This window comes from Amborella trichopoda, chromosome 13 (genome assembly GCF_054954075.1).
Source record: "Amborella trichopoda isolate Santa Cruz 75 chromosome 13, AtrichopodaSantaCruz75HAP2 v2.0, whole genome shotgun sequence".
NCBI classification, from domain to species: Eukaryota; Viridiplantae; Streptophyta; class Magnoliopsida; order Amborellales; family Amborellaceae; genus Amborella; species Amborella trichopoda.
Genome location: NC_142348.1, coordinates 44,358,923 through 44,485,966, shown reverse-complemented (window position 1 = coordinate 44,485,966; position 127,044 = coordinate 44,358,923). Strand labels below are relative to the sequence as shown.

Below are 127,044 nucleotides of genomic sequence, written 5' to 3'. Positions count from 1 at the left end.
TGATCTCTTGATATCAAAAGTAAATGGTTATATTGTATATATTTTCCATGCATTGACCCTTGTTTTAAAGGATTTTAGAACTCGAAACGCATCTTCAATCACTTGAAATATTTTTTGGACTCTTACGTGAGTTTGGAGTTTCAAAAATAGGTATACATTTGATGATCTGTGAAGAATTGAAATGAATAGTCTAGAGCAAAAAATAGATCATTTTTAAGACTTTAAATTGAAGGGGAGGAAGGGAGTCCTAGAAAGAGAACCACACCCCTGAATTACTGTAAATATAGCTAGTGTCTTCTCTATAGCGCGAGCTTTTTATCAAGTACAATACGTGGCATGTGATTAACATTCTATGTAGAATTGGCCTTGTTATAAGGCTATGTTATTAGCAGTTGACACATATACAAATGCTAATTCTAAAATCGGCTTTTCGAACATGATGTGGTCACGTATAATTTGAATCAAGGATGTTAGATTTATGTGAATTAAATTAGATATTTTTGTGGGGAGTAGATAAAACAATATTAAAAAAGGTTTGAGTTTCTAAAGTACTAGACATGAGTATTGTCTCCATAGTGTTAAGATATTCAAAACTTTATTTTTTATCCTCAAACAAAACAGTCTAGCCATCGAATAAAAAAACCTTAAAAACTAAAATTAAAACATTTAAAGAAGGCAAAGTGTGGTTTGAAAATCTATGTTCAAATGTATTATGAAATTAAAAATTTAAAAAATGGTGTAGGTCGAGCGAATCTATAAACACTTGAAAATTAATAATTTATAGAACTTGTTACATGATGTACTATTTTTAATATTTGAAAATCTTTTATTTATTTATTTATTTATTTACTTATATTGAAACATCTCGATGCCTTGATGATCAATTGGAAGGTTTTCCGATTTTGAAATACTCTTTTCCATTGGATTTCTTGGGTGCACCTTACTTCTGCATAAGCTTTTTCCTTGCCTTTGTGCTTTTATATTTATATAACCATGGAGCCACCTGCTCGGCTGCTCATTCCAAATGCATTAGGGATACCACATGGACGAAATTGACGGCTAAGATTCATGCCATCTCATTTGGAAAGCAACATGCATGAGAAGAATTAAAAAATGATTATACTCTCCCACAAGAGCAAAATGTACATATGCTCCTTCATGCAAAACCTACTTGGGACTGTTCTTGAGACCCCAAATTTTCTGTTTGTTATCTACTTAACCTAGGCTCTATCCTGAATAAAAATTGCTTAGTAAATCCTTGAATGCATGCAAAAAAAATAATGCCCTAAAATTGTACACGGATCAGATATTCAGATCTTAACTTAATACGTTTGCTTATTTATTTATTTTCGTCAATTATTTATCCAGTGTTTTAAAGCAGATCGCAAAATTTAAGATTGAAATAAGCGAGTGTTTTGATTGAGAGGTAAATGTACAATATGCTCCCAAGGGCACATGCGCTTAAATAATTTTTGCTTTCTTAATGCTGTTTACTTCCAGGCCGTATGCATGGGCCAAGTTGACTTAACTATCATTTTCTCTTGAAAAATATAAATATTTTTATTTTATTTCAAAAAAATTTACCTCCTTTTTCTAAAATTGGCACTTCATAATGGTGAATCATGCCTTTGCTAAATGACCACCTTAACTCTATTTTTTTCTCTCTCACACCTTCTCACTTCAAATTTCGTTCTATTAAAAGGGGAAGGGATGGCCCAAAAAGACACGGTTGGAAGTATTGAGAAAATATATAGAGATTTATAGCTTTATTGATAGAGCATAAAAATGGATCATGATTTATATAACTAACCTCAAATAATTGAAAAAAAAGAAAAAAAAGAAGAGGCTCTCTTTTATGATGATAAAGTCCTTGACGAATCAACACTTCAAAATATACATGAGAAGCCTCATTCAATAGAAATGTTTGGGAGGAGTTTTTGGTCAAATATGAAAAGCCTTCAAATTTGATCATTTCCTCCTTAATCTCTGTATCTTCCTGATTTATTATTTATAAGACGCCTTTTTATGTCTCCAGGTACATCATTTTTAAGTGTTTTAGGGTTTGTTAGTGAATTGACAACAATATTACATGCTAATATCAGTTTTTTTTTTTTTTATCTGGTTGTGATGTTATTGTAAACTTGGTACTGATTGTTTAATCAAATTATATATGCATAAAGACCGATAAAATGCTCATACCCTAAACAACCAAATTAAGGTTCCCCTCAAAAATTAATTACAAGGGGTTGTTTTGATGCTAAAAAATCCTCAATCTTGACCTCCAGATGTATAGAAATGAGAAAATTGGTTTTTAAGTCTTAGAAATAGAGTATTTTTTGGAACTTCAATTTTTACTATTTTTAAGTTTTTATAGATATGCTCGATCTACATCATTTAAATTTTTAAAAATTTTATAAATTTTCAAACCATCCCGAACATTTTTAATACTAAAATAACAACTTTCGACATATTTTGAAGGTGTGCTTTACTTTGATTGTTCAGGGCCTCACACAAACTGCACCCTTATTTGAAAAGGTGTAAAATGATCTTAAGGAAAATCTCTTTTGTTCCATTCTCACAAATATGTGAAGATCTCTCTCCCCCTCTCTCTCATTGTATAGTTTAGAAGGCATGGAGCAAATCTAGCTTTAGTTCACAGACACACATGTACATAATTGCCTCGTACGATCAAGGAATCGATCACTCCATTCTGGTTTTACATATACATAGGAAAATAACCGAGTCTATAAGAGAATCAGCAGTTTCGCACTGTAAAACGATGATTCTTTGTAATAAAACGGCAATCCAAATTGTCGATTTACTTTTTCATACCGATTTTTTTGCCATTTCACTATTTTTTCACTTGTTTTTTTAGGGATTCATTGTTTTTTAACAGAGTAAAACAACGACTCGAATCGTCAATTCATCGATAGGGACCGGTTTTTGGGGCACCCAATATGTGTAACCGATATGTTTTTCAAATCACTAGTTATTTCTAGAGAAATTATTAGAAATATATCTTAATTTTCATTTAATTGGAAAAAAAACTTCAACTTTCATAAACTTCGTCTTTTTTTTTCTTGAATTTTGGTTTTTTTTTTTTAACAAAATAGTCTTCATGGTATTCGTATTACTATAATGACTAAGCATTATGGTACTTTAAGTACCGTAATGACCAGATAAGCATTACAATACTCTAAGTATTGTAATAACCAAGCTAAACATTACGATACGTTAAAAATCTTATTGCTTATCAGTAGTTTTCCAATAGTATTTCAGGACTCAAGGTGTTTTTAAGTCCATAATGATGCGGCTAAGCATTTTTTAAATTCTCGAAACCTCATTGCCCCAAATTTTTTAGCAAAAAAATATTCAATACAAAGCTGTGTTCTTGTTAGGGTTGCTAAGTGCTTGCTTAATGTAAAGGATGAGAGAGAGAGAGTATTGGGTAGTTCATACACAGACTAGTTTTTATTTTTCAATATAGTAACTTTTTACTGTTTATAGAAATTCTAAGAAGAGAGAATAATGTTTATTTGTTAATTACTTTGGGGTACGGCATTATTATAAAAAAGAAAAAGTCTATATCATATGTCAATCATATACTATCGAAGTAAAGCACAACCCCAAAACCTAAAAAAAAAAAAAAAGTTATTAGAAAACACTTGAATTAATCATCTCAATCTCAAACATATAGAAATTGTAAAAACAAAAAATAATAAATAAAATAAAAACTTTCACGTCATGCATTTTCTATACTATCTGTTTTGAAAATTTTTAAGAGTTTGTAGACATGGCAGATCTATATCATTTTTAGCATTTTAAAATAGGTTAACAATAGATAGTCATGACATCATAAAGCCATCCGCCATTTAAACAACATCTTTCCGCATAGTTTTAATGTGCGTCTTCCCAAATTATCAACTTAATTCCAGTAATATAAAGTTTACACCTTATACAAACGTCACCCTCTAGCATAAAACTTATGTACTTCTCCTTATCCAACTGTCCATTCTGAATGGATGGTTAATATTGCCCAATAATGTCACGTCTTTACACTATTTTATTTTTAATTTTTTTCTATAAATTATTTTGACACAAAATTTTGGAGGTCCAATCCTCTATTAAACTCGCACTAGCGAAAAATATAAAAAAAAAATAATTCCGATAAAATAAAATAGCCAAAATACCCTTGAAAATTTCAAGGGATATTTTGGTCATTATATTTTATCAAAAAATTATTTTTAATATTTTTTATAGGTGCGCCCCAATGAGAAAATGGCACGTACCAAATTTCATATTCATACAATTTGTATAACAAAAACTAAAAATAAAATACTTTGAGATGTTGAATCTAACATCAAACAGTGAGTGGCTCTTTTGATCAAAATTTAACGGCTGGATGGTAGGGGAAGCATAGATCTTCGATGCTGTAGGGGAAGTATAGAAACCTTTCCCCTATCAAAATAAAAAGGTCTCCACATATTATCAACTAACTTCTCACTAATAAAATAGTGTCCTTATCCATAAAATTTTTACATTTTTAGAGTTAAATTTTTATATTTAATTAAAAGAAAATTGTTTCATGCAACATGGACCACATTTCTACATTTGCAGTCCCCAAGGTATAAAGCATCGATCTTAAAGATGGATGCAAATAGGCAGTCCATCTAAAAACAATTGAAACTAACTGTCCAAATGTTTTGTTAATAGAATTATTATTTTTCAAAATTTATTTATTTATTCATATTCATGATCTCCACGATAAAGATTACTTGTCCTTAAAAATTAAGTCCAAACATCCATTTCAAAAAGGGAAAGGTTTATATGGAGCCGAGGCTCTAAACAATCAAATTTGAGCCTACCTCAAAAATTTCACTAGAAGTTGTTTTGATGCCCAAATATCCTTAAATTGATCATCTCGACATCAAGATACATCGACATGAGAAAAAAAATGGATTTCAAGTTTTGTAAATAGTGTATTTTATAACGTATTTTTAGACCGTCAATTTTCAAGATTTTCAAATTTTTATAGATCTATCAATCTACACTATTTTTTAATCTTTGAACTTTATAAATAAAGATAAAAATATAATTTAAGGCTATCGCTAATATTTCCAGTATTGAAATCATATTTCTCGATACTATTTGAAGGTAGGCTCTAATTTGATTGTTTAGAGCCTAAGCTCTATACAAACCGCACCCTTTCAAAAAACGATTTTGAAAAGGTGACTCATTTCCACATGGACTCATAGAAACTGTGCTCAATTAAAAAGAGATAAAGAGTAATTTAGCCCACAGCAAAAACTAAAAAAAGTCAAATAGTGTTGTTACCGGTCCTCTTTGAACCCCTATTGCCAACAGCTCCCCATCAGAGGAAGTTATTTTACATCATGAAATAGCTTTTTCCAATCTCAAGTTTCACAATATTTTTCTAATTCCAAATCCTTCCCAAATTTTACTCTCATCCTTTCTATTATACCCACTTAAAGTGATTTCCATTTTTACTACTAATTATAAAATTTAAAGCTATAAAAATAGTGTAGATCTACATACACTTACAAAAAAAATTCAAAAAATGAACCTTCTATATGATGTGTTACAATATTTACTTTTAGGACTTCTCTTTTTTTATATTCATTCATCTTGAGCTCAAGATGATCGATTAGATAGTCATTACAATAAAATCTTTTGCCATGAGCTTCTAATATGCGCCTGCATTTGTGCTTCAAGAATGATGCCTTGTATAAACTTTGTCCTGGAGAACTCTAAGCAACTCGAGAACTTTTTCTTGGCTATAGCTCTGATAGGTAGAGCACCTCGTTTACACATGTGCCAATGCTTTTTCAAGAGAGTCCATCATGCAATTAAGGGAATTGATTTGAATGATCGATATCTTACTCCATTGATTATAAAAAACAGGATAACAATAGCCTGACAAATATTAGATTTTGTCTTATTTTATTTGGTTTGGGTACTCAATATAACTAATCATTGATTTGATAATTGATAAGGTGAATACCCAATCCATTCAATGTTAGGATTAATGAGTATGGGGACCTCGAAAGTGTTGATATGTGTATGGACATGGGGCCTTTAAATGTGCAATATTTCTCGCTCTTATAATTTAATGTTTATCACTAAAAAGGGAAAGTATGGCACCCACTTTTCAGGATTACAGGGCCATGTTTTTTTAGAGATTTCAAGAGAAAGCCGAACGTTGGAGAATGACCCCTCTATCCCTCTTTAAGCAGGCTTTCACGGCTATAGAGCGATATACAGAAATTTATAGAATTCTCACAGTTCTGGTAAAAGCATGATCTTTGCTATCGATAGTTTAAAGACACTGCCCTTAATCCTAGGAGTGGGTCCATCTCTTCCCTTAAGTTTTTTCAACATTAGTATCAAGGGTCCATCTCTTCCCTCAAGTTTGTTCAACATTGGTATCAGAGCACGTTGTGGAAGCGTGGTGGGCTCATAACCTATAGGTCCCAAAAAAAAATTTGGCATTTAATATCTTTTTTTTTTTTTTTCTGAGTTTAATGTACAGTAACTTTGATATTGTTCTTTGTCATTCACGTATATCTTGCTGTAATTTTTTTTTTCTAACCTTCAATTTAATAGTCTGAATTTATTTATTTTTTATAATTTTCTCTCTCTTAATTTATTGCTCTTCATTTGAGATTCAGTGTTTGTTTTTATTGGTATTGTTGGTTCTGGAATATTTTCTCTCCATAAATTCTTTTGCCATATTTTCTCTCTCTAGATTGCGTTTGGTTTATGTGATCATAGGGTACTCGGATGAGTCATCTGTTAGAGAAAAATTAAAAAGATAGAGACGCTAGAACAATCATCAAAAGAATAGGAAGAGAGAAAAATAAGTTTAAGCTTGTTGTAGAAGAATTATATTAACTTAGCATATGCCTCAATATTAGGATCGCTCTCTACGCCTCAATATTAGGTTCTCTCTCTAGAGTAGAAAAAGTTGTGTAATTATTTTCTCTCAGATCATGTTGCTGATACAAGTTGCTGATACAGTACATACTTGAGCCCACAGAAAATAAGGCAAATAATTCTTCTCTCTATTTTCTAATAAAATTATTAATGATAATAATAATAATAGTAAGTTATAAAGACTGTAAAAAAAAAAAAAAAGTTCTTCTACTCTACGCAAGGTAGCTGAGTATCTAAATTTACGTATTGTTATATATTTTTTTACTAACCGTGGACTGCTGAAAATCGGGTGGCTGGCATCTTCTTTCTTTCATCTTTTTGTTGCTGAAAATTAGTGCATATCATTATTATTATTGAATCTGATTATGCACACTCCAATTCTATTAGAGTAAAGGCTTACATATCAATTGCATATAATTATTATTATTATTATTTTGTGACCTATAATTTAGGGATTTTCGACATATTTTATTTACATAATAATTGTCACTGCATTGCATAGTTATCCTATGCTTTGGTCTCTTTAAGTTAGAAAATTTCATGATCTTGATTTTGTGAATTGTCCTTTTTTTTTTTTGTGATTATGCAATGCCATATTTTTTGTTGAAAAATATCAAATATCATTGTAGACTCTCTATATTGTGCCAAGACATATTCACATATTTATGAAAATTATTCTTATGCAAGAATTGGCATAAAAGTAGTTGTTACCTTACTTTATTAATTTTTTGTTGCATCACAGTAGTGTGAACATAAACTATTCGAGAAATTTTTTTTTTGAAGTTGCAGCTCACTGAGAGTCGACAAACTTGTTGATTTAGCTAGCAGACAGCCTTTTCTTAAACACAATTAAATTTGTTTAACTTTTAGGTATTATCTAAAAAATTTAAAATGGCATCTAAGCTAGTCATGTCAGAATTATCCAAACTTAAAAAACTCAATGGAACCAATTTTTGTATGTGGAAAAAAAAAAATGGATATATTCTTTTTCAAGATAGGGTAGATTATGTCTTAGAAACAGAACCACCAGTTTTAGAGCCTAATGCCAATGGTCAAGCCAGAAGGAGACTTAAAAAATGGTTAGAAGATGACAAAATAGCTAAGAATACTATATTGAGCTTTATGAAAGATGATTTAATTAGAGTCTTTGAGGATTATACCACAGCTCAAAGTATGATAGGCGCCCTATCTGAAAAGTATGAGACCACTTCTGAGACCCATGTACAATTGTTGTTAGAAAAATACAATTCTTGCAGAATGAAAGAAACGGACTTAGTGACTGAGCATGTCAATAAAATGATAGTGCTCGCAAAGGACCTTGCTGCAGTTAGGAATCCAGTCCCCGATCGCATGCAAGTGTCCATTGTCCTTAACAGTCTCCCTCGATCTTGGGAGAATGTTGTAATTGCATTGAACCATTCTGCACAAGGGATAACCATGTTAAATCTTCTCATGCATCTTAGTATTGAAGCTGAGAAAAGAATGAGGAAGAAATCAAATGAGCTCCACTTTGCTCAAAGTTTCATCTTCTCAGATCCTCAAGAAACCTTTTAATTATCAGAAAAATACTAGGTATAAGTAAATGAGGAGAAATTTTAAAAATCAAAAGAATAAGGTTGAAAAGACTTGTTTTTATTCTAAGGAAATGGCACATCAAGTTTAATTGTTCTAAATTGAAAAATAAAAATATGAACCAAAATAACAACCTTGTTCGAAATCAAATTAAGATAAAGGACTTGATCTCCGTAGTCCTAGAATCAATAGTTGCTGATCATGACTTGAGAAATTGGTGCGTCGACTCAACCTCTACTCGACATGTCTCAAGGACCAAGGATGGATTCACAGAATTGAAAGAGATTACAGCCGGTAACCAGCGGATTTATATAAGAATTGAAACCTACTACGATGTACTAAGTGTTGGTACTTTCAAGCTGTGTTTACCAGGCGGAATAAATCTCTTATTGACTGATACATTGTATGCGCCTAATAGGAGGCGTAATTTGATTTTTGTCCCAAGGCTAGATGACAAGGGTTATGAAATAATGTTCAAGTCTGGTCGGGTTACCATTGGGAAGCATTCTAGAGCTTTGGTGTACGATACTAAAGTGAACAATTTGTACCGACTGAATATTAATGAAAATTCATCCTTTTTTTGTTATATTGATGTTTCTTTTGATGCTTTTATGTGTCTGGATGATTCATATTTATGGCACTTAAGATTATGACATATAAATAAAGACAAAAGGAATCAAATGATTAAAAGATGATTGCTCCCCAATTTAGGAGAAATTGTGTTCGAAACATGTGAGCCATGTATTTCTGGTAAATTAACTAATAAGCATTTCCCTAAAGGGAAAAGGTTTAGTGAACTACTTAGTATTGTTCACTCTGATATATGTGGCCTATTAAATGTGAAAACACATAGAGGTATGGAATATTTCATAACATTTATAAATGATTATTCACATTATGAATATCTATACCTAATTAGTAAGAAATCAAATGCATTAGAAATATTTAAAGAATATAAAGCTGAGGTAGAAAATCAGTTAGGTAGACATATTAAAATTCTTCGAACAGATAGCGGAGGTGAATATTACTCCGCCTTATTTTTTGAATTTTGTAAGGAGCATGGTATAATTCACCAAACAACTATGTCATATACACTACAACTAAATGGTGTAGCTGAAAGGAGAAATAGAACTCTAATGGACATGGTTAGGTCCATGATGAGCCATTCAAATTTATCACCTCATTTTTTAGGTGAAGCTCTCAACACTGTAATATATATCATTAATCGTGTTCCCACTAAATCTATAAACTTGACCCAATATGAATTATGGACAGGTAAGAAACCTGACCTTACTATCTTGAAAGTTTGGGGTTCTTGGGCACATGTGCTTATACCACCACAAAATAGAGATAAATTACAAAGTAAACTATAAAATGCTCTTTTATAAACTATTCAGAAAATTTTAAATGGTATAGATTCTATAACCATGATACTAGATCATTAATAGAGAGTCGTGATGCTCATTTCTTAGAAAATATAGATGATGAAAATATTTTAAATAAGCCTATTGACTTACAAGAAATTGATAAATATATGGGCCTGGAAGACCCTGTTTCTCATACTCCCTCTACATTTGGTTAGAATGATTCAATTGAATCAAGTATACCAGATAGGCCTAAAAGAACTAAAGCCCCACCTACGACTTTAGAAGAATTTTATGTATTTATGAATGAAGATAATTACTCTTCAATGAGTGATGATACAATAGATGAACCTCGTAGCTACAGTGAAGCTATTAGTTCACATGACTCAGCTAAGTGGACTCAAGCCATGGATGATGAACTTGATTCTATTAAAAGAAATCAAGTCTGACAGTTCGTTGAGCTCCCTAAAGATAGAAAAGCCATCAGTTACAAATGGGTCCTAAGGAAAAAACTTAATGCAAATGGATCCATTAATAAATATAAAGCTAGGTTGGTAGCTAAAGGATTTTACCCAAAGGGAGGGTACAGATTATATAGAAACTTATTCTCCAATAGAAAAATTTTCATTTATTAGGATCATCCTTGCATTAGTTGCATATTATGATCTAGAATTATTTCAGATGGATGTCAAAATAGCTTTCTTAAATGGTGAATTAAAAGAAGATATATATATTAAACAACTAGAAGGATATATAATTAAAGGCCCAGAAGACAAAGTATATAAACTTAAGAAATCTTTATATGATCTAAAACAGTCTTTTAGGCAATGGTACTTTACTTTTCATAATGCAATCACTGAAATTGGTTATATAGCCAATAGGTTAGACCATTATGTATATATTTAGAACAGTGGGAGCAATTTTGTTATATTGTCACTATATGTGGATGGTATTTTGATAGCCGGTAATGATATTGACATGATTAACCATATCAAATCATGGCTACGTTCTCATTTTGAGATGAAAGATATAGGAGAAGCCTCATATGTATTGGATATTAAGATAACAAGAGCTAGAAGTTCAAGACTTTTGTGTTTTAAAGAGATTTAAGATGGAAAATTGCAAGCCCATAGATACACATGTTTATAAAAGCTTAAAATTATCAAAGAAAATGTGTCCATTAAATGATAGTGACAAAGCTGAAATTGAAAGAATTCTATATGCTCAAGCTGTAAGATGCATAAATTATACCATATTGTGTACAAAACCTGATTTGAGTCATGCATATGGTCTTGTAAGTAGATTTTAGAATAATCTTGGGATGGCTCATTGACAAGCTGTAAAAAAGATACTCAGATATATTCAAAAAACTAAAAATTACAAGTTGTGCTTCCAAGCTGACAACTTAGAGGTTACTGGGTACTCTGATGCAGATTTTGTAGGAAACCCAGATGATAGAAAATTAACCTCAAGAATTGTATTCCTCTTTGGTGGTGGATGTGTTTCTTGGTCTAGTAAGAAACAAGGTTGTGTAACTCGGTATACTATAAAAGCCGAGTATATTGCTTGTAGCATTGCTACAACTTATGCCGTCTGGATTAAACACTTCATAAATGATTTGAAATTGGATATAGCCGACGAACCTGTTAAAGTTATTTATGATAATCAAGCTGTTATTTCATCAATTCGAAATGAAGCTTCTAGTTCCAAGGGTAAGCACATTGAAATTGATTATCATTATATTTCTGATATTATTGGAAAGAATGAAATAATTGTAAGTTATTTGCCATCTTTAGATATGATTGCTGTAACAAAGAGATTGAGTGCAGAAATATTATCAAAGCATGTAGTTTTGATGGGACTTAAAAATATTTAAATCAGGAACTCCTAAATGGGATATTTTTTTAATGTCGTGGTTATGAGAGGAAAAACCGCATTAGCGTGAAAAACCATGACATGACTTTAGATATTTTTTGTTATGAGATGTATAACCGCACTTGCGTGAAAACCTCAAGACAAAAATATGTACATAAATGTTAAATTCATTAAGTGGTAAAGACTTTATGATATTTCAATATATCTGGCCTTCATGACCGAGTGGGAGATGTTGGTACGTATGTGTAGCCATGGGGCCTTGCAGTATTTCTCTCTTATAATTTAATGCTTATCACTAAAAAAAGGAGGCTTCTTAGAGAGAGAAAGTGTTGTTATTTAACGGTTAGAAAGTAACCACCCACTTCCCAGGATTACAGAGCCCCGTTTTCTCAAAAATTTCAGGAGGAAACTGAACGTTGGAGAACAACCTCCTCCATCCCTCTTTAAGAAGGGTTTTATAATCATGAAGAGGTACACAGAAATTTACAGAATTCTTACAGTTCTGGTAAAAGCATGATCTTTACGATCGATAATCAAAAGACACTCTTAATCCTAAGAGTAAATCCATCTTTTCCCTCAAGTTTTTTCAGCATTGGTATCAAGGGTCCATCTCTTCCCTCAAGTTTTTTCACCAAAAAGAACGACCTCTTTTTGTATTATGAACTTGGAGGTGTATGAAGTACCATACTTGACTCTTACAAAGGAACGATAGACTCCATTGGGGTTGATCCAAGCCAAAAGCAAACCTACGTTAGCATGGATTAGTAGAGAATAAAGACCCTACCCGTTTTAAAAATAGTTAGTGGCTTTCGATGCATCAGTTGGAATAGAAACCTAGGTTGTAGCAAGAAGGTGCTACCACCACAATCGCAACCCCATTACAAAACATCTGAACTCCTAAACATATATTGGTCAATTCTAAGTAATTACACAGCGAGGGTGTCCGGTGTAAACCGAAATCTAGGAGAAATGTATTCAATAAGGGCCCATTTGGTTCCCTCGATTCATATTTCTGGAAGTCACATTTCAAGAAAAACCGTAAAAAGATCATAAACGGGCCATAAGCAAAGCTGATCGCTTGAGATAATGTTAAATTTTCCCGAAATTAACTGCCCTCTTGGCATACAAAACCATATAAAAATTCCAGAGCAAAACTCACAAATATGTTGAGCAATGCAGTGAAGTATATGACCCGTTCCGTGAAACACCTGAACACTACATCTCTTTAAAGCATATTATGCTAAGCCACAAATAGTTGATAGCCTTAAAAGTTGTGGTCTTCTCACCTCTTTTTTTCTTGTTTTGGTTAATTGTCTTAGCCCTTGGAAACTTAAAATAGGAGGCCCAAATAACAGACAAAACCATGGTTTTGCAAGTATGTTGCAGCAATTACCTCTCTCTCTCTCTCTCTCTCTCTCTCTCTCTCGGAAGTTGGCAAAAAATACATCTCTATTTGATTATTGTAACTCATAAAGCAATGGGGTCTTCAACCAAAGCACCACAACACGCTCTCCCCACACCTTGATAACAATAATTTATCTCAAGATGGCAGAATAGTGAAGACTTGCACATCTTCCATGCTTGAACTTCTTACTGAATATTGAAATGTCCAACCATGGCAGGCGCCTGCATGGACCCCGTTTCGGTTGACGGCAAAAACTGCTCCAACAAAGCTTGGGAATTTGCGAGCAATCCGTGAGATTGCATCAGCAGCTGCAAGCTTTGGGTCCATGCCCAGCCTCATGCTCTCCACAACTTGATAACTGCAAGTTCGAAAAAGAAATTCATCTCCTACTAAAATGAGTCTCTCTCTCTCTCTCTCTCTCTCTCTCTCTCTCGTCGTTAACCTTGTCACCAATCTCTCTCTATGATATTTTGCACCCTCTCTCTCTCTCTCTCATACACACGCACACAAAGATTACCATGGAAGGAAGCGCATCATGATGTCACCATCCCCAGTTGCACCACAAGCTCCGACTTCATCATCAGCATACGCTGCAGATCCTGCAATTGGCCCATCACCCACCCTGAAAGCAAACCATCCTTTATTTATTTATCTATTTTTGTTCGAAATTTCTATGTTTCTAAACCAAAGCCTTCGAAACTGAGTAACTCCTTGACAAAGGTCTTGCATTAATTCTGTGTTTGCCTATTAGGGAAGTCCACTATGATCCATACGATCACAGAAAAAGCATGGCTGTAATAGCTATTATCATCCACTTAATGGGGTGTGTGTGTGTATGTGTGTGTGTGAGAGAGAGAGAGAGAGAGAGATATGACCTTATCCATGTAGTACATTCCATTCACCGTCCATCACTTGCTTGGACGGTGATAATACCTTCCATGATCATATGGATCATAGTATACTTTTTCAAGTTGCATGCTATTGATGGCAGAAAATAAAAGCCCACACTTAAATGCTTATAAAAAACACTAGATCTATCTAATATGCTCAAACAAGGAGGAGAACCCAATGGGTGGATAAGAATTAGTTAGAATATCGATAAAGCCTAAATAGAAGGATTTCGACTGAAAGAACCAGTGATAATTCAAGCTCAAGCATCTTTATTTAGAGAAAGAAGGAACAATGGATAGAAAATGGATTTCAGGAGATCTCAGCGAACAATTTTGAGTCACAAAGGACAAACTTCAAGAAAGATATCCATAGAGCTAGTAAATCAACTGCTCTGCTAAATCACGCAGGGCTCAGCTTTGTGTTTAGAAAGATTTAGCACCTGTCAGTGAAAAGGAACAAGTCTATCGAAACAAATAACGTATAAATTAAAATGAGGTTGAGAATCTCATCCCTACTTCCTCAATGGGTGCCCTGTCAGTATTTGATTTGTATCTCTTGATAGTTGATACTGATAAATCAAGTATATGCTATACATCATGATATAAATCCTTTACCTTGAATGAAGTGCTTTATACGACCATTGGAAACAAACAGATGGAAGCTTACATATGATGAAATAAAATTGGGTGATGGAATTCATATATTCTCATGACTATGCAGTTGTAACATCACTCAGTTACTAAATCTTATCAATTTCATAGATTTTATTTTTTTAAAAAAAAACCCACAAATCAATCTATGCACAAAATGTAATATACCAGTCGCATACCCATTGCATTTCTATATTACAAAATAAATAGTATGAAACAAAAGGACTCTAGCATTGTATTGAACACTTTGAAAAGGATGAGGAACTAGGCATCTCTCAATAACAAGAGTTGCAGTCAAATTTCCTGGTAGTCATGACATGAAATCGAGGGTTTACATATCAGGGCATAGAAATCTTACAAATTCTTCATATTCTTCTTGTGCTTCCTTCCTTAAAAAATCTGGAAAGCAATATACACAAAGAAAGGACATAGGAACTCCAGAACTCACCTACCAGGGATCTTGAAAGTTGCTCCATTTGTTGATGTACCAACAGCAATGTGTCCTTCCTATAAGAAAATCACATCCTTTAGGTAAGAAAATTGCAGACATTCATGAATGGTACTCAAAGCTAAAAGGAAACATATTTTTGACCTTATATGGTCCATTGCTAAAAACATCATCGTATTTTTCCGCTGGGATTAGCTGTGGTTAAGTGTTAAGTTCAATCTAGGACCAGGTGGAGTGAAAATGGTTTTTTTTTTTCCCTTTTATATATATATATATATATATATATATATAGGAAAATCTTCCTGTTAGTCAGTGGGCTATCAGAAAGATATAAAGCCCAACGGCCCAGATTGAATCTGGGCCGATCTGACGGTCACAACTTCATTTCGTGTTTGAATTTTATTTTATTTTCTACAAATCCAAAACTTTAAATTTTAGACGTGTGTTCTCAAAAATAGTAGAATCTAATAAAAATATCAAAAAAATATTTTACACGAATTAAATTGACCAAAATACCCGTAAAATGTTTCAAGAGTATTTTGGTCAATATTTTTTTTACAAATTATTTTTAAAATATTTTTATTAGGTACACCTTGATGAGAAGAACACATGCCTAAAATTTCAAGGGATTTGGATTTGTAGAAAAATATTAAAATTCAAATACGAAATGAGGTCGTGACTGTCAAATCGGCCCAGATTCAATCTGGGCCATTGGGCTCATATCTTCCTGTTAGCCCACTGGTTAACAGTAGTATCTTCCATATATATATATATATATATGGAGAAAGAGAGAGAGAGAGAGAGAGAGAGAAAGAGAGAGAGAGAGAAGAGAGAGAGATTACAACAGATAGGGGTTACATGCCATGGTTAACCGCATAAGTTGCTATAACTTTAAACCAGGGCCAGAAACATATACACATTTTTTTTTTTTTTTTTGCCAAGTAAACTTCCCAGTGCTTATGCAGAGGGAAAGCCAACTTGACTTCAAAATAAATAACCAAATAAGCGTTACATGCCATGGTTAACCCCATAAGAGTTAGTTGCTATAACTTTAAACCAGGGGCAGAAACATATACACAGTTTTTTTTTTTTGGCCAAGTAAACTTCCCAGTGCTTATGCAGAGGGAAAGCCCAACTTGACTCCAAAATAAATAACCAAATTACGCTACTTACTTTATCAATTGCAGTCATGGAGATGGTATCATGGTTACGGGGGCCCACAGGAACAGATCTCGAAGACACAGTTCTTAATGGATCACTTACTCCACAGTTCCCTTCCCCTAAGTGTAATCCCTTAGGATCATCTCTCAAACCAGATGCTGCACTAATTGGACTATAAGGGCCACAACCTTTGATAGGGAAGACATTCTCACGGAAGTTGGGTTGACAAGAATTTTCCCTCCATTTCATCCATTTATCCATAGAGTCTGTTGAACTCAGGTTCATAGGTCCTGAAAGGCCCATGGCAATGGCAAATTCAGAGGCTTTCTCCCCCACAAGTAGAGTGTGTTCGGTGTGTTTGATAACTAATTGTGCAGCTTTGATGCCATCTTTGACATATCTCATTGCTGCAACAGCACCAACCTCCATTGTTGTCTACCATTTTCCTTAAAGTAGAGAACACTTTAGAGAGTAGACATCAATTAAAATGAAAGTAAAGAATGAGTTTTGGGCTTTAGGGGTGTACCCCATCCATGACCATTGCATCGATTGTGGTTTCTCCATTCTCATCTGGGCTCCCACCAGGCCCAACTATTCACACCTCAAACCACATTCTTTTGCATTAGGAGAATTTCAGATAAATACCATATTCTATTCATCAGCAGGAAAGGAGGGACAAAAAAAATCTCATTCTAGACGATCCCATTATCAACTCATGGTAGCGAAGAAAAATAAAAATTATATTCAAGTTGCTTGTTGTATTGCAATTTATTTCATGATGAGTAGGTAAAAAAACCTAACGTTGAGTTCAAAACTCAAATTATACTCAAGTTGCTTCCTGTATTGCATTTCATTTCATGATAAGTAGGTAAAAAAACCTGAAGTTGAGTTCAAAACTCAAACGAAATTGGTGCTTGTGATCTGTAGTCAATAGGCAGCCAAACCCGTATGGAGCTCAAGAAGCTCACTGTCAAAGTTTAAAAGTACATTGAATTCCAATTCTTTCCTCAGTTGATGTTGTATTAGAAATTTCATGGATTATTTCATCTCTTAGGAATTGCATTCCAAACCTCTAAACAAGAGCTTTGATATTTTAGAACTGGACACGGTTTCTATGAGTCCATGTAGAAATGAGTCACCTCTTAAAAATATATTTTTGAGATGGATTTTTGGACCTAATTTTTAAGGACATGTAATCTCTAACATGGAGATCATGAATATGAAAAAATAAATAAATTTTGAAAATAAAAAATAATAATTTTAGTAAGAAAGCATTTGGACCATTGGTTTCAATTGTTTTTAGATGGACCTCCTATTTGCATCCATATTTAAGATGGATGCTTTGTAGCTCTGGTCCCCGCCACATGAAACAATTTTCCCTTGGAATTTTGATTGATTAGTTTTAAATTTTGTCATTTATGAGTGACCTTGTGTTTTCATCTATAACTTGGTTAATAATAATGAAGCAGAAGTCTTCCTTTACGTTGATTCATAGCTTCCAAATTACTGATATGCCATGCCTCACCATTGAAATCGTCATTTCCTCATCAGATAATGACTGTAACTAGAATACAAATACAGGCTATCCAAAAATTTGAAAGGAAAAAAAAAAAAAAAGGCATGCTTGTCCATTATTACCCAAAAATAGAGGAAGATTCATTTTCAGGACAGAAATCGATAAAATATTATCCAATTAATTTGGATTACATAGTACATTAGAACAAAATGGAGGCATAGTTCATGAATTACAAGTTCTCAGACCAGAAAAACCAAGAAGTGAAATCCAGGATTAATTACACGAAATTAATGATAATGAACACTTGTCAAATCCAGAGGTTTTCATCCTAAACAAGTGAAGAAATCCATGGATGAAAGAAGATGACATCGATGGCTTCTAGTAGCACAAAACCTATGGAGATGAAAGAAATAAATAGCAACAATGAAATAAAAATACCACAATCACAGATGACCATACAGTCCATTATATTATGGTATGAATTTGGTACCAACATATTAAATTGAGTTCGAATGTTTTGAGTATGATGTTCTTTCCACATTTATAAGCCCAAAATTATGAGCTTTTTCATTTTTATAAAGCAATTGGACAAAACAAAAGAATCATAGTACTAAAACCTTAGCTTCTTTATATTAGGAAAGCAAAAATTCATTACCAGTGCCATCACATCTAAGCTCCTCACAAGCTGAGCACCCCACTACAACTGCATCTAAAGCAGAGAGCCCCCTATCAACTGCCTTCCAAGCTGCTCTAACTGCCTCTTTAAAGGGCCATGTGCTCACCACCATTGGGAAGTCCCCCAAAACCCCACCTTTTTGCACCACAGTCTGATAAATAATTTGAACCCCATAGGGCAATGAAATACATCAGAGAAGAAAAGCAGGGAAGTAATATGTGAAGTAAAAGAAATTGGCAAAGCAAAAGGAAAAAGACTAAAAAGGTGGTCTCTTTTTTTTTTTCCAAATAAATCTTAGAGGACTGGTGATTTCACTAGGATAGAGAGACCCAAGAGGAAGATGGGCTCTTTCATTTCTACTATTGGTACTCAGAGAGTGAAAAAATCAGAAATAAGAGTAAGAATGGTGCAAATAACTGTTCAAACTTCAAAGAGTGTACTTTCAACAAGAACATGAAAAACCCAAATGGAAAAATTGGGAAACAGTTAGTAGGTTAGCTAGTGTTGGAGAAATCTGCTAGTTGCTACTCTAAATTCTCCAATAAGTTATGAAAGACTATAAATTTGGACAAAAAAGTGAAAACCCAAAAGGAGAGACAGAGAGAGAGAGAGAGAGAGAGAGAATCCTCACCAATAAAATCAGGAAAAAAGTGATTGAGGGGTTTCTTCGAGCCATGGGGAAGCTGACTTCCCAAACTTCTCGTCCTGCAAAGTAACGGCGTTTTGATTAAAGAGAAGATAAAATGATCGAAACTACCCTAACCTTTCAGTAAATCCCTTGGCCATCTAAAGGAATTTCTTTTGATTTCATGAAAAGATAAGGACATTCCATTGCCATACTTCTCCAATAAGCAGTAACCCCATAACATGGCACTGGTGTCTCTCTCCTTCCTGAATTTTTCTCTCTCTAGGCTTTCCTTTTGACTGTAAGTTCGGTCACTCTCTTTCTAACCCAAGTTTCCCTTCCTCTCACTACAACTCTTTCCCCATGAAAGCCACTACATGATACTATTTTATCTCGGTTGTAATCTCTCTCTCTCTCACAAAAGTTTTCCTTCTCTCACTATAACTCTTTGCCCCATCCAACCCACCCTTGGATCGAACCGGTAAAGTCTCAGCAAAATCCTCATATCAACCCCCAAAAAACCTTCAAAACAATCAAATCAATCCCCAAAATCTCAAAAATAGAGAGAACTCGTAGCACTAATCTAACTTGCCCAAAAAAGGATAGATAAAGAGAGATTGTTAGAACTGAAAGGTGGGATTTTGGGTTGGTTAGATTATCATAGAGTGCTTTAATGGAGGAATATGGGAATGGGTTTTGGTATTGGGTGGCTGCTGGTTCAGTGCAGGCGGCCATGGGAGTTGTTGCTTACAGAAGGGGGTGTGGGGATGGCCTGATGTCTTTCAAAGCTTTTGGGATTGCTTCTCTATTTGTGGGTGCAGGGGCCAGCGCCATTGGTGGTCTCCTGCATGCTTCTGGGATTAATGAGGTACCCCATCTCTCTCTCTCTTCTCTTTCAGCGCCGAAAGCTCTTCTCTTCAATCCCACCCATCTTACCTGAGAATTTGCGTGCAATGTTGTGCTATGAAAATATGCATTTCTCTCTCCTCTCTCTTATTCTCAGTTATGTTTGTGTTCTTTTGTATTCTCCTTATATATGAGTAATGGTCTTAGGACCCTCCCCACGCATACAGGACCCTCCCCCACGCATGCGTGACCCTCACTCCACTCGTGCGTGTAGGATCCGGATTTTTTCATATGAGTAATGATACAAGATTTTTTCCCACTTATGTATATAAGATTTTAAAATATCACCATTAAAATTGACACACATCTTTAAAAAAAATTATCACATATATATAGGAATTGATTTTTCTATAAATCCATCAAATTTAATGATGATCGTTTAGAGTCCTCTACACATAGGTAGGAAAAAGTCTTATAGGATCATTTTTCCTTTTATATTTACAAATGAAAAATAGGTGAATATCGGACTTGTTCTTCCTTTTCCAATTTTTTTTTTTTTTTTTTTCATTATCTTTTCATATTTGCAAATGGAGAATAGGTGAAAGATGTGAAGGAAGTGCGTCAAAGCCTACGGAGAAGATTGGGTTTTCCTCCAAGGAACCTTTAGCTTTCACTTATTTATGTAAACTATTGCTTCATTTGAGTCATCTTTCAAGGATAAAAAAATAGTTTGAAAAGTTAGGTGTAGTCATTTCAAGAATATTTGGTCACTCAATTTTCAAATCTTGCTTCATTGAGTCATGTTTGATTGAAAAAAAAAATAGAAGGTTGGAAAAGTTAAAGGAAATTTTGGGAATTTTCAAGTGATCCCCACTCATTGGATTTACACAATTCTCAATTCTTGCTGGGGTCATGTTATTTGTGAAAATTTTGGAAGAGTAGAAGAAAATTGTGGGCATTTTAAGTGATCCACATTTCTTAGATTACTCAGTTCTCAATTATTGGGAGAGAGAAGGCCATTATATGGTTATTAAGTCACATAGCATATATGGGTGGGGTTTGTATAGAGCCGAGGCTCTAAACAATCAAAGTAAAGCGCTCCTTCAAATAGTATCGAGAAATGTGGTTTTAATGCTGGAAATCTTTCTGATAGCTTTAAAATATATTTTCATCTTTAGTTATAAAATTTAAATATTAAAAAATAATATAAATCGAGTAGATCTATGAATACTTAAAAATATTGAAACTTGACGGTCTAAAAATACGTTACAAGATGCACTATTTCAAAAACTTGAAATCTTTTTTTTTCTCATGTTCATTCATCTTGATGTCCAGATGATACTTTTTTATGATATTTAGATATCAAAACAACGAACTTTTTGAGGTGGGCTCTATTTTGATTGTTTAGAGCCTCAGCTCTATATAAACTTTTCCTTTATATATATAGTTTGTAGAAGTTGAAGAAAATATAGGGCATTTAAGTCAGTCTCATTTGTTAGATTATTCAAGTCTGGCGAGTAGGAGTGAAGGGCACTGTTTCAAAATAAAAATAAAAAAATGGTAACGTATGAACTTTATTAAGTGGAAGATGCATCTCAAAAATCTATTAGAAAAAAGTTATTTCATATGGAAAACCTTCAAAACCTTCAAATTGATCATCTCCATCTCTAGATACATGGATATTATATAATAAAATATAGAGTATATTTTAACACTGTTTATTTTCAATATTTTTACATGTTTATAGATTTTTTTTATCTGCATTACTTTTGAAATTTTAACTTTTATAGTTAGCGTTGAAAATAGATTTTGAGGTTATTATAAGGGTTTTCGACTGAAACTATACATCTTCCGACAAGCTTTAAAGGTGCATCTTGCTTGAGTTGTTTAAGATGGACACCTTATATAAACTACACCCTACGGTTAAAGGCAATATCTATATTGTTCTTCCCATGGCCCATTGTACCCTCTCCTCTCCTTTCCTTTTAATTTAAATTATTACATATCGGTTTGTTTCAAAAAAGATAATTACGTAATTAAGGGTGTGGTTTGTATTAAGTTGAGACCCTAAACAATCAAAGTAAAACGCAGCTTGACAAAATATGTCAGAAATTTTTATGACGGCTTGAAAATTTAGTGTCATCTCTAATTATAAAATTTAAAATTTTAAAAATAATATAAATTAATTAAATCTATGAGCACTTGAAAATCTTAAAAATTGACGATACGGATTATACATTGCAAGATGCATTATTTCAAACACTTGAAACTTACATTTGGTACAAACAAAGTCTTCCCAAGCTAAATGGGATGTCTATGTTGTGAGATATCTCCATGCAAAATCTAAGGAAAACATTTCTTGGATTTTAACTGGAGTTAATGGTACTCATAGAGCCAAGTGGCCCGGCCCAGCACAAAGAAACTAAGTCCTGGGTCATTAAATGTGACCTGAGGGCGGGAGAGCCGGGCCTAGGGCAGAACCGCGATGGGCCTTCCCTTTTCTTTTTTTTCTTTTCCTTTTTTTTAAATTCTATCTAACCCTGGCCTGTTGCCAAACCTATTAGATGCCCAATTTAAAAGGTAACACTTGACTCTTAAGGTGACTGATTTTTTTCTACCAAAGAGTCTTATTTTATGCTTTCCCAAAAAGTGTTTTTTTCCACAGTTGCTCAAAAATTCTTTTTTATTTTTTTTGTTATACATTTTAGTCATCTAGTCTAATGTGGAAAAGAAGATCTTAAAATTTCATATCAAGAAAATTTGTGTATATGGATTTTTCACTTGAGGGAGCAATCATATGATGTACTCCCACGAGTACATTGTAGCATCACCAAACAGGTGATGCCTAAATTTTATAGGAAGAAGATAGATTAATATAAAATTTGAGAGAAATGAAGTCATTTGACTCGAAATCAAAGTTTATTCAAATGAAGGGATTTTACTCAAAATTAAAATTTATGCCAATGAAATCATTTTACTCCAAATCAGATTTTATATTTCCAACGGGAATACATGGGGTAACAGCCTGTGAAGTTTGTGTGAGAGCATTATGAATGTATAGATCATAGAAGAAAATAAATTTCAGATTTCGGCATCTTGACTTCCATGCCCAATATGGATAGAGGATCCTTTCCGTCTGAACTACCTGAAAAAGAAAAAAAAAAAAAACATATGTTCATCTTGCTTGTAAACACAAACACTGGAAAAAAATTTGAGCATGTATCGCCAGAAAATAACCTAACGAAGAAGTTACTATACATGTAACCACCCATCTCTCTCTTATTATGAGGGTTCTCATATGGACAAGAGACATGATGCCCCTGCAGGAGCATACCGTTCATTTGCCCCCCTCGGTAGTATATTTTGGACCTCGAATTTGAGAACGTAGTCTTTTGAGCCTTATGACCAACTTAAAAAAACAAAGAACTTAAAAAAAAATTAAAAATATAAAAAAAATTCAATCTCGATGTGCTAAACAAAAATTATCTTCCCAAAGTTGAACAGGGGCAGTCTAATTTTTGGACATGATCAAATTGTTGAGGTACCCAAATTTCATTTTTCCAAAAATGGTCTAAATGATTCTTAAATGGTTTTTTTTCTAAAAATAATCATCTCGCGATTCTTAAATGGATACCAAAATTTCAGCTCCAAAAAAAAAATCCTCCCAAGTAGCTCTTTTGTCAGAGGGTGTTAATATATAGTAATGCCTATACACACTCTGATATCAACTTTTAATTTTGGGGACGTAGTCTTTTGAACCTTATGACCAACTTAAAAAACAAAGAACTTAAAAAAAAAATTAAAAATAAGAAAGAACATTCAATCTCGATGTGCTAAAAAAAAAAAATTATCTTCCCAAAGTTGAACAGGGGCAGTCTAATTTTTGGACATGATCAAAGTGTTGAGGTACCCAAACTTCATTTTTCTAAAAACGGTCTAAGTGATTTTTAAATGTTTTTTTCTTTTCTAAAAATAATCATCTCATGATTCTCAAATGGGTACCAAAATTTCAGCTCGAAAAAAAAATTCGTCCCAAATAGCTTGGAGGGTGTTAATATACAGTAATGCCTATACACTCTCTAATATCAACTTTTAGGACTCTTCAAGTTGGCCGACAGAAAGAACCACCAAAAGATTATATGCTCCTGTAGAAGGATATCTTAGAACTCAAATATATATATTTTTTACCAAAACTAATCTTATATGCTCCTGTAGAAGGATTTCTTAGAACTCAAATTTTTTGTTTTATTTTTTTACTAAAACCATTCATTTGATAATTCTAAAAGGTTTTTACTAAAACCAATCATTTGGTAATTCTAAAAAGGAAAGGTTTCTATACTGCTATCCATTTAGATCTAGTGAACCACTTAACTTTTGATCTATATCTAAAGCCTCGGGGTATTTTTCTTTTAGTTCTTTCTGCAAATTATATGAATACAAAATTCGATACGTACCATCATCTCAATAAGACGCACCTAAAAATAATAGTAAAAAATATTTTTTATAACAATGATCAAAATACCCTTAATACTTTAGTCATTTATTTTATTAGAAATATTTTTTATAGTTTTTTTACATGTGCAAGTTTAAGGGAGAAGTGGACGCCCAAAATTTGATGTCAAAATAGTTTGTATAAAATAATGTAGAGACGTGATATTGTAATTGAGGTCATCTCAGCTATCCATTCACGGTTGGATAGGGAGAAATATATAAGCTTTATGCAAAAGGGGAAGCAGAAAGCTTGCCCATTCTAAAGTGGATCCCAAATATCTTATCCAAAGCATTAAATCTTTGGAGTAGTTGTATAGCTCTCTCTCTCTCTCTCTCTCTCTCTCTGTATGATAGAACCCTGTTCGCACTCCAGTTCAGAAAAAAAAGGAAAATGATTCAATATCAAACGTTAAAAAAAATCATAAAAATTGAAAGAAAGATAATGCAGCAACTTTTTAAACCAAACTCCCCCAAGGGCAGAATGAAACCCACAACACATTCTTTCACTCATGAAAAATTTAGCAAGCATAAAATCACTAACATTTTGAATGAAAGCATTCGACCTCTACAATTGAGAAATTCTCAGGGTTGTGTTGATTTTACCAGCTCAGGTAGGAACATAAGACTCCAGCATCAACTGTGTGCTTGTAGGATCCGTAATATCGACGATCAGATATGTGAATTTCCAGTTCTTGTCAACTTTGTCTTTGAACATCTCCGCATAAACCCTGCCACATCCATGAGGGCTGCGGATGTGGAATTGCACCTGCAAAATAAGTAGCCTGTTTGAGAGAGCAACAGAGATTTTCTCTCAAATTTTAAAAATGAATTTCCAAGATGGTAGCCAACCAGATTGCCGATATATAGTAAAATAGGTGGCATTGAGAGTATTTCGAAACTTATAAGCATTGTCTCCCAATCAATGGTTTAATACAAGGACTGAGGTTGAGTCTGCCAACGATTTGGGGAATCCGAAAAAGAAAATTAATAAAATTTTGGGAACCAGCCGCACTTAGTGGGTTCCCATAGAATCAAAAAATTAACAGTAAAATTTTGGGAACCGGCCGCATTTAGTAGATTCCCATAAAATCAATGCTCTCTCTCTCTCACACAGATGTTCTTGAAGTCATACAAATATGAAAGGGTGCGCTTTATAGAGCCGAGGCTCTAAACAATCAAAGTAAAGCGCACATTCAAATAGTGTCGAAAAAGGTGGTTTTAATACTGAAAATCTTTGTGATAGTCATAAAATATATCTTCATCTTTAATTATAAAATTCAAAGCTTCAAAAATAGTGTAGATTGAACAGATCCATGAAAACTTGAAAATCTTGAAAATTGATGGTCCAAAAATATGTTAGAAGATGCACTATATAAAGTTTTTCCAATTTTGATATCGAGGTGATCAATTTGAGGATATTTGGGCATCAAAACAACCTCTTCTAGTGAAACTTTTGAGGTGGGACCTAATTTGATTGTTTAGAACCTCGGCTCTATATAAATTTTTTCCAATATATCTATATATATATATATATATATATATATATATATATATATATATATATATAAGGTTGCAACTTTAAAATATAGAATCACATATGCACCTCAAAAATCTATCGGAGATGTTTTAATTTTGAAAAACCCTCTAATTGATCATCTTGACATTGAGGTGTAAGAATATGAAGAAAAAAAAAGTTCTTGAATCCAAAAAATAGTACATCTTGCAACACATTGTCTAGACCGTCCACTTTCAAGATTTTCATATATTTATAGATCTACTTGATTTTAACCATTTTTGGAATTTATATTTTTCTAATTAGATATGAAAATAGATTTTACGATAATCCTAAGAATTTTTTACGACAAAATTACATGTCATGATAAGATTTGGAGGTGCACCTTAATTGGATTGTTTAAGGTTGCAACCTTATAGAAACCACACCCATATATATATATATATATATATATATATATATATATATATATATATATATATATGGAAAATGATCCTGTGAGCCAGTGGATTCACAAGAAAAAATGAACCCAATGGCCCGAATTGAATCTGGGCCGATCTAACGACCACAGATGTCTGGTAGTGTTTGAATTTTAATTTTTTTTCTACAAACCCAAATCACGTGAAATTTTAGGCGTGCGTTCTTTTCATCAAGCCATGCCTAATAAAAATATAAAAAAAAATAATCCGCAAAAGAAACATTGACTAAAATACCCCCCAAAGCTTTACAAGGGTATTCTGGTCAATATTTTTCATGTAAAATATTTTCTTGATATTTTTCGAAAATTCACTTATTTTTTATGAACACATGCCTAAAATTTCAAGTGATTTGGATTTGTAGAAAAAAAATTAAAGTTCAAACACTATCAGGCATCCGTGATCGTCATATCGGCCCAGATTCAATCTGAGCCGTTGGGCTCATTTTTTCTTGGGAGCCCACTGGCTCACAGGATCATTTTTCCTATATATATATATATATATAGAAAGATAGAAAGAGAGATTGCTGCAATATTAGCTTTGAAGGAAGAAAAACTAAGAGGGGACCTTCCGTCACCATCTCAAAATGCGAAGGGAGGTCCCATCTCTCTCTCTCTCTCTCTCTCTCTCTCTCTCTGCTTTTCCCTTCCCAAGTACAAAAAACATTGGGATTTGGATAAGAAATCACCTCAATCCTCTCAACCCCATCTTCATCAGTCCAGATCCTGTTGGGTATACGCTGGCGAGCAGCTCGGTTCCTGCTTTCCTGACCATAGCCAGTTATCGGAGAACCAATTCTCGCTCGAACCTGGTCAAGCCCAATAGGAAAGGATTAAAGGAATATCAACTTCCAGAAAATATACACGGACATACACATACTTATGCACATGCATACCTACATCTATACATGAACTATATAAGCAGATGTGTGCATGCAAATATGCATATGCATACATGCACACACAGATTTTCTAGCCTTAATAATCCAAAGGCCAATAGGTTAAGGTTAAAAGGGAGTGTTAATGGTGAAGTTATGGAAAATATCCTTAAAAACATTAATGTTTTATTTGGAAGTTTGTACACAGAGATAATAGGGGGATATTTGAAAATTCAGTAAAAAGCAGGGTGTTTATTTATAACACAGTAAATGGCACAAATAAGGTAGTTCTGATGGTTCCATGTAGTTCTGATGGTTCCATGCCAGCCTAGATTTAAATAAAAGTTTCTATAAATAATTATAATATTTATGTCGTGGAGATAGCTCTTTGAAACATCTTTTTTCATGTCCACCAAAAAAATGGGTATCGATCATGGTTCAAGAACCCAACACACACATTCAACCAGTTTTAGAATACTTGGAATGAGTTTATGGATTCACCATGTAACATGGTCAACTTGGCTGGGTGCATGAAACCTCAACAAGATTTGCTTATAAATTCATTGCCTTTTTTATTTTTTTTCAAAATCGTTACTAATAAAATGAAGTGCATACCTATTTAGTCCCATATTCAAAATTCTATTTTTAGGCCTTTTTTTATTAGAAAACACCACCTTTTGTAACAGTTTTAAATTGATTTTTAATTATTATAGAAAGTACTCGATAATATCTACAATATACAGGCGTTTGTTGTATATAAGCAAAAAATTCTTTGATAGAGTTCTGTATCATACAACCCCAGCCATCCCTTGTTGACATCAGACAGCTGGGGTGGTGTAATGGGACTGTGAAAAACAATTTGCCGATTGCGCATATGTCCTATATACAATGTACATTGGTGTACTTGTATTGAACAATCACTCGAGATACCTCTATTTTCCTCTTGAACCTCGTCCTTCTAGTGTGAACCTTTTATCAGGTAGTGATTTCATTTTCTTTATTGATTTCATACACTATTAATAATATATAATAAGCTAACAACCTATGAAATTTTCAAGCAAGAATAAAATGACAAAGAATATGATGATATTGAAAATGATGGTAATATTGAAAATGATGGTAATAGTATAAGAAGAAGAATTAATAAATACTTCCTTTTTTTAAACTAAGAATTAATAAATACTTTAGACCTTGTCTACAAAAGAAATGATTGCTGAAAATTAAATATATCAAATAAATAACTTCGTGACTAAGAAAATTATCACTAGAATATATCATCCTTATTTATCACTACAATATCCACGTTGTATTCCACCATCAAATACTCTATACATATACAAACCAAGTCATTCAAGCCAAGTGAGATCAAGATTACCATGTTCAGCAGACAAATACGTACAAGGTGGATGTATTGCTTGTAAAGATGTTGTTAATGCCCCATCTCACTTAAAGCTAATGATTTTTGGTCGGATGATACATGTACAGACTTTTGAAACGCACGCGTCCACACGAATTCTTTAGAAAGAAAAGTCATTACGAACCTGGCTATCATTCTTAATCCTTTCCAAAGCCTTCCCAAAAACCTTGTACCTGGATCACAAACCAATTAACAACAAATCTAAATAAGGAAAAAATTTATATAAGGTTGCAAGCTTAAGATGTAGAACTACAAATGCACCTCAAAAATCCATCGAAAAAAATTATTTTAGTGTTTAAAAACCCTCTAATTGAACATCTCAATATCGAGATGTATGATTATGAAAGAAAAAATGATTTTGAGTCCCAGAAATAGTGCGTCTTACAATACATTATCCAGACCATCCATTTTTTAAATTTTCATATGTTTATAGGTCTATTTGATTTTAACCATTTTTGGAGTTCAAAATTTTATAATTAGATATGAAAATAGATTTTGAGATAATCCTAAGAATATTTTAAATCAAAATTATATGTTATGATCAAATTTGAAGGTGCACCTTAATTGGATTGTTTAAGGTTGCAACCTTATGGAAACCACACCCATCTAATAATGAAAACTAATGAAAAAATGTATAATAATGGTTTCTTTTACATCTTTTATCATAGTTTTTAGCTCTATGGTTACAATTTCCCATTTAGATTATAGTATCAAAAGTGTCAAACCTTTTAGCTCAGTATTTACAACATTCTCTCACATTGTAAACCCACAAGAGACTAATGACATCATGCCCAACATATAAATTTATGTCCATTCACTCCATGGAACAAATTCATAGCTCACACTGCCAACCTGACCTAGATTATGGTAACAATTCAAAAATAACAAAATCAAGTTCGGGGAAAAATTAAAACAAACAATGCTCCATTATGACAAACAATGCTCACAAGAAAGAAAAAATATTTTGACAGTCATTTTGATATAGACACAAAAACCACATTATGTCAGACAATTAACAAACTTCTCCTCAAATCAATGAAAGAGAGAGAGGGGCAATCAACTTCTGCTCCAGCCCCACCTGGCAAACATCTCTCTTCCATTCTAGTGGAGCTAGCGAATAAATTTATTTTTTTTATTTTCTCAAAATAAGTCAGGTAATTAACCGACTGTTCAAGATAATATGCAAACGTCACTTCAGAAAGAGATGAGTATGCCATTTTTTGACAACATATGGTGGCTTTTAACATTTCCCAAAACAAATTTCTCTTGAAACCCATAATTTTTTTTGAGAAACATTAACTTTCTAGAAACCCATAATTATTTCAATTTTTTCATAATCATTTCAGAATTGGTTCTACTTGTACTCCCCTTATTTCCAAAACTAGAATTCCCCATGTTATCACCATATATAGAAAAAGAGAACCAGATTTTATCCTTTCAACAGTCACTACACAACACATTCTTGTTTCCTAAGGATGAGGGAGAAAGGGAGGGGGGAGGGGGGAGGGGGGAGGGGGGTGGGTGGGAGAGAGAGAGTGTGTGTATGAAAATAGTCTCACTCTTTTGGTTCAAAAATGAGCTCCGTACACACAACATATGCTGCAGCTGCTGCAATGCCGAGCCCTGCAAGTATGAAGATACCGTATGAAGCACCCTCTACAAATGTCACGGGTTTCTCAGGAATATTATAAGTGGGGGCATCATCAAACGGCTCATCTATTGCAGATATATCTTTCCTCTTGCCCTGCAGAGTACAGCAGAGAGGCTAATGGTTATAAAGCAAGCATTTTTCAATTAAAGTTGGACATAGGAATGAAAACTTAATATTCTAGGTATAGATCACTTGGAAATCCCTCAACAAAGACATCGAAACCAAAAAGATAAAAGCAAAGAATATCTTTGCATTCTGAAGTTTGCACCATACCAAGCTAAATGGTTTAACCATTAAGTATACAATAGTTCATTCGAGCATCGAAAAACAAATTGGGTTATCACTGACCATTGAAATGGTAAGTGATGGAGTGAGAGTTGAGACCTTCCACTCGGATCATGACTCAGTCTGAAGAATCCAACACTCCCCATAACCTTCCATCATTTCGACAGATGGTGATGACCCAATGGACTATGATTTATACACAGTCCAAGGATTATAGTATACTTTCTCTTAATGTATAATACATGCACTTCGATCAAAACTTTCGCGCTCGCTCTTGACATTATGTAGAAATCTAGACACTTTGGTTCTACTTCTCAAATAACCTGATGCCTCGAGCATCATCAAGCCTAAGCATATTTAAACTTATAGTAAATTCTAGAACTGTTTAGCCTGCTCTCGAATCTTTCACCTATTCCAAGCCTAAAAAATCTTTAAGCCTTCCCAAGCACAACTAGACAAGACAATGTCAAGCTTCCACACACAATTGCAACCTTGCCTCAGATGGCAGATACAGAAACATGACACCTTGTCAAAAGTGGAATGACATATACAAGAGTAAACATCCCATTTCAAGCGGCTTAAGGAATTAGAGGTGTGCATGATCCACTCATGATGGACATAGTTATTTTGTTCCATATTGACATTCAACTGTTCAAAGCTCCCTTCCCTCCAGCCCCTCCGGCATTATCAAGCCCAAGCATATTCAGGGAACTTATACTAAATTCTAGAACTATTTAGCCTGCTGTTGATTCTTTAACCTCTTCTAAGCCTGGAAAACTCTCAAGCCTTCCAAAGCGTGACTAAACAAGACAACATCACACTTCCAGTCTCAATTGGATCCTTGTCACAGATGACAGATACAGAAACAAAAGATAGCATACAAGAATAAACATCCCATCTCAACCATCTTAAGGAATTGGCAATGCACGTGATTCACTCCTGATAGACATATTTATGATTCAACTGTGTCCCTCCCTTTGATGAGAAAGCTGACCAAATGTGTAAAGTTATTGACAACAATATTTGGGGGTGAAGCCAACGAGAGAATGTGAACAAAGAGCTGGCTCATGGCATTAACAGTAGCTGAAAAAATAAATAGAGCAGTAATGACTAGAACGGTAAAGACACAGTGTTGAAGTCAAATTCAAATTCAAGATGGAGGAGCCATGATTTTTACCCCTTCTTGTCTAGATGACTCTGTAGCTGAGCTCGATGACAGTGTTCTTGCAAAGTATGGAACTATCATTTTATCTTTAGAGAATTTATCAAGGCAGTTTGAGGCATGTAATCCAGTGACAAGTTGTCTGCAGTGCCCTTGCAGAAATGATGAGATTCCTGCAAATGCATATTTGAATTCAATAAAATTATTGTTTGGCCAACGCATCATGTGAATAATGCACTAAAAGAAAGAAATTGAGATAAGATTACCAATTACAGTACAGGTATAATTTAAAGTATGCATTCTCAGGGAGAATCCATGCATCAATATACTTGACTACCTTCGTGTCTAGTCATTATAATATACATATTTGTACGTAGGTAAATGAAGACAAAAAAAGACAAGCATAACAAAGATTGAGTGATCTAATACTCAAGCATGCATTCTTAGGGAGAACCATGCATCAATATACTTGACTACCTTTGTGTCTAGTCATTATAATATATATATTTGTATGTAGGTAAATGAAGACAAAAAAAGACTAGCATAACCAAGATTGAGTGATTTAATACTCAAGGTGTTATTCCCAATCTGCAGTTTCTGATTCCTTGTCAACTTTATTAATCATTTTAACCCATTAAAAAAATAAAATGGATTTAAAGACCCCAAAATAATGAAAAAAAGTCATGTTTCTAATGCAATCATATTAGATTGACATCACAGATACATTCTTGAGAGAAGCAAAGCGGAGACACAAGCAGGTATAAGCAGGCAAAGATGCAACAAACACTCAGCAAGCATCAGGAGCAACAGATATATGAAAAACAATAAACACAAACTAAAGAAACTGAAATCAAAAAACCAATTGGAGTTAAGGTCATCCCCATGGTGGTACTGATATTTGAAACAAAAGCAGCATGTGTTGCATACAATGACTTAGAAAATTTGCATGACACAGTATTTATAACAAGGGAAAATTATAAATACCCCCACAAAATAAACTTTGCACACATCCTACCATCCAATAATTTTAATATCACACAATAAACCCAAACACTGTTTGTTCTTACATTTAACCCCCTAGTCAAAAAGTAAAAAAATTTAGACTGAATGGCCTTTTTATTCTCTCTACCCACCCTCTCTTTATCTCTACAAGCTGGAAATCTAACACTTTTTAATTCTCTCCTCTCTCTCTCTCTCTATGCACGTGGAGGATTTTTTATTCTCTCTCTCTCTCTCTCTCTCTCTCTCTCTCTCTCTCTCTCTCTCTCTCGCTCTCTCTCTCTCTCTGCACGTGGAGGATTAGGAAAGGCAGCCGCCTCATTTCCTAATAGCACAGGTGGTTTCCCGGCAGCCAAGATCACCGAGCACCATTTCTGGCCAACTGGCTGGTTTTCTTTCTCTTCGGCTTTCCTGCCCGGCTAGAAGAATAATAGCACTGGTTTTTCGGTGGCCAAGATCCCTACTCTTGGGGCATCGCGCACCATTTCCGGCCAACCAGCTGGTTTTCTCTCTCTTCGGCATACATTCCCAGCCAGAAGAATAATAGCACGGGTGGTTTTCCGGCGGCCAAGATCCCTACTCTTGAGGCACTGAGCACCATTTCTGGCCAACCAGCTGGTTTCCTCGCGACAACCATATCCAGCCAACCAGCGTCCCAAGGCCCCCATTTGGCGGAAACAAACTGAAAATTTTTGAGGTGTGCTGTTTGCTTCTAATTAAGGACCAGTAATATTCAACGTCTGATAATGGGATTCAGCTAAATCGAGGCCAAAAGACCTGGAGGGAAGCCACTATAATTCTAGAGAGTGAAAGGGGGATGTACATTAGCAGGAGGCAGAAATGTTGCTTGTAGTGAGAGGAAATTAATGGAGGATAGTGGGTGTCACCATTTTATTGAAATTGACCTCTTAAGTAATAGACTCGCTGGAAAAATCCCGAGGTTTGAGAGAGAGGGCAGGTAGAGAGAGAGAGAGAGAGGGTTAGTAGAGAGAGAAAGATTTAAGTGAGGGTGGGTGGAGAGAGAGAGAGAGGGTAGAGAGAGAAAAAGAGATGGCGGGTAGAGAGAGAATAAGAGAGGGCAGGTAGAGAGAGTGAGAGAGGGTGGGTAAAGGGGGTAGAGAGAGAGAGGCAGGTAAAAAGAGAGAAAGAAAGGGTGGGTAAAAGAATAAAAGGGTAATTTAATCTAAATTTTTTTGACTTTTTTACTGCAGGAACAAATATAAGAAAAAATAGTGTTGGAGTTTAAGGTGTGATACTAAAAGTATTTGAGGGTAGGATATGTGCAAAGTTTATTTTGGAGGGGTATTTATAATTTTCCCTTTACATAATAAGTTTAATGCCTCCCCAGGTATATAATACATATTGAAAGTTCAAATCTAAGTATTTCTCTCTCACACACACATGCACACGCATGCACAAACATAGAGTATTCCTAAAATTAGCATTCAGATGAGGGAGTAAACATGCAATATAATAGCATAAGGCCACAATGTTTTGCTCTCTAACGAAGCTTGGAAACTTTTTCCAACTTGCGCCTTTGTTTTGTAATGGTGACATGTTGTAGGGAACATTAAATGAAATCAATTGCTCATAAAAAAGATTAATTTATTTTCTTTTTACCTGCCATTACCTTTTTATTGAAGATAAATTCAATCATTCGTACAAAGAAAAAAAACCCATTGATAAGGAACAAAAGAAGGAACTTTTGAGAAGCTAAGAGGACTACTGACCATTACCCCTTGTTGCATCCTGCATTGATGGAAAGAGGATATTAGAATTGCATGTGTTTGCTGGGGGCTCCCCAAGGGGAAGGGAAACAAAATATGACCTGGAACATTGCAAATACTGCGCAGGAGCTCAAAATTTGGTACCTCAAGAACTAGTCATTTTTGCAAATGACTATCTAACCCTTTGTCCAGTGTTTGAAACACCAGAACAAGGGTAGCGAGTAAAATGCATCACATATACAAACTATATTTCACTAAAATACCCTCAATTGTGGGTGTTTCATATACTGGACAGGGGACAAGATATTGAAGAAGAAAGGACGTATCCATGCAGCTTTTGATGTTGAAAATACCTTAGGAATTTTTTGAGATTCCAGGTTTCCGGAGCACCTGCTTAATTTATGCATGTGTTCCAGGCATTCTTTTAGGTTTTTCCCCCAAAAAGGATGCAATTTATAAGGAGCAGTGACATTCACCTTGTGCAGCTTTTCAGCATGATATGTCATAAATTTGTTTGAGTAGTTTCCATTTGCCCCCTAAAATTGCCATCATCATAGAAACCATCAAATTAAAACAAGTTCTGGCAACTATAGAAAAGGAAATCAGTATTCAACATATATCAACATAAAAATAAAGGAAATGTTTTTATAAGAATGCTTTATTCAATAAGCAGTTGAGAAAGGAATATACATTGGGAAAAACATAGTAAACAACAATGGCAAAAGAGAGAAACGAATTGATGCTGGAGGTTAAATTATTAGAACAAAGCGTAAAGCTAGGGGTGGCAATGGGTCGTGTCGGGTCCACGATTGGACCCGACCAAAAAATAAAAAACATATATTTAAATATGGAAAAAGTTTATATAAGGTTGCAACCTTAAAATGTAGAATTATGGATGCACCACAAAAATCTATCGGAAAAGGTTTTCTAATGTTGAAAAACCCTCTAATTGATCATCTCGACAACGAGATGTATGACTATGAAAAAAAAAAGATTTTGAGTCCCAAAAATAGTGCATCTTGCAACGCATTATCTAGACCGTCAATTTTCAAGATTTTCATTTGTTTTTTTTTTTTTGAGAAAGGTTAACATTGTATTACTATGGGAGTTTACATGAGATAAGACTGAGAGCACACCCTCCCATGATGACTAACAGTAAAAAATACATTAAAGCATTAGTCTTCCAAGATCAGTAAAGGCATATAAGAAGCACCCATCCTACAAGATATACCATGAGATATACAAAAAACTGCGCAGTGACTTGCTCAAAAAAGAGAGGTGGTATACTGTACTGTAGAGATCCTGAACAAAAAAGGAGTTAGACCCAGTCTAAAGGTCAGTACAGCTTAGGTCCTGAACAAAAAAGGAGTTGGACCTAGCCAGGGAGTCCAAACACAAACTAGCTCCCTCCTTCGCCAGTAGTATGCAGCCATAAGACGCTGGTATCCCTGCATAAATATGAAATTTCATCAAAGATTGAGGACAATGCCAAGGAGGGGGGGACAAGCCTCTAGCCCAGGACATTGTGCTAGAAGTGTCTCCTTCCACTATCAGTGAGGAGCCCCATGAAAGTTTAAAGTTTCTCAAGCCCAGTGGGAGATCCATGGCTTCTGTATATTGGGAATCGAAAGTCCCTAGATGGGCCGAAAGAGAGAAGATGACTAAGCCCTGGCTATCTCTGAACACACCCCTTGCACCTGAGGGACCCAGGTTGCCTAAAGAACAGCCATCAAAATTCAGCTTGATGCTGCCCACTGGTGGGGGTCTCCTCCTGCTGATTCTTGGGGGTTTGGGAGGTCTATGGTAGAGAATGTTTTGCCAATGAGGGAAGAAAATGTTCCTGGGATTGCCCGAAAAGGCTTTATGATGAGAAGCCCAGAAAGTGGTTAACGAGACTATCTTGTGAAAAGGGGCCGACAGTTGGAGCTGATCACCATTGAAAATCCTATTGTTCCTTTCCAGCCATAGAGACCAGATAACTTCCCAGCCAAAGGCCATTGAGAATCGAAGTTGTAGGTGATGAGGGCTTTGACAGTGGGTGGGGTAACCCATTGGAGGCCAAAGAGTTGGAGTAAAAGAGACCACAGTTGGCCGGAATAGTCGCAGAGAATGAACAGATGACAGTTGGATTCCTCCTCACTGAGGCAAAGTTTACAACTATTTGGTAAGGAGAGACCTCTCCTTTGAAGTTGGTCGACTGTAAGGGCTCTATGGGAGCATGCGATCCAACAAAAGAACTGGATCTTTGGTGCAGCTATGGTGTGACCACATTTCGACAAGATCGAGGTGGGGTTGAGGGCAAAGGTTGGAGGTTGAATGAGGGCTTTGTAGAAAGAGGTTACAGAAAAAAGGCCTGAAGGGGATAGGCTCCAAACCAAAGAGTCGCTGCCGGAATAGGGGAGGAAGTGGGAGGATAAGGTACCCAGTAGACGAAGGAAATGAGTGCACTCATCCTCAGAAAAGGTTATGCGGAATAAAGGGCACTAAGATCTTCTGCCATCAACAATAGGCAGTTCATCAGCAACAATGGAGTTGTCATCAGAGGAGAGGTAAAAAAGGTAAGGGAAGGCCTTGCACAAAGGTGAAGTACCCAACCAGAGGTCCTTCCAGAATTCGACTCTGTTGCCAACTCTAGCGTGGAATCTAATGCGTCTTCTGAACAAAGGTGAGAAGAAGCTAGAGATAGCCATACACCAGACGCCCTCTGTTTTTGGATGGTCTCTAGTACCCAAATATCCTCGTGGATTCTGTATTTTTTGTGCAAAATTTGAGCCCAGAGAGCAGGCACCACCACCATTTATCTAAAAGAGTTGTGTTATGCTTTCTGAGGATTCGAATCCCTAAGCCCCCTTGCTTTCTTGGTAGGCATGTGTTATCCCAGGCTACCAGATGAAATTTAGTCTTATCTGCTTGGCCAGACCAAAGGAAGTTCCACATAAGTTGTTCTATGCGGTTGGCCACCGGTGCCGGCATCTGGAAAAGGGACATAAGATAAACTGAGGTATTTGCCAAGGTGGCCTTAATCAGGGCAACTCTACCCGTAGGTGAGAGGTACCTGCCTTTCCAGGTAGAAAGGCGTCTCTCAATTTTGTCGAGGACCTGGGACCAAAGCCTTTTTTTGGGTTTCCCAAGTCCCTGAGGGAGACCCAGGTAAGTGGAGGGGAGATCTTCCACTTTGCATTCCCAGTCTGGACTAAGGGCAGTCACCTGGTCAGGAGACAGGGCGACTCCCATCATTTTAGATTTGCTCATACTGACTTTGAACCTAGTAGCTGTCGAGAAGCACTTAAGAAAAAGTTTGAGGGTGTTGATTTCCTCTCGTGTGGCATCAAGAAAAACCAGGGTGTCGCCTGCGTATTGCAGATGTGACATGAGGGGACCCTGGTTGCTGGTGGTGAAGCCAGATAAAAGGCCGAACTGATAGAGGCGAGTGAGGGATCTTGAGAACACTTCCGCAGCTACAGCAAGGAGGAAGGGAGATAAGGGGACGAAGTCCCCAGTGAGCCGGGAAGAACCCTTTCGGTGATCCGTTAAGGATAATGGATAAATGGGGGTTGGAGTAACATCCCCTCATCCACCTCCTCCAACGATCTCTGAAGCCCATCCGTGACATGGTTTCCTCCAACATAGCCCAGTCTACGTGATCGTAGGCTTTCTCCCAATGTATTTTGAAGATTAAACCTGGTTTCTTAGCTAGGTGTCTGGAGTGGAGACACTCATTGGCTACCAAGACCCCATCCCCCCATCCAAAATCTGCCTCTCTTGGATAAAAGCATATTGGGAAGGAGAGATGGTTCTTCCAGCCAAAGGAGTTCAAACCTAAAAGGTTTAGGGCCTCTTAGGATGGCATTAGTATTAAGGAGAATGGAGTATTAAGGAGAATGGAGCAGTGGTCAGAGATGGGTTTGGGTAGTGATAAGGCTTGAGACTACGGGAAATGAAGATCCCAATCAGTAGAGAAGGGGAAACGGTCAAGTTTAGAGAGGGAGGGGCTCGAAGAGTGGTTAAACCACGTGAATAGGCTGCCTTGGAAAGGAATGTCCATGAGGGCGTTCCCGTTAATAAAGTCCGAAAAATCCCTCATGTCCCGAGAAATGGAGGATGAGGTGTTACATTCATGGGACCATCTTGAAATCTCCTCCTAGGCACCAGGTAGGGTGAGGGAGAGCTGCAACGTGGTCCAATTCAGCCCAAAAACTCTGTATGAGGGAGGAAGAATTTGGGCCATAAACGGCCGAGAATTTCCAAGAAGAACCATTAGACACGGTGGAGAGGAGGATGGTAACCGAGAAGTCTCCCACATGAGAGGAGATGAGATTGTGTTCTTGTGGGTTCCATATGACCCAAATTCCTCCTTACGCTCCCTCGGCTGTTAGAGCCACCCACTGGGAAGGACTAAAACCCCAAATAAGGCAGACGGTCTGCTGATTAGGTTCAGGTTGTTTGGTTTCTATAAGGGCCAGAACCGAGGGGGAGTACTTGAGAGAAAGGTTTCGGACCGCATGCTTCTTTGACTGGTGACCCAGTCCCCTAATGTTCCAGGTCACTATCTTCATAGAGAGGATGATGGGGGTGGGGATAAGGCCAGTCTGGATGACCTCTTGGGGAAGAAGATGGGAAGAAAGCAGGGGAGTCACGGGAAGGCTTGTCCTGGAAAGGGGGGGAGGGGAAAAGGCTAAGAAGTTCTCTATGACCTTTGGGTCATACCTTGAGTCTGTTGTGCGCGTCTGCGGTAATGAACTTGTGGCTTGGACCTTTTGGGCCATCATGGTGAAAACCCATGATGTTGTACATCTCTTTCATCTTGTCTTCGATGTTAGAGTTCCTGGCGACAGCTTCCTCATCGTTGCTATGGCTAGGACCTTCAACGACAGGTGGGGTAAAGGGATTAGGCTAACTAGTGTGACCGGAGAAAACCCCGAATAGTTGTGGCTGACTCAGGGCTAAAAGAAGGATAGAGGTCAAGGGGTAAGGGGGGGAGAGGTTCGGGAGGTGGGCCAGGTGCTGAAACGGCTCAGACACCTGAGAGGTAGAAAGCACAAGGGGACTCCTCGAGAGAGGATGGGGGAAGTTCAAATCAACAGGGGGAGAGTCCAGAAGAGGAAAGGGCTCCTGATAAGGGTAGGGGGGATAGACAGGCAAGCTGAAAGCCTGTTGGGTGTCAGAGTGGAAAGGCACAAGGATGGGCAGAGTAGGGGAGGGGAGGTAAGCGAGGTAAATGGTAGGTCTGGACGGAGGAAAGGGTGGCGATAAGGGTGGAATGGTAAGAGAGCCAGGTGAAGTGAAGGGAGTTTACTCTGGTGAAACGAACAAGGAGGAGGGTGTAAGAGAGGAGAGGGGCCAGCATGAAAGAGAGGGAGTCAGAATCCGGGGGAGTGGGGTCCCAAGTTTGGGCGGTCGCTAAGCCTTGGGGGAGGAGATTACGATCCATAGGGGGGAGATGCGAAAGATCCACAGGAAAGTGGAGAGGCGGAGAGCAGTCAAGAAGGCAAAGAGGAAGGTAAGTTAAAGAAATGGGGGGGAGATGAGGGTGCAGCGACGCGGGGAGCGGCTGGTTAGAGGAGGAAGAGAGGTGTCATGGTGACCAAGGGGGATCCTCAGCAACCTCGTGCAAGGGAGGAAAAGGGCTACAGGAGCCAAGATAAGAGAGGGAAGGGCAGAGGAGCAGGGGGAGCAACAGCAAAAAAATAGGGTTAGGGGAGGAAACAGGCGGGGACAGGTAGTCGGTGGAGGGAGAGAAAGAGGGCTCCTCGGGTGACAGGTGAGCAGGGGGAGGGCTCGAGGAGGACAGGTGGCAGGGCGCGTTAGTCGAGGGTGAGGCAGGCTGCAGGTGGACGGGAGGTTGTCGAGGTGGAAGGGAGAGAGGCGGGGAGGGTAGGTGAACGACGGCAGGCGGAGTCGAGCTTGTCAGAGGGTTGGGTGGATCATCGTATGACGCGTGTACAGGGATGGGAACGGCTGCCACGTGTGGAACAAAGGCAGGGGAGAGGGGTGGCTTGTCAGGAGGACACAAGGCGGGAGAAAGGAAGGCGGGATCTTTCGAAAAGGACCGCCCCAGGTCAGGCTTGGGACCCGAGGAAAGAGGCAAAAGGTCCAAACAGGCCTCTTTTTTGGGTCGACGAAAGTTGGCTAGGGGGGCAGAAGTAGGCGGGTCGCGGGCCTGCACAGTACGGAGCGGGTCAATGGGGACCCTCCCTTGAGAAGACTTGGACATCGGAGGTGGCTGGGCCGGAGAAAGGGCCAGCAGAAGAGGCTGAGCTGCTATGAGGCTACCATTGACAGGCAACCTTGGAGGAGGCATTCGGCGTCTACTGGATGAGTGGGTTTTCTTTGAGACTAGAATCTAGGAATCAGTGTCAGTGACCTTAGGTTTGGTAAGGGTAGCAAGGTGAAGGAAAGCAGGGGATGGAGGGGAGGCCAGAGACCAGTAGGTGGAGATAGGGAAGTAAAGGTCGGAGGCTTCGAGCCATAAGGTTTTGGGAATCAAAAGGGGGTCAAGAACTTCCACTAGGGTTCTGATAGAGAGCCCAAGGGAAGGGACTCAATCGAGATCCAATGGATCGATATGAAGGAGCCGCAAGCAGTAGAAAGGCGACGAAAAGTGTCTAGTGTACAAACCTGGAGAGGGATGTGGTTGAAAGTTAACCACACTCTTTGTTTCCTAAAAGAACCCTCCAACGGCGACCAAGGGCAGAGGCGGCAACCGGCTCCATGAAAGGAGAAAGATTTTTGACCTTGAAGAGCTAGTTGGGCAATGCTTGAAGAGGGGAAGGAAAAGAGGATTTCTCCCTTTGCTAGGCAGCTGCAAGTAATGTTAGGTTCCCTCCATAATATTTTTGCAGCACTTTCAATGCCTCTGATGTTATGGCGGGCAGGGAGGAAGCTGCCAATCAGAGAGGAGAGCAGTTTGGGCGTAGCTTTATCGACCTCGCCCTGGATGATAGAGATGCAGAAAGTGAGGAAAGGGGACAAGGCGGAACTGCAATTCTTGTGCTCAGGAAGCAGGGGGGATCGGACTGAGTGGGGGAAGAAACAGGCTGAGAGGAGGCTACGACCTAGGCAAAAGAGGAAGAAAGGGGGGGACGGGAGGAAAACTGCAAAGGGGAGAACAAAGGTCGCAGCTTGAGGCGGAGAGAAGGAGAGCGCGGCGAGGTCCTGGGGTAGAGCTTGTAGGTATCGTTCCAACAGGTAAGAAGGTGAGAGATGAGAGAGAGCGAGCAAGAGACGCTAGAGGAGACTCTCATGCTTTATGTTATACTTATAGATCTCGATTTTAACCATTTTTAGAGTTTAAAATTTTATAATTAAATATAAAAATAGATTTTGAGGTAATCCTAATAATTTTTTACACCAAAATTACATGTTACGATAAAATTTGGAGGTGCGCCTTAATTGGATTGTTTAAGGTTGCAACCTTATAGAAACCATACCCTTTAAATATTATATTATATTAAATATATGCATGTACTATTTGAATATTATAACTAAAAATATATACTCATGTATATTTAGATATTTTTTAAATATTATATACTAAATATTATTTAAATATTAACATTGTTCAGATCAGATCGAGTAGGGTCCACATGGAACCAGACTCGAATAGTGTCCGGGTCCAAGATTTGGACCTAGACCCGACCTGACGGGTCCAATTTTTTGACCCATACCCGGACCCAGGTCGGGTCCGGGTCCATTGCCACCCCTAGGTAAAGCACAGGCCATTCATTAAAATAGCTATTTAGTTAATGTCTACAAGATAACAATCCTTCAATACAAAAGGCTGAATGTTTGAGTAGAAAAAATATTCTCCCAACAAAAAGCAATTATTTAAGTGCACTTCGAACAACTGAAGATTCTTGAATAAGCCAAAAGCTTCCACAAGTTACGGTATTTACAATTCAGTGGTCTAAAAATGTATAATCTTAGATAACCCTATCAAATCTCAACTTCGAATACAATGAAATCACAGACATGTCACCTTTAAATACTAAACTAATACACTTAACAAATTGGAAATCAGACTACCACACACCCACTATATTCCTCTCAAAGTTTGAAATAGAAGAAGTGTTCAGCAATCTGATAAAAGGAAGAAAAGAGGGGCGAGGGGTGGTGCAAGAAGCATGGGGACACTCCCTTTCTTTCAAGATGAATGGACTTACACTTAAGAGTTCATCAATTAATAACTTCAGTGCTGATAGCTCAGTGTTGCTCCAAAAACTCAGTACATAAATAAATATTATATGTCCAAAACCAAAAGTAAGACACACTTGTGCTCTCTATTCTACAGAGACGCACTTTAGGTCCTTCCCAAAGAATGAGTTGACTGCAATTTCGATAAAATCTTCCTCGGAAAAGAAAGCAGCATTGTGCTTTGAAGTGTTTGAACAACCCATTCAAAAAAACTAAGGTGAATATCGCCTTAACAATAGAGCTTTTATTTGAACGTTGGGAAACACAATTTAACATAAGAAATTGTCCTGACCTAGAAAGAATAAGAACAATAGTGCTTATGTTATTGCTATAGAGAGATACACCCCACGCATGAGCATAAGTTAGAACTAGTGTTTTGTAACTCGTTGTGTCTAACTTAGACTTGAGAGTACTAACCTTAGCAATCAACCGAATCTCACTGGTTCCAAGGCTCCTTTGTTAGATTTTTTAGTACTCTGTCAAATCGGACTTGGCTCCACTTGGTCTGATACACTAATTCACACTTAGCCCTGCCAGGTTCCAAGCTCGAGTCCCAGTCGAAAAAAAAAACTTGATACAACCTAAGATATAGAACACATAAGTAATAATGTCCATTGTAAATATTACCAGCGAAATGATAAATCCCAGCATGGAAATCCATGAGGGACCATTAATTTTGAATGTGAACTCAAGCACACTACCGAAGGATGAAGGATGAAGGCCTCAAGAATGTGTATGGCGATTCCCAAGGCAAGTTTGTTTTTCGAGTGACAATGCTACAAATAAAAAGGTTCTCACAACCAAGCTCGTGTATAACATTTTCTCGAAGGTTTTCCAGTCTCCCCTCACTAAAATAAATGCCCGTTGAGGTAAAATGGGCTAAAACAGGAAAGTGAAATATTTGGGTCCAACAGTAAACAACAATACTTTTAAATCTATATTGCAGAGCAAAAGCTCCATTACAACAGCAACACTAAAGAACTCTCTCAATGTATGCATGATCTAAGTGAACTTTCATTCAAAATGAATGTGCTTATGATCTCTAAAGTGTAACTATACTTGGCACTAGGTATTTGAATTCCTTAGGAAGTTGTTCCACAAAAACCTATATTTTTTTAGAATGTTAATTGATGCATTGACTATAAGGAGAGTACAAAAAGTCGGCCACCCACAATGCGGGTGTTTGAAAGAAGAAACCCTAACAGGAACAAAACTATACAAACATTACACGCTGACCATAAGGTCAAAAGGAAAACAAACAAAACGAGGAGATAGCTCTTAGAGGCTGGTCACAGAATTCCCAGAGGGATGGAGCCTTGGGCCCTTGCTTAGCGAGGGAACCTTCAAGGGAGTTTACCTCCCTCCAAGTATGCCTCCAGACAGTTTGAAGTTCAGTGCATCGGTGGGAAATCTCGTCAAAAATGTGATCAAAAGCTGATCTAGAAGCCCAAGTACTGACATTTGTAGAGTCTCCTTCAATGATCAAAATATTACCCCATTCGCTATTGAAGTATTTGAGGCCAACAAGTAAGGCCACTTATAATGCGCATACAAATCCTTAAAATTAACATTAGTGTTTATGAAATATAGCTTAAGAATGTCAATTAGTTTCCTTTTATAGTCAGCACAAAAACACCTAGTCAGCAATATATGACATTACTACACTATGAAAGCAATAAAACCATGCCAATAATACTGAAAGAGAAAGATTAACAAAAATTATCAAGAAACATTCACCAATGAAAGGAGTACACCTAAGAAACACTCAAACCTAATCAAACGATATATTAAAATAAACTAGAACACGTTCTATAAAACAATCTATAAAGATGTCATTTTGTTTTCATTTGCATTTAGTAGTTATTGCACAAAACTGCACTAAAACATGAGCATGTTGAACAACTGAAAAGTGAATTCATTCAATGGTGCCCTATGCGATAGCTATGTGCACACGAATCTTGTATTATCCTCCTTGAATGGGTTCACAGTGTCGGTATAGTGTCTTGCCTCAACAATGGCATTATGGCTTATTAGGCCACTTGACCCAAACCCTGAACTGAACCAGCTCTTTCTAACTAAGTTCTGAAACCTCCCCGCTCCATACTTGAGAAGTTGCAGTTTGGGTAATCCCATCTTTTTCAGATTTCAAACCTGAAGAATTCAAGAGAAGAGATTGTAATAATAATAATAATAGCAACCTTAACTTTAACATAGAGAATAAAAATGCCCAGATTCTCCTGTTAATCCTAATGATCTATAAAACAGAGAGAACCCAAACCAATTTTCCCAAAAATACACTGCCTCAATTACAGAAAGCTAGAAAGAAGAAAGATTGTAGGTAGAGAGAGACCAACCGGAGTTTATTTTTTTTATATACAAAATAGAGACTGATTTCCTCACATCGTTTTCAAACAATTTCAGAAGATTGAGCAATGTGTCTTGCAAATTCAAGAGGATTCAGAAACTATTCGAAGCAAGAAAAAAATGGAAAAGATAAAAAATGGGGAATAAATAACAATAAAACACGAATCAAATGACAATTAAAAATAAACATTGCACACATCCTACTCCCCAATAATGTTAATATCACACACTAAACCCCAACACTGTTTGTTTTTATATTTAACCCCCTAATCAAACAGTCAAAAAAAATTAGACTAAATGGCCGTTTTATTCTCTCTACCCGCCCTCTCTTTCTCTCTCTACGAGCTGGAAATCTAACACTTTATTCTTCACTCCTCTCTATGTACACACGTGGAGGATATTTTACTCTCTCTCTCTCTCTCTCTCTCTCTCTCTCTCTCTCTCTCTCTGCACGAGGAGGATTAGGAAAGGCAGCCGCCTCATTTCCTAATAGCACGGGTGGTTTCCCAGCAGCCAAGATCACCGAGCACCATTTCTGGCCAACCGGCTGGTTTTCTCGCTCTTCGGCTTTCCTGCCCGGCCAGAAGAACAATAGCACGGGTGGTTTTTTGGCAGCCTAGATCCCTACTCTTGGGGCATCGAGCACCATTTTCGACCAACCAGCTGGTTTTCTCTCTCTTTGGCTTACATTCCCGGCCAGAAGAATAGTAGCACGGGTGGTTTTCAAGCAGCCAAGATCCCTACCCTTGAGGCACCGAGCACCATTTCTGGCCAAGCAGCTGGTTTCTTGGCGACAACCATTTCCAGCCAACCAGCTTCCCGAGGCCCCCATTTGGCAGAAACAAACTGAAAATTATTGAGGTGTGCTGTTTGCTTCTAAATGAGGACTAGTAATTTTCAAGCTCTGAAAATGGGATTCTGCTAAATCGAGGCCAAAAGACCTGGAGTGAAGCCACTATAATTCTAGAGAGTGAAAGGGGGATGTACATTAGCAGGAGGCAGAAATGTTGATTGTGGTGAGAGGAAATTAATGAAGAGTAGTGGGTGTCGGCATTTTATTGAAATTGACCTCTCAGGTAATAGACTCGCTGGAAAAATCCTGAGGTTTGAGAGAGAGGGTAGGTAGAGAAAGAGAGGGTTAGTAGAGAGAGAAAGATTAAGAGAGGGTGGATGGAGAGAGAGGACAGGTAGAGAGGGTAGAGAGAGAAAGAGAGAGGGTGGGTAGAGAGAAAGAGTGAGAGAGGGCAGGTAGAGAGAGTGAGAGAGAGTGTGGGTAAAGAGGGTAGAGCGAGAGGTAGGTAGAAAGAGAGAAAGAAAGGGTGGGTAGAGAGGATAAAAGGGTAATTTAGTCTAAAATTTTCCGACTTTTTGACTGCGGGAGCAAATATAAGAAAAAATAGTGTTGACGTTTAGGGTGTGATAATAAAAGTATTCGAGGGTAGGATGTATGCAAAGTTTATTTTGGGGGGGCATTTATAATTTTCCCTTTACATAATAAGTTTAATGCCTCCCCAGGTATATAATAAATACTAAAAATTCAAACCTAAGTATTTCTCTATCACACACATGCACACACATGCGCACGATCACACGCATGCACAAACATAGAGTATTCCTAAAATTAGCATTCAGATGAGGGAGAAAACAGGTAATATAATAGCATAAGGCCACAATGTTCTACTCTCTAACAAAACTTGGAAACTTATTCCAACTTGCGCCTTTGTTTTGTAATGGTGACATGCTGTAGGGAACATTAAATGAAATCAATTGCTCATAAGAAAGATTAATTTATTTTCTTTTTACCTGCCATTACCTTTTTATTGAAGATAAATTCAATCATTTGTACAAAGAAAGAAAAACCATCGACAATGAACAAAAGAATGAACTTTTGAGAAGCTAAGAGGACTACTGACCATTACCCCTTGTTGCATCCTGCATTGATGGAAAGAGGATATTAGCAAATACTGTGCAGGAGCTCAAAATTTGGTACCTCAAGAATTAGTCATTTTTTAAAATGACTATCTAACCCTCTGTCCGTGTTTGAAACACCAGATGAACAAGGGTAGAGAGTAAAATGCATCACATATACAAACTGCATTTCAATAAAATACCCTCAATTGTGGGTGTTTCATATACTGGACAGGGTACAAGATATTGAAGAAGAAAGGACATATCCATGCAGCTTTTGATGTTGAAAATACCTTAGGAATTTTTGAGCTTCCAAGTTTCCGGAGCACCTGCGTAATTTATGCATGTGTTCCAGGCATTCTTTCAGTTTTTTCCCCAAAAAAGGATGCAATTTATAAGGAGCAGTGACATTCACCTTGTGCAGCTTTTCAGCATGATATGTCATAAATTTGTTTGAGTAGTTTCCATTTGCCCCCTAAAATTGCCATCATCATAGAAACCATCAAATTAAAACAAGCTCTGGCAACTATAGAAAAGGAAATAAGTACTCATCATATATCAACATAGAAATAAATGAAATGTTTTTTATAAGAATGCTTAATTCAATAAGCAGTTGAGAAAGGAATATACATTGGGAAAAACATAGTCAACAACAATGGCAAAAGAGAGAAACGAATTGATGCTGGAGGTTAAAGTATTACAACAAAGCGTAAAGCTAGGGGTGGCAATGGGTCGTGTCAGGTCCGCGATTGGACCCGACCTAAAAATAAAAAATATATATTTAAATATGGAAAAAGTTTATAAAAGGTTGCAACCTTAAAATGTAGAATTACGGATGCACCACAAAAATCTATCGGAAAAGGTTTTTTAATGTTGAAAAACCCTCTAATTGATCATCTCAACAACGGAATTTATGAATATGAAAAAAAAACAAAAATTGACTACCCAAAAATAGTACATCTTACAACACATTAACCAGACCGTCAATTTTCAAGATTTTCATATATTTATAGATGTACGTGATTTTAACCATTTTTAGAGTTTAAAATTTTATAATTAAATATAAAATTAGATTTTGAGGTAATCCTAATAATGTTTTACCCCAAAATTACATGTTACGATAAAATTTGGAGGTGCGCCTTAATTGGATTGTTTAAGGTTGCAACCTTATAGAAACCACACCCTATAAATATTATATTATATTACATATATGCATGTACTATTTGAATATTATAACTAAAAATATATACTCATATGTATTAGATATTTTTTAAATATTATATACTAAATATTATTTAAATATTAACATTGTTCAGGTAAGATCGAGTAGGGTCCACATGGAACCAGACTCGAATAGTGTCCGGGTCCAAGATTTGGACCTAGACCCGACCTGACAGGTCCAATTTTTTGACCCATACCCGGATCCAGGTCGGCTCCAGGACCATTGCCACCCCTAGGTAAAGCACAGGCCATTCATTAAAATAGCTATTTAGTTAATGTCTACAAGATAACAATCATTCAATACAAAAGGCTGAATGTTTGAGTAGAAAAAATATTCTCCCAACAAAATGAAATTATTTAAGTGCACTTCGAACAACCGAAGATTCTTGAATAAGCCAAAAGCTTCCACAAGTTACAGTATTAACAATTCAGTGGTCTAAAAATGTATAATATTAGATAACCCTATCAAATCTCAACTTCGAATACAATGAAATCACTGACATGTCTCCATTAAATACTAAACTAATACACGAATAAATTGGAAATCAGACTACCACACACCAACTATATTCCTCTCAAAGTTTGAAATAGAAGAAGTGAGCAGCAATCTGATAAAACGAAGAAAGAGGGGGGCGAGGGGGGGGGCAAGAAGCATGGGGACACTCCCTTTCTTTCAAGATGAATGGACTTACTATTAAGACTTCATCAATTAATAACTTCAGTGTTGATAGCTCAGTGTTGCTCCAAAAACTGAGTACATAAATAAATATTATATGTCCAAAACCAAAAGTAAGACACTTGTGATCTCTATTCTACAGAGACGCACTTTAGGTCCTTCCCAAAGAATGAGTTGACTGCAATTTTGATAAAAATCTTCCTAGGAAAAGAAAGCAGCATTTTGCTTTGAAGTGTTTGAACAACCCATTCAAAAAAACTAAGGTGAATATCGCCTTAACAATATAGCTTTTATTTGAACGTTGGGAAACACAATTTAACATAAGAAATTGTCCTGACCTAGCAAGAATAAGAATAATAGTGCTTATCTTATTGCTATAGAGAAATACACCCCACACATGGGCATAAGTTACAACTAGTGTTTTGTAACTCGCTGTGTCTGACTTAGACTTGAGAGTACTAACCTTAGCAATCAACTGAGTCTCACTAGTTCCAAGGATCCTTTGTTAATTTTTGTAGAACTCTTTCAAATCGGACTTGGCTCCACTTAGTCTGATCCGCTAATTCAGACTAGGCCCTGCCTGGTTCCAGGCTCAAGTCCCAGTCAAAAAAAAAACTTGGTACAACCTAACATGTAGAACACATAAGTAATAATGTCCATTGTAAATATTACCCGCGAAATGATAAATCCCAACATGGAAATCCATGAGGGACCATTAATTTTCAATGTGAACTCAAGCACACGGCCGCTTCCAGGCAAAGTACCTCTTTGAAGGATGAAGGATGAAGGCCTAAAGGATGTGTATGGCGATTCCCAAAGGCAAGTTTGTTTTTTGAGTGGGAATGCTACAAATAAAAAGGTTCTCACAACTAAGCTAGTGTATAAAATTTTCTCTAAGGCTTTCCACTCTCTCCTCACTAAAATAAATGCCCGTTGAGGAAAAATGGGTTTAAACAGGAAAGTGAAATATTTGGGTCCAAGAGTAAACAACAATACTTTTAAATCTATATTGCAGAGCAAACGCTCTATTACAACAACCACACTAAAGAACTCTCTCAATGTACCTATGGTCTCTAAGTGAACTTTCATTCAAAACGAACGTGTTTATGGTCTCTAAAGTGTAGCTATAATTGGCACTAGGTATTTGAATTCCTTAAGGAAGTTGTCCCACAAAAAACCTATATTTTTTGAAAATGTCAACTGATGTATTGACTATAAGGAGAGTACAAAAAGTCGGCCACCCACAATGCGGGTGTTTGAAAGAAGAAACCCTAACAGGAACAAAACTATACAAGCATTACACGCTGACTATAAGGTCAGAAGGAAAAAAGGAAAACAAACAAAACGAGGAGACAGTTCTTAGAGGCTGGTCACAGAATTCCCAGAGGGATGGAGTCTTGGGCCCCTTCTTTAGCTAGGGAACCTTCAATGGAGTTTACCTCCCTCCAAGTATGCCTCCAGACAGTTTGAAGGTCAGTGCATCAGTGGGAAATCTCATCAAAAATGTGATCGAAGGCTGATCTAGAAGCCCAAGTACTAACATTTGCAGAGTCTCCTTCGATGATCAAAATATTACCCCACTCGCTATTGAAGTATCTAAGGCCAACAAGGCCAACAAGTAAGGCCACTTATATTGCGCATACAAATCCTCAAAATTAACATTAGTGTTTATGAAATATGGCTTAAGAATATCAATTAGTTTCCTTTTTATAGACAGCACAAAAGCACCTAGTTAGCAGTATATGACATTCCTATATGACATTCCTACACTAAGAAAGCAAAAAAATCATGTCAATAGTACTGAAAGAGAAAGATTAACAAAAATTATCAGTAAACATTCACCAATGAAAGGAATACACCTGAGAAATACTTGAACCTGATCAAACGATATCTTAAAATGAACTAGAACACGTTCTATAAAACAATCTATAAAGATGTCATTTTATTTTCATTGCATTTAGTAGTTATTGCACAAAACTCCACTAAAACATGAGCATGTTGAACAACCAAAAAGTGAATTCATTCATTGGTGCCCTGTGTCATAGCTATGTGCACACGAATCTCGTATTATCCTCCTTGAATGGGTTCACAGTGTTGGTATAGTGTCTTGCCTGGACCATCTCTTTCTGCCTAAGTTCTGAAACCTCCCCGCTCCATACTTGAGAAGTTGCATTTTGAGTAACCCCATCTTTTTCAGATTTTAAACTTAAAGAATTCAACAGAGGAGATTGTAATTATAATAATAGCAACCTTAACTTCCACATAGAGAATGAAAATGCCTAGATTCTCCTGCTAATCCTAATAATCTATAAAATAGAGAACCCAAACCAATTTTCCCAAAAAATGCACTGCCTCAATTACAGTAGGTAGAAAGAAAGAAAGATTATAGGTAGAGACAGAGACCAACCGGAGTTTATTTTTTATCTACAAAATAGAGATTGATTTCCTCACATCGTTTTCAAACAATTTGAGAAGATTCAGCAATGTATCTTGCAAATTCAAGAGGACTCAGAAGCTATTCGAAGCAGGGAAAAAATGGAAACGATGAAAAATGGTGAATAAATAACAATAAAAAACGAATCAAATAGCAACAAAAAACAGATTTCTTGCGCACACTATACTATGCCCCGTTGTACGATCAAATGGATGCTTAACTCCAAAACAAATAAAAAGCCAAACACTATCAACTAAATGGGTCATATTTACAGTCAAAATGAAAAATCAATAAATGGGTTGTAATAATCAAGACTAATACAAACAAAATGACCGTATCATAGTCTTTGAACAACCGTCCAACCTGAAGAAAAGAAAAACCAAAAAAAAAAAAGGTGAAAAGACAATTCATTGTTAGAGGGAAAATCCCCAAAAAGGCAAGCAAAATCAAAGATAACAAAAATATAAGGGAACCAAAAGATAACCAGAAAATGAAAGGTAAACTCACCTTATTCTGGAAATAAAGTAAAAGTACAAATCCTCTGAAAAAGAAATGAGGGTTGCAATGGGCTTGTCACTAAATATATATAGAGAGAGAGTATAAATTATGGGCAAGGGCTTTAAGTTTGTGTTAAAACTCGAAACCCTCTCTCTCTAAAATTTGTGAACATAAAACCCTCTCTCACAGACACTCTCTCTCTCAAATCTTGGGCCAAGGGTTTATTTCGTGTTCAAACTTAAAACTTTAAACCCCTTCTCTCTCTCTCTCTCTAAAATAAATTTGTGAACATAAAACTCTCTCGCACACTCTCTCTCAAATTTTTTGAACATAAAACCCTCTCTCACACACACTTTCACTCCCTCTTTGAAATCTGGAGCAAAGGGTTTATTTTGTGATAAAACTTGAAACCCTCACTCTCTCTCTCAAAAATTGTGAACGTAAAGCCCTCTCACACACTCTTAAAAAGTATGAACATAAATTCACACTCTCTCTCTAAATTTGTAGACATCAACTTCTCTCTACACTTTATTGATGATCAATTTGATCACGGAAAAACATGGTTGTAAGATTCATCACCATTGAATCAATGAGTTGGACGGTGATGGAGAGAGGTAAGACGTATAGCATGACCCACTCTTTATCACCGTTTGAATTTTCCTTCGCATGGTGATGAAGATTGCATGGCATACTATATAATAGGGATTGTATATTATCAAACCATTTACATGTTGTACAAGAAAGGCACAATGGTTCTCAGCCATTTATTTTCAAATCAAGTGGCTAGGGTTGCATCAAAATGTTAAAAACAGAAAAAAAAACAATTTGCTGGACTTTGAGCTTTTTAGTAGCACATCGATCCTATGACCCTCTTACACTAAAAGTAAATAATACCTACATTATGCAAGAGCATATCTATATCTATATGTATACTACATTATTAAGCCGAGTCATGGGGTGGACAGCGTCGCGTAAATAACAAGAAGCCTTAGTTCTTCTATACTACATGTTTAAGCCTTAACGGTGAACACATGTCGTAACAATAAAAATGGGTCCTAATTCTATAGACATTGTATGATACATTCTCATTTTTTAAAGAGAAATTACACACCTATTTTAGGTGCGAGAGAGAGTATGCACCGATTTTAATATAGGAAAATGATGTTTAAGAAAGAGATGCTTACAATACTTAGGAGAGGAGAGAGAGAGAGAGATTAGAGAGATAAATAGCTTTTCCATCTCTAGGGAGAGAGAAACTCAGGGCGCTACTATATTATTAAGCCGGAGTAAAACGGTGGACACGTGTCGTAAAAATAAGAGGGGGGCCCTAATTCACACGACATTGTATTGCATTAATTCATCACACATGACATCGAATCTCTATCATGGACGAAATTTATTCTTATATTCACAGCCAAAAGGTTATCTTTGAATATAGTTTCTTATAACTTTTCTATTAATTTTTCATTTTTATTTTTTCTATTATTTTTATTGTTTTCTATGTTCATATTTTTTTAATTATTTTATTTTTTCAAAGTTACTCTCACCAATCTATAAAGCTCAATGAATATATTCATCTTTTCAAGTAATTTGTCGTATTTTCCATTAAATTATCAAATGACACTACTTGTAAGAAGGTCATAGGACCGATGTGCTACTAAAAAGCTTAAAGTCCAGCAAATTGTTTTTTTCTGTTTTTAACATTTGGATGCAACCCAAACCACTTGATTTGAAAATTAATGGCGGGGAACCATCGTGACTTTCTTATTCAACAAGTAAATGGTTTGATAATATACAATCCCTATTATATTGTATGCCATGCAATCTTCATCACCATGCGAAAGAAAATTCAAACGGTGATAAAGAGTGGGTCATGCTATACGTCTTGCCTCTCTCAACGCCCAACTCCTTGATTCAATGGTGATGAATCTTACCACCATGCTTTGCCGTGATCAAATTGATCATCAATAAAATGTAGAGAGAAGTTAATGTCTACAAATTTAGAGTGTGAATTTATGTTTACACTTTTTTAGAGAGAGAGTGTGTGTGAGAGGGTTTTTTATGTTCACAATTTTTTAGAAAGAGAGTGAGGGTTTCAAGTTTTAACACGAAATAAACCCTTGCCCCAGATTCAGAGAAGAAGTGTTCAAAAAATTTGAGAGAGTCTGCACGAGAGTTTTATGTTCACAAATTTAGTTGAGAGAGAGAGAGAGAACGAGGGGGATTAAAGTCTTAAGTTTGAACACGAAATAAACCCTTGCCTCAAGATTTGAGAGAGAGAGTGTTTGTGAGAGAGGGTTTTATGTTCAGTAATTTTTAAAGAGAGAGGATTTCGAGTTTTAACACGAACTTAAACCCCTTGCCCATGATTTCTACTCTCTCTATATATATATTTAGTAATAGGCCCTTTGCAACCCTTATTTCTTTTTCAAAGGATTTGTACTTTTACTATATTTCAAGAATAAGGTGAGTTTACCTTTCATTTTTTGTTATCTTTTGGTTCCCTTATATTTTTGTTCTCTTTGATTGTCTTTTCACCCATTCTTTTTTCTTCAGGTTGGACCGTTGTTTAGAGACTATGATACGGTCATTTTGTTTGTATTAATCTTGATTATTACAACCCATTTATTGATTTTTCAATTTGACTGTAAATATGACCAATTTAATTGATAGTTTTTAGCTTTTTATTTGTTTTGGAGTAAAGCATCCATTTGATCGTATAGCAGAGTATAGTATAGTGTGGGTAAGAAATCGATTTTTTGTTGTCATTTGATTTGTTTTTTATTGTTATTTACTCACCATTTTTCATCTTTTCCATTTTTTCCCCTGCTTCGAATAGTTTGAGTCCTCTTGAATTTGCAAGATACAATGCTCAATCTTCTCAAATTGTTTGAAAACAATGTGAGGAAATCAGTCCCTATTTCGTATATAAAAAAATGAACTCCGGTTGGTCTCTCTCTCTACCTATAATCTCTCTTTCTTTCTACCTCTTTGAAATTGAGGCAGTGCATTTTTGGGAAAATTGGTTTGGGTTCTCTTTGTTTTATAGATTATTAGCATTAACAGGAGAATCTGGGCATTCTTATTCTCTATGTGGAAGTCAAGGTTGCTATTATTATTATTACAGTCTCTTCTCTTGAATTCTTCAGGTTTGAAATCCGAAAAAGATGGGATTACACAAAATGCAACTTCTCAAGTATGGAGCGGGGAGGTTTCAGAACTTAGTTAGAAAGAGCTGGTTCAGTTCAGGATCTGATTCAGGAGGCCCAATAAGCCAGAATGCAATTTATGATTCAAGACACTATACCAACACTGTGAACCTATTCAAGGAAGATCATACGAGATTTGTGTGCACATAGCTATGGCATAGGGCACAATTGAATGAATTCACTTTTCAGTTGTTCAACATGCTCATGTTTTAGTGGAGTTTTGTGCAATAGCTACTAAATGCAAATGAAAATAAAATAACATCTTTATAGATTGCTTTATAGAACGTGTTCTAGTTCATTTTCATATATCGTTTGACTAGGTTTGAGTGTTTCTCAGGTGTATTCCTTTCATTGGTGAATGTTTACTGATAATTTTTGTTAATCTTTGTCTTTCAGTACTAGTGACATGGTTTTTTTGCTTTCATAGTGTAGTAATGTCATATACTGCTGACTAGGTGTTTTTGTGCTGACTATAACAAGGAAACTAATTGACATTCTTAAGCTATATTTCATAAACACTAATGTTAATTTTAAGGATTTGTATGCGCATTATAAGTGGCCTTACTTGTTGGCCTCGGATACTTCAATAGCGAATGGGGTAATATTTTGATCATCGAAGGAGACACTGCAAATGTCAGTACTTAGGCTTCTAGATCAGCTTTTGATCACATTTTTGACGAGATTTCCCACCGATGCACTGAACTTCAAACTGTCTCGAGGCACACTTGGACGGAGGTAAACTCCATTGAAGGTTCCCTCGCTAAACAATGGCCCAAGGCTCCATCCCTCTGGGAATTCTGTGACCAGCCTCTAAGAGTTATCTCCTCGTTTTGTTTGTTTTCCTTTTTTCCTTTTGACCTTATGGTCAACATGTAATGTTTGTATAGCTTTGTTCCTGTTAGGGTTTCTTCTTTCAAACACCCGCATTGTGGGTGGCTGACTTTTTGTACTCTCCTTATAGTCAATACATCAGTTGACATTCTCAAAAAATATAGGTTTTTTGTGGAACAACTTCCTAAGGAATTCAAATACCTAGTGCCAAGTATAGCTACACTTTTGAGACCATAAGCACATTCGTTTTGAATGAAAGTTCACTTAGAGACCATACGTACATTGAGCTCTTATTTAGTGTTGTTGTTGTAATGGAGCTTTTGCCTTGCAATCTAGATTTAAAAGTATTGTTGTTTACTGTTGGACCCAAATATTTCACTTTCCTGTTTAAGCCCATTTTTCGTCAACGGGCATTTCTTTTAGTGAGGAGAGAGTGGAAAACCTTCGAGAAAATTTTATACACAAGCTTAGTTGTGAGAACCTTTTTATTTGTAGCATTCTCACTCTAAAAACAAACTTGCCTTTGGGAATCGCCATATACATCCTTCAGGCCCTTCATCCTTCATCCTCCAAACAGGTACTTTGTCCAAAAGCAACAATGTGCTTGAGTTTACATTGAAAATTAATGGTCCCTCATGGATTTCCATGCTGGGATTTATCATTTCGCGGGTAATATTTACAATGGACAGTATTACTTATGTGTTCTATATCTTAGGTTGTACCAAGCTTTTTTTTTTACTGGGACTTGAGCCTGGAACCAGGCAGGGCCTAGTCTGAATTAGTGGATCAGACTACGTGGAGACAAGTCCGATTTGACAGAGCTCTAAAAAAATTAACAAAGGAGCCGTGGAACCAATGAGACTCAGTTGATTGCTAAGGTTAGTACTCTCAAGTCTAAGTCAAACACAACGAGTTACAAAGCACTAGTTCTAACTTATGTCCATGCGTGGGGTGTATCTGTCTATAGCAATAACATAAGCACTATTATTCTTATTCTTATATCAGATTTCATGAACCCATAAGCATTATTCTTAAAAACAAGGTAACCAAATGAGCATGGTAGCTACAGCATTCATAATTGGAGCTAAGTAAAACTCAACAAACCCAAAAACAAAAATCACAAAAAAGTAAACAAGATTATTCTCAATTCCAGTAAAAGTCAGCATTTTATTCACAAATAGGAAGCAAGATTAGCACTCTATCACAGAGAAATAGTCAAAACCCAAATACAAAAATAACCAAAAGTAATAAGAAAATGAAAATGTTCGTAATTCATGCACATCTTGTTTGCATAAAAAGATATAACAAACCCACATCATAGTTTTGTATATCTTAGAAAAAATATATCAGATTTCATGAGAACCCATAAGCATTTCATTAAAAAAAAAAAAGGTAACAAAAAGAGCATGGTAGCTGCAGCATTCGTAATTGGAGCTAAGTAAAATTCAACAAACCCAAACATAAAAAATAACAAAAAAGTAATATTCCTATAGTTATCTACTCATGAAAACAACTCCCACACCATATGCATTGAGAAACTCTTCTAGTTTTTCAAAAAACATAAAAAATAACCACAAGTTCCATTCAATTGCTGCTTTTTAAGTATTTTTATTTCTTTGATTTGTTAACACTTTGCTGAAGTCATTGTTGGAACGACTCAAAAAAGCAAATTCCAGAAGTTGAAAAACAAAATAACGTATGATAAACTCCAGCCAGAAAGGATCAAATCAAATAACCATAGATCAGTAACGAACATATTAAATAAGAAGGAATTGAAATAACCAAAACGGCTCAAATAACCAAGAACCACACAAACCTCGTAGAAACCAATCGTATATTCAATCTGTTATTCAAAACATCCAAGCTAAAGTCAAAACATGTGAAATAAAGTCAAAGTAGAATCCTTATTTGGCCACTTTATAAGAATGAATAAGAAAAAAAAAAAAGGACAAAAGTGAACACCAAGGGCCTCTAATCACCCAGCAAGATGCAATCATGCCAAGAAGGAACTCAAAATAACTCAGTAAGATGCAATCATGCTAATCATGCCAAGAACCTTTAATTTTGATACACATGCTGCAAATTAACTCAAAATATGCCAAGAAGAAAAACATGAAATGCCTAACTCGAGTAAGATGCAATCTATTAACAAATTTCACAAGACCCAATCACTTTGCTTTACCCAATGTTTGAAAATGGGGCTCAGGAGAAAGAACTCACCCCATTGCAACTCCGAAAAATCTTAATCAACTCATCAAAAGTCTATGCTGAGTAACCCAATAAGCCAAATAAACACAAACAAAAGAACAAAGCCTCTGATTTTAGTACAAACTGTTTGAATAATCAGTTTGTAACTTAGCTCTATTTTTTTTGTAACTGAGCTCTGATCTATTGGGCGGTTGTGAAAAATCTGTAAAATTGCCAAATAAGCACACAAAAAAAAAAGGACTCAGATTTTATTACAAATTGTTTGAATATCCTATCTTTTTTTAACTGAGCTCTACTTTTTTTGTAACTGAGCTCCGATCTATTGGGCTATTGCGAAAAATCTGTAAAATCGCCAAATAAACACAAAAAAAAAGGACTCAGATTTTATTACAAACTGTTTGACTAATCAGTTTGTAACTGAGGTCTATTTTTTTTGTAACTGAGCTCTGATCTTATTGGGCTGTTGCGAAAAATCTGTAAAATCGCCAAATAAATACAAAAAAAAAAAAAAAGACTCAGATTTTATTACAAACTGTTTGAATAATCAGTTTGTAACTGAGCTCTGATCTATTGGGCTGTTGCGAAAAATCTGTAAAATCACCAAATACACAAAAAAAAAAACGACTCAGATTTTATTACAAACTATTTGAATAATCTGTTTGCAACTTAGCTCTATTTTTTTTTGTAACTGGGCTCTGATTAATTGGGCTGTTGTGAAAAATCTGTAAAATCGCCACATAAACACAAAAAAAAAAAAGATTCAGATTTTATTACAAACTGTTTGAATAATCCGTTTGTAACTGAGCTCTATTTTTTTTGTAACTGAGCTCTGATCTATTGGGCTGGTGCGAAAAATCTGTAAAATCGCCAAGTAAACATAAAAAAAAAAGGACTCAGATTTTATTACAAACTGTTTGAATAATCAGTTTGTAACTGAGCTCTATTTTTTTTTTGTAACTGAGCTCTGATATATTGGGCTGTTGCAAAAAATCTGTAAAATTGCCAAATAAACACAAAAAAAAAGGACTCAGATTTTATTACAAACTGTTTACATAATCAGTTTGTAACTGAGCTCTATTTTTTTTTTTGTAACTGAGCTCTGATCTATTGGGCTGTTGCGAAAATCTGTAAAATCGCCAAATAAACAGAAAAAGAAAAAGGACTCAGATTTTATTACAAACTGTTTGAATAATCAGTTTGTAACTGAGCTCTATTTTTTTGTAACTAAGCTCTGATCTATTCGGCTATTGCGAAAAATCTGTAAAATCTGAAATAAACGGTATGCTATTCACTCTGATTTTATTAAAATAAAACACATTAATACAATTCGCTGTGGTTAGGGCAGTCGGGGCAAATACCTCGAGAAAGATGAAGAACACAGATCGTAACTCAAGAGGAAGAATCACAGCTCAAAGGAGAGATAGAGAGAGAACGATGAAGAAAATCAGAGTGAATAGCACACCCCAATAACACAGAGAGTATATGAGCTCTTTGCTTCAAGAGCTCAAGAACAAACACAGAGATCAATAACACAGAGAGAGAATAAGAGCTCTTTACTTCAAGAGCTCAAGAAAAAACACAGAGATCAATAACACAGAGAGAATAAGAATCAATAGCATACCTCAATATCAATAGCAAGGATCAGAGCTCAAGAACAGCTCAGTAAACCCTAACGAGGGCTGCGTGTGAAGAGAGGAACCTGCCTGAGATAGTGGCGTGCTGCGAAAAGAAGGGTGGCTCAGCCGCTGAACGCGAATAACATAAAAGAGGGGTCGTGCTGCGAAGAGAGGGGTGAATAATAGAAGAGAGGGGTCGTGCTGCGAAGAGAGGTGTGGCTCAGCTGCTAAAGATAGGAAGATGGGAACGAAGACATGAGAATAATAACTAGGGCTCGGCGGTGAAGTTCTAAAACGAACTTCCAACTTTAATTCCGACTTTGTTTATGGGAAAAAGATACCTCAGGTGTCAATGGTTTAGATTGGATAATTGGGTCATGATTTCATTTTATTTTTTTATTTTAATATTTTTTATAAATTGAAATAATTAAATATTTAAAATTATTATTTTAAAAATATAAAAAAATTATAAAATATAAATTGACCAAAATATCTTTAAAATATTTCAAAATTATTTTGATCAATTTATATTTTGTAAATTATTTGTTTTATATTTTTATTAGATATGCTTTGATGAAAAGAATGAACACATAAAATTTTAAATGATTTGAATTTGTATAAAAATAAATAAAAATTCAAATATTAAATGAGATTATAACTGTCAGATTAATCTATATTGAATCTAAGTTATTAGCTAACACTGTAGAAGTCAGCTTGTCGGTCGACGGAATCCACTTCTTTAATCGAAACTTTTTTTTACGTGCTAATTAAGAAGATGAACAGTACCATGAAGTTCCCATTTAAACTTCCAATTTTTTATCAAACACAAAACATAAACAGTAATAATAAGTGCCCAGGTAGACCATTCTTGTTATCAAACAGGCCCTTAAGGAGATATTGAAAAGGGGGACGGTTCTCCCTCATTGAGGGATTAAAATGGGTAGTTGGAGGGTTGAGTTATAAAATTTTGCCATATGTTTTTTTGAATCTTGAACTTATAAGTAATTTGCCCTTGAGAGAGCATAATGTCAGAATATGATTTGTCCAATCCAGCGTTTTAAAAAGCGTCGAGTCGAACCGAACTCGCCCGGTTCGACTCGGAAATCGCTAAAAGGGACCGGATCGGTTAAAAAATCGAAAATCGTCCGGTTCTAGAGAGAACCAGACGATTCCGCACTGTGACTCGCCGATTCACTATGCGAAATCGGCGAGTCCGTGAAGAACACGGGTTGCACAGTGTTCTTCACGGGATTCTTTGAAATTTGTCATTTTTTGATCATTTTTCTTGTTTTTTTTGGCAAGTGATCTGATTTGCAGGCTATAAACAGCTTTATTCAGCTTTTTCAATGATTAAATGGTGGAAAAATTTGTTGTTTTTGGATCATAAAAAATTCGGTGTTTAGGGTTTCCGCCTTTTCTGAAATTTCATGCCAAATAGGGCATGAATCTTTCAAAATTTGTAGGCATTTTGATCTTAAAGCTGTGAATCAAAACCTTTTGTTACTAATTTGTGATAATCGTTGAGAAAAACAGAGTTTTTTGGAGATTGAAGGCTTCAGTTCACAAAATAAGGTAAGAACGTTGGGTTTTTTTTTTTTTCCGCCATTTGATTTATTTCACGGCATATTTTGAACATAATGAGTTCAATAATTAGGGTTTTTAATCTTTATTGTGTCTAGTATGATTTAAAATTTTCAATTTTACGTAATCTGGTCAATTACAGCAAGAAATTTGATATGAACACTGAGATGTCTGCGGAACCAAATTCCGCTGTTTTTTTTTTTTTTTCCGCCTTTTGATTTTGTTTTCATGATATATTAGAAATAATGTGTTAAAAATTTAGGGTTTTGATTCCTTATATTGTTGTTTATCAGAAAATATACTCAATTGGATGTAATTTATTCACTTAGAGGTGAATTTTTGAGTTAAAATCGCTTATGTAAAACGACTCTGTGAAGAACATAATTTTTTTTTTTTTTTTTTTTTTTTTTTTTTTGTAACCCATGATAGAATTTTTTGTAATCCATGATCGAATTTTTTGTAATCCATGATCGAAATGTTTGTTTTTTTTTCTTGTAATCCATGATCGAATTTTATTTTTTATTTTTTATTTTTGTAACCCATGATAGAATTTTTTGTAATACATGATCGAATGTTTTGTAATCCATGATCGAAATGTTTGTTTTTTTTGTAATCCATGATCGAATTTTTTGTTTTTTGTTTTTTATGTAACCCATAATAGAGTTTCTTGTAATCCATGATTGAATTTTTTGTTATCCATGACGTAATTGTTTTTTTCTTTTTTTGTAATCCACAATCGAATTTTTTTTTTTTTTTGTTTTTTTTTTTGTAATCCATGATAGAATTTTCTGTAATCCATGATCGACTTTTTTATAATCCATGATCGAAATGTTTGTTTTTTTTACTTGTAATCCATGATCGAATTTTTTGTTTTTTTTTTTTTTTTGTAACCCATGATTGAATTTTTTGTAATCCATGATCGAATTGTTTTTTTCTGTTCTTGTAATCCACGATCGAATTTTTTGTTTTTTTATGTTTTTTTTTTTTTTTTGTAATCCATGATCGAATTTTATGTAATCCATGATCGAATTTTTTGTAATCCATGATCGAGTTTTTTGTAATCCATGATCGAATTTTTATTTTATTTTATTTTTTTGTAACCCATGATTGAATTTTTTGTAATCCATGATCGAATTTTTTTTTTCTGTTCTTGTAATCCACGATCGAATTTTTTGTTTTTTTATGTTTTTTTTTTTTTTTGTAATCCATGATCGAATTTTATGTAATCCATGATCGAATTTTATGTAATCCATGATCGAATTTTTTGTAATCCATGATCGAATTTTTTGTAATCCATGATCGAATTTTTTGTTTTTTTTTTTGTTTTGTAACCCATGATTGAATTTTTTGTAATCCATGATCGAATTGTTTTTTTCTGTTCTTGTAATCCACGATCGAATTTTTTGCTTTTTTATGTTTTTTTTTTTTTGTAATCCATGATCGAATTTTATGTAATCCATGATCGAATTTTTTGTAATCCATGATCGAATTTTTTGTAATCCATGATCGAATTTTATGTAATCCATGATCGAATTTTTTGTAATCCATGATCGAATTTTATGTAATCCATGATCGAATTTTTTGTAATCCATGATCGAATTTTTTGTAATCCATGATCGAATTTTTAGAAAATTTGTGATTTTTTTTTTTTAATCCATGATCGAACTTTTTGAAAATTTGTTAATTGTTTTTTTTAATCCATGATAGAATTTTTTAAAAATTTGCTGTACTTTTTTTTTTTTATTTCTTTTTATCCATGATCGAATTTTTTGAAAAATGATGATTTTTTTAAAAGATGTGAAAATCGTGATAAAGTTTTGATTATCATGATGTATTAAACCCAATTTTTAATTTTTATTGTTTGAGTTTGCTATAATTTTTTTTTTTTTTTTCCATGATCGAATTTTTTGAAAAAATGATGATTTTCCGAAAAGATGTGAAAATCGTGACAAGGTTTTAATTATCATGAGGTATTAAACCATACTTTAAATTTTTATTGTTAAAGTTTTTGTTGAAAAAATTGTATGTTGATGGATTATTTATGCAAAAAAATGCATGTTATTATATGTTTAATACAAAACTGTATTTTTTTTATCTGTTGTTCATGGATTTTTTAGTTGGAATGACTGATGTTAGCCAGCTCTTTGAAGAATTGTTTTTATTATTAATTTTTTAATGCAAAAAATGTATGTTCTTGATAATTGAGTTGTAGCCATGTTTGGAGCTTGCATTTTGTATTATTCTAAATGTTTGTAATTGATATGTACGAAAATATTATTGTCAAAAAAGGTATTTTGCAATAACAAATAACAACGAATATGACTACATGAACTACCGCAACATATTATCACTACATATGGTGATTATTTTTCTTTTTGAACTGTCAGGTTAATTTAAACTTTTTACATCTTAAAACAGTTGAATCATGTCAAGATCTACAAAAGACCCTGCATGGCAACATGGGGTCAGACTTGATCCCAACAAGAAAGACAAAATTATTTGTAATTACTGTCAAAGAGTGATAAGTAGTGGGGTACATAGGTTCAAGCAACACTTGACAGGGGTTAAGGGAGAAGTTTCTGCATGCACTAGTGTCCCTAGTAATGTAAAAAAACAGATGGTGGCAATTCTTAATGCTAGCAAAGGTAAAAAAATTGCCAAACATAGGATGAATGAGGAGATAGCTAGCTTATATACACCATCAAGCAGGAATGATACAGAAGAGCAATATAATTATGACCTAGAAGAGCAATATAATAATGAGCTGGATATGGCCACAAGATTGAGTTTACATGAACAATATCAGAGGGAATGTGGGTTTAGAATGCCTGGTGGGCCTAGTTCAGATATGCATGGCGGGTCCAACTCGAGCATGTATGGGGGGCCCAGTTCAAATATGTATGGAGGGGTTGGTGGCAATATGTATCAAGGAGAATCAGTTGTTGAAGAAATTGTTTCTAAGTTACCTAAGAGTGTCAGTATTGCAGGTCATGGTCGTAAAGACCCATTTCTCTCAAAGCCTAAGTCACAACAGATGACCCTAAAAGGCATGGTTAAAGGTACAAGAAACATGTTAGGGAGATATGTTGGTAAATGGTTCTACGATAAAGGGATTCCCTTTGATGCAGCCAATAGCCCATATTTTCCACCTATGATTAGTGCAATCCAGAGAGTCGGGCCCGGGGTAAAACCCCCGACGGTATATGAGCTCAGTGGGTCAATATTAGATGAAGAGGTAGAGGAAGTTAAAAAGTGGATTGAAGAATATAAACAGAATTGGCCAAGGACAGGAATTACTCTCATGAGTGATGGTTAGTTGAATAAAGTTAGCAAAAATGAGTTTTTAAACTTCTTGGCCTATTCCCCAAAAGGTACAGCTTTTTTTGCTAGCAAAGACGTATCAGGGACGAAGAAGGATGCAAACTTCTACGTACGACTATATGATCAAATAGTGGAGGAGGTGGGAGATAAGCATGTAGTCCAGTTTATTACGGACAATGCGCGTGCATGTGTTTCTACGGGCAGCAAGTTGATGGATAAGAGGAAGCGTCTAGTATGGACCCCGTGTGCTGCACACAACATCGATCTTATGTTAGAGGAAATCGGTGAGATCAAAATTGTGAAGGAGACTCTAGATGAAGCAAGGTTGGTGTCGAGATTTATATACAACCACTCTAAAATATTATTTCTGTTTAGAGAACACTCTAAGAAAAAAGAAATAATCAGGCCTGCCATAACCCGCTTTGCGACCGATTACTTAGCTGTGGACTCCATTCGACAATCTGAAAGTGCATTAAAGAGATTGTTTACTTGTGAAGAGTGGTTAAATGACCGCCTCTCGAAGTCCAATACCGGTATAAAAGTGGATAACATAATCTCAAATAGGCTGTTCTGGTCTCGATGTTCCAGTGTTGTAGAGGCCACTGCCCCTTTGGTCACGGTGTTAATAATTGTGGATGCTGAATTATGAAGGTATTGAGAGGGCGAAATCAGCTATTGGGGAGAAGTGTAATTTTGCTAGCAAAGTGATCGAGATTATAGAAAAGAGGTGGAACACCAAATTTGGACGTCCAATTCATTATGCTGGTAAATATATATTTATATCATTACAATGTTTCAGTTTAAATCATTTTTTTATGAAATTGTAAATGACATTTTTCTACCTATATATTTTTTAGGTTACTACTTCAACCCAAATTTTTCTATTTGACACCTGAACAACCCCACGAGATTGTGGAAGGGGTCAGATACATTATTGCAAGGTTGGAGAGAAGCCATCGAAACCAAGTAGCAGCAATACAAGAGGTATTATTTAATGTTTGGGTAAGAACTTCATTGAGTTGTTATATTTGTGAGGAATATAAACGTAATATATTTGTTTTAGCTTGCTATGTATAGGGATGCTATAGGATCCTTCGGAACTAGACTTGCCAGAAATTCTCGAACTATGATGGATCCAGGTTATCCCCTCGCTAATATTTTGTTTATTCATATATTTAATCTTATGAATTGTTCTTGCCCTTATAATGCTTTTTACATTTTAATCCAGCTGAATGGTGGGAGATATATGGTACTGATGCACCTCACCTAAAGAGGATAGCAATCAAGGTGCTCTCCCAGACATGTTCTGTTACTGGCTGTGAGCGCAACTGGAGTACGTTCCAATGATTGCACACTACTAGGAGGAATCGACTCGCTTCTGAGAAGCTTCATAAACTAGTCTACGTTCATTGTAATTTAAACCTCAGAGAGCGACAAATAAGAAGGAAGCTTGAAGACTATGGGCCGATAGACTTAGACACAATATTTGTCACAGACACAGCAGACCAATGGGTAGTAGAAGAGGAGGAGCCAGTGTTGCACAAGATAGCGTTCTTTGAGGCTATCGGGGATGAAGATATTGAAGAAAGTGATGAGCAGCATGAAAGAGGAAGCAGCCAGCCAATGTATCCGCAATATGTCGGTGATATTGCACCTAATGAGGGAGAGTGGGAAGGGGGTCTAAGAAAAAATGAGAGAGATGATGATTCTGATGCCACCCTATCCCAGCCATATTATTCACATATCGAGTCCAAACAGCAACAGTGTAGGGATGATCACAGCAGTGTAGGTGAGCATGAAGGATGGACAAGCTTCGGGGATTTTGGATTGGGAACACAACAAAACACTAACACTCAGGGATTTGGGAATAGTCAGACGCCCGCTAATATCGATGATTCGTTTTTAGATCGAATCAATGAATTGTCAAACGAATTCAATCAACGGCACCAGCGTGACCAAGAAGAACAACAACGTCGTCTATCATTTTATTTTTTGATCGTATGTTACTAATTTTATGCTTTATTGTAGTCTATGTATGTTGATATACTTATTCCATGATAATTCTATGTTTATCATTTTGTGTGATGTAAATTAAATGTTGAATGGCGGTTCATGCAGAGAAAGAACATATCAATATTCGCATATTCACTCAAAAACATGAAAATTCTTAATGGAGTACCCTTATTTCTTATTGAATTCCTAAAAAACAATATTTATAATGAATTTTAATAATTTTTTCGGATTTTTTTGAAGCTTTATTCTGACCGATTCACCCGATTCCCGATCCGGATAGCCAATTCGCCGATCCGGATCGGTTTTTTGAAAGCCCGATCCGGGTCACCGATCCGGTTTTTAAACCATTGGTCCAATCCAATAGATGCAAAATAGTTGGGATAAAACTTGGATAATGAGAGAGAGAATAAAAATAAAGGTATATTTCCATGTTTGAGTGGGTACCTCGCAAGCCATTTGGCCAAATCAAATATTGAACACTAATAGCTAAATAGTCTAATAAAAGTGTTTCAAATTTCAAAAGAAGATTGAAAACCTTGTTGTCAAATCTATAAAATTATTCTAATTTTTGTAACCTTTGAAGTTTTTTTTCAAATTTATCACAAAATATTCATGACAACTTTTTTCTAAAAATTTTAAAAGAAAATTTGAGCAAAAACAATAAAAGGACATATCAAACATATGGGAACTGTATGGTGGCAGCGAGCTTCCCAAGGGTATAACCATGATATTTCCCAACTTTTAACCTTACAAATAATCAATTTTTATCTAGATCCAGCTAGTTTCTAATAATCCACCCATCTATGGGTTCGGTATTGATCTTCCACCCATATGCCATGAGTTCCCTATGAGCCCCTTAGCCTTCATTTACAAGTAGACTTGAATTAGAAGATTTTTTTTGAGAGATAGAAAACGTAAAACTCTGACCCAGATATAGAGAACTTCCTACATTAAAACTGCCCTATCCAAATTTCCACAATCTGAATTACCTCTAAAAATTAAAAAAATACCAAAAATTATAAAAAATCCTTAAAAATTCCAAAATTACCTAGCCTACCCCTAGCAACCACAAAAATCCCAAAACACAAAAGATGAATAAAAGCAAGGAAAGAAGTTAAAAAACTCAAAAAAAGGAACTCACCAAATCCACTATATCACATATTGATTACATGCTTTATTTATTTCAGTATTGGGTATTTGTACCCCATTAAATACCTTATGAGATATATAATCCATATTTTAATATAGTAGAACAAAAACTTAGTGGGAGTATAGTCCAATTGGACTAAGATAGATAAATGTTATTTGTTAATACTCATAATGGGGTTAACGTGCTAAGCCAGTTAAGTTGAAAAATCCCTAGTTACCTGAGCATAGAGCACAACTGATAAGGGCTAACAGGGTTATCCTTTTATGAGGATGAAGTTGCCCAATGTGACCTTTGTATGTGATAGTGGACCTGTAGGGACGAGGGCCGAAGCCTCATATTTGAAGCGTCACATGATATGTACATATGATAGCTACATTAAGAAAGAGAGTCACAGTCGATGGTGATACTTGTACATGGACGAGAGACAAACACATTGCATCATAGAATTGTGATTGCACCAAGTCTATGTAACATTGAACTTGTCTTTAAGGGAGAACCCATAATCCATAGATTGAGATTGTATCTCTTCGCTTACTGGCTAATTTTAGTAGTTTAATCATAAATCCTTGCAATGATCTGTTGGTTATGGGAACTGCTTGGTTAGTTTAAGAAAGTGAGTGTTGATTATAGTCCACAGTAAAAGATGGGGTATTACAACAATTTTATAATTATTGACCTAGTTGGATCCAAATTGCATCAAAATTATTTAGAATTTGTCATTTGTCTATTAAATGATTTTTATATTGATATTTTGAAGTTTTAAAAGTCTTTGAATATTTTATTTTCTCGAAATGGATTTATAAATAGATAAACATTGAATTTTTAGTATTTCAAATATTAAGAGAGAAAACTAAATTAAATAATTTTTAAAAAATCATTTTTATATATTTTATAAATTATAACTATATACGGGGGCCTATCATGGCACATATGAAAAGTGTGTGGGGCCCACATAGGGGACCATGGGTAGCATCCCCTAATTTGGGGGCTTTCTTTCTATATTTTGAAGATGCCATGTAAGGCACTCACTCTAATTGAATAGATTTGATTTCGATTAAAAGCATGCATAAGATAATTATGGAATAAATCGAAAAATATGATATATTTTCCATATTTATTTATTTTGATTGAATTAAGTTAATGAAGTTGAAGGATAAAGTTGTAGCACATTCATTTGAATAATGATAGTTGATCTAAGGATTTACGACTCAGTTATCTCACCTCACATGTCTCATATGATCAATAGTCTGAATCTAATATTCATAAATATGGTTAACCTTAAGAAACCATAACATTAAAGAAAGTCTATAAATAGAGGTCCAATATCTACAATTTCCCTACACCTCACATCTCTCTCTCTTATCTCTAAGTACCATGCCACCCTCTCACATCTCTCTCTTGATCTCTCTAACCCATCTCTCTCCCTTAGAAAATATTATAGTTGATAAAAAGGGGGGCAGGCCCCACACATAAGGCATTGAGGCCTTAAGCTTGTGCTTATTCTATCTTGCTCTCAAATTTGATTAAGAGTTGTAATCTATGGTTTCCCATGCTTTAAATATATGAGATAAGTTTGTGCTTGTTATATCTTGCTCTCATATTTGATTAAGGGTTGTAATCTATGGTTTCCCATGCTTTAAATATATGAGATAAACCTTTGATCATGTACGCCATTGGAGGAGGAGACCTAGAGTAGGGTGTGCAAAGTCCAATTGAGGCAATCTTCTGACATCTTGTTCTATAGTTTGCAATCTTTTATTTTCTTATTTTCATAAGCATTATGTTGTTTTTGTTTATTGAGTAAAATAAGTTTTATTAGTGACAATAAGTAATAACCTCTTTTGTAATTGTTTTTAGTTTATTTAATTGTGATTGAACCTTTGTAAGCAGCGATTGAAAAGTCGTCGAGTCAAACAGGAGTCGTCCGGTTTGACTCGGTTAAGCAAAAATACACCCGTGCTACAGTAACACGCCAACTTCCCATCCTCATCATTATAAAAACGTACCCATGTTCGAGCCACGTGTCATCACTTCCCATGGAAAACATTGGTCATGTCTCTCTCACGCGATGAATTTTCTTGCTATTCTAATGCATTCTCTACCCTTTTAGAGGTAGAATTACTTATCAATGAGAATGATGTGGGACTAATTTCAGTTTCCCTTTGTGAACGCCTATCGACATAAAAATTGTAGCGTATATCTTATACTTTACAAAATACTAGGATATATGATATGTATTTATTTTTTTCTTTTTAATTTTTTATGAATATTGACATTGTTAGTTTGTATTATTAGGTGAAAATATTTTCTTGAATAATTTTATAATGCCATAATATTCACATTTATAAGGAAATATATTTTAATTTTTATCGTACGATATGGAAGTGTTTTTTAATATTTTTTGAATAATAGTTGTTATAATATTATAAATAATAATTATACATTGATACTCAAGTCTTATATTTTATTTATTAATTTTTTTGTGCTATAAAGAATTATAATGTATTATTTTTGTTATAACAGTAAAATAATTTGTTTGTATTATTAATTTTTTGTAGTCCATGTATGATTATATATTTCATCCATGATAATTCAATGTTTATTCTTTTGTGTGATATAAATTTAAGGGTTAACAGTAATTCGTACAGAGAAATAACATCTCAATATTCGCATATTGATGCAAAAAATTGAAAAATTTTAATGGAGTACCCCCATTTCTCATTAGATTCCTAAAAAACAACATTTATAATGAATTTTAATAATTTTTTTGGATTTTTTTTAAGGATTAATCTGACCGATTCGGCCGATTCCCAATCCGAATCGCCGATTCACCGATCCGGATGGATTTTTTAGGTGCCGATCCGTTTTTAAACCACTGTTAGTAAGTGTTATAGTCCGTATAAAAGAAAAAAATTAAAAACTGCATATACTATGCTAGTTCACCTTTTCCAACTTTCATGGACCCCCACTCCATCGGGTCATTCGGGATTCATGTCGAGGCACACGATTTATTCTCGCTTAAAAAGAGTAAAGCATGGCAAGATTTACTGCAATAAATTATGTCGAGTACTCGTTTGGAGCTATCAGCCGTACAAAGTGGGTGGACTTCCCCCTATACCATATACACTAGGTATCCTAAGATGGTCGGATAAACCGATATGGGAGACTCACAAATCCCTCCTTGGAAGTGCATTCTATGCTTAGTAAATTGACAGGTTGTTAATCTCTTGTTGGGTGAATTATTTGGTTCTTCTTTCGGTTCCACATAAAAAATACACTATTGCACACACTCAACACTTGAGGGTGAACATAGGCAAGTGAGTTTCTAGTGAAAGTAGGCCTACATCAAGGGGTTAACGCTGAATCCGTATTTTTTGCTTTGGTTATGAATCAAATAACTAAGCATCTACATGACTAAGTATTGTGGTGCTTGTTGTTTGTAGATAACATAGCTTTGATTGGATGAGACTAGAGACGACGTTAACACAAAGTTAGAACTATTGACGAGTGCTATAAAATCTAAAAGTTACAAATACATGGAATGCAATTTAATAACAATAGGAGTGGAAATGAGGAATTAAGATTAACGACCAATAAATAATTAAAATAGATTGTTTGCAATAGGAAATGTATGCAATGAGACCAATTACCGTTGATACAACGAGGTCACAATCATCACTGACCATTAAATTTGAAATCAGGTGGTTTAAAACGTGTCATTGTTTAAGCACAATGTCCAAAATAAAATTTTTCAAATGTTGTGACATATTTTTATATGTTGGATTTCATATCCAATGGCCAACGTGCTTGTGAGCTCCTTATACCAAACATAAATGGCCTCACAACATGCAGTCCCTTTTGCAATATCTTAGGTCGATAATCCATGAAAATAAAGAGATCGGGGAAAATGTTGCACATAGAAATAGAGTAGGTGGATGACGTGGGGATGGTCTTCTAAAGTTTTATGCGATTGTCGCATACTAATAAATTGAATGAAAAGTTATAGAGGACTATTGTAGGGCCAACTAAGCTTTATGAGACGACATGCTGGAGGCCAATAAATAATATATAATATAATAAGCATAACTGAGATGAGGATGTTGAGATGGATGAGTGGCAAGATAATAAATGATTGAATTCAAAATGAATACATTAGAGGGAATTTAAAGGTAGCTCTAATATGCAATAAGAGGAGGGAAAGTAGATTCAGGTAGTTTGGCTACATGTATCGTCGATCTAGAACAATACCGACCATAAGAGGTGATTTGGTTCAAGTGGAAAGCTCTAAAAAGACAAGGAGCAAGACAAAAGAACATAGATGAAAATAATGAGAAGATATATGATGACTTATGGTCGGACTAATGGTATGAGCCTTAATAGAGCAGACTAGCAGAATATGGTTTGTATAGCCAACCCTAAATAGTTTGAAGAAGGCTTGGATGATAATGATTTATGTTTTTTTATCGTTTATCACTCTAGAAATAGATAAGTATCGAGACAAAAAGTGGTAGAATTCGAAATGAATCTGTTTGGGAAAATTTAGGTGTGGCACCAATATGCGATAATATGTGAGAGAGTAGACGTAGGTGGGTTGATCATGTGCGGTGCCGACCAAGTACAACACTTGTTAGGAGGTGTGAATTAGTTCAAGTGAAATAACTGAAAAGGACAAGGGATACGCTAAAAAATATGTTATTGAAAATAGTTTGAAACAGTGGTTTAAAAAAAGGATCGATGACTCGGATTAGGCACTTCAAAAACCCACCCGAATCGGTGAATCGGCGACCCGAATTGAAAATCGATCGAATTGGTCGGATAAGCCTTAAAAAAATTTATTAAAATTCATTATAAATGTTGTTTTTAATGAATTCAATAAGAAATAGGGGTACTACATTACCATGTCATTTTTTGTTTTTATCAATTTGCGAATGTTGAGATGTTCCTTCCATGTTTGAACTTACGTTAACCATTAAATTTGCATTACATAAAAGAAAAATTATAGAATCATCATTAATAAAATATATCATCATACATAGAATGGATTAAATCGATGAAAAAATGGCTACTAAAATCTCGAATTACTGTATTATCTTTTATTTTATTTTTTCATTTTATTTTTTGATGATATTATTTTATTCCTTTAATTTTTTTTAGAAGATAAATTGTTTTTTGACAAGAAATGCTTGTTGTATTATCTTTTATTTCAAATTTTTCCTTTTATTTTTTTGGAAGATAAAACTAAAACACTTTTTTTTTTTTTCTTTTTTTTATGATATTATTTTATTCCTCTTTATTTTTTTTATGACATTATTTAATTCATTTATATTTTTTTCTTTTATTTTTTGATGATATTATTTTTTACCTTATATTTCTTTGAGAAGATAAAAATAAAATATTTTTTTCTTTTTTTTTATGACATTATTTTCTTTCACTTTTTTTTTGTATGATATTATTTTCTTCCTTGATATTATTTGTTATGATATTATTTAAGACAAAAATAAAACACATTTTTTTTTCTTTTTTTTAATAACATTATTTTCTTCCTCTTTATTTTTTTCATGACATTATTTTCTTCATTTATATTTTTTTTCTTTTTATTTTTTTGATGATATTATTTTTTGCCTTATATTTCTTTGAGAAGATAAAAATAAAATGTTTTTTTTCCTTTTTTTATGACATTATTTTATTTCACTTTTTTTTTTTATGACATTATTTTCTTCCTTAATATTATTTTTTATGATATTATTTGAGACAAAAATAAAACACATTTTTTTTGTGATACCATGGAGGTTAAAACTTGAGACCTCCCGTATAAAAATCCAACATGACAACCAACTCCTTGCTGCACCATATTTAGCATATTATGCTATAATAAATCAATATATTGATTTAACATCGCAACGTTGGGCATTAAGAATTGTCCCCCATCGAAGAGAGGTGGGACAAACTTTGGATATATAAATAATTGAACCATTAGCTCTTCTAAAATGATATGTTGGGATGGGAACCTCATGCACACACGAGATGTATTTACACGTGCAGAGCATAATAACATCAGCCACAACAAAGATTTGTGACTTGTGATGTAGCATAGTAACATCAGCTACAATAGATATTTGTGACTTGTGATGTCATACTAGCGAGAACAGATATTTGTGACATCCCGTTGGTTTATGATGTCATGAGAAGGGTGGTTCAATGCTTAGAACCGGTGATTTTACCCTAGAACCTGAGCGATTCTTGATTTTACACAAAAATCGGCATGGGGTCACCGATTTTGATTAATTAGAAAAAAGGGGCCTCCACTTTAACTTATCTTAAACATATATTTTTAATTTAGGTTAAGATGAGTATAAATATTAAAAAAATAAAATTTTTAGAACTCGAGTAGAAGGGTGGTTCAATGCTTAGAACCGGTGATTCTACCCTAGAAGCGGGCGATTCTCGATTTTACACAAAAATCGGCACGGGATCACCGATTTTGATTAAGTGGAAAAAAGGGGCCTCCACTTAAACCTATCTTAAAAATATATTTTTAATTAGGTTAAGATGAGTATAAATATTAAAAAAATAAAATTTGTAATATTAAAAATTTGTTTTCTTTTTTAAAATGAGTAATGATCATATAGGACCCTCTCTCACCAATGTGTGAGGAACCCCAAAGGATCAGACCAGGTAGAAGGGCGGTTCAATACTTAGAACCGGTGATTCTACCTTAGAACAGGGCGATTCTCGATTTTATACAAAAATCGGCACAGGGTCACCGATTTTGATTAATTGGAAAAAAGGCCGACTCATACGGTACATATGTGGGCTTCCACTTGAACCTATCTTAAAAATACATTTTTAATCTATGTTAAGATGAGTATAAATATTAAAAAAGTAAAAATTTTAATATTTAAAATTTGTTTTCTTTTTTAAAATGAGTAATGATCCTATAGGACCCTCCTCCACCATTGTGTGTAGGACACCAAAGGATCACCATTAACGTTAGCACATATCTCTAGAAAAGTTATCACATGGGTGTGGGACTTGACTTTTCTATAAATCCATGCCAAATTTAATGGTGATCCTTTGGGGTCCTACACACATAGGTGGGTGAGGTCCTATAAGATCATTTATCTTTAAAAAATTCACACCTTTCAAATTTATTTTAGCCATAGCTTAAATGTGGATGTTGGTGAGTTAGTTTCATTCAATTTTAAAACACAATAGACATGTCAAGGTTTCTATAAGGCCTAGGCTTTACGAAAACAAAATAAACCCTCACTTCAAATCCTCATCCAGAAACCACTTTCGGCAACAGATCTCTCCACGATGGCTGTAAAATCAATTTCTAATATCGATAATAAAATTCGAAACTTAAAAAATGGTACAGATCTTGAGGACCTATAAGTATTTATTTTCAAGGCGAAATGAACGATCTAAATAATTTGTTACAATATATACTATTTTTAGAGCTTAGAATCTTATTTTTTCCCACAACCATAATATTAAAGCTAAGATGATTGATGTAAAGGTTTTGCATGGCTTGAATTGTAATTTTTGATGAGTTATGACAGGATGCTTTACTTATTTCCATAGAGCTCCGGCCTAGCAAACCATTTTTTAATATTAAATAGTATTTTTCTAATTAATATTTTGATAAATTTTGATGAAGTTTCTATAGGGCCTAAGCTTTATGAAAACAAAATAAAGCCTCACTTCAAATCATCTTATGGAAAGCACTTTTGGCAACATAAATCTCTATGATGGATCTAAATCAATTTTCAACACTCATAATAAAGTTTGAAACTCAAAAAATTTATAGATCTTGCGGATCTATGAATACTTAATTTTAGGGTAAAATAGACAATCTAGATAATTTCTTACAATATACACGATTTTTAGAGCTTAAAATCCTAATTTTTTTCATAACTAATATGTTTTTGATGTAAAAGTTTTCCCATGCTTGAATTGTAATTTTTTTTTTAATGATTTACGAGGTGAGGCTTTATTTTGATAGGGCTGCAGCCCTATCAAACCATTTTCCTTAAAAAAATGCCGTTTGGGAGAGCGAAGCTCCATTCCAAGATTTAAAATGTTTTTGATGTAATCCCATGCTTGAATTGTAATTTTTTTTTTAATGATTTACGAGGTGAGGCTTTATTTTGATGGGGCTGCAGCCCCACGAAACCATTTTCCTTAAAACAAAGGCCGTTTGGGAGAGCAAAGCTCCATTCCAAGATTTAAAAGGATGCTTTTAAGTGAGAGAGAGAGGGAAGCTCAATTTCCTTGTTAGATCAGAGCTCGCTCAGCTTCTCTCTCTATAAAAGTCTTCCGTTACAGTCATTAATAAACGCTGTCCTCTGCAAAACCTTAATTTCTCTGCAAGACCTTCATTTATTGGTTTTGCAGAGAAAGAGCGAGAGAGAGTCAATAACCGCAGGGCGACTTCATTTTAAAGATAATTTATCGCTCCGCTCCTCTTCCGGGAACCATTAATCTTCCTTGGCAAAACCATAGTTCATTCTTTTTCACTCGCTATCAGGATTAGTATAGGGAGCTTTCTCTGAAAGCCCTAATTTGCTGCTTTACTTGTTCTCAGAATTAGGAGCTAGAAGCTTGCTTGAACATCGATTTCTCCTTAGTTTTCAGCAACTGAATTCACATTTCTTCAAATTCGATCTCATGTTAAGTTCATCAATGAAACACGAAAGGAGATGGAGATCACAGCAAAAGCCATCTTCTCATACCAGCAAATCAGCCCTAATCATGGTTCTGATCTCTTGTCTCGCCTCTCTCTATGTTGCTGGCCGGTTAGTTAGTCTTCTCCTGTAAATTTTAGGTGCTTTGATCTTTATTTTTCTTTTATTCATTTTCTTTTTTATTTTAATCTAATGTGTCTTTTTTATTCTTGATTTATTGGTTCATTGCCAAATTTATGGTGAATTTTGTTTATCAGATTGTGGCAAGATGCAGAGAATCGAGTGCTTCTCACTACTCTTCTTCAAAAGAATTCCGACCAGGTGATTCTTCACGGGCCCTCTACTTTTGACTTTTGTTATATTTTTATTTTGTTTTCATTTTTCTTACTTTTTCAGTCTGACAATTTTTTTTGATTCTTTTGGTTGTTTCTGATTGTTCAGTAAAGCTAGAAGATTTATGGTATAGGAGCTATATTTCTTTGATTTTATTAAATTCCCATTTATTAAATATGGATTTTTCTTTCTTTTTTTTATATTCCATTTATATTCGAACCAATATGTGTAATTGTTGAGTAATTTTAATGGATAGGTAAGTATGACCTGCTTTCTTTGATGGACAATCTGTCGGATCCTGAAAGAGATAATGCTATTTCCTTTGTAGATTTTTATGTATATTAGTTTATTTGGGTGTGTGACGAGATATTGAAGCTAGGAATCCACTTAGAAATGAATACCTGCATTTTGTTTTCTGATGAAGGAGTTGTATGCCTTCTTTGTGGATTTTTGGACTCTTTTATTTTTTTTTCATTTTTTTTAAGAGATTTACAGAGAAAGTCTATTTATTGTAACTTTCATGGTACTGGTACTGACACATAATGGTTTTATTATGTTATAAACGCTTTTATTTTTTTTCCTTTTTTTTTTTTTTTTTTTTTTTTTTTTTGCATTTTGATTGTTCTGGAAGCTTGATAGATACTTGTGATCTGTATCTTAGGCCCCAAAGGTGCTTACTGTTGAGGACAAGCTTTCAAGTCTTGGATGCAAGTAAGGATTCCTATGAACTAATTCTGATATTTTTTTTTGTATTTCTAATTGAAATTAAATTGCTTTTTTTAATGTAAAAATTAATGTCCAAAAACCGGATGGAGACTGTCAGATTTGAGTTTCTAGAGACCTAAAATCCTTTCTGTTTTTCTTTTTAATTGAAAATAATATCTGAAGATTGTAAGTGTCCCAAAATATTAGATCAAGGAAATTAGATGCATTGGAATATAATATCTATACATATTACCTGAACAATGCAGTTAGGCAATGATGTTCTTTTTCAGAGACTTAGCAAAGAGAATTGCGGAGATTGAGATGGAATTGACACGTGCCAGGAGCCAAGGCTACCTTAGAAATAAATTGAGGTCAAATGTGTCTTCCTCTGGTCACAGGTTTCTCTCTGTCATAGGAATTTATACTGGTTTTGGGAATCGTTTGAACAGAATAAGAATTCGGAATTCTTGGCTTCCCAAAGGTTAGTACTTGAAGCATTATGCTTTCCTTTTTATGTAAAAAATAGACCTTACAACATACATGGGGTTTTCAGCACAGCAACTATTGGTTATGTGCTTTGGTTTATTCTGGTGGTTATTTGTGCTGGTTATTTATGTCTATTTTAATTTGAAGCAGTTGTTCAATGTGTGTATTAAATTACAGGAATGTTCAGTACTATAATTTTATTCTTATCTTCCATTTTATTGTTTAGAATTCTTTTTAAATGTTCTCTATCCATCAGCTTCACGTACATGCTTGTGAAAACAGCTTGAAATGAGACAAACTCATTTGTTTTTCACTTGACATGAACTAATGGCACTATTCTGTATTAGCAAAAGAGGATAACATATAAATGAACAAAGTGGCAGCATATTACTCACTTCTTAAAAATGAATCAAATCTAGTTGGCCTTGCATGTCCCTTCTATTCTCCTTCTTATGTCAAAAGTATTAATTACTCATCAATTGCTCTGGGCATCTGTTAGGGTTCCTCTTATCAAACACAATAAGGAGCTCAATTTTACTTCCGTGGAAGAAAGGGTGAAAATTGAAACCTGGATACCTGGGCCTTATGCTCCTCATATAGGTCCAAATATTTTTTTTGAATAAGGATAACTTAAATAGGTCCAAATATTCTTTTCTTTTATATGTAAAATCATCTGAAAGTTTCATGTTCCCATTTGAAGATAAAAATAAGCAATTGGAGTCAGGGGTCTACAACTCACCTGACAAGTTTAGAATTGAACTATAAAATCATTTATTTATTTTATATAAAATTAATTAAAATATTCACGTTCTGTTTTGTAGAGAAAGTTAAAAATTCAAACGTAGGTGTCTACAGCTCTCCACTACTATATGACAGATAAAGAACATTAAAATGTAAAAACCCAAACACACATCTTAGGCAACCCTTACTCATCGGATATGAACTCCTGTTAAAGCTTTGATCTGTTTCTTTTGGAGATGGTATAAACTGTGTTGTTATATACTTGGAAATTATAAAAAAATGTATTACATACTTGCCTTCTAGTTTGGGAGGTCTAGAGAAGTTAACTATTAACTGAACTTCAGTTTTGGCAAGGATATTGAGAGCATTCTCTGTCACCATTTATGTTTAAATTACTGCTCCATTGGTCAGTTAGAATTTTGGGTCCTAGCATGTCCTCTAAGAAGCATTAATATTGTTCTTTCTGCTGATAATGTATTAGTAACTCATGGAAAGGCAGCCCCGCCCCCTCCATCACCTCCAGCATAGGCAGTGAGAGCTCCTAAATGCCTTTTGATGTACTGAATCCGCTGATTTGCTTTCAATGGATTGTTGGGTGTTAGTGATAGAGTCCTTTTCAATATAGGTTGATTAATCTAAAACTGTGGAAATAACTGCACGTATTCAATCTTTACAGCACCTGGTTGATGGAGTGCTCTGTGGCATGCTTATAAGCCATGCCCTCAACATTCACACACTCTCTCTCTCTCTCTCTCTCTTTCTCTACCTCATTTCAAGGTGTGCCTTGACAGAGAACATAAATGTGGTCATGTAATGACTTATTGTATGTTTCTAAGTTAAGTCATTGTTATGTAAGATCTTCATGTATTGTATTTACGGTAGATTAAGACTTTCAATTTGATGATCTGGTCCTGTATGAATTCCTTTTCAATCCATGTTGTTGATACTCTTGATCTTGTCATACTATCTAGGTGATGCCTTGAAGAAACTTGAGGAGAAGGGTATTATTGTTGGCTTTGTGATTGGTAGAAGGTCTGTGTTGTTCTGTGGAGAACTTGATTGTGAATTTATTTTTCTTAAGAAGTAACCCTATATTTGCAGTCTTTAACTTACATTTTCCCTTAAATATTTGGCAGTGCAAATAGAGGTGACAGCTTAGACCGTAATATTGATGATGAAAATCGTCAGACGAAAGACTTCTTGATTCTTGTAAGCAAATTATATTGGTGAGCTTCTGCAATGTTGTTTAGGTTTCATGGCTCATAGGCTTCTGTACGATCTTGAAATCAGAAAGTGATTAGTGCTGTGTTTTATTTAGAACTTACTGTAGCCATGTGTTGGTTCATGATTCTGCCTCCTTTTTGTTGTGACTCATGAAAGTTAGAGATCACTCTTGGCAACATGGATTTTTCCCCTTATGCATTGATTTAAGGTTTGATATATGACTTTAGGAATTGCAATTTTTTATTGATAATTTTGGCCCTTTCAGAAGTTTGAAGTACGGACACAAATTCACATAGTCAACGGGTGGAGCAACATATCTAAGTACCTAACCAACTAAAATGAAGTTAAATGGCCAATATATTTGGCAAATACATGGAAATTTTAGGATTCATTTCCCGAAATTTCGAAAACAATTTCTCTTTGGACTTGCATAGCACCATACAATACAGTGTTTTAGAAAACGAGGCAGCGCCTAGGCGACCAAGGGGGTCCAGGCCGCCCAATGCCTAGGCAGGCGCCAAAAACCTGGGCGGCCCAGTAGAAAGAAAAATGTCTGTAGTCTAAGTGTCTAAGTCTAGTAGTATAACTATATAACATATAATCCATAATCTATATTTCCATGAATGAGGAGAATTTTGTTAGTACATAATTTATATTTTCATACATTTGCTAACACCACACAAGCATACACACAAGAGTTAGATAGTAGAAACTTGAAACCAAAAAATACGAAAAAGAAATATACAGTCTAATACTCAATAGTCAACACCAACATTCAAGCGTCTTCATTCCTTAGTCATCATTATCGTCATCAGAAAGAGTAGGGTAAGCCTCATTATATGCATCAGATTCGAGGCCATCATCATCAGAGTCATCTCCCTCTTCAACATAACGTTCGTCCTCTTCTGTTTCTTCTGAATTTGCCTCTTCCTCCTCTTCTTCTACTTCCATCTTACTCTGTGCAGATGAGGCCCTAGGAGTCTTGGCTACTCTACCTTGTGCCTCTGCACCATTTTTTTTCTTCTTGTGCTTCCCTGAACTCAAATATTGTATAACCTCCTCCCTAGTAGCCTCAAGAACATTTTTACAAGGGGCAACATCTTCCTTAATACTGGCAAGGTGTTCTTGAACGGTAAATTCTCCCATTAGTATCCTTTCCACAATAATTACACCTAATACGATTTTTGTCATTAGGATTCGGATTATGATCATACTTCCAACCCGGATCACCGCTTCTAGAAGAACCTGAAGAAGATATTTCCATAGAACAAGGCTCATTTCTTCCTTTTCTGGTTCTACTAAATTCAAATATTGTCTAATCTCATCTCGAATAGCTTCAGGAACCTTTTTGTAAGAAGCAACAATCCTTTTAATACCGACAAGGTGTATCTTGAATCGGTTAATACCCCCATTAGTATTTTTTTCTCAAAAATTATACGTTATTCAATTTTTATGGTTTGGTTTCGGGTTATAACCATACTTCCAACCTGGATCAGCTCTTCTAGCAGAACCAGAAATAGACCTATCCAAATGACAAGGATTTTGTTCCTGTTTGTGTTTTACTAAATTCATATATTGGTTAATCTTCTCTCTGATAGGTTCATGAACATTTTTACAAGGGGCAATATGCCCCTTAACACTGGCAATATATTTCTTAAACCAGTTATGCCCCTTTTTGTATCCTTTTCACAATAATTTCATCTTATGTGATTTTTATCCACAGGATCCGGGTTATATCCATATTTTCAACCCGGATCACTACTTTGACTAGACATCTCAAAATAATGTAAGTAATCTAAAAAATAAAATTTTGCACTTACTTTGATTTCTCGATCTCCAAATTTCCACCTTTGAGATGTTTTCTGGTGCTAAAATATTAAAAAACACCCTCCAATAGGCTTAAAAAAACTCCAAAACTAAATTTAATCTTAATGGGTGATGTTTGGATCCATTTTTTGTAACTTTGAGAAACACTTCGATCCAATGAAAATCACAAAATCTAATGTTTTTTTTTTTTTTGGGTTTAGGTTTAAAATGAACCTAAAATCTACTTTTTAAAATATTAACAAATGCCATTTTCGTCTCTGGGTAGGGCACAGGCCTAGGCGGCCACCCAGGGACAGCCTGCTTAGGCTTGGGCAATGCGCTAGGACTTCTGGACAGCCTAGGCGCTGGGCAGTCGCTTTTTAAAACACTGATACACTAAGAAACATGGGCGACAAAGCATATCCCGGCCGATGACAACTCTTTGAGTGCATAATATCCATGATCGAGGATCTGGTCCATGCAAGGATGTTTAAATATCAATGAAGTGAGGCTATACACGGCTGCTCTTTGGGTTTCTTCCAATATTTTCATGATGTAATCAGGATAGAGGTAGTCAAAGCAATAGCAAACTCCATAATTATTAATGAGAAGCATGAGGGAGCTAGAAGAAATTCCCGAATTCATGAATTGGGAGTAGATTTGAACTTTCCGCTGTTGTTATACTTAGTCAAATAACCAGTTCAGTGTTTCAAAAAGCGTTAGGCGGGTCCAGTGGGGGGTCCAGGCCGCCCAATGCCTAGGCAGGTGCTTAGGTGGGTGCCTAGAACCTGGGCAGCTCAGTTGCTCAATCTTCAAACTTCCAACTCAAAGATGCTTCTAAATACTCAAAATTTTATAAAAAACCCCCTAATAACTTTGCAAAACATCAAAAAGTAAATCTAATATCAATGGGTGATGTTTTGATCAATTCACCAAAAACTAGTTTTTTGGGGCTTTCTCTCTCTAAAATTGGTTCCAACAAGTTTTAGGTTTCAAATGAACCTAAAACCCTAAATTTTGGCCTTCAAAAACAAAAAAAATGACCAAAATTGCCCCTAGTAAAAGTGATTTCCGCCCCTCGGCGGGGCGCAGGCCTTGGGCGGCTGCCCAGGGCTGGGCGTTGGGCGCCCTCCTAGGCGGGTTTCGTACCACCTAGGCGGCCGCCCAGGGATTGACCGCCAAGATTAGCCACCTAGGCCTGGGTGATGCGCCCAGGCCTTTCGGACCGCCTAGGCGGTCTGCTTTTTGTAATCACTGAACCAGTTTGATCCGATTGTAGATGAGTTTGGCACTTTGGTTAATTCTTACTTCCAAGTTTTGGTGGATTGAGAGTCTCATTTCTTGGATGTTTCTCAAAGGGCCTGCCTTATCTCTGTTTTACATTGATGTGCTGCTTGTTTGGGATAAAAATATAGGAGTCTTGTGGATCCAAAATCTTTTAGATTTTGAATATGTGTGCCTTTTAGATTTGAGGATATGTGTTAGTGATGGTGGGATTTCAAGGTATGTTGATAAGGTAGAGGATGCCTTTTCAGGTGGAGGGCTAGCCGGTTGAATGTTTGGGAAGAAAGTCTTTTCCTTGACGTTCTTAAAAATTGAAATGACAAGATGTCTGTGGAAATGATTGAGCCAAAGGCCAAGATTTTGGACACAAATGCAAAGCTGAAGACCATATTTCATTCCACTCCGTGTGAGGTAACGAGAGATGTGGAGGAGTATGAGGTAGGGGAATCTGATGAGGTTTGGATTCTAGGATGAGATTTTTGAAACGGCGGAATTGGGACACTCATTTCTTTTGTGAGGTGACTAATACATATTGAAAGTTGCTATCATATGATCATATTTAATATTTGATAGTTGATGGTGGATATGTGAGGAGCATCTGGCAATTTTAGAATGCCATTTGCTATCGTTTGCTTAATGGGAATTGGTAGAAGAGGGAGAACTAAGGAGAGTGCTGGGCTGGGAGTTTGAAATGCCATGGCTATACTCAACACACTCAATAAGATTTTTTACTAAATAACGAAATTGAAATAGTAACAAAGTAAAAGGTATCTGAATATTGATTCCATTTTTAACCTTGGGAGGACTTCTCAGTTGACTATGTCCACTTTTATCATCTACTCGGATTTTTTGTGGCTGTGAAGATGGGTATAGTTCTTTGGGGTAGCCGAAGAGAATATGGGGCCTGTAGGTTGCGGTGAGGTTATCAGAAATATTAACTAAAACATCCTTAAGTATTTTGAGGGACCTTTTGATAAAGAACTATTTTCTAAGATTGATTGCTTATATTAAAGCTTATCTCTTAAGCTGAAATTTTGATTTGACAATCTTAGGTGTGAATTACATGGTTGAGTATAGCTTTTGTTCATTTTGCATTTTGTGAACTTCTCTTAGTTACTGGAATGGTTTCTGACTCAATTATATTATCAGAAAGGAATTCTGAAATCGGTTTAACTCCAGCTATCACTTTTTGTTTTCAGGAAAGTCATGAAGAAGCCCAAGAAGAGTTGCCAAAGAAAGCAAAATTCTTCTTCAGTTCAGCTGTGGAAACTTGGGATGCTGATTTCTATGTCAAGATTGCTGACAATATTGATGTTAACCTGGGTAAAAGAATAATCTCAAACAAACTGGGTGTCATTTAATATAATCACTTTGAATTCTCTGATACTTTGTCTTTCTGGACTTTAGATAAGTTGGTTGCACTACTTGAGAGTCATCGTGGCAAATCTAGCTCTTATATGGGGTGCATGAAGTCTGGGGACGTGATAAGCGAAGAGTAAATGCCTTCTTCTTTTCTAGGCCTCACATTTAACCTTCTTAATGCAATGTAATTGATGATAATTTGATTCTCTCCTGAATTGTTTATTAATCTCATGTGAAAATGGTAAAAAACTTCATTATAGACTAGTGTGAAGGCATGGCTGCAATCATATGGTACTATCTTAGCTGTGGAAAAATGTGACTTTTAAGTTCCAATTGTTGTACTACAAACATGCCATGATTTTATAAGCACCATGCCCTTCTATGCAGAACACCAATCAATCGAGCCTGTATTGTGTGAACTTAATTAAGGCTTACACAAATTTTGATTTCAGCAATATCATCACTTCTCAAAAATTTATAGGTGCAAGATGTGAAATCTTTGGTAAGTATAGATGACAGTGTTTTAAGCCTTCTCCAGGTGAGTTGACTAGGCAAATCTCGAGTTGACTCGAAGTGTCTTTCCAGAGTCCAAGATAAAGTAAATAAAAAATTCTTAATATAGGAAACATGAGGAGAATTTTAAAAAGAAAATCATAAAAACGTCTAGGAAACTATATACAAAATGAAAAATGATCAGTAGCTTATTTGATACAAAGCTCTTTAAACTTTTGGCCAAACCCTTATTTCGATGTTCCAAATCTTGCGGATCCTACCGTTTAACTTTTCTTGTTCCAAATCTAAGCTTTGGATGTGATGGAGAACACAAAATAGGATTGTGGACAAATTATCAAGGCAAAAGTAGCTAAGATTACAAAAAAAAAGGCAAGAAAAGTGGATCGACCAAAACCTATTTTGATATTTCGGATCTCACCGATCTGAGATTTTAAGTGGTTTTTTGTTGGATCTATGCTTTGGATTTGATAGAGGATACAAACATATGGTTAGGGATGAAAAATCAGGGTAATTGGAGCTATGGATTGAAATAACCAGCATGGAAGAGGGGTCAGTTTTCTGCTCCTCCCTCCTCTCTTTGTATTTGAAGAAATGTTTGATTCCACGAGTCCTGTACTACTCGCCCGAGTCCAACAAAAAACATACTGTCACAATTAGGGCACGGGCGATTTAGTCTACGAGGGGACCCCACTTGAATAGGCATGCTGCTGGTTCTGAGTAAATGGTCTGAGTCAGAGTTGGATTTGATGAGTTTTGACACATTGATAGAATCAACTCAATGTTGTCATGTATTTCTTCGAGCGAATATATACTAGAAATAACCCCAATAACAGTAGCCGGCTATAACTTTATCTTAATACCAAATGAATGTCATTTGATCATGCACTTGAGAGAAGATCTTTCTTAAAGGTCAGATCGAGGGCTTAAAAGGAGGAAGTTACTTTATGGAAAGATACGCAGAATAGGGTTTTGGTAAGGATTTTTATTATTAATTTAAGGGTAAATTCAAAATTCCCCTTCCAAAATTATCTTTATCTTGGAATATAAATTCCAGAAAAGGTTTTCACTTTCCTCTATGCAACTTCATTTGTCTTAAACCAAAATAGTCCCAGTGAATGAGTTGGGCGCAAACCAAAATATGCCATCCTAAGACCTATTTGGCTTTTAAATAAAGAAAAAGTTTATATAAGATTGCAACCTTAAAATGTAGAATTAAGGTGTGCTTCAAAAATCCATCAAAAAAGGGTGACTTCGATGTTGGAAAACCCTCTAATTGATCATATCTACATCAAAATAAATGGATATGAAAAAAAAAAGGGATTTTGAGTCTCAAAAATTGTGCATCTTACAATGCATTGTATGGACTGTCCATTTTTAAGATTTCCATGTGTTTATAGATCTACTTGATTTGAACCATTTTTAGAGTTTAAAATTTTATAATTAGAGAAAAATAGATTTTGAAGTCAAAAAAAAAAAGTGGCAACAAATGTACCTCTTTTGACAAAATTTAGAGATGCACCTTAATTTGATTTTTTGATGTTGCAACCTTATACAAGTACACCCTTTCGATAATACCTTCATAAGTGAGTGTTTTTAACTTTTTCTTTTATGATGTGTTAGAGGAGGGAGGGAGGGATGAAAAGAAAAGAGGAAGAGGAAGAGTGACGTAAGAGTCCAACTGATCTCATGTTTTTCTCAAATTTCTTTTACATCAATAAAAAACTGGCAAAACTGCCAAACAAGCTGGAAATAGGACATATAGGCGCTATTAACTTAAATAAAAGAGAATTGAATTGTCACCCATTCCCCCTTAAGTTGGACCGTAACTGTCACCTATGCCTAGCTTGGAACAAATTGTTTGGAACAGATTTGGCCAGGGACTTTGGTGGAGATATCTATCAACTGATCCTTAGATTTTGCATATAGAGTAGACACCTGCTTACTAGTAGCCTTCTCTAAAAAAAAGTGACAGTCTACTTCAACAATGTTTAGTTTTCTCATGAAACAATAGATTGTTGGCTATATAAGATGCAACTTTCTTATCACAATAGGCTTAACAATAGTAAACCCCATCTCTCATGCAAACTGACTCGCTATACTTATTGTAGAAGCAATATCAGGCCTAGTCATGGTTAGGTAAGTCAGCCTGCCTACAATTCATTTATGCCATCCTAGATCCTCAGACAATTCTCCTTTATCAACTAATAGTTTTGTATTTGAATCCATAGGAGTATCAACTGGTTTAGCACCTAACATTTTGGTCTCTATTAACAAATCAGTCACGTACTTTCTTTGAGATAATCTAATGCCATGCTTTCATCTAGTTACATCAATTCCTAGAAAATACCTTCTCTAGGCTCAATCCTTTGTCTGAACATACTGTTTTTTATGTGCCTCTTCAAATGATTGGTCTTATGTGCCTCTTCAAATAATTGGTTCCTTCTTAGCCAGTATGTAATGACAATATCATCAACATACACAACTAAGACAATTATCTTGGATTCTTGTTTTCAGAAAACGCAGAATGATTTGCATGGCTACGTAGATTCAGTAGAGAAGAGGAAGTAGTTAAGATTGACGGCCAAGAAATACCAAAAAGAGCGCACTTATGATATCTTGGGTCGATAATCTAGGAAAATAGAGAGATTGAAGAAGACGTCGCACATATAATTAGAGCTGGGTGTGTGAAATGAAGATGTGCAACTGGAGTTTTATGTGGTCGTCACATACCAATGAAGCTGAAAGGGAAGCTCTATAGGACAACTGTGAGACCAGCTTTGCTTTATGGGGCAGAATGTTGGGGAGTCAAGAAACAACATACCCATAGGATGTGTAGCCGAGATGAGGATGTTGAGATAGATGAGTGGCAAGCCATGAGGTGATATAATTCGAAATGAATATATTTAGGAGAACTTAGGTGTGGCTTCAATAGGTAATAACATGAGAGAAAGTAGACTTAGGTAGGCTGGCCATGTGTAGTGCAAACCCAGAATGGCACCTATTAGGAGGTGTAAGTTGATTCAAGTGGAAGGCTAAAAAAAGAAAAGAGGTAGGCCCAAAACGACATGGCTGGAAGTAAAGAGAAAAGATATGGGGACTTATGGGTATGACCCTTAATAGAGCAGCATGGTGGACCAGGATTCTTGTAACGGATCCCAAATAGTTGGGGAAAAGCTATGATGATGATGATGATGATGATGATGATGTTGATCTGCATGGCTATAGTGATATCCATTTGCTACAACAATTTCACTAAATTTCACACGCCTTGCACGTGGGTACCGCTTCAGAATGTAAATGGCTTTCTTCAACTTACATACCGTATCTAACTTCCCTTGAGCAACAAATCTAGGTGGTTCCTCCTTATACACCTCATCTTGTAGATTAGCATGGAGGAAGGCATTCTTCACATCAAGCTGCCAGGTGGCTAGCCCTTGTTTGCTACTATAGATAATAACTCTTTGAACTCAATTGAGTTCAATAACAACCCGCAAAAGTTTCAAAGTAATCAATGCCAAAAATTTGTTTGTACCCTTTGCAACCAACTTGGCTTTTGATATCTCGATGATGCCGTCAGGCTGATATTTTGCTACATAAACTCAATGTCAGTTTTTTTTCCCAATTGGTAGCATTCATGAGCTCCCATGTATCATTCAAGTTGGGTGCGTCCATTTCATCTATCATTGCTTTCTTCCACCCGGTATGAGAAAGTGCTTCCTAATAAGACTTAGGGATATAAATAGATGAAAGAGCTAATGCAAAACTGTGATAGGATGGAGACAAATTTGCAATGGTAACATAATGAGCAATGCGATGTAGAGTATAAGACCTTATACCTATATGGATGGCAGTGGGTACATTATCATCACTAGACACAATTTGAGTTGGAAGTAGGAAGTAGATTTGTAGGCGAAAATGATGATTGAGTGGTTGTTGAGTCGGTGGAGGATGTCCATCCTGCACTTTCCTTCTCATGTAAGCCTTTATGGACTGCTCTTGAGGGACATTATGACGTATAGAAGTAATAGGTTTACCTGTTCCAGGTAATTGTGATGAAGAAGTATCAACTGGAATAGGAAGAGGAACAATAAAAGAGGATTTTGAGGCTTCTTCCAGAGCAGGATACATGAAATTTCCATCAGGCATATGACCCACTTCTGAAATATCTGGAGTATTTTCAAAAAGGTTAATGTCAGGAGAAATAAATTTCTTTCGTAAACCAGGATGATAGCATCACCAACCTTTTTGAAAGTGTGAATGCCCTAGAAAACACACTTGACAACTTGAGGATCTAACTTATCATTACCCGTACCCAACACATAAACAAAACAAACACACCCAAACACTCATGGAGGAACAACAAACAATGGAGTATCGGGGAAGAGAATGGAGCGTGGTGTTCTTCCGTTCAAAATTGAAGGGGGAATACAATTGATGAAATTGCATGAGGTCAGCAAGGCATCTTCTTAAATAACTTTTGGAGCATGTATTCTAATTTAGCGGAGTGCGAGTTACTTTTAAGTAAATGTTGATTTTTCCTTTCAGCAATACCATTATGTTAAGGAGTACGCGCACAAGAAGGTTGATGTAAAATTCATTTTTGAGCAAAATAATTTTAAAATTTTCTCGAAAGATATACTTTTTTAGCATTATTAGAATGTAAAACGCACACGTTCTTATTGAATTGAGTTTAAATCTCCTTGTGAACAATTTGAAAATGGAGAAAATCTCAGCTCTTTCTTTTGTGAAATATAACCATGTCATTTGTGAGTAGTCATCTATGAAAGTTACAAAATATCTATGACTAGACAAACTTATTCTAGCAAGACCCTAGATATTGTAGAGGGAGCAGGTCTTTGTTTATCAGTTGTAGGATTAAATGACACCCTATGATGCTTGCCTAACTGAAAGCGTCTCACTCTAAAGTAGACACAGACTTCAGAGATGGGAGTAACAACTTCAAATTATTGAAGAAGGATGGCTCAGCAGACAATGCCATAAGAAGGGAGAAACAACAGGTGAAGAGAAACAACACCAATCAAATTATGATCCGAATAGTATGAGCTAGCTGACTCATACCTGCTAGCAATGGCCCTCCTTGTCCTTAGATCCTGAAAGGCATAAGAATGGTAAAAGGTTACGGAATCATGGAGAGATTTATTAATTTTCTCATAGAAAACGAACTGAAAAGAACTTTGGTACATATAGCTCAGAGGATAGAGAAAAGGGAAAAAGTAGGAATAACTATACCCTATTTAGACATTCTAGACAATGATCCATTAGCCAAACTTACAGAGGAAATAGGAATACACTTATCTAAAGATACAAAAATAGATGAGTCGCCAATCATGTTATCAAAAGCTCTCGAATCAATAATCCAAGGTGTAGGTTTCTAAGGTGCAAGAAGCACATGTGAACCTAAGTTAGCAAGGGTGGCAATGGAAGTGTAAGGATGTAAACTAGGCTGTTGTACTTGTTTAACAAGTTTATTATGTTATTATCTTTTAAGCATAAGAGTCACTAACAGAATTTGATTGTATTTGATGATCAGTAGGTCCATTCAGATAAAAACATCAATGACCTCTGATGTCTAATTAACCTGATTTCCCCAGGCAGGCTTACCAATCTTATCCTAACACTTATCAACTATATGATTTGTACACCCACAATGCATATACTTTCGAGTGCCACAACTGCTGCCTCAATTACCTCAACTGCGGTCTCTTCCTGAAGTGATGATCACATCCCCTACCTCTATCTCCATTACCTCTCCCCACTAATGTATTCAACTGCGATCCATCACTAACACTCCAGTCAGAAAGAGGTGTAGGAGATGTAGATATGTTAACATGTTGAATGCGTGCATATACATTATTAAGGGACGGTAGCTTGCTGCTTGCCAAAATCTGTACACAAACAGTGCGGTACTCAGCATTGAGACTCGATAAAAATTTGGCAACTTTGAATTCTTCATGCTACTTCGTCTATAGTTCTCTACATCACCAAATATAGGCTGATATAGATTCAACTCTTCCCACATATCTGTAAGAGCAAAATACTACTCATTAGCACATTTTCTCAAACAGTTCATATGCGTGAGAGATGTTCTAATCTGATGAATATTTTTCTTCAAGAGTGTCCAAAATTTCGTTCACTGCATCAGGAAGCATCACATTTCCAATATTTGAGTCTCCATACTACTACACAACAAAGTCATTATTATGTAATTCTATCTCATCCACGTGTCATATCTACTATCAAACTCACTAGCACCATGTATTTCAATTTGCCCCTAGCATCAAGGGATACTTTAACAGATTGAACCCATACAAAATCATTGGACTCATTTAATTTTACAGAACTAATTTGAATCCCCACATGTTCATGAAGAGTGAAGGTTCCAGGTTAAATTTCACTAACCAGGAGTGTATGAAATAAAAGATAAAGCTGTCAACTAAGGTCACTCACACCAAGCATAGTGGAATGCTAGGAACAGATTTTTCTTATTGGAATGCTAGGAACAGATTTTTCTTATTTGAAGAGAGAGAGAGAGAGAGAGAGAGAGAGAGAGAGAGAGAGAGAGAGAGAGAGAGAGAGAGAGAGAGAGAGAGAGAGAGAGAGAGAGAGAGAGTTATCATTCAGATCTCAGTTTAGGCACTTTTTCATACTTGAACAAACTAGGACAGCCCCACATTATCCAATCTGAGCAGCACCATGCTGCCGCTTTTTGAGTAGACTAGCGTAGCACCTACAGGTACGAAAAACTCAGGGTTTTTGAGAGAAAACTCCGGCGAATCATCCACAGTTGCTCACAAACCTCAAAAATAGTTAACGATTAGTTACACAACAGCAACAAAACCACACATAACGCTAAATGCAGATCCACATAGGTTTGTGCCGGGAGGGGAAAAAAAGACTAGGAAGCAATTCTAGGATTTAGATCGAAAGCCCTAGGAAGTAACCTCCAGTTTGCTTTTTTTTTCTATGGGTAGACAAGAAAAGCGAGAGGGAAGAATCTTATACCATGTTAGAGAAGGGTGAGAGATGAAAAGAAAAGAGGGAGAGGAAGAGAGAGTGATGTGAGAGTCCAATAGATCTCACACTACTCTCAAATCTCTTTTTGTATCAATGAAATTAGAGAAATGGCAAAACTACTCATACAAACGGGAAATAGGACATATAGGTGGTACTAACTTAAATAAAAGAGAAATAGAGATAAAGAAATGACTTTTAACAGTTCAAAAAGTCTAAACTTTAAACCAAAGTACCTCTTGGCTTCTCAATTGCCTAAGCTATCCTCTTGCTCCAACCTGGAGAAAACATCAACCAATCATGTTCTATCCAGTAAGGAGGATTTGATCATTTTATACATGGGAATTGCTATTTGTGCCATGCCATCATTTTGCTATTCTTACTGGAAACATGGTTGGCATCACAAGCAGCACCGGCGTTTGACATTTGACCCTGTATTTTGGGTGGGATTAGCAAGAACAGTTGTCAAATAGAAATTTCCTTTATACATTTCTTATAATATTGTTGAAAACAAATTTAGGACAATTTTGGAATGCCTGACATATCTCTTGAGGAAACAAGAAAACCACTATGAGTGTAAAATAGCAAGAAAACCTAAAATATTTAGTTTTAAAGATAATTATGAAAAATATTTATTTACTTCTAAAGATTTCATTTTAGTGATAAAATGTTGCATATTGTTAGGCCTCTTAGGGTAGCTACTCACATGCAAATGAGAAAATGGAATATATGTTGTACACGGAGATGAAGCCTATGTAAAATGACTTGAAGATGACCTATAAAAATGTTGCATATCGTTAGGCGTCTTAGGGTAGCTACTCACATGCAAATGAAAAAATGGAATATATGTTATAAACAGAGATGAAGCCTATGTAAAATGACTTGCAGATGACCTACCCTAATAAGCCAACATGTCCATATTGTCAACAGGCAATATGGTTCTGATACTGATGACCTAGAGTTGCAAATAGCGGCCCAAACTACCACATCCTTGACCTGTGCAATTAAGAAAGAAGGAGAATCAGAACAATTCTGGGCATATGTGGTTGCGTGGACTTCTAATGTATCATATTATCATCTTCTTGTTTCTTTTTATTCTGAGAGCGATTAGTGGCATGCATTATACTGTTTTCAAGTTTCCAGGAAGTCTATGACGCAAAATACTCACGAGAAACACCAACTAATGGTTGTGGAGAAATATTCTTCTCCTGTCATACAATAAAGCTTGGTTTCAATTGATGACCATTCCCTCCCCATTCTCTTTCGATGTATAAATCAGTTCATGTGATGTTGTTGATCTTTCCTTTATATTGTGTCTCCAGGGGACAACAATGGTATGAACCGGAGTGGTGGAAATTTGGAGATGATAAATTGTAAGTATTTGGTACATATGCTATGAAATGAATGCAATGTAATGGTTGCATATTTTGGTATTTAGTTTCCATTTGGCTCATCTCTTAGATGTGTTGACTATTTATATTATATATGTGATGAAATGAATGCAATATGCAATGTAATAGTTGCATATTTTGGTATTTAGTTTCCATTTGGCTCATATCTTAGAGATGTTGACTATTTATATGCAGTTCCTGCTCCTTTTTGTCCTGCACATTAATATTCAGAAGCATTATTAGTATAGTTGACATGCATACATGCTAATCTCTGATGTTTGGCTTTGATTCTTGGTTATTGTGGTGTTCTCAGCTGTAGATGCTCTTTGTAACTTGGCTGTTCTCATTGTGCTGCTCAATCCCTGGGTTGAGAATATTTAAGTAGCATATAAAAGATCTAAATTCGGGAATGGTGATCTCCATCTGTTGTCATGGATATGTATAACCTGTTTGCTAGGGTTCCCTTGACATTCTGTGGAGTTGCTGGAGATGTTCACATCAAATTCAACCCCTTAATGTGGGCGGGGGAGGGTCAACAAGAACGTGCCCACTTCTTGATGGAACATGTTTGGGCTTCATATGAAAGGACTTAACCATAAATTTCATAAAGGGAAAGCATTATAAAAGATAAGAATGACGGGGTAGAAACCAACAGTAGGGAAGTCTAGACAGCTAGAAATTGTGTTGGTAGCCAGTCATCTCTAATGATTTATGGATAAGTTTTCTTATGTGGGTGAGAGTGTTGGGCAATATTTGGGATTTGTGAAATGACGCACAACAATCTCTTCTTGAAATCCTATTATGTGTTGTACATATATGGAAGACTAAAATCAAGATTTCACAGTTTTTCCTTTTTCTTTTTAACATACAATAAAACTTACGTTCCACATGTCAGCATCGTCATCATCATCATCATCATTATTAGAGCCTTTTCCCAATTATTTGGGGTCGGCTACAAAAATCCTGGTCCTCATTCGGGATTCATGGAAAGTTTTAGCTAAGTTTTATGTTCGATGCCTAACTAACACAACCCACCTCTTTTACCCGGGTGTAAAGGAAAGTTTAAGGTCATCACCCTTCTTAGACCATAGATATAGATATGATATTATTATGTTGTACTTAACATTATAGAGAGAGATAGAGCCAGGGGTAGATGATGGGCCTTTGCTCTTTATGCTTTTCTCTTCTTCTACTTTCTTTTATATATATATATATATATATATATATATATATATATATATAGTAGCACCCCGCCCCTTGTGTGTGTTTGTGTCATATACTATACCCTAATTTCCTTTAGGTACTAGAGAACTCCAAGGTTCCAACATATTGGCATAATAATAAAGGTATTTTCAAATTTTGTGAATGTGAGGTCTCTGTATCTAGTTTTGGATCCATACAAGCTTTATGAACTAAGTATGCAAAATAGAAGTGTCGTTGGTTAGAGATCATAGTCATTGGAAGTAGGAGCAAGAGCGGAATGAGGGATCATCACATGCTAGAAGCTCTCTAGGTTGGGAGTGCATAATTTACAATTTTTAATTAATAAAAAAGAATTTCAAAAATTGGAAACTTTATCAATAGATAATAAATAATGACACAAATTACAACAAAAAATGGGCTCAAAGAATGAGCAATAATAATTTAATTATTTATTTAGTAAATTTATTTAAGAGTAATGACCCTATGAGACCCTCCCACACCCATGGGAGTAGGACCCCAAATGATCACCATCAAATTTGGCACAGATCTCTAGAAAAGTCAAGTCCCACACCCATGTGATAACTTTTCTAGAGATCTGTGCCAAATTTAATGGTGATCCTTTGGGGTCCTACTCACATGGGTGTGGGAGGGTCTTATAGTGTCATTTCTCTTTATTTAATTAACAAATAGTAGTTGTCTATTCCTTTAAGGTGAAATTTATGTAACAATAATCCCACAAAATAAAATAGAAATTACTATGATGAGGGACATCAGGATAAATAGTAGCAATATAAGGGAGCTGATTTTTTATTAGTAAAATATGCTTGTTTACAATGTCACACCTAACAGCCACCAAACGAATCTTCTTGGCCTCTTTAGCCCCTTCAAGCAGCTAGAAGCAACCCCAAAAAACTAGGGATCGAGATTCCAAAATTGAAAAATGCAATTCTGTAGAAATCCATAGAGCTTTAGAGTGCGGTCTATTGAGACCTAGGTTCGAATGTCCCTATAACCAGCGTACAAAAAAATGTTGATTCAAATCAGGAATCGACAAACTCGTAGTAGGAATTGGTGGGAGCCATTCGGAGTTGGGAATTGGCAGGTTCCTCACAAAACTGGCTGGTTCTCTGACAACAGTGTTTCAACACCCAGATCTGTGGGGTGGATCATTCACCCCAAATCCACGACGGGTCACTAGATCGATGATCCAGATTAGTTTGGATTCATCTGAATCGGTGATCCAAAAAAAATAAAAATAAAATAAAAATAGAAAGTAAAATAGGGGTTTATGTGATGGGGGTTTTGGGGGGACCTACAAAGACATTAGATAAGCTTAAAAAAACAAGAATATATACATAGGAGGGGTCTTATGTGGGAAACAGGTCGAGACCCGTACCGTTCCGTACCGGTCCATTCCAAACCGATTCCCCATCAAGATCAGGAATAGCTTTAAAACACCATTTGACATAACTGGCTACCACATTTTTTATTTCATTAATTTCATTTTTTTTTTTTCAATTTTTTTACTTTTTATTGACCAATTCTCTTGGCCTGGTCGCCAATTCGAAGCAATTCGCCGATCTGAACTGGTTTCCTAGATGGTGGTTCACGCAACCTATCCAGGTTTTTAAAACACTTCTTATAACCATTACAAGGATATTACTAGAAATATATGCTTTGAGATGATCAAGGATATGGGTTTCTTCATCCAAGAAACCTTTTCCAGGTTGGTAACCCCATAACATTCTAAGTTGAGAGAAGTGACATACTTCACTAGCGTACATATTTGTAGATGTAGCGTTTCTTACTTTGTATACAACAATGTTTTAAAACATGGATCAGTGGGGTGGATCGTTCACACAAAAATCCGTGTTGGATCGTTGGATAAGTGATTTGAATCAGGTGGAGATTGGTCCAAATCAGTGACCCAGGAAAATATTAAAAAATAAATGGAATAATATAAAAAATAAAATTAGGATTTATTTTAATTAAAATAAGGATTCCATATTCAATCAAAAGGTAAAATAACTTGTGAAAATAAAGAAGCTCCCGTGGTGGCATGAATTCCCACAACCATTATATCTTGCTGATGAGAAAGCTACTACTTTTCCCATAACCTGTGGGTTTTTCCTATGATAAAGACTGTTGTATACTGATATTGACAACTGGCCTAATCAATCTGCTTTGGAAAGCCTCATTTATGACATTTTGTGTAACACTGAATACCCTTATAGCACATTGGTTCTTGTCTTTGCAGTTATTTTCGCCATGTTGCTGATCCACTTATTATTCTCTCAAAGAACTTGGCTGAGTACATCAACATAAACAGGTTAGAATCAAGGCCATTGCTTTGGTACGACTTAGCTTGGTTTCCATTGGGTGGGAATTTGTGTGAGTTAGTGTAGTTTCAGTTGTGGGAATTGGGTGCGACTTTGTTGGCTTTCCATTGCTTGAGAATTAGAGAGAATGTCAATGGATCTGATAAACCTTTTAATTGTCAATAGATATGATAATTAATCATTCTTTCCCTGAATATACAACGACAATAAAGAGAATTTGAAAATAAAATTGTAAGTATGATGATTGAAGAATAAAAATCAATGTCAAGTATGTGGACATGGACTGAAAAGAAAAAAGTTCACGGATATGACAAGGAATTTCAATATCTTGCATAAAATTGAGCAAATTCCTTTTTCCAAAAAAAATTGAGCAAATTCCTCAGAAGTATAATTGGAATTCGTAGTTGTTATCAGTATGGGTATTATTATTAACCGTTATTTTTTTGTGAGTTATGTATCATTAGTGTTCTTACATTCCTCTCTATCTCATTGCAGTGCATCTCTCCAGACTTATGCTCATGAGGACATATCGGTTGGTTCTTGGATGATAGGCCTGGATGCAACTTATATTGATGAAAAGCGCCTCTGCTGTAGCAACTCTGGTCAAGGTGAAAACTCGTTCACTTCTGGTTATTTTCTTTTTGCAATTTAAGCATGTCAAATAATTAGTTTTTCCTTTGTTTGCAGACAGAATATGTTCCATTGTTTGAAGAATGAGAGGAGCTCTCCTTGGCAATTGTAGGCATGTGCTTGGATGAATACTGACAATCTTGAACTAGTGGTCTTTGATTAACACATCACCTGTGATTATGGGGTTATCCGACCAATTCATTCGGATGCTAATCTAACACCTATAACAGTAGGGAGGATGTTTTATTTTTGTGGACCTGAGTATTGGATCACTCTATTTCTTCATTGGTTGTAAAAATGTATTTATTGTCATAAAATGGAACCTCTGATCTGTAACTCGAGTTTTGATTCAAGAGAAGTGAATTTTCAGATGCCATGTTTGTTTAGAATAAAATCTTTACAGACGCAATAACTTGGTATTTAGAAATGTCATCAGCCAATGCCATTTGGAGAGAGAGAGAGAGAGAGAGAGAGAGAGAGAGCCATGTCTCTTTCAATGGAGAGCATAATCTCGATCAATTGACCATCAATGTTCTTTATCTGCCATATACTGGTAAGTGAAGGAAAGAAAAAAGCAGAGCACTTAGATAAGAGAAGCAAAAGAAAGCAACTTTTCATCAAGCAAGATCTGCAAGGTCGAAGCTCTTCTCAACTGCCTTGTGCCAAGACTTGAAGCGCCTGTCTCTCTCCTCTTCACAGACTCTCGGGTTGAAGACGGTGTCATTAGATGCCTTGTTGCCAGAGGTAAAGATGTCATCCTCCGTCCAAACACCAGTTGCAAGCCCAGCTGCATAGGCTGCACCCAGAGCTGTGGTCTCAATGTCTGCTGGTCTTAGCACCGGACTTCCCAACAGGTCCGCCTGCACATGCACATGCCATGCAGTTACAATGTCAATCATCTACTCTCTCTCTCACACACACACAATAACTACTTTTAAGAGCTCCCTCCTCTCCTCCCTCCATCCCACCAAATTTGAAGTACTAATCACACACACAGACAGAGTCATTGAGAGCCACAAACCTGGAGCTGCATGAGCAAATTGTTTACTGTAGCCCCCCCATCCACCCTCAGCACGAACCCCTCCCCCTCCCCTGCATCTGCCCTCATTGCCTCCACCACATCCCTCACCTGAAAGCACATACTCTCCAACACCGCCCTTGCAATGTGAGCCTTGCTAGTGGCCCTTGTCATCCCCACCAAAACCCCCCTTGCATCATCCCTCCACCACGGAGCAAGCAAACCCCCAAAGGCCGGAACAAAATAAACCCCTCCCGCACCCTCCTCCCCTGCCAGCTCTGCCAATCCCTCAATCTCCGATGCCGTCTTAATCAGCCCTAACCCATCTCTCAACCATTGAACAGCTGCCCCTGCAATGGCAATTGACCCCTCGAGTGCATAACTTGAGGGCTTGTTTGGCCCTAATTTGTAGGCTATGGTGCTCAATAAACCATGTTTTGAGTGCTTGGGTGAGAGACCAGTGTTTATGAGTATAAAGGCACCTGTCCCGTAAGTGCTTTTTGCCTCACCAGGCTTGCATGCTTGGCCAAGGGTCGCAGCATGCTGGTCACCAAGGCACCCAGCAATGGGGGTGCCCACCAGCGGCCAGCCCTTGGCAATGCGGCCGATGAGTTCGGCATTGCTGATGATTCTGGGGAGGAGAGAGGGGGGGATTTTTAGGGTCTCGAGGGTGGGGGCATGCCAGGTAAGGGTAGCGAGGTCCATGAGCATTGTGCGGCTCGCGTTTGAGCAGTCAGTGACATGGACACCCTTGTGCACTCCACCTGCATGAAAGGATTTGAAAAATAGTTGAAACATCAGTTTTCATGGCTGTTTTGGTAAAAAAACCATGGAATAATTTGCGGAAGTTGAAAATAACGGTAATCATACATGGCTGTCATAGTAAATATCACCAATCACAGGTAAAATTTCAAAAGAACGGGCATTATACATGTTATAGAGGGCCATTTATAAGCGAATGGGCCTTTAATGGCTGTTATAGTAAATATCTAATAACCGAGCAACTGTTGTGCCCGTTATAACGGCCACTTATGACGAGCCGTAAGGACCTTTCTCCATTATAACATTTCTATGGCTATGACCGAATACATGTCAGCAAATATCAACAGGCAAAATTGGAAAATAAGCACAAACAGCCGTTTATTCAGAATGGACCTTCGCCACTATAACAGGTGATGTTGGTTTTCAAAATCTTACCTGTGAGGTTCCAAATGAGCCAAGTATCAACGGTGCCAAAGAGGGCATCACCAGATTGGGCTGCAGCCTTGACAGCATCGACGTTTTCTAGGAGCCAAATGAGCTTTAGGGCTGAGAAGTAGGTGCTAACCGGTAGCCCAGTTGTTTCCGTGAAGTGGGTTCGGCCGCCTGGGAGTGATTCCTCTAGTCTCCTGCAATGACATGGGTAGTTTCTTCGAGTAAATTTGAGAAACGCAAGTTCTCTATGGTTAGGTGTATCTTGGTCACTCCTTTGAACTTTTTGATAGCAAAACCTGACTAAGGTTTATCTTACAGTCTCTCTATTGTTTTGTGCATCTTAGAACTTTGTATCACCCCTTTATGTTTTTTGGTACCAGAACCTGGTTTTAGATTCTCCTAAAGCGCAAGTTGATTTTAGGTTTTAAGCTGTCCTTGAATTTGTTTTGCTTTGAGCTTTTTGAAAGTGGTGGATTTCGTTGCTCTATTAAATTTGAGCTCATTTCATATCCCCACTGAATTACAGAAAAGTTTTGCTTTGGGCTCTTTGAAAGTGGTGGATTTCATCATTTCCCTATTGAGTTTGAGCTGGTCTCATATCTCTATTCAATTTAAGCTGATTTCAATTTTAAAAGTTTGAATGGATTTTGGTTGCAAAACACGTATAACTCTTTATGAAGCAGAATTGTAGACTGGAATTCATGTAGCCGAATCAAAAAATTACGAAAAAACTCTGACCATGATGAATGAGTATAACGATTAACCAATATGGGAACACACAACTCACTTTCCATTCCTTGAAAATGGGAAAGTACAATTTAATCTTAGTTGTCATCAACATCCAAAAGAACATGACAGTACCCAACTGGTGGCTCCCACTCTCTCCACTAGCGTCCATTGCAGCCATATACTATAACGACCATAGATTCCCATGGTCCAGCAGATCATTACTATGATTTTCCTTTGGGCGGGTATTACAGGGGAAACCGTGATGTTTTCGTGCCAAATAAAAGTCTGAAAAGATCCGATCACTTGTCTTCTAGTTCTTTTAACTGAAAAAATGAAATTTACAAATAAATGATTTCTTTTAAAAAACCGCATATTTTCTATGTTATATAAATGAGTTACCCTTTGTCACTTTTTTTATTTACGGAAAATGGTAACAAAATAAGAAAAGAAAATGTATGTTTATATAGCACGGATGCTTTAAACAATCAATATAGAATGCACCCCATAAATTTCACTAGAAGAAGAAGTTGTTTCCATGCTCAAATATCCTCAAATTGATATATCCTAGACATGAGAAAAAAAAATAGATTTCAAGTTTTGAAAATAGTGCACCTTATAAGGCATTTTTGAACATCAATTTTCAATATTTTCAAGACTTCATAGATAGGCTGGATCTACACTATTTTTTAACTTTATATTTTATAATTAAAGATAAAAATACATTTTAAAGCTATAACAAATATTTTTATTATTGAAACTACATTTATCAATAGTATTTGAAGGTGAGCTGTACTTTGATGGTTTAGTGCCTGTGCTCTATACAAAATGCGCCCATAAGTAAAACCTCACCCCATGACTCATGGCAATTCAAGTATTGAAAAACTTAAAACATTAGGGTTGTCGTAAAAAAATAAAAAAAAAGGAAAAAAAATAAAAAATAAAAAGTAAAAATAAAATAATATATATATGTATATATATATATATATATATATATATATATATATATATATATATAGATTCGAAGCTATGCAAGTAACGTATATTGTAAAAAATTATCTAAACCCCCGTGCATCTCTGGAAAATAATTTTAGGTCAGTAATTTTAGCGTTTTTGGTGTGTCAGAGAAGTTACTCCTGAAATTTCGTACTTCAATAAGGTGACAGAGGGACTAAACACAGAAACCATAAGAAATTCATTTCAATACAGCAAGGATTTCGGTGGTATTGAGTAAGAGAGTGTCCCATTTTCAATCATAGAGAGAGAGTCCCATTTTCAATCCTAGAGAGAGAGAGAGAGAGAGAGAGAGAGAGAGAGAGTTTTTCTCTTTTCCGCTAGATCTGGATGAGAGACAAATGCCAAATGTTTAGACTTTAGAGAGAGAAGGCGATCCTCTATCCTGTAAGCAATTAAGCATAAACAATGGATCTTATTGGGTTTTAGAGAGAGAGAGAGAGAGATAGAGAGAGAGAGAGAGAGAGAGAGAGAGAGAGAGAGAGAGAGAGAGAGAGAGAGAGAGAGATTGACCTGCAGATGGAGCTGGTCCTAACGTCCATCCAAACAATGGCGTTGTAGAGAGGGTCGCCTGTTGATTTGCTCCAAACCAGAGTCGTCTCCCTCTGATTCGTTATACCAATCGCCTTAAGTCCACTCTCCACATTGTGGCCTGCAACCGTCGCTTTATCTAACGCCTTCTCCATACAATCTCTGACGCTCTCCAATATCTCCATCGGATCATGCTCCACCCACCTGTTCTTCTCCCCCATTTAGAGAGAGAAAGTCACAAAAACAGACCCATTTTCTAGAGAGAGAGTCACAAAAAACAGACCCATTTTCTAGAGAGAGAAAGAGATGCAGAGATTTGTACTACTTACCCTGACTCAGGATAGAATTGAGTGAATTCCACTTGGTGCGAGGCCACTGGATTGGCGTTGCCATCATAGATAATGAACCTGCTACTCGTAGTCCCCTGATCTATGGCTCCCACATACACCTCTTCTTCTCTCTCCTTCGCCATCTCTTTCTCTCTCTTCTTTTCCTCTGCTCTCTGATTCCAAACCACTCTCGCTCTCTTTTCCAATCCAGAAACCCTCTTTCTCTCTCTCTCGTTTTCAAAGAGCGCAGCAGCTATTCATACAAAAAACAAGACATTAAATATAGGAAATGGTCTCAGTCTATGACTTTCAACTACTGAGTATCATATGCCCTTTTTCAAATCTTTCTATTTTTCATTTTACTATTATTATCTAAATCTGAAATATCGGGATTAGATGTCCCCAATGCGTGTTTATCCAAGCCCTCCACCGTCCGTTGTCTTTGACCTTTTTTAAATTTTAAAAATGGTTTAGTATTATCTAGAAATAAATTTTGCTTCATAGACATGATCCTCATGCGGCCAAGCCCGCATAGGTAGAAATGCGCGCCTCTTAATAAATATATTTTTGAGATGGATTTTAAGATTTAACATGTAACCTCTAACATGGAGATGATGAACATAAAAAAATAAATAAAATTTAAAAATTAAAAATAATAATTCTAGTGAGAAAACATTTGAACAGTTAGTTTCCATTTTTTTAGATGGAGCACGTACTTGCATCCATCTTCAAGATGGATGCTTTACACTTTCTAGACCGCATATGTAGAAATGCGGTCCAGTCCGTATGAAACAATTTTTCTATGTTAGGATGTTAATATTATAGATTGTATTCAACAAATTTTGGATTTATACACTTTTGTTTTGTAATACAATATTTGTTAGTAACAATATTTTTACTCATTAGGAGGGATATGACATCACTCACATAGGTGTGATATCACTTACATGGAACATTAAATACGATTAGTGTGCTCCATAGGTTATGTCATATCCGGATGATATCACACCCTCAGAATGACAAAAAATGCTACACGTACAAAACAAAGATACATAAGTGTTCAAAATTTTTTGAGTATAATGATAAAATGATCTATAGTGTATAATGTGAGCACCCTAACATAAACCATAGTTTTTATGCATTGTTTTAAAACTTGGGTGATTTTTTCTCTAGATTGCCAACTCGGATATGAATTTTTTATCAGATCGCCAATTTGGACGAGAATTAGTGGTTCTAGGATAGTATGTGTACAGGAAAATGGTTTGATAGGACTGCAGTTCTATCAAAATAAGCAAAACCTCACCTTATAACTCATCAAAAAATGCTATTCAAGCAATGAAAAACTTTTAAATCGATAATCTCGACTCAAACATTACGGTTGAAAAAAAGAAAGAAAAATGATTTCAAGCTATAAAAATAATGTATATTGTAATAAATATTTGGACCGTAGGTTTCGTCCTAAAAATAAGTGTTCATAGATCCACAAGATCTGTATCATTTTTTGAGTTTCAAATTTTATTGTTGGTGCTGGAAATTTGTTTTTAGCCATCATGAAGATTTTCGTTGTCGAAAGTGCTTTCCGGACCTCGATTTGAGGTGAGGCTTTATTTTATTTTCATAAAGCATAGCCCTTATAAAAACTTGATCATTTTATGCATACACTAATTATTTTCTTAAAATTTATTTTATATTTTTTAGGTCTCTCCTAGATCCCCACCCCGTAAACATTTATTGGATTTTTATTTGATTTATTTTTTAAAATTTTTAGATCACAGATTCGGACCGATCCAGACTCAACTGAGATCACTTATCCAGACTCGATTGAGATCATTGATCCAACAATTCAACACGGATATATGGTGAATGATCCATTCTACCAATCCACGTCTAAAACACTGTTTATGTATTGGCTTAATAAATGGAAAATTGTTTCAATTGGACCGCATTTCTATATATACAGTCCAAAATGTGTAAAGCATCTGTCTTAAAGATGGATGCAAGTAGGCGTTCCATCTAAAAAAAATGAAAACTAACAGTCCAAATATTTCTTACTAGAATTATTACATATCCTTAAAAATTAAATCTTAAAATCTATCTAAAAAACTAGGTTTATTAAGCGGCCCACATATCTGCATATGTGGGCTTGGCTTATAGAAACCGGGTCCTTAATAAATTGCAATTAATTAATATTTCGTTGAAATCGATATATTTGGAATGCTCCTGAATGTCCGCCCACCTTGCTCCAAAGATCTTGGTTAGCTACACGAACCACCACCTAGCCTCTCCACGTGGCGAAATCGGATTGGTTGCATTGCGTCATTTCTCTTGACGGAGCACTCCAGTCAATCAGTCCCAAAAGTCTTCTTATAGGAGTCCTGCTAACTAACTGATCTCTTTAGCATGGATGTAAAAATTTCGGCAAAGTTTCGATGGAGAAAGATATTTCGGATGATGCATGTGTTTTATCAAAGGCGGTGAAAAATTGATGAGTTTGAACTGGTGTTTTAAAATCCATACAGTAGACAGATAGTTGTTATATTGCTGAGTCGGCGATCTGAATTGGGTTTGGATCGGTCTGCATCCGCTGTCGAAATGGTATTTTAAAATAAATAAAATAAAATAAAAACAAAAGTAAGAGTTTATGGGGTGGGATTTAAAACAACTTAAAAAAATATTATACAAACACATAAAAAAAAAAACAATTATAAGAGGGTGAGTTTTAGAGGAAACGGGGCAGAGACCTATACCATGTTCGAATTGGTTTGGCCCCGATTGATACCCATCTAGATCGGTGATTTAGATTGAAAATTGTTGGATATTAAAACATTGGGTTGAACTGAATTGAGGTCATTGGTTTAGCTGAAAAGGGGTCAAATGATTCGAACTTTATCAAAAATTGTTTTTCTCCATTTCTAATTTCTCATTACAAAATCTTATTTAATTGAAATTCTTCTTTTACATGTAGGCAGCTCGGCCGCATGAGTTTTGGGCCTTTTGGCAAAAGAAAGCCCAAATATTTTTGACCATGGTTCGAAACGTGGCCTAGAAGTTGGCCGCCCTTTGTTGTCCTACGACGAGAGGCAAGCACTTGTAGGGTCTGTCTTCATTAAATGAATTACCCAAAAAAAAAAAAAAAAAAGTATGGTTAAGAAAACACTTTTTAATATTTTCACAAGTATCTTTCAAATTTCCCTTGTTTGAGCATGTTGACTACGCCATGCCTTTGATGAAATTTTGCCAGCTCCAAGCAAAGATAGGGGCAGCAACAGGGTCGATCTGAATCGGGTATAGGTTCAGGTCCATATATTCAACCTGACGGGTTGGGTCCAGTCGCATTCGGGCCTCAGTCTGACTTGGATCCTGTTAGGATGGGTGAAGTCCGGGTTGGGGTGGATCCAATGTGTATAATATGTATAAAATGTGTTTATTTTTTAATTATTTCTAGACCCAATCTGGGTCTATAAGCAAGCTGGTCGGGTCGGGTCGGTTCGGGTCCATGTCTGGGTCCAACCCGTTTCCACCCGCAAAGGCTTAAGTTGTCTCGTGAGAACAAGTGATCTTCATGGTAATAAAATAAGGTTCCAGGCAATAATTAGTCGAGCCGTATATATTAATTGCAGTTATTTCTCGTGGCTGATAAGACCAAAACCTCTCTCTGTCTCCATTAACGTTTTACTTTGTCTTGCATTTGAACCTCGAGGCCAACAATATGTTAATGAAAAAATATATAATGAGATCATTTACGTGTGGTATAAGATGGTCACAATTAATATTGACGATTGGATATGTGATTAATACAAGACTCAATTTTTATGCCAACAATATGTTAATGAAAAAATATATAATGAGATCATTTACGTGTGGTATAAGATGGTCACAATTAATATTGACGATTGGATATGTGATTAATACAAGACTCAATTTCTATGCAGCCCAGCCCAGCCCGCATATGTAAAAATGTGGGTCTCTTAAATAAATCTATTTTTGAGATTGACTTTTGGACTTTATTTTTAAAAACACGTAGTCTCTAACATTGAGATCATGAATATGAATAAATAAATAAATTTTAGAAACTAAAAATAACAATTCTAGTACAAAAATATTTGGACCGTTAGTTTCCATTATTTTTAGATGTAACACCTACTTGCATCCATCGTAAAAATGGATGCTTTACAGTTTTTGGACCCCATATGTAGAATGCGGTTTAACCCGCATGAAACAAATTTTCATTATTGCAAAATAGCATTTTAATCTTAATCAATTTTACATTGTGAATCGAGTTTACCTTCTAAAAGTGAAATGACTTTATAATGAGAGTATTTGATTATTTAAATTAAGAGAACCTTTTTTTGTTTTATTATAGGCTATCATTTTTATTTACTGTCCACAAATAAATTCACCTAAAAATATACACATAATATACCTTTTCTTAACCCCAATTTTTAATGAATCGGAAACAACATAACTTCTTTGTTCTCAATTTTTGGCCACTCTTTAAATTTTGAACTGTTTTTTACCATGATTTTTTTTTGGACGTAAGTGAAATGGGTGAGGTTTGCACAAGGTTGCAACTTAGGGCCAGTTTGAATGTCAAATAAAAAAACCTTCACATTGAAAAAAATCATAAGTTTCTTCATCCTTCATTAAAAAACATTGTCGTCTTTTATTATTATTATGCTGGACTATTTGGATGGAGTTGACACTATTCCAAAATTCTCTTGTCAATCCAAAAGATTTTCATGTATCTCTCGCAGCCGTAAACAATTTGCTTCCATACAATAAGCAAACTTGCAACCAGAGCTTCTCTTTATTCATTCCATATAATAAGCAAACTTATAACCCGAGCTTCTCCTTATTCATGAAGAGAAGGGGTTTCCCATGTGTGTGGTATGAGAGAAAATGCTCGTCTTTTGTAGAGAGAGAAAGGGCATTGGCCTTAAAAAAATACCCCCTAGGGCTATCATGGATGGGGCTTGAGCTTCTCTTGTTTTTTTGCAACCCGTGCTTCTCTTTATCCACGAAGAGAAAGGGCTTCCCATGGTTGTAGTATGAGAGAAAAGACTCCTAGAGAGAGAAAGGGCTTTAGCTTTACAGATACGCCGCCTAGGGCTCCAAAAGGATGGGGCTTGAGGTTTTTTGGTTTTGTACAACCCAAGAACATGGGTGTGGTATGAGAGAAAATGCTCGCCTTTTGTAGAGAGAGAAAGGGCATTGGCTTGAGTCTATGGTTATGGTATGATAGAAAATGCTTGCCTTTTGTAGAGAGAAAAATGACATTGACTTTATAAAGACGCCGTTTAGGGCTACCATAGATGGGGCTTGAGCTTTTTTGTTTTTTTGCAACCTAGCTTCTCCTTATTCATTCATGAACAGAAAGGGCTTCTCATGGGTGTGGCACAAGAGAAAATATTCACCTTTTGTAGGGAGAGGGTGTGGTATAAAAAAAAATGTTCGTCTTTTATAAAGAACGAAAGAGTCTTAACTTTACAAAAACTCGGCCAAAATCCGCAATGGAGGAGCCTTTACCTCAAAGTGTTAAAGTTTAACATTTAAGAGGACCCACTTTTTGCCTTTGTGAGAAAATGTGGAAATTATAGCACTCATGGATGGGCTTTTACCTCAAAGCGGAAAACCACTTTAAAGTTGAATGGATGGCTGCCTTTACCTCAAAACGGAAAACCACTATAAAGTTAAATGAATCGGCCTTTAACTCAAAACGGAAAACCACTTTAAAGACCATGGATGGACCTTTACCTCAGCGGAAATCCACTTTAAAGACCATGGATGGGCCTTAACCTCAAACCGGAAAACCACTTTAAAGACCATGGATGGGGTTTTACCTCAAAGCGGAAAACCACTTTTAAAGTTAAACATTTAAAAGGGCCCACGTTTTTGCATTTGTGAGAAAATGTAGAAATTACAGCACTTATTTAATTCGGCTTCCCGATTGTACCAAAAATCAAGTGTAGGTTTGATAATTTCCACAGAAAATGCATTTGCTTCAGCGTTCCCCTCCCTGTTTTTGATAGGCTTGTGTCCCCCATTTCGTCTTCTTCCTCGTCCTCTTACACCATCACGTTCACTTAGTGAATAAAATTGGGCCCAAGTCATCACGTTCAATCAAGCAATTCGAATCATAGCGTACCAAAATAAAATTGAGCCCAACATGAAGCTGAGAGTCACATATTTAGAAAAATGAAGTGCAAAGAAAATTTAACAACCTACTCACAAGAAAATATTAAGTTAAAATGAAGTAAAAGAAAATTTAGAAAAATTTAACAGAGCAATATAGCAAAGGAAAGAGTTTCACAACAAAGAAATGGAAAAAAATAAATAAATACTATGATCATTAGATTTATGCCACTTCATTACAATAAAAATACAAATGAAAACAAATAAGTAATACAGTAAATTAATTTTCAAAAACGAGAAAACGAAAAAATAAGTAGGCAAGATCCCCTATTTTTACAAGCGCAATTGATAGTGGAGGTTATAAAAATATTAAAAATAATAAGTTATGGATATCCATTTTATTGCAATGAGTTACAATTTAAACTATATTTTGACTATGAAATGGATGTAATGATTAATAAATACCCAAGCATGAAACGTGTTTGTAGTATTTATATTTTTTAATAAAAATAAAGAAAATGTATAAATGTCCCAATTTCTTTGAAATATAAAATATTAGATTTTAAAAAAACTTCAGTGATTTTGTGATTTTTTTTTAGGCCGAAACAAATCGATCTGCCCGATTCTCCGTTCCGGATTGCTGATCCACTAATCTGATCCAATTTTTGAGGTGGCCAATCTGAGTCACTGATCCGTTTTTCTAAACAATGTCCACTAGTAACAGGAAAGCTATTTTCATTATAACTTTATTACAATGTCGTAGTTTATATAAGATTGATACCTTAAACAATCAATACAAGGCATATCTTCAAATGCTAGCAAAAGATGCCGATTCAGTGCCGAAAATTTTTGTGATGACCCAAAAACCTATTTTCATCCTTAATTATGAAGTTTAAAAACTTTAAACATAATGTAGATCAAGTAGATCTATGTAGATTTAAAAAACTTGAAAATAAACGGTCTAGATAATACATTACAAAATAAACTATTTTTAGGGCTTAATATATATATATATATATATATATATATATATATATATATATATATATATATATATATATATATATATACATACAGTCATGCATCTCGAGGTCAAGATGATCATCTAGAATTTTTTTAACATCGAAAAAACATTACGTGGTGATTTTTTAGGTGCGCCTTACTTATATAGTATAAGGTTGATACCTTATATAAAGTTTTCACTTATAATAATTATGATTATGTAATAAATGTCTTATATCATAATAGGCATACAATGACAAATTTATGTAACTAAAGTTTATAATAATTCTTAATTACTTTATAAATTTTTAATTACAATGCCAAATTTTTTTGCACTCATTTTTTAAAAGTAAGCATAAGTGCTTACCTAATTATAGGTCATCAACAATGCACAGAAGAATTTCGTTTCTCAATAGGGGTTACATTGTTGGACATGAAGATAGAAGCTAAATTCAATATGCTACAGTGAATATATATATATATATATATATATATATATATATATATATATATATATATATATATATATATATATATAAACAATGATTTCATGTAATGGTTGTATTATAGTATAATGCAACGATACTTCTAGAAAACTATGTTTGTGGTATTTGTATGACCCAAAATTTTGCACACACACTCTCTTTATCTCAATAATCAATCTCCAAAAAAAAAAAAAGTTCAATTTGAACTTTAGATATTGTTAAAATTAGTCCCCTACAAAAACAAATCTAGACCATTCATTTGCTGAACTTCAAGATCTTAGCCTTTATAAACTCAAAATTATTTTTTTCTCTTTTAACATTGTCCATCTAATGATAATAAAACCATCCAAAAAAATTGAAAATGAAAAAATCATTCTAAGACCTAGATCTAAGCATCTCACTAAAATGAACAGGCTATATTAACCAGGCTAAAAAAATACTTTCTAGGTTGTGTTTTCAATTTTTTCTTTTTTGTGATTGTTCATTAGAATGAAAAGAGTGTATATTTCAAAATTTGGATCAAACAAATGGCCATACTATGATTTTTGAAGGTTGTTGTATCATATTACTATACAACCGTTGCATGAAATCATTGCCCTAAATAGTGATTTTGTTGCCTACAGTATGAAATTTGCTAAACATGCTCTAGACATCAAGGTTTTTTTTAAGAAGGGTGTGATTTGCACAAGGTTGCAACCTTAAAAAATCAAATTAAGGTGCATCCCTAAACTTGGTTATGTGATGCACATTTCAAGAGGGCAGATTCTCCTAACTATAGATAATCTTATTAAACGTGGGAAGATTCTCCTAATATTTGTTTGTTAGGTAAGGATGATGCTGAATTTGGGTCCCATATATTTATCCATTGTCAATTTGTGTCTAGAATATGACGTTGTTTTTTCAATGTTTTGGGTACTAGTACTTTGTTGCCTCAGAATGGGAGGGATATTATTATCCATCTTTCTTTTCCTAACCAGTCTAAGGTTGGCTTCGCTACATGGAAGATCGCTTGGGGAGTTGTCATGTGGGAAATATGGCTGGAGCGTAATATATACACTTTTGAAGGAGAGGCTTTGAGCGTAGACCAAGTTATAGCAAACATCAAGCACACCCTATGGTGTTGGTTGTCTGCTTCAAAGGAGGGGTCGGGTATTCCAGAGTATAATGTCATGCTTCATCTTAACAATTTAATGGATATGGGTACAGTTCGTATAAGGCTTAGAAGTGTGTAGTCTCGACACTCTCAAAGAATGATTAAGCTTAATTTTGATGGTAGTTCACTTAGTAACCTAAGGGTTGTAGGGATTGGGGGTGCGGTTTGAGACCCGAGCGCATTTTCCTAATCACTTTTGTAGGGCCTATTGGAAAAGCAACTGCTAATTTCGTCGAAGTGGCAGCTATTTTACAAGGATTGAAGATCATTAGTTCCTATAATTTAGGGCTTCCTTATATTGTAGAAGGGGATTAATTGAATGCTATTCGGTGTTGTAAAAAGGAACTACGGTACCTTGAGAATTAAAATCCAATAGGCCTACCGGTATCCTTCCAGCATTTGTTAGGAAAGTCAATGATGTGGGTATTCTCTTGCCAAAAGTGGGGCATCTTTATCTTCGGTTTCTATTTCTACTGATCATGTAATCCCTATTGGGTAATTCCTTTCATCAATAATGTTATGCTATTTGTCAAATGGAAAAGTCTTCTCAATGCCTTTTGGCGAAAATGGAAAAGTCTTCTCAATGCCTTTAGGCGAAAATGAACAGTGATTTTGCCTACCCTCATCACCATTCAAAGTTTATCGTACGGTCCCGATTGTCCTGTAGTGTCTTATTTTTCATTTTTTTTTTTACAAATCGAAATGATCTGAAATTTGAAGTGCGTATACATCTTAGTGAGGTGCGCCTAACAAAAAAAATATTCAGGAAAAAACATTGACCAAAATATCCGTCTATTTTTTATGAACACACTCTCCAAATTTTAGGTCATTCCGATTTGTAGAAAAAAATGAAAAATGAAACATTATCGGACAATCGTGACCATGTGATGAACTTTGGACGGTAATGAGGGTAGGCGAAATCACTGTTCATTTTCGCCTATAGGCGTCTTGTAGTATATATATAGGAAAATGTTGAGATTAGCCCACTAGCTCGTATGAATATATGAGCCTAATGGCCCAGATTGAATTTGGGCCGATCTGACGACCACGACCTCATTTCGTATTTGAATTTTAATGTTTTTTTCACAAATCTAAATAACTTGAAATTTTAGGTGCGTGTTCTTAAAAAATAGAATAACAATATAATTAAAACATCAAAAAACAATTTACAATAAATAAATTGACCAAAATACCTCTAAAAACTTTCGACGGTATTTTGGTCAATTTATTTACTGTAAATTATTTTTTCAATATTTTTTATTAGGTGCGCCTTGATAAGAAGAACAGATGTCTAAACTTTCAAGTTATTTGGATTTGTATAAAAAAAATAAAAATTCAAACATGAAATGAGGTCGTAACCGTCAGATCAGCCCAGATTCAATGTGAGCCGTTGAGCTCATATATTCATATGAGCTAGTGGGCCAACGCCAACTTATATATATGTATATATATAAAAGATGAGATTAGCTCTCTAGCTCATATGAACATATGAACCCAACGGCCTAGATTAAATCTGGGCCAATCTGACTATCACGGATGCCCGTTAGTGTTTAAATTTTTTTTTTTCTACATATCTAAATCACTTAAAATTTTAGGTGTGTATTCTTCTCATCAAGGCGCACCTAATAAAAATATAAAAAACTTAATCGTGAAAAACACAATGACCAAAATACCTTTGAAACTTTTTGGGGGTATTTTGCTCAATTTATTTCATATAAAATATTTTTTTGATATTTTTCAAAGATTCATCTTTTTTTTATGAACATACGCCTAAAATTTCAAGTGATTTGGATTTGTAGAAAAAAATAAAATAAAATTCAAGCACTATTGGACATCTGTGATCGTCAGATCGGCCTAGATTCAATCTGGGCTGTTGGGCTCATATGTTCATATGAGCTAGTGGGTTACTCCCATTGGAAATGAATTAGCCCACTAGCTCATATGAACATGTGAGTCCAACAGCCCAGATTGAATCTGGGCCGATCAGACGATCACAGATGTCTGCTAGTGCTTGAATTTTATTTTATTTTTTTCTATAAATCCAAATCACTTGAAATTTTAGGCGTGTGTTCTTCTCATCAAGGCGCACCTAATTAAAATATAAAAAAATTATTCGTAGAAACAAAAATAACCAAAATACCCCCCAAAGTTTTTCAAGGGTATTTTAGTCAATTTATTTCTTGCAAGTATTTTTTTGACATTTTTAGAAGATTCACCTATTTTTGATGAACATTCGCCTAAAATTTCAAGTGATTTAGATTTGTAAAAAAAAAAAAAACTAAAATTTAAACACTACCGGACATCCGTGATCGTCAGATCGGCCCATATTCAGTTTGGGACATTGGGTTCCTACATTCATATGAGCTAGTGGGCTAATCCCATATATATATAATATTATAGATTTTTATATTAAAAAAATGATCTAAATCAAGCAGATTAATAAATACATAAAAATAATGAAAATGAATGGTCTAGATAATATGTTGCAAGATATACTATTTTCAGGATTTGAAACCTCATTTTTTCTCTATATCTATATATCTCGGTGCCGAGATGATCAATTAGATTTTTTTCAACATCAAAAAAATCTTTTTTGAAGGATTTTAGAGATGCACCTTAAAAATGTCAACTTTATATATAAACTATTTCCAAGAAAAAGCTCTAACACACTTTTCTTTTTTAATTAATTTGTGGAAAAGTTATCCTGACCTATCGAACGTCCTATCTTAAGCTGGACGTTTTGAAAAAGAGTACTGATAAAAAAAAGGCACTTAAATAAATGCGACGAATTTCAAAAAAATATTTTTTTAAAATTTATTTACTTTTATATTTAAGTTCATCACGGCTTAGATCATGAATCACTTAAAAATGTTGATCTAAAATCCATCTTTAAGATGACTTTAGAATGGGGATGCACATGCACATGTAAGTCGAGGGACTCATACAAACCCATCCTTAATTTATTTTCACAAGGAAAAGTATTTGGTGAGTTGGGTGGGCCGATTCACCTATTCCTGTGTGTTGTCCCTCCAAAATATATAGCAAAAGATGTATTTTCGATTTAAAATTTTAGAGTTCAATAATCTCAACCAATGGTTTAAAAAACGGATCGGTGACTCGAATCGGGCTTCCAAAAAACCGATCCGGATCGGCGAATTGGCGATCCGGGTCAGGAATCGGGTGAATCGGTCCGAATAAAGCTTAAAAAAAATCCGAAAAAATTATTAAAATTCATTATAAATATTGTTTTTAAGAATTCAATAAGAAATGAGGGCACTTCATTAAGAATTTTCATGTTTTTGAATGAATATGCGAATATTGATATGTTCTTTCCCTGCATGAACCGCCATTCAGCATTTAATTTACATCACACAAAAGGATAAACATATAATTATCATGGAATAAGTATATCAACATACATGGACTACAATAAAGCATAAAATTAGTAACATATGATCTAAAAATAAAATGATAGACGACGTTATTGTTCTTCTTGGTCACGCTGGTGCCATTGATTGAATTCGTTTAACAATTCATTGATTCGATCTAAAAACGAATCATCGATATTAGCAGGCGTCTGACTATTCCCAAATCACTAAGTATTAGTGTTTTGTTGTGTTCCCAATCTAAAATCCCCGAAGATTGTCCATCCTTCATGCTCACCTGCACTGTCGTGCTCATCCCTACACTGTTGATGTTGGGACTTGATATGTGAATAATATGGCTGGGATAGGGTGGCCTCAAAATCATCATCTCTCTCATTTTCTTTTTGAATAATATGGATAAAAAAAAAAAAAAAAACAAATTTTCAAAAAAATCGATCATGGATTAAAAAAAAAAAATCACAAATTTTCAAAAAATTCTATCATGGATTACAAAAGAAAATTCGATCATGGATTAAAAAAAAAAAATCACAAATTTTCAAAAAATTCTATCATGGATTACAAAAAAAAATTCGATCATGGGTTAAAAAAAAAAATCACAAATTTTCAAAAAATTCAATCATGGATTACAAAAAATTCGATCATGGATTACATAAAATTCGATCATGGATTACATAAAATTCGATCATGGATTACAAAAAAAGACAAAAAAAAAAAAACAAAAAATTCAATCGTGGATTACAAAAAAAGAAAAAAACAATTCGATCATGGATTACAAAAAATTCCATACGGGACTCGCCGATTCCGTACAGTGACCGGCGAGTCACTGTACAGAATCGTCCGGTTCTCTCTAGAACCGAACGATTCCCGTTTTTTTCGTCGATTCGATCCGTCTATGGCGGATTTTCGAGTCGAACCGGGCGAGTCCAGTTCGACTCGACGTTTTTTTAAACACTGATCTCAACCAATGGTTTTAAAAACAGATCGGTGACCCGGATCGGGCACCCAAAAAACCGATATGGATCGGCGAATCGGCTATCCGGATCGGGAATCGGGTGAATCGGTCCTAATAAAGCTTCAAAAAAATTCGAAAAATTTATTAAAATTCATTATAAATATTGTTTTTTAAGAATTCAATAAGAAATGAGGGTACTCCATTAAGAATTTTCATGTTTTTGAATGAATATGCGAATATTGATATGTTCTTTCCCTGCATGAACTGCCATTATCACACAAAAGGATAAACATAGAATTATCATGGAATAAATATATCAGCATACATGGACTACAATAAAGCATAAAATTAGTAACATACGAGCTAAAAATAAAATGATAGACGACGTTGTTGTTCTTCTTGGTCACGATGGTGCCATTGATTGAATTCGTTTGATAATTCATTGATTCGATCTAAAAACGAATCATCGATATTAGCAGGCGTCTGATTATTCCCAAATCCCTGAGTGTTAGTGTTTTGTTGTGTTCCCAATCCAAAATCCCCGAAGCTTGCCCATCCTTCATGCTCACCTGCACTGTCGTGCTCATCTCTACACTTTTGCTGTTGGGACTCGATATGTGAATAATATGGCTGGGATAGGGTGGCCTCAGAATCATCATCTCTCTCATTTTCTGTTAGACCCCCTTCCCACTCTCCTTCATTAAGTGCAATATCACCGACATCTCTGACGAATTGTGGATACGTTGGCTGGTTGCTTCTTCTTTCATGCTGCTCATCACTTTCTTCAAGATCTTCATCACCGATAGCCTCAAGGAACGCTCTCTTGTGCAACACTGGCTCCTCCTCTTCTACTACCCATTGGTCTACTGTGTCTGTGACAAATATTGTGTCTAAGTCTATTGGCCCATAGTCTTCAAGCTTCCTTCTTATTTGTCGTTCTCTGAGGTTTAAATTATAATGAACGTAGACTAGTTTATGAAGCTTCTCAGAAGCGAGTCGATTCCTCCTAGTAATGTGCAACCATTAGAACGTACTCTAGTTGCGCTCACAGCCAGTAGCAGAACATGTCTGGGAGAGCACCTTGATTGCTATCTTTTTTAGATGAGGTGCATCAGTACCATATATCTCCCACCATTCAGCTGGATTAAAATGCAAAAAGCATTGTAAGGGCAATAACAATTCATAAGATTAAATATATGAATGAACAAAATATTAGCGAGGGGATAACCTGGATCCATCATAGTTCGAGAATTCCTGGCAAGTCTAGTTCCGAAGGATCCTATAGCATCCCTATACATAGCAAGCTAAAACATATATATTACGTTTTAGTGCATTATTCCTCACAAATATAACAACTCAATGAAGTTCTTACCCAAACATTAAATAATACCTCTTGTATTGCTGCTACTTGGTTTCGATGGCTTCTCTCCAACCTTGCAATAATATATCTGACCCCTTCCATAATCTTGTGAGGTTGTTTAGGTGTCAAATAGAAAAATTTTGGGTTGAAGTAGTAACCTAAAAAATATATGTAGAAAAATGTCATTTACAATTTCATAAAAAAATAATTTAAACTGAAACATTGTAATGATATAAATATATGTTTACTAGCATAATGAATTGGACATCCAAATTTTGTGTTCCACCTCCTTTCTATAATATCGAACACTTTGCTAGTAAAATTACACTTCTCCCCAATAACTGATTTCGCCCTCTCAATACCTTCATAAAGGATACCCATGGTAGCTTTCTTGTCAGCATCCACCATTCTTAACACCGTGACCAAAGGGGCAGTGGCCTCTACAACACTGGAACATCGAGACCAGAACTGCCTATTTGAGACTATGTTGTCCACTTTTATACCGGTATTGGACTTCGAGAGGCGGTCATTTAACCACTCTTCACAGGTAAACAATCTCTTTAATGCACCTTCAGATTCTCGAATGGAGTTCACAGCTAAGTAATCGGTCGCAAAGCGGGTTATGGCAGGCCTGATTATCTCTTTTTTCCTTAGAGTATTCTCTAAACAGAAATAAAATTTTAGAGTGGTTGTATATAAATCTCGACACCAACCTTGCTTCCTCTAGAGTCTCCTTCACAATTTTGATCTCACCGATATCCTCTAACATAAGATCGATGCTGTGTGCAGCACACGGGGTCCATACTAGATGTTTCCTCTTATCCATCAACTTGCTGCCTGCAGAAACACATGCACGCGCATTGTCCGTAATAAATTGGACTATATGCTTATCTCCCACCTCCTCCACTATCTGATCATATAGTCGTACGTAGAAGTTTGCATCCTTCTTCGTCCCTGATACGTCTTTGCTAGACAAAAAAGCTGTACCTTTTGGGGAATAGGCCAAGAAGTTTAAAAACTCCTTTTTGCTAACTTTATTCAACCAACCATCACTCATGAGAGTAATGCCTGTCCTTGGCCAACTCTGTTTATATTCTTCAATTCACTTTTTAACTTCCTCCACCTCTTAATATTGGTCCACTGAGCTCAGATGTCGTCGGGGGTTTTACCCCGGGCTCGACTCTCTGGATTGCACTGACCATAGGTGGAAAATATGGGCTATTGGCTGCATCAAAGGGAATCCCTTTATCGTAGAACCATTTATCAACATATCTCCCTAACATGTTTCTTGTACCTTTAACCATGCCTTTTAGGGTCATCTGTTGTGACTTAGGCTTTGACAGAAATGGGTCTTTACGACCATGACCTGCAATACTGGCACTCATAGGTAACCTAGAAACAATTTTTTCAACATCTGATTCTCCTTGATACATATTGCCACCAACCCCTCCATACATATTTGAGCTGGGCCCGTCATACATGCTCGAGCTGGGCCCGCCATGCATATCTGAGCTAGGCCCACCATGCATGTCTGAGCTAGACCCACCAGGCATTCTAAACCCACGTTTCCTCTGATATTGTTCATGTAAACTCAATCTTGTGGCTATGTCCAGCTCATTAATATATTGCTCTTCTAGGTCATTATTATATTGCTCTTCTATATCATTCTTGCTTGATGGTGTATATAAATTAGCTATCTCCTCATTCATCCTATGTTTGGTAATTTTTTTACCTTTGTTAGCATTAATAATTGCCGCCATCTGTTTTTTTACATTACTTAACCCCTGCCAAGTGTTGCTTGAACATATGTACCCCACTACTTATCACTCTTTGACAGTAATTACAAATAATTTTGTCTTTTTTGTTGGGATCAAGTCTGACCCCATGTTGCCATGCAGGGTCTTCTGCAGATCTTGACATGATTCAACTGTTTTAAGATGTAAAAAAGTATAAAATTAACCTGACAGTTCAAAAATAAAAATAATCACGATGTGTAGTGATAATATGTTGCCGAGTTCATGTAGTCATATTTGTTGTTATTTGTTATTGCAAAATACCTTTATTGACAATAAGATTTTCGTACATATCAATTGCAAACATTCAGGATAATATAATACAAAATGCAAGCTCCAAATATGGCTACAACTCAATTATCAAGAACATACATTTTTTGCATTAAAAAAATAATAATAAAAACAATTCTTCACAGAGCCATCTAACATCAGTCATTCCAACTAAAAAATCCATGAACAACAGATAAAAAAAATACAGTTTTGCATTAAAAATATAATAACAAGCATTTTTTTGCATAAATAATCTATCAACATACAATTTTTTTCAACAAAAACTTTAACAATAAAAATTTAAAATATGGTTTAATACGTCATGATAATTAAAACCTTGTCACGATTTTCACATCTTTTTGGAAAATCATCATTTTTCAAAAAATTCGATCATGGAAAAAAAAAAAAAAAAGTACAGCAAACTAAAACAATAAAAATTAAAAATTGGGTTTAATACATCATGATAATCAAAACCCTATCACGATTTTCACATCTTTTCGGAAAATCATCATTTTTCAAAAAAGTCGATCATGGATAAAAAGAAACAAAAAAAAAAAAAGTACAGCAAATTTTAAAAAAATTCGATCATGGATTACAAAAAAAAATTCGATCATGGATTAAAAAATAAAAATAAAAAATTTTCAAAAAATTGGATCATGGATTAAAAAAAAAAAAATCACAAATTTTCAAAAAATGCGATCATGGATTACAAAAAAAAATTCGATCATGGATTAAAAAAAAAAAATCACAAATTTTCAAAAAATTCAATCATGGATTACAAAAAATTCGATCATGGATTACAAAAAATTTGATCATGGATTACATAAAATTCGATCATGGATTACATAAAATTTGATCATGGATTACAAAAAAAAAAAAACATAAAAAAACAAAAAATTCGATCGTAGATTACAAAAAAAGAAAAAACAATTCGATCATGGATTACAAAAAATTCAATCATGGGTTACAAAAAAAAAAAAAAAACAAAAAATTCGATCATGGATTACAAGAAAAAAAAACTAACATTTCGATCATGGATTACAAAAAAGAAAAAACAAAAAAAAATAAAAAATTCAATCGTGGATTACAAAAAAAGAAAAAAACAATTCAATTATGGATTACAAAAAATTCAATCATGGATTACAAAAAACTCTATCATGGGTGACAAAAAAAACAAAAAACAAAAAATTCAATCATGGATTACAAAAAAAAAAAACAAATATTTCGATCATGGATTACAAAAAAAAAAAACAAACATTTTGATCATGGATTACAAAACATTCGATCATGGATTACAAAAAATTCTATCATGGGTTACAAAAAAAAAAAAAAAAAACAAAAAATTCTATCATGGATTACAAAAAAAAAAAAAAAACAATTCGATCATGGATTACAAAAAACTCGATCAAGTATTACAAAAAATTCGATCATGGATCACAAAAAAAAAAAAAAAAAAAAAAAAAAAAAAAAAAAAAAAGGAAAAGAAAAAATTATGTTCTTCACAGAGCCATCTTACATAAGCCATTTTAACTAAAAAATCCACCTCTAAGTGAAAAAATAACATGCAATTGAGTACATTTTCTGATAAACAACAATATAAGGAATAAAAACCCTAAATTTTTAACACATTATTTCTAATATATCATGAAAAAAAAAAATCAAAAGGCGGAAAAAAAGAAAAAAAAAACAGCGGAATTTTGGTTCCGCAGACATCTCTGTGTTCATCTCAAATTTCATGCTGTAATTGACCAAATTACATAAAATTGAAAATTTAAATCATAATGACACAATAAAGATTAAAAACCCTGCAAATTGAACTCATTATCTTCAAAATATGCAGTGAAACTAATCATATGGCGGAAAAAAGAAAAACCCAAACTTCTTACCTGATTTTGTGAACCGAAGCCTTCAAACTCCAAAAAACTCTTTTTTGCTTAACGATTATCACAAATTAGTAACAAAAGGTTTTGATGCACAACTTTACGATCAAAATGGCTACAAATATTTGAAAGATTCATGCCCTATTTGGCATGAAACACAAGGAAAGGCGGAAATCCTAAAAATGCAAGTTTCGTGATCCAAAAACACCAAAATTTTCAACCATTTAATCCGTGTAAAAGCTGAATAAAGCTGTTTACAGCCTGCAAATTAGATCACATGCCAAAAAAAACAAGAAAAATGATAAAAAAAATGACAAATTTCGAAGAATCCCGTGAAGAACACTGCGCAACCCGTGTTCTTCACGGGACTCGCCGATTCCGTACAGTGAATCGGCGAGTCACTGTGCAGAATTGTCCGGTTTTCTCTAGAACCGGACGATTCCCGTTTTTTACAGCGTTTCAATCCCTCCATGGTGATTCTCGAGTCGAACCGAGCGAGTTCGGTTCGACTTGGCGTTTTTTTAAACACTGATCTCAACCAAGACAATAATTTAAATTTGGAATTTTTTTTTTCAAAAACATAAATATTGTTTTTTGAATTCATTTTTCCTCCATCCATTTTAACTTTTAGTGGATGTAATATTTTTTTATATCCTTATTAGAGATGGACCTTTGATAAAAAAGGAACCTCATAGTAATAGGTGAGTTGGTCAAAAGGTGGCTTTTATGAGTCCATGTAGAAATGAGTCACCTCTTAAAAATCTATTTTTGAGATGGATTTTTTGATCTAATTTTTAAGGACATGTAATATCTTATATGGAGGTCATGAATATTAAAAAATACATAAAATTTAAAAATTAATCTTAATAATTCTATTAATAATACATTTGGATCATTAATTTCAATTATTTTAGATGGACCACCTAGATGCATGCTTTATACCTCGGGGACGCCAACGTAAAAATATGGTTCCGGCAGCATGAAACAATTTTCTTTTTATAAATTAATTGGGCATGGTCCATAGACTAGCTTAGGACTTTTAAGATGAGCATGATAGTCACGTGCGGGTTCTCTGAAATTGGCGCGAAAGTAGGAGGATCCAGTACGACTCGTGGACGGTGGAGATTCTTCGCTGTTTTAATGGGCTGTCAGGATCTTAAAAGACCGTTTTCGGGTCTTAGGGGAAAATAAATGAGGCCGAATATGAAGGGGTGCAGGTGCACGTTGAGGGTGTTTTCACTCTAGAGTAGGGACCATAGCTGCCCCAACTATTTTAGTATTCCAATATCAACCGCCTGCCATTAGAAAAAAAAGGAAACGTTTATATAAGGTTGATGCCCTAAACAATCAAATCAAGGCGCACCTCAAAATCAGTAGAAGAAGAAGTTCCGATGCTGAAAAACCTTCAAACCCGATTATCTTGACATTAATATGCATAGATAAAAAATAAAATAAACTTCAAGTCCTAAAACTAATGCGTCTTGTAATGCATTATCTAGATCGTTAATTTTCAAGATTTTCTAGTGTTCATAGATGTGTTTGATATATATTTTTTTAAGGCTGCAGTCTGCATACGGACGCATCCGTAGGTGTAGAGGTAATGTGAACCTTCAAATTTTATCATGGTATATAATTTTGATGTAAAATGTTATTAGGGTTATCTCAAAATCTATTTTTATATCTAATTATAAAATTTTAAATTTAAAAAATGGTTAAAATCAAGTAGATCTATAAACATATGAAAATCTTGAAAATGGACGGTGTAGATAATACGTTGTAAAATTCCCTATTTCTGAGACTTAAAATCTTTTTATTTTTCATAGTCATACATCTCGATGTCGAGATGATGAATCAAAGGGTTTTTCAACATTAAAACTATCTTTTCCGATGGATTTTTGAGGGGCATCCGTAGTTCTACATTATAAGGTAGCATCCTTATATAAACTTTTTCCTTTTTTTAAACTAGAAATTTCCTAATTAGAGATGAAAACAAAATTTCAATCGATCACAAAAATTTTCGGTACTAAAACGACATCTTTCGACATTATGTCTTAATATAGAAAATCATTATTATGAGAATTATATATATTTTCACGTAAATACCTGCCAAAATATGTTAGGCCTCGAGATATGTCGTATTTGTTGCGTACATTCAGCATATGTTCAAAATTTGTAATGATATTACGTAAAAGGAAATAGATCATAACTCTAGAAACCATTCATATCTTATTTGATGTATGATTTACTAAATTAGTGTTCAATGTATATTCACAATTTGTAGTAACTATGTAATAATAGGAAATGGATCACAACCCTAGAACCACTCAATTAATAATAGTTCTTTGAACAAAAATCAATGTAGAGATGCACATTCCCGTGCTCATCTGGGAGTGATGTAAAGGGCATATCAGCATATGCAATATGAAAATTCTCAAAATTTAGAAACTAATATTTCACGAGGCATTTGTACACCAAAAATATTGATAAATCAACAACAACATAATATAATTCCAAATTTTATTGGTCAGCAAAAAAAATAATTGATCATAGCGGTATTTACGAGCTCCAAATTATTGTCATTCTACACAAATTTTTCTCACAATTTTTTTTTTGAGAAAGGAAACCTCTAAACTTCATTATCCTGCTTTCATTTCAGATACACTATTGACAAATACCAATGGTATCAAATTCCCTCCGGCCGAAGCTTTCGGATTTTAAGCATAAACTAAAGCGAAAAGAAGCCTGGTGCTGCCGCTTCGGTCAAATTCAGAGTGCTTCGGCCTGCTTCAGTCTACTTCGGGTCTGCTTCGGCCGAAACTTCTAGCTGCTTCGGTCATAAAAGAAATACCTATATAAAAGTTTTTTCTTTTTTTATTTTTAATTTTTTTCATTATTTTTATATATATTTATACATAAATATATAATTTATTTATATTAAATTAAAAAAAAAAGTCTGAAATCTTCCTCTCAAATCGTCAGAAGCACCGAATTGTTTCTTTTTTCTCAGTAAACCAAAGAAGACTCCGAAGCAAATCTGACAACATTGACAAATACTATTCCTTCATCATCAAACAAATTCTTCAACGACAATATCGCTTGTCACTCATATTGGTCGAATATATAACTATTCTTTATATTTCATTATCTATATCCCTATAATCATATACATAATAACTATTCCATTTAGATATTTCTTCAATATTCTACTATTCTCTTAAATCAGTTAACAAGTACAAACTATGCACAAATTTACATTTTTTAAAAAATATTATTTTATTAAAATGATAAAATACTATATAACTACTTGATCACCCAATGCAAAATCACGTCCTCATTTCAAGATAACAAAGAATTCTATGAAGCGTGAGGTTTGTATAAGGTGTCAACTTTCTTCTAGTGAAGTACGGTGAACCTCAAACTATGCCAAAAATACAGTTTAGGTGCCGTAAAGCTTTGTAATGATAAAAAAATCAATTATTTTCCTCAATTATGAAATTTAAAGTTTCATAAATGGTGACGATCAAACAATTTATAAACACATACAAATCTTGAAAATGGACAATCCATATAATGTGTTTAAATCTGAACTATTTTCATATCTATGAATCTCAAGGTCGAGATGATCGATTGGAGGGTTTTCCAGCATAAAAAAAAATGTTATGTTATTGGAAGAAAGAACTGTTATGTTATTGGAAGAAACAACTGTTATGTTATTGGAAGAGAGACAAATATAACCATTGGATAAACAAATCACTAAATTATGAAGTAGTAAACTAAGTTAACTTAAGAGAAAATTACACAAATTGCCCATATTTTGGAACTTAAAGATCCAAAATAAATAAAAAAACAAGATCTTTGGTGGAAGAGTGGATCGTATGGTTAACTGTAGATAATTATAGAAACCAGATATTGAGTTTCTTATCTTGTATATTATAAGTATATTATAAGGTATTAAATTTTTTATATTGAGTTTCTTATTTTAGGGGATTACTTGTAGTGATATTTGTTTCTTAAAAGATAAGAATTGTAACTCTATAAATATTCGGTAAACCAGAGTAATCTCTATGAATGAGATATTGATTTATCCACCGTAGACGTACTGTAGACATAGGCACTATTGCCGAACCACGTATATGTCTTGTTCGTTCTTCTTCTCTCTTATTCGTCTCTATTTTTCTATTGCAATTTTTACTTAGTATCAAAGCAGGTCGATCTATCCGTAGCGATCCTTGCTTCGACTCTCTTAATCGAATGTCTTGTGGGTTTGTCCATAGTCGTGGAATGAGTTGAGCCGAGGTTTAAGTGGCCATCAAACATTAAGGTCACAGTGAAGGTTCCGTGAATTTTTTTTTGGGCTTGTGCCGTTAAGTTTTTGCTTTGAGAATTCCAGTCACAGTGAAGGTTCCGTGAATTTTTTTTTCCACTTTTGTGGTACGATTTGTCTTGTAATTGTCTTGCAAAATATTTGGGAAGGAAACCATCGTTACAAGTTATACAATGAACCTCATGTGACATGGGGTGTGAACCTACCAACACTGATTCCTAAACCACGGAGTATCAGCCTCAACCATTTGACGAATCCTTTGCGAACCCGAAGCATTTAATTTAAAAGCAATTTTATGCACATCAGCAGGTTCTAGAGAGAGAATTGGGATCTTTGATCAAATCTGATTGGCGTATCTTCTATTCTTTTAATCGCCTCTGCTATTGATCAGGTCCTTTTTTATATATATATAATGACAGATTTAGAAAATAACTCCAGCATGAAACTTTCCATTGTTCTTTTAAATGGACTTACTTATCGAGCTTAGTCGAAAGATTTTTCTCATTTTCTCTTTGAAAATTTAAACTTTGATACATAACTAGGATGAAATTCATGAATCTTGATTTCATAATCTCAAAAGCAAGTGTTGAGAAATCTTTTTTGATTGCTAATAATAATAAATGTGAAACAAAAAGGCCTCAAAATAATGGTGAGTAGAGACTCCAACAGATCTACTGCTCAAACCGTAACCATTTAAATCCATCATTACAACTGTGGTCATTATCAGCAACCAAGTAACAACAATAACTCTTCTTTCACACAAGATCCTTCTTCTCCATTCCCAGACACAAGTAACCTTCTGCTTCTATGTCTTCTTGTGATATTTTTTTTGGATAATAGACTCAGGGGACACATATCATATGACTGGTAATTTACAGTGTCTATCCAACCTTAAAAATAATGAAAACCTTAAAAATAATGAAAATATGAACCATATGTCTGTTGCCAATGGTTTCTTGATTCCTATTAGTAGTGTTGGTATGACTAACTTCTTCTCCAAATCCCAAAACTTTGAAGTTCTTTTTATGTTATCATTTTCCTTGAACTTGATGTATGTTAGTAAAATCACTTATAGCATGAATTGCAATGTTATTTTTTCTCCTAATTCTGTGACTTTCCAAGACCTAGCCATGGGGAAGAAGATTAGTGAAGAAAGACTGTCTCATGGGCTATATTTATTCAATAAGGAAAATAGGGCTTTGGTTGCTAATAAAGATAATTGCGATATTAACAAATTGTGGCATTGGAGATTTAGACACCTTTCAGATAAAGTTTTGAAAATCTTAATGCCCTATCTATATTTAAAATCTCATTATTGTGAAGTCTGTAAATTCTCAAAACAAACAAGTCTTTCTTTTCAGTATTCTATGCATGTTTCAAATGGGCCCTTTTATTTGATACATTTTGATATGTGGGGACCAGCCCCAGTTGATTATTATGCCGGTTTTAAATATTTTGTTACTTTTATTAATGATTGGTCACGTGCTACTTGGGTATATTTATTGAAATAAAAAACAAAAGTCTTTCATGTGTTCAAAGAATTTTTCAAATTGATTTTGCTCAATATAATGGGAAGATTAGAATTCTATGAACTGATAAAGGCACAGAGTATGTGAACAAAGCTTTTTTTGAGCATTTATTGAATTTTGGTATTATACACCAAACATCGTGTGTTGGAATACCTCAGCAGAATGAAGTTGTTGAAGGAAAAATAGACACATTTTGAAAGCTACAAGATCTTTGATGTTTCATATGCATGTTCCAAAAATTTATTGGTCTGAAACTGTTTTAACTGCTTGTTATCTGATTAACAGACTTCCAAGTAAAATTTTTAAGGATAAATCCCCCTTTGAAAATTTAAAAAATAGAAAAAATAGTTTGTCTTATTTGCGAGTATTTGGATGTGTCTTATCTTTATGTGGCTTGGCACAACCGGGATAAACTTGATAAATGTT

The 127,044-nt window shown here is 35.2% G+C and overlaps 4 protein-coding genes across 51 annotated transcripts; 1 reads left to right on the top strand and 3 right to left on the bottom strand.

Annotated features, from left to right (window-relative positions):
- Positions 1-8,050: 8,050 nt before the first annotated feature.
- LOC18442581 (N-terminal nucleophile aminohydrolases (Ntn hydrolases) superfamily protein) lies at positions 8,051-20,144 on the bottom strand. 17 transcript variants are annotated; one of them, XM_088855801.1, is made up of 8 exons: positions 19,889-20,144; positions 19,144-19,217; positions 18,492-18,663; positions 16,847-16,911; positions 16,333-16,755; positions 15,160-15,218; positions 13,688-13,792; positions 8,051-8,374 (listed from the first exon to the last, which is right to left on the bottom strand). In XM_088855801.1, coding segments are annotated over exons 2-8 (870 nt in total). In that variant the 5' UTR covers positions 19,189-19,217; positions 19,889-20,144; the 3' UTR covers positions 8,051-8,373. The 17 variants fall into 17 exon arrangements, with proteins under 17 accessions (XP_088711927.1, XP_088711930.1, XP_088711932.1 ...); XM_088855804.1 differs by having other exon boundaries at positions 15,164-15,218; XM_088855806.1 differs by lacking the exon at positions 8,051-8,374 and adding an exon at positions 13,197-13,528 and having other exon boundaries at positions 16,333-16,766; positions 19,353-20,144.
- A 2,757-nt stretch (positions 20,145-22,901) lies between these two features.
- SD3 (import inner membrane translocase subunit) lies at positions 22,902-59,974 on the bottom strand. Of its 27 annotated transcripts, none has more exons than XM_088855777.1 (12): positions 59,745-59,974; positions 47,462-47,521; positions 47,340-47,375; positions 47,052-47,070; positions 34,935-35,117; positions 34,585-34,699; positions 31,871-32,028; positions 30,317-30,501; positions 28,882-28,930; positions 27,152-27,271; positions 25,078-25,240; positions 22,902-23,128 (listed from the first exon to the last, which is right to left on the bottom strand). In XM_088855777.1, the coding sequence occupies exons 2-11, from the start codon at positions 47,479-47,481 to the stop codon at positions 25,082-25,084; spliced, it is 1,044 nt and encodes a 347-aa protein (XP_088711903.1). In that variant the 5' UTR covers positions 47,482-47,521; positions 59,745-59,974; the 3' UTR covers positions 22,902-23,128; positions 25,078-25,081. The 27 variants fall into 27 exon arrangements, 25 of the variants coding, with proteins under 25 accessions (XP_088711903.1, XP_088711906.1, XP_088711918.1 ...); XM_088855780.1 differs by having other exon boundaries at positions 34,591-34,699; XM_088855792.1 differs by having other exon boundaries at positions 34,585-34,603; positions 35,058-35,117.
- Positions 59,975-76,019: 16,045 nt separating this feature from the next.
- On the top strand, positions 76,020-97,914 carry LOC18442577 (hydroxyproline O-galactosyltransferase HPGT2). Of its 6 annotated transcripts, none has more exons than XR_016047542.1 (12): positions 76,020-76,602; positions 76,749-76,812; positions 77,486-77,535; positions 77,820-78,010; positions 79,728-79,788; positions 79,893-79,982; positions 84,270-84,393; positions 84,478-84,565; positions 93,300-93,350; positions 96,829-96,900; positions 97,406-97,518; positions 97,598-97,914. XR_016047542.1 is itself a non-coding variant. In XM_006852792.4 (12 exons), the coding sequence occupies exons 1-12, from the start codon at positions 76,475-76,477 to the stop codon at positions 97,618-97,620; spliced, it is 1,038 nt and encodes a 345-aa protein (XP_006852854.2). In that variant the 5' UTR covers positions 76,020-76,474; the 3' UTR covers positions 97,621-97,914. The 6 variants fall into 6 exon arrangements, 4 of the variants coding, with proteins under 4 accessions (XP_006852854.2, XP_088711897.1, XP_020528054.1 ...); XM_006852792.4 differs by having other exon boundaries at positions 79,893-79,965; XR_016047543.1 differs by lacking the exon at positions 76,020-76,602 and having other exon boundaries at positions 76,758-76,812; positions 77,796-78,010.
- Positions 97,915-98,031: 117 nt separating this feature from the next.
- On the bottom strand, positions 98,032-102,649 carry NHO1 (Actin-like ATPase superfamily protein). Its single transcript, XM_006852791.4, has 5 exons — positions 102,353-102,649; positions 102,006-102,227; positions 99,756-99,946; positions 98,562-99,322; positions 98,032-98,400 (listed from the first exon to the last, which is right to left on the bottom strand). The coding sequence occupies exons 1-5, from the start codon at positions 102,493-102,495 to the stop codon at positions 98,158-98,160; spliced, it is 1,560 nt and encodes a 519-aa protein (XP_006852853.2). The 5' UTR covers positions 102,496-102,649; the 3' UTR covers positions 98,032-98,157.
- Between the last annotated feature and the right edge of the window lie 24,395 nt (positions 102,650-127,044).

What these genes read in the sequence shown, in the direction of transcription:
- LOC18442581 (XM_088855799.1), bottom strand. Translation starts at nt 19,188, where the DNA reads ATGGCTCGAAGAAACCCCTCAATCACTTTTTTCCTGATTTTATTG. An exon ending in GCTTAGATGTGATGGCACTG is followed by an intron (nt 16,912 to 18,491) that starts GTAATGAATTTT and finishes AGGTGTGAATAG; the next exon opens with TTGGGCCTGGTGGGAGCCCA. An exon ending in ACTTTCAAGATCCCTGGTAG is followed by an intron (nt 13,793 to 15,159) that starts GTGAGTTCTGGA and finishes GTTTGCTTTCAG; the next exon opens with GGTGGGTGATGGGCCAATTG.
- SD3 (XM_088855773.1), bottom strand. Translation starts at nt 47,491, where the DNA reads ATGACATATCATGCTGAAAAGCTGCACAAGGTGAATGTCACTGCTCCT. An exon ending in GGATGCAACAAGGGGTAATG is followed by an intron (nt 32,029 to 34,584) that starts GTCAGTAGTCCT and finishes ATGCATTTGCAG; the next exon opens with GAATCTCATCATTTCTGCAA. An exon ending in CTCATTTTTGAACCAAAAGA is followed by an intron (nt 28,931 to 30,316) that starts GTGAGACTATTT and finishes TTTGTGATCCAG; the next exon opens with GTACAAGGTTTTTGGGAAGG.
- LOC18442577 (XM_006852792.4), top strand. Translation starts at nt 76,475, where the DNA reads ATGTTAAGTTCATCAATGAAACACGAAAGGAGATGGAGATCACAGCAA. An exon ending in TTCAAAAGAATTCCGACCAG is followed by an intron (nt 76,813 to 77,485) that starts GTGATTCTTCAC and finishes TCTGTATCTTAG; the next exon opens with GCCCCAAAGGTGCTTACTGT. An exon ending in GAGTACATCAACATAAACAG is followed by an intron (nt 96,901 to 97,405) that starts GTTAGAATCAAG and finishes ATCTCATTGCAG; the next exon opens with TGCATCTCTCCAGACTTATG.
- NHO1 (XM_006852791.4), bottom strand. Translation starts at nt 102,495, where the DNA reads ATGGCGAAGGAGAGAGAAGAAGAGGTGTATGTGGGAGCCATAGATCAG. An exon ending in CAATTCTATCCTGAGTCAGG is followed by an intron (nt 102,228 to 102,352) that starts GTAAGTAGTACA and finishes GGAGAAGAACAG; the next exon opens with GTGGGTGGAGCATGATCCGA. An exon ending in GCTCATTTGGAACCTCACAG is followed by an intron (nt 99,323 to 99,755) that starts GTAAGATTTTGA and finishes CCTTTCATGCAG; the next exon opens with GTGGAGTGCACAAGGGTGTC.